Source organism: Cygnus olor, chromosome 3 (assembly GCF_009769625.2).
Source record: "Cygnus olor isolate bCygOlo1 chromosome 3, bCygOlo1.pri.v2, whole genome shotgun sequence".
In the NCBI taxonomy this organism is placed as follows: Eukaryota; Metazoa; Chordata; class Aves; order Anseriformes; family Anatidae; genus Cygnus; species Cygnus olor.
In genome coordinates, this window is record NC_049171.1 from 99,136,354 (window position 1) to 99,280,532 (window position 144,179).

The window sequence follows — 144,179 nt, forward strand, 5'->3', positions numbered from 1 at the left end:
TGTTGGATTAGATTTAATTTCTCTCTTTTGCAATCAACGGCATCAGAGCTGTCAGGTTTGCAGGACTCCTTGGTGGGGCAAAGCGTGTAGGACAATGGTGTTGCAAAGGATTTAAAGGTGGCCTGAGGTCACTGATGGTCCTCTGAGAGACTACTCTGCGTATGAAATGCCTCCCCCTTCTCCAGCTGCGACCCCTGCAGCCAGCTCTGACTTTCAGACACACTGGCCCAGAGGGGAAGAGCTGTCCTGCTGGTTTATAACCCAAATCATGACCCACTCTTGGTTTTAAAATAAGTATTGAGGCCATTAATTGGACAGAGGAGAAGTTTGGGAGCTAGCAGAGGATGCTCAGGAGGGTTCATCTCTCTTGCTCTGGGTTCACTTGTGCTCCCACTAGGTGTGGGGTGGACCTGTCCTGCAGACACCACATACGGAGCTAGAAATAACCCTGCAGGTCACATCAATGAAGAAGAGACCAAACAGAGCAAAAAGCACCCTGATGGCACATAGTTTCTGTGCAAAACAAGCAGATGGCTGATCCTACCTTGACGATGGGGCTACTCATATCTCACATTAGGAATTGCAACCTGTCATTTCTTCCTACTGCTCACCCTGGCACAGCTTCTCTTTCAGACCTCATATTATTTCATTTTGCCAGATGAGGTGTGCACTGCAATCACGAACCATAATCCCATGGTTCCCAATCCCTGTGTGAAGTCCCTGTGCCAGAAAGGCTGCAGGAAAACCTACACGAGGCGGGTGTGCACAAAGGGACGAGGTGTGCCCGTGCTGAAGTGGCAGGCTGCTTGCCAGTGAGGTCCTTGTACTTGCTGTTGCAGCAGTGAACATAGATGCAGGCACCGGAGATAGGAAGTGAGGGATATGGTGCTGGTGTCCCCTATTTCTGCAGGCAGAGAGAGCTGCTGCTGGGCTGTGGGGTGGGGAGCCCCTGGGAGCAGAACCAAGGCAGAATTTGCACGATAGAGAAGAGAAAAACACAGAAGCACATTTACACAAGCTGTTAATCTTAATCTCAGAACCTTTTTTTTTATTATTAGGATGCTTAATGAAAATTTGTCTGTGTAATTTGCATTCAAATCCTCTGTGTTCCTTAAAACAACTCGTTTACATAAGAGGGGAGACACCTCATACATACAACTGTCTGCTTGGCATCTGATCTGCAAAGCAAAGATAATATTTCCCTGCTTCTGTGAGATTTTATTAACACGTACTGAAAGAAAAGTAGAAAAAAAAAGCTTGGGGAAATATGTCTAACTGTTACTGAGTATTGACTTTCTGGTTGTTGAGTTATGAACATAAGATAGCTTAAACCAAAGCTTACTGTTTCAAAAGCAGTAATAGCAGTGACTACTCTTGTTTCCTGCAGTTTGAGTTTATTGTCTTTCATTCTTTCCTTGGAAGTTACATTAAACAGTTTATTTTTACTCCCACAGAACTGTGAGTTTGCCAAAGTGCAGACAACTTGCTATCTAAACTTAGTTCAAATAAACACAACACAGTCCAGCTTTTTTTTTTCCTTAAAACTCACATTCTGATATGCTCCAGAAAAATTTCATAACCTCCAAATTACAAAATGAGGAAAATGATGTACATATTACTTCTTCAATTGTATTACAGTGTCATCTTTATCTGTAGGATTTGCAAGCAAATTGACTTTCAGTCCTATCCTTTTCTGATATCTTTTCTGCAGCTGACGAGAGATTTGCAAGCAAATTGACCTTTTTCAAAATCTAAAGCAGATTTGCTGTTTCACAGTTTGTATCTCTTTTGCATAAATACACTTTTTTTCCATAAAGTTTATAGGAAGCATTATCCGGCAGTCCCAGTGGCCAACTTCCTAAAGGTTTTGTTTGCTTCCTGTTTATTCAAAACCATCTCTAGTCTTCCCACCCTGCCTCCCTGCTTTTCTTCTCCCCAGCAACATGGTCTTGCTTGTTTCATTTTGAATGTGTTTATGATAGGTTTATAATGTAAACTTTTTTTTTTTTTTTTTTTTAAGAGGGGTGAAGAGTATTTAAATCAAATTGGTTTTCCCAAGAGTCACTGCACTGGGGCTGATGTCACAGTTCAGGTTACCAGATACTTTGCAGTGGGAAGTCCTACATTCAGTTGCTCACAATCTGCCAGACTTCGGCAATTTGGGATACAACCTGGAATCTGTGTTTCAACCCCATGTCACTCGTGCACTCAGTCCATTACGTTCAGTAAAGAAGATGCGAGATCTTTGCAAAATGTAGGATGCTATTAAAAGCTGTGTAATAATGAATGTACGAAAAGGAACAAAATACATTTTGAATGGGCAATTGAATCCCAGCATCTCCTACATTTAGAGAATTGAAGCTCAGTTTTTGGGACACCGCTTATATTAGGTCATCTTAAAACTAATTTCAGGAATATGGCAATTTTCCATAATTATAAGGAGTTAGGCTTAGATCCCCAGACCATCATATATCCAGCATTGAATAGTTGTGCTCACAGATAACAACCATTACTTTCACGTAACTTATAAGGTGAGCAATTTCCTTGTCCTCTGCAATCCCCAGCTAGTGAAATTGCAGAGCAGTAACCCAAGGCCTACATATAGCAAGGTGCCTGGTTCTTACTGGGGGGGCATTTCACCTCATCCTTCCCTCTGAGAGCCCTGTTGCTCCCTTGCTCTGCCAATTATGTCCATCTTGTGGTGGGCCCTTATCATCTCTGACAGCACTGGGAGATGTACAGGTGGTGTGGATTCAGTATCTCATGCACTTCTAATGTCAGTGGGGAGCTGAGTCTCGCACCAGCGCCCATGAAGGGGAATTTATGGGATTTAGAAGCCAACAGGAGGACATGGTCATGTTCTGGTTGTGCAGCTGTGGCTGGGCAAGGGCAGTGAAGCATTTCTTATGGAAAGCTTCAAAGGCATTAGGGAAGGCTAGGGAAAATACTCCTGCTTAACAATTTTCACAGGAGGTCTCATTTTGGGATAAAATACGATTTTCCTCCTCTTTTCACTCTATCTTTTTAGATGGCTTGTCTCAGTGCTGTGTCCACATACCAGAAGTACTGTGTTTGTTGTTTTTTTTTCCTCATAAAAGAGTAAGCAGTGGGATGGGAAATGGAGCATGTCTTTTAACTGTTTATTTCCCTCCCCACCTCTCCCAGCATTAGCAGTAGTCACTGCCACCCTCTTTCTTATCCTGTCTGCAGCTCTCCAGCCTCAGGTAGCTCAGAGGAGGAGATCAAAGTGCAGCTGCTCAGAGAAGCAGAGAGGGAAAAGTTTGATTCTGCACTGTAAAAAATAGTGGTTGTTTGTGCCAGTTCCTGTGCTGAAATGAATCATGAGAATTTGAACTGAAATTCATGGAGGCTGAAGTGAGAGAAATGAGTTTGATCTGACACCCTGACCTGAGCACAGAACAACTACAGTTTTTTTTGTTGTTGTTGTTTGTTTGTTTGTTTTCTGCTGGAAGATGGTAGCAGATATAGAAACCTGACACTGTAAAGTCAGTATATGTATCAATAACCTGCCAGTGATCTTTCTGGGGAATGGAATAAGAGATCGTGAAGTTCACAGCTATGGTCAATTTATACGCAAATCTGCCTGCTGCAAATTTTTGAAGCAAACTGGCTCAATTTTAACCAGACCATACCTGAAAGCCTGCCTTCCCCAGCCATGCAGGCAGACTTTTCCCAGTCTGCTGGTGGTAGGAGCACGTTAGGCGGCACCAAGTGTGGGTTATTACCCAAACACGCTAAAGACCCCATGCTGCCTGGCCACTGTCGTTCTGCTCTCCTCTGTTGCTTGGGTTATCCTGCCCTTCCTTGTTGAGATGTCAGTCCTGGAGGGTACATGACTCTTATATATACAGCAAGCAGAAGCTTGCCTCACTCCTATGGTGACCTGAAATGGAAGGAATCAGTGTGTACATTTCCTTTCCTTTTGGAAGGAAAGGAAAGGAACGGAACGGAACGGAACGGAAAGGAACGGAAAGGAACGGAAAGGAACGGAAAGAGAAAAAATTGTGTGTTTCTGCAAATATGCAATCACTTCTGCAAAGTGATTTAAAAGTCTCATATCTAGCCCTATTAGGGTTGTAGGCTCCTGGCACTTAGTTTAAGAGTTTTAAGTTTCAATAAGAAAATAGGTGCCTTGACACTTTTTGTATTTTTGGAAAGTTTGTAAAATCAGACTTCAGAGTTACTCAGTTACGTTTAGGGAGTATCACTCCCTGAACTTAGAGACTGACCAATCTTTCTATGTTCAATGGTGCTTTCCTGTTAAACACTGGAAAAAAGAACTGGAGGTATTCACAGTTTTGTGTTTGTTTTGTGCTTTTTTTTTTTTTGTCTTCCATATTGTTGTTGCTTTCTGTTTATATGCTTTTTCAAGCCAAGTGGAACCTGTTTCCCAATGAGAGTATGTTAGTCACTGGACCTCTGCACAGTCTGCAGATCTGGGGTCTGTTCAGAGTGGCACAGTGTTTCCAGCATGGTGGTGGTCCTCCATCTCATTGCAAGGATCTTTTTTTAGATATGTCAAATCCAGCCCAGCAAGGAGTTTGCAAAAAGCTGAAGAAACAGCTAGGAAGGCTCTGTGATAATTTCAGCTATGATTATAACTGGGGGAGTAAATTGCACGTTGGGTACATGTTTGTAATAAACCGGGTGTGAGTGGCAAATTAGCACGACTTCTTCTAATTAGGAATGAGCCTTGCAGGCTAATAAAACATGTAGTGGGAAAAACAGATTACAGAAGGATGAAAGATCTGGTGCCCTCTTCCTTTAACTTCTTTGTCCCTCATCTCTGCAAAACAGCTATAATGGAAGCAACACCCATGTATGTCAGGGCTGAGTTTGTCCCCAGGGTAAGCCAGGTCAGTGATAGGAAGGGTTATGTGCTCAGTGGTGGGTCAGACTGGTCCCCACTGCCAGCTCTGCCATGTGCAACAACGGCAGCACATGACTGACACAGCCCATACCAGCATGCGAACCCACCTGATGGTGGGTGGGAAAGGATTTAAAATAATTTGTTTGAAGAAAGACAGTCAATGTGCTGCCCACTTTACTCATTTCCTGTGAGGTTCTGCAAGAGCTGTCAGATGAGGTTTTCCACCAGCGTGGTTTTGTAGGCTTTCAAAAAGTGCATCATTCTTTGAGAACGCAAAGGTGAGGTTGGTGAGAAACAGCTGCAGTTGGGAACTATTTTAATTGCTGAGTGATGAAGCGTGTGACAAGGTGGCTGTGCACTGAATGCACGGTTTGCTGAAGATAGCCAAGTCTGTTCTGATTACCTCTTTAGCTCACTGTACTTCTACAGGGTACCTTTGGGGACCCATAACCATAGCAGTGGTCTAGCAGTTGGACTACACGATCTATTTAGATCCCTTCCAAATGAAATGTTCTGTTCTATTCTACAGAGTCCAAGCGCCTGTCTATGCTGGCCCTTCACTAAAGCATAAAAACTAAGGCCAGTAACTACACACACCTTTATGTAACATCGTGCTTGTGCTTCTCAGTCATGCTGAGACAAAGCCTTTTCCCTCTGAGGGTCCATCTAGGAGAAATCATCCCCAGCACTGCTCCATGACAACAATCATGCTGCTTACTGGAGGTGATTTAAATACAAAGATTTTTTTCTTTCCAAATGTTGCTTTAACTATAGTGTCTCCTTGCCAATGCAGAACTTGACTCTACGCAGTCATTTTTTTTGCTACATTTCTAAGGCAATTTCTGTGACATGGGGATGCCCATCACTATCACTAATAATTGTACCTACAGAAGCAAAAGCACACATCTCTACAAAGATTATTTAATGCACATTCACCAATATATGTAATAAACGATGTTTCGGGGTAATTACAGCCTTCTGGGAGAGATGCAGGACAAAAATGGGCATATAAGAAAATGTTCCAATTTTACCCTTACAAGGGGTGAACAGAGCAGATGTTTACATCTGGAGGTCAAGCTACAAATACAGTAAATTTTCTAGCAGAGAAATACTTAACATTCTTTTGGAGACCAGGAGAATAGCTTGTAAATCTGATCTTCAAAGTGACTTCACTAATCAACACTAAGCAGAAAAGCAAAGACTGACATTAAGTGGGCATTAAAAACATGCCATTCTTTTCAAGGGTGTTGTTCTGAGTGAGATGCACTAATATGGCCAACTGAGCAACCAAACTAAATTAGGCAATTTCCCTTCTATTTGGTAAGAGAAAGAGTGGGAGGAGGGAGAACAGAAGCCTTAAATATAACCCCCAACTGTAAACAGTGCTCAAAACAAGTGCTACAGGTTTTATTATTATTTAACTGCCTAATTCCTTCCTTTTGTGAAACAAAAGCAAAGAAAATGTTTAACATAGAATTCTCTTTCTCTGTCTTTTGCTTCTTGTACATAAAAGGAAACTAGTTCTCTGAAGTAGTTATAATTTTGACATTTGACGAAGAAGCCAGAGATGCTAAGAAAAATATATACAGGATTTTATGGCTGTCCTTTCCCTAATGTGGCATGTAGGAACAAAAGATATGGCAAAGCAAGTAACAAACCCACAAAATCTGCACAGGCTACTCACTGCCGTGGGTCTGACCCACGTCACATCACTGCAGCTGCCCAAAGGGACCAAAGCAACCCCTGGGAGCCCACAGCCGTGGCCAGGCAGCAAAGGATTCAGATGGCAGGACCACCCTTTGGTAATCACTGGAGGTGACAACAGGCAGAACGCTTGACTGGGTATGGGGAAGGGTGATGCAGGGGAAAGGAACAGATCGAAATGTGCCTGGAGGAGAGGAGAGAGGAGCACGCAGCTGCCCCATCATCTCGCTGAATGTCATGCTGAAGAAAGCAGGGCACATCGCACCCATCAGGCAGCCAGGCACACGCCATCTGCCCTCAGTGACCACAACTGTAAGGCATCTCATTAGCCTTCATTTAAGCAAACAGTGAAATCCTGTCTTTTTTGTAAAATGCTTCTTGTGGACTTTACTTCGAGTATCTGGTTAGGTCCCTTCGAAGGTATGAACTTAAGGACAGAAAGTGTTCCTTGTTTGCAGTACTGAAGAAAGAATTTTACCACAACAAAAAAGAAATTCCACTTCTCTGTTAGTTTCAGTTGTAAGGTTTATTTTCCGGATTTTTTCTAATCCTATTTCTTTTCACTGGTGTTTTTTGTGTGGACTTAAATATTAGAGTTATCTGTGCATCCCACAAAGTCAGTTTATATTTATTCACTCGGCCTCCTTCTGCATCCTTTCTAGCAGAAACATCACAGTAGCCACAGGGGAGAAAATTAGCCAGGCAAATTCTCCATCTGTCTCTTTTTCTATTTCCCGGGGTTATTTGACTATTCATCTTTTTGTGGGTATCGGTGGATCTTTTTTTGCATAAAATATGAAATTCAAAGAAAACAGCACAAACATACAGCTTCACCTACATGACTAACCAGATGGCCTTAACAAGGCTGTTGTGGTTTCATTGGGTTGTGTCACACAGTTTGCTTTGTTGGAGGGAAGACGACGACGATTTAGACATTTTTCCCCCAGAGTGTTTGAACTGCTGTGTCTGCCCCTTGGAGGTAGCCTAGGTGTTCTCAGGGAACAGGCTCAAAGGCTCTTGCAGAAGCACACTGCCAGGATGATTCTCCCAAAAGCAGTGTCTGAGGACATTGGAAGGGAAAGCTTGTATGTGTGTGTATTTTTATGCCTGTATGTGCACTTCCTTCAAGCAAGGTGCACGGAGTGAGGGTGCTATGGGTGGACAGGAGCACTTCCTTCACTTTGGAGGGCCTTTGCTTCACTCCACGGAGCAGCAAGAACAGCTTACAATGGGGAACTGCAGCAGCAAGACGGGGGGGGAGTGGTGCTGGGCGTTCAGTAGAGCTGCTAGGTGGTCACAATGAAGATGGGAGCACTGTGGGGAGCTTGAGCAGTGGTCACACAAATAGAGCAGGAAAATGATAAAACATAAAAGGAGAAAAATAGGTGAGGCAAAAGCCTAAGGTTTTGCAGAAACTGCAGACAGGAAGGTCCATGCCAGGAAGATGCTGCATGGGGAGAAGACATTGGTTTCAGAGACAGTGAATGTGAAGACAATAAAGGATGGGAGTGAAAATAAACCCCAAACTGCAGGATTTGTCAGGCTGTAGGACCCTGTTGGTTTTTTCGTACTATTCAGTGATGACTTATTCACTTTGTTATGAACCAGTTTGATGCATTTCCTCTCCACAAATACTGCTCTGAGGTTTTGATTTGAACTAGCTTTGCATGGTGCTCCCACATGGAGCTATGAAGGAAATCTGCAGGGCTCTGATTGGGCTGCTATTTCCATCGTTCATCCATTTCATCTCTTCTCCCTTGGCTCTCATTGCCAAGGTCACGGCAAGATTGCCAAGCCTGAAGGCAAACATCCGGTATCTATTCCAACTCAAAGCTCTTCGCTCCTCTGAGTCAGTGTGCTCATGTCAAGAATAACACGAAAGGGATATGGAAACCCCAAAGTCACTGCCATAAATCACACTCATCCTAATGCCATTCTCATCTCTGAGAGTGGCCTGCCCTTTGTGTCATGTCCTGCCAACATTCCCAACTGTTGGCCATTTGTTCACAAAGGGGAATGTGAAGTACATGCTCTTGAGAGCCCATCCAATACCAGGGGTATTATATGCTCATATGGACAAGCTGGGACAACTCAGCTCTACCTCTTAATTCCCGGGACAGAAAACAAGCCTGAAACTGCATTAAAGGAGTTACAGTTTGTAGCTGGGGAATGCCACTTGAAATTTTACTCATGCTTGATGCTAAGATACTTTCTCTGGTCATAGCTGTAGCATATCGCAGAGCTGATTAATTTGTCCACTGAGAGTGATGCTCATAAATTTAGCCTGTTTTTCTCTGGTTGAGCTGTGCATGAAATGATCTGGGCTTCTTCAAACGCATTTGTTATTCATAAGGATTCTCAGAATAGTTTGGACCAACAATTTTCAGCTTTCAGTAGGGTCAGGCTGATGACTTGCAATTCACTTTCCACTTTCCATGGTTTCTGATTTGTCATCCAAGTCAAATGCTATTCCATCTGTTTGCCAGTGAACGACATAAACCTTATAAATAGAAGAGCAGTGGCTATTGAATAATGATTTTGTTTTGTATAAGGTTTTGGCACAAATTCATGTAGATTGGGGAATTCTAGAATATTTTTATGAATATCTTATTTTCCCCTTAGTATGGAGATTCTGGTGTAAATTTCCAAAGCCAGCTGTCTTCAAATGGTTGTCTCTGGATTGTATCATAATAGCAATCTATTGAATTATGACAAGTTGCCTTGACCCGTCCCAGCTCCACATAATGTTTTATGTTTCAGAAGCTGAAAATCTGTCAAAATCCAGAGCAAACTAATGTTTTCCATGTAGGTTGCAAACTGAGAGATCAATTTTGCTCCCCTTGAATCTGATGGTAGCATTCTCAAATCGCTGGGGATGTTTCTTAGCTTACTGTTCTCTTGAAGGTGTTGTGGCATAGCATGACTTGAAAGGTTGTTTTTCATTTTTAAGACATTAGCAAAGCAAATTCCCAGTGCTACAATGAAGGCCAAACCCAGGCTGTGCTAGGGGCTTGTGTACCATTCCTTCCTCCTGACTTGCAGCAATGCATTTGAGACTCATTTCACTACAGTCTCTTTTGGTCCCTGTGCCTCTGCCGGCGTAGAGCTATACACTTGTAAATACCTCAAGACTGACTCAAGACACTTGATTTAGACAAATATTGAAGTTTTCCACCAAATTCCCTGGTGAAGTTATACCTTCAAGAGATGTATGTTATTGCTCTCTACAACTACCTGAAAGGAAGGTGTGGGGAGATGGGGGTCGGCCTCTTCTCACAGGTAACTAGTGATAGGACTAGAGGGAATGGCCTCAAGTTGCACCACGGGAGGTTCAGGTTGGAAGTGAGGAGACATTTCTTCTCAGAAATAGCAGCCAGGCATTGGGACGGGTTGCCCAGGGAGGTGGTGGAGTCACCGTCCCTGGGGGTGTTCCAGGAGAGGTTGGACGTGGTGCTTAGGGACATGGTTTAGTGGGTGACATTGGTGGTAGGGGGATGGTTGGACCAGATGATCTTGGAGGTCTTTTCCAACTTTAATGATTCTATGATTCTATGTCTTAGTTGTCTTCCTATCTACTGAAGGACAAGATGCATTTCCTTGTTTGTGGTAGTCTGGTAAGCTCCAGAAAGGAAGGACACCTATTAAGAGTTTGGGGAAATGGGAAAGGGAAGAAAAGACAGGATTATGGTTCATTTTCCCAAGCCATGGCCTTTCTTCTTCTTTTCTTCATGTGCTTTCCATACAAACCAGTGCAGAAGGTCTTTTATCAGAAATAATGCTTTCTGGTGTGACCATTATTATGATTATTAAATTGATAGAGCATATAAGGAAAACAATGGAAAAAAACTATGCAGAAACAGCCAAAACTCTATCTATACTTCAGTAGGGTCAGATATTAAATGAAGCAATTGTTTGGGTTGAAAAACATTCTCCATTTTACTGCTATTTTCACGGTATAAACTAGCTGTACCAATACTGACATTTAAAATGGCTCAGGCTGTTCTTTAGAGCAGTTCCTGTAATCATAAGAAATTCTTGTTTACTAATGTCTCCCTAACATTGCTCTGGTGGCAGTATGGATTTAGGTTTTGGTGTCAGCCAGGCATATACAAATACAGCAGAGAATGGCAAAATCCAGCAAGTATAAATGGGCTGGGGCACATGAATTAATGGCAGATAAGCCTCAGGGGAACCATACCACATTAACAAATTTGTACTGGGACTTGTGTGTCTGCTCTTTTCTTAATTGTGATGTAAGCAACCCCTCAGTGAAATTGGAAGAGCCAATTTCCTCTCTCTATTTTACTACAGGGTGAGATCATCAGCATGACCCATGGCCAAAGAGTAGCAATTCCACAAGTCACAACTTAGTAGAGTATGTGCAATGATGCAACAAGCCCTTCTTCCACGCAGTTTTTTTTCAATTCAAAAAGGTAGCCCCTTCTGACAAAGTAACTGGCAACACCTATGCTATTGCAAAACCTCTTCTTCATTTCACCTGCTCTGCTGTGAATGTTATTTGTAGTGCTGTGGTACTCAGAGACGCCAGCTTTCAGCATGGCTGTCCTGTGCAAGGCACATTGCTCTTGGTCACATATGGAGGCAAAGTGAATCCCTTCTCAGTGCCATGCCTCCATCTGTAAGTCTTGGTGTAAGGATGTAAACTGGTAGCTCTGCAAAACGTTGCACTCCCCCGTGGAAGGAACGAGCTTGGGTCCAGTCTAATGCAGGGTTCCCAGTACAACGTGCCCTATATGGGGCATCAGCATGCCCTCAGCGTTGTGAGAGATTTCTGGATGTTATAATGTGACATATATGGGAGAGAGGTGGAGCTCCTACCTGTCTTCCTGGTACTACCTAACTAAGGTTAAGTGAATCCCTTCTCACAAAGCCTCATGTGCCTCTGTCTTTAAAATGGGGGTTGAGATAACACAGTCCTTTCATGGAGTCCTTGGGGATGTGCTGGTGTTTGCTGCCAAAGGACTGGGTGAGGTTTTACAACACGTGGATCTGGCAGCATAAATGACAGATTTACCTGAGCTTCTACATGTCACTAAAGGCATTAGCCCCAAGGAAACGATTTTCTGAAATCCTTTGAAATTGCAGCCAATTTCTTCTTTGAACATGCCTCAGTTAAGGAATGGTAGTCATTTTCATTAAGAGCTTTCAGTGATGCTGATAGTAGCACCAGCATGCCTCCAATTCATGCTTTTTTTTAAATTAAAATAGTTTCTTTTTTTCCAATTAAGAATGATATTAAAGTGGAGGAATCTTCTACAAGATGAAATACAGCCATTTTGTTGTCCAGGATCCGCAATAAGAATACATTATAATTAATAATAGTTATGAGAGTACTGCAGTATTGCACTGTGTAGATTCACAAGATTTTTTCCATATGCTTTGAAATGATCCATTTCTCTGCATAATTCATGAACAAACTGTCTAAGAAACTAATTGGATAGCATTAGAATTAATGACAGGTATTTTGGTGAGTAATGTCTGCTTTTGTTCTACAGTTTGCTTATTGTATGGCTAACAGTCCCCTGCTGCATTGGTACACTACCAAATGATAAGAGAGCAGAGGTGGGAGCACAAGTGGAAAGGAGTGAAGTAACTCAGGTAAAGTAGGAGACAGCTCACTCTGGGACATTCATCTAGTCTCAACACTTTTTCAAGGCTTATAAATATCATCTAGTTTCTGTTTCATATAGGTATCAAAAACCTATAGTCAAACAAGGCAGTTTTAAAATCCGCATTCTGCTAGAAGTCACTCTGAAAATGCAAGTTTTTCCTTGTTTTGCCTAGAAATATCGCCCCCGCCCTTCTCTGGAATCTTGAATCCAGCCACCCCTGGATTGTGCAAAGCTCAGAACTACTTATAATTTTTACTGATAAATGTCTTTCATATGCCTTGTCAAATTATCATTTAGCCCAGAACGAGTGTGTACTTTATTTTGCTTAGAAATTTAAATAGTTCAAAAATCTTCCAAACCAGAGGAATTCTGAAATATTTTGATTTTCTACTGAAACTTCACATGTGCCTACTATATGATGTGCTCTTTGATGTATGTCACCAATTCCTTATAAATATATTTTTCCACTTCTGATAATGGGCTCAGAAGAGGAAGACAGGGAATACATCATATGCCTGTAAGTGCAAAGAAAGATGTTCTCCAAGCTATGTTCCCCTCAGTGGAGATGATAAGAGCTCTGTGGGTCACAGGGAAATGTTCACAGGGAGAGGAAGGGTGAATGAGGAAAAGAGAAATGAACTTCATCAGGATCTTTAGTTTAGTTTAACCCATCAGACCCTAGCTAGTACTGGGAGTAAATGTTAAATTGGTAAAGTGCTTAGCCTGGATCAAAAACCTGGATTTGGACATGGTGAGCTGATTATTCAGCTCTGGTCTCCTGTGTGTGAACAGTCTTCACCCCGTGCTTGTACGTGATTTCCAAGGCAATCTGTTTGCTGGCACTAAGTCTCCCAGAACCATCATAAATGGGTCTGAGTTGTCATTGTGAATCAGGACAAAAATGACTTAGCTCCTGGCCAGAAAATGGAGATGTGCTTTTTGTCTTGATGTGTGTGCTAAGCTTTTCTTGGGCTAGGGTTCAAAGTAGCTTTATACTTCAGATCATTCATTATCAGCATACTGCAGCAAACAAAATGGGCAGGGATTATATAACCACCGTCAACCATTATCTTTTTGCATCTTTTTCTATCCCTTCAGAAGAAATAGTGCAGAATTAATTATCATTCCTTTGTAAAGATATCTGAGAACATCAAGTGGAACCTCCTTCTGCACAGCTTGCTTTCTCATCAAATGTGATTATATAAAAATGTAATTCTATTGTTTAAACTTTGTTTGATTCAGACACACTAGGCTTACAAAAATTAGGCTAGTATAATAAACAAATCATCAGCATTTCTATGGTGAGTTAACAAGATGTTGCCAAAAATGAAACTGTAAATGCACAATGCTGAACTTCCTGCTGGGATTGTTTGAGGACCTCTTAGCTGAAAATCCTGTGTAGAACCAGTTCTTTAATCTGTGTTAGTGTAACTGATTCAATCCCGCTCTCTTCATTTGAGGGAGGTGACTGTCCCCCTCTACTCTGCCATCATGAGGCCCCGCCTGGAGTGCTGTATCCAGGTTTGGGGCCCCCAGTACAAGAAAGATGTGGGCCTGTTCAAGTGAGTCCAGAGGAGGGCCACAAAGATGATCAGAGGGCTGGAGCACCTGTCCTGTGAAGAAAGGCTGAGAGAGCTGGGGGTGTTCAGCCTGGAGAAGAGAAGGCTCCAGGGAGACCTCATTGCAGCCTTTCAGTACTTAAAGGGGACTTAAAAAAAGGATGGAGAGGGACTTTTTACTCAGGTAGATAACGATAGGACAAGGGGGAATGGTCTTAAACTAAAAGGGGATAGATTTAGATTAGACATGGGGAAGAAATCCTTCACTCAGAGGGTGGTGAGGCACTGGAACAGGCTGCCCAGAGAAGTTGTCGATGCCCCATCCCTGGAGGTGTTCAAGACCAGGTTGGATGGGGCTTTTTCACCTGATCTAGTGGGTGGCATCCCAGCCTATGGCAGGGAGTTTGGAACTAAATGTTCTTTAAGGTCCCTTCCAACCTGAGCCATTCTATGATTCTGATTCACTGCCACCATCCTGTCTCGCTCCTTTGAATACCAAGCCAGAGAAGCAGCTCCACTGTGAGGTTCCTTTCCTTCAGTCTTTATCAGAGAGAATGTCCATTCCTGGTGCCGCCATGTGATGAAGAGTGGTAAAGCTGCACACTGCGTCTCTTGCCTTCCCATCCATGTCATCTCTTCATCTGGCTTCCACAACCCAAAACCCCCTCAGAAGCACACACAGGGGTACAATACAACAACAGCACTTGGGGAGAGCTGAGCCTTAGGCTTCCCTGTAGAAATGGACATAAAGCCATAAGCCTATACATTTTGGCCTTTTGTCTTCACAACATCAGGCAAAGCAGTCAAGCAAGGCGCACACACACACACACACACACACAAACACACACACACACACACATATATATATATATATAAAACTAGGCATAAATGCAGGTTCCTAAATTATAACTTAGACTTTTTCTAGCAGCCATCTGGATGTAATTCCTAACTAAATACTCTGTTGATGTAACTTCAGTTGCTGGCGGACACACTTGTTAACATTGGATGCAATCATGGGAAGTTTTCTCTCCTGGCCTGTTAATAAAGGTGTTTTGTCACATCCATGTATATATCAGCTGATCTTGACAAATGAATCACCTTAACAAACAGAGCCCTTGTCAAGCCTGATCTATGAATTTTATTTTGAATAATATTTCACAGTCATTAGATGTTAGAAAAATGCAGATGATATCTTCACTGTAGAGCAGAACTCTTCAGCTTTACCCTCTCAGGCTCCTTTCTTTGTCCTGCTGGATCTACCTGATTGCTCACCAACCCTCTCTAGATCCCATTTGGAAATCTTCAGATTTATGCTCAACAGTTGTTCAACTGTTCCTTTCCACCAACTTTCTTTCATTTCTTCCTGGTTCACACCAGTGGTGGTCAAAATTATTTTGAGGATCCAGACTGGATTTCTACCTTTGGCTCCCTACTTCCAAAGGCATGCTGTAACATCAGAACTGAGCCAAAATATATCATGTGTCTGCCCATCTCCATTCCAGAAAAGGCTATGCACTGGTTTCAGGAACTTGCTAAAATTGGCTTCTGTCCCTGAACACTTTAATCTTCGATGATGTTAGAGTAAAATAAAACAACAGTGACAGGTCATTTGAATAAAGAATTTAAAAGAGTAAGGAGTCCTTTTTGTGAGAGGTGCTACGGTAAGGTCAGAGATTTCTCTGGTCACATGGATTTTGATTGTAGTTTGCCTTGCAGGCTGAATTTCTGAAAATGAGATCATGTTCCCTTTCAGGTCTTGGGTCAGCTGGTGACATGCCATATCTGACTATTTGGGAATAACTGGATTTGTATTCAAAGATACAGAGAACACTGAAAGTGATTGAATAACACCTTCATTTTTAGTTAGATCAGTTTTATTTTCATTTCACACTAGATCAGTTTTATTTTTGCTTTTTATAAAGCATAACAGTGGGTGAACAATGAAATTATTGCCTGCCATTGCCACAGACTAAATACAAGAATCAATGCCCAGCTATGAACTCCTTTGCCCTGCCCCATTACACACTTTTGGGAAAAAGCTGAGACTTTGATAAGCAACAGTGCTGCTTCTGGGTTTGACGGATTTGTGACACTGCTCTAGATTCACTGGGCCACTGCACATGAAAATTTAATGATAGCATAAATTTCAGGTGCTGTCTCTCCACTGATCAAATAAATTTATCTCAAAGCTCTACTACCTCCGTAGGCACACTGCAGGCTTTTCCATACCAATTGTTTTTTTCTCTCTCTTTTAATTTTTTTGTTTAAATTACTGCTCACATCCACAGCTGAGTAAGAGGGGTCATGTATCCAAGCATAAGTAACGAAAATGATTTGCTGTTAAAGGACACTATAGCTTCTCACTTACTGGGAGTGACATTAAGCTGCTCCAGTGAAGGCACCTGATGCCGGGCTGCAGAAAGGCTGCTTAGGCACAGGAGAGCAGAAACGCTGAGGTCCTTCATTCCCTGTCATCACCCAGCTGCCGTCATTTCAGCAATCTGCTTGAAAGGCATCAGCAGAGAGATAAGCACTTCCTTAGACACTTCAGGTGGAACATGCACTGAAGCCTAATTTGAACAAAACCCAGAGGGCAAAATGACCTATATCATAGCCAGTATTTAGGTTAGTGTGTGCAATATCAATGCTTCGGGTACCAATCAGGTACAATGCTTCAGGTACCAATCTCTACAATACATGTGTTTATCTAGGCCTTGACTGATCCTTTCTGTCTGGTTTGGCTGACCACTCTTTCCCTGGGCTGAAGCCTCAGCCTTAATGCAGCACATGTGGAGAGACTCCCTGTTTCAGCACTTACTATGATAGAAAACAGAGATGTGCCAGACTCATCTTAGTTTGTGAGATAAGCTCTGACAGGTGCATAAACATCAGTGGTTTGTACAGCTCTACTTGCACAAAAAACAGAGTGCTCCACTGCTATGTCCTGGTCCCTGTTCTGCCATCTGCAGCCAGTGCCTGTGGAGGGAATGTCCTGATGGACATACCCAACTTAGAGAAGCCCCTCTGGGTCCCTAGTGTCACAAAGAGGTGGATCAAATAGGGAAAGTCAACATATAAGACTGTGCTGCCTCCAGGACACAAGAAATCTCTGAAGAGTCCTGACTGTAGTTTGGAGGGACAGGAGCAACACTTGGGTGGCTGAAGGCTGGAATGAATGGGGATGGCTGTTGTCTTTCAGAGAGAAGCTGGGTGGAAGTGGTTGCCGGTGGCTGTAGCATGAATAATTGCAACCTACCCTCATCTTCCACAGTCAGAAGCTGCTATGCTTCTTCTAATGGCTGGTGCTCAGAGCTCTCTTGACCTTGGTAAAACAGTCTCCTCTGCTGTGGGATCACAGCAGGATCACCAGCACTAGGATCACCAGCAGTTTCTTTCTCAAGATCATCTAGGACAAGATTGTCCAGGAAGGTGGAAGTGGGCAGTACAATGACACCTTCTCTTCAAGAGGGGGATATGTAAAAAAACAAAAAAGCCTTCAAAGTGCATCTGAGTGCTTGTATTGGAAGAGAACTGCAGGGAGCAGAAATGAAAATCACAGAAATAAGGAGAGCAGATGAGAATTTTATGGACAAATCTCATTTATAGGACAGAAAAAATGTATCAAAAATTGCTATCTGTGCAGGAGGTTCTAACGTTAGGTTTGTTGTGAGAGAAGGCAAAGTGACAGCTACCTTTAAAAAATAATAATGATAAAAAAATCCCACTGTGCCCTTCACATGACAATTTTTTAATAGCTTTTACATAATGTCCAGATTTGGCCCACAGTACCAGCCTTGGTTTAAGTGAGGGAAGGTAGCCAGGCACAAACTGTGCTCACTGAATTAATGAACTGTATCAAAAGCTCATGAAACATTTTCTCTCCTAATAGATTACAGAAAGTTTCCGTGACATGTGTCACCATCCACCTTGAGAAGAACTTGACCCATGGGAGATAGAATCATAGAATCATTAAGGTTGGAAAAGACCTCCAAGATCATCTGGTCCAACCATCCCCCTACCACCAGCATCACCCACTAAAACATTTCCCTAAGCACCACGTCCAGCCTCTCCTGGAACACCCCCAGAGACGGTGACTCCACCACCTCCCTGGGCAACCCGTCCCAATGCCTGGCTGCTCTTTCTGAGAAGAAATGTCTCCTCATTTCCAACCTGAACCTCCCCTGGTGCAACTTGAGGCCATTCCCTCTAGTCCTATCACTAGTTACCTGTGAGAAGAGGCCGACCCCCAGCTCCCCACACCTTCCTTTCCAGTAGCTGTAGAGAGCGATGAGGTCTCCCCTGAGCCTTCTCTTCTCCAGACCAAACAACCCCAGTTCCCTCAGCCGCTTCTCACAGGACTTGTGCTCTAGACCCCTCACCAGCTTCGTAGCCCTTCTCTGGACACACTCCAGGGCCTTGTTGTCTTTCTTGTAGTGAGAGGCCCAGAACTGAACACAGCACTCGAGGTGCGGCCTCACCAGAGCAGAGTACAGGGGGACAATCACCTCCCTGCTCCTGCTGGCTGCACCATTCCTGACACAAGCCAGGATGCCGTTGGCCTTCTTGGCCACCTGGGCACACTGCCGGCTTACGTTGAGGCAAGCATCAATCAGCACCCCCAGATCCTTTTCCTCTGCGCAGCTTTCCAGCCACTCTGCCCCAAGCCTGTAGCGCTGCATGGGGTTGTTGTGACCAAAGTGCAGGACCCGGCACTTGGCCATGTTGAACCTCATCCCATTGGCCTCTGCCCATCGACCCAACCTGTCCAGGTCCCTCTGCAGGGCCTTCCTACCCTCCGGCAGATCGACACTTTCCTCCAGCTTGGTGTCATCTGCAAACTTACTGAGGGTGCACTCAATTCCCTCATCCAAGTCATCAACGAAGATATTAAAGAGGCTGGGCCCCAACACCGACCCCTGGGGAACATCACTGGTGACCGGTCCCCAGCTGGATTTCAGTCTATTCACCACCACTCTCTGGGCCCGGCCGTCCAGCTAGTTTTTAACCCAGCACAGAGTGTACCTGTCCAAGCCATGGGCTGCCAGCTTCTCCAGGAGAATACTGTGGGAGACCGTGTCAAAGGCCTTGCTGAAGTCTAGGCAGACTACATCAACAGGCTTTCCCTCATCCACCAGGCGGGTCACCCAGTCGTAGAAGGAGATGAGGTTGTCAGGCAGGACTTGCCTTTCATGAACCCATGTTGACTGGGCCTGATCCCCTGGTGCTGGTAGATGACCTCAAGAGTTGACTAAGGTGCACCCCAGGTTATTTCCTGGAACTCGGTTTTGCAATTGTGTTACAGAAACATGTAACTACTCTAAAACACCTTTCTGTTTCCATTAGGATCTGCTCTTCCTTTCCTGAGAGCTTGTAGTAATTATTACATCATTAAATCTAGAAGCTGATAGAGCTTTTAAGTGATTACTAGTTAGAAATATAAATAGGTAAAATAGAATTTGTTTTCCAACACTGAATGTTTTCTTTCAAGTTTTCTAAGTTGCTTTGCATCTTTATTTCCTCAGCTGAGCAGTTGAAAAACGTCACCTTTAAGGCTGATCATTCAGCTGGAAAGCTAGCCATTAGTGTATAGCTAATGTTTAACTCAAGATGGGTTTTACATTTAAAGGTATTAGCCTGGGAGCTATACGCTACCTCAGGAAAGTAGAGTGATGTAACTACTGATGGATGCATGGGGGAGAAAGTAGAGGAACAGCAAAAAAAAAGATGAATCATACAAAAATGTTTCGTTGTTCAAGACTGCTCATTTTTAAGGCAACTGTAGTACAACCAAAATTGTGTATTTTAGAGGGCAGGTATTGCATACACTGGGGAAATGGAGTGTGATTTGAGGATTGCAAGTGAATTACCATCCAGTTCCTTCTGAAGACTCTCTATCAGTAATACACCGCTAACATTTTAAGAAATGTCTTCCTTGGAAAAGTCCTCGTTGTGAACTTTGAGTTCTGTGAGCAGAGGGATGGAAAAAATCTGTTGTGCTGCCTTTCACACTAAAATGCTTTTAAATCCTCTTCCTTAAGGAAAAAAGACAGCACCATTTAGCAAACGAGTTTAACTTGTATCACATCTGGTAGCAGGGCTGCTACTTATGGAGAAAAAGAAAAACATTTAGAGAGGATAAGTGGAATTTAATTGTGGAGTCTGGACTGTTTGTACTATGAATGTTTTGAAAATCCTTTCAGTGGTCTCTAGGACAACTTAGTACATCCCAAACCAAACTGGGTGCTAGCACTGGGTTTTGCAGAGGAACCATCTTTGCCAGAGAGCTCAGCAGGGGCCAGTGGTACCATGAAACTCCCATCAGCAGGGCAGATGTATTAATGAGATCTTCACAGCATCCCCTTCCAGCTCATCATTATTTTTCATTTAACATTCGCAGTTAATTCACTGTTAACTCCGGCTTATTTGCAGTACTGTGTGTGTTAGTGTGACACATGGGGTCCCAAAAGATCTGTAAAGTTCACACAGAAGAAAACACAAAACACTGTATGTATCTGTCTTTGGAGTCAATACTGAACTGCTCCCCAACAGATGGCAGCATGGGTGTAACTCATCAAATGGATTCAAGCCTCAAATTGAGAGGTAATAAAGGGAAAAGATGAGGGGAAGCTTCCTCTGTTAACCTTGTACATGAATTAAGCATGGGGTTCAAAATGATCCTGAGGATCCTAGCAGTGTCATGGCACAAACACAAAAAATACTCATGTTCTTTGGGAGACCAGCTGCGCTACTCACCTGCCCTTATGTAAAACTTTGAATAGGGTTTACTGGGAAATACGTCCTAGCAAGAAACACAGTGGGTGTCTTTTCCTCACATTCATTAAACTGTCAAGAGGTATTGAAGTGCAAAGTGTGAGACTCCGAGTAACCTGGGCAGCCAGAGAAACTGTATCCATGTTAATGAAAATAGACCTGTAAGGACTGCTGGATTTACAGCTTTGAGTATCCAGGCTAGTTTCTGTGCATTTTATGGAGAAGAAAACACAAAATAGACAGCTTTATTTATTTTATCAGTAAATGAAATGGGTTTAGGTGGGAATTGTTAGTGTTTGGGCCAGAGCAACGAGAGAATATCTTTAATTTGTAGATGTGAAGGAGCAAAATTTTCTAACGATTTTCTTACTGTATACTGCAGGTACTTGTTGGAAGCAACCCAGAATCAAGTAGGCTTCTTTAATTTACCTATTTTCCTGTTTGCTCCAATCCATCACTCCAGAATTAGCACCAGTATAGTGGGAACTTGTTAGATTTTTTTTTTTTCTGTGATACAGCTGGAAGAAAACAAATGGTCCCCTTACTATTGCACTTCAGGTAGAAAAAAGTAAATAATTCAGAGTTTGGTTTCTCTCTTTCTTTCTTCCTCTATTCTTACCCACCTTTATTCACGTAGTTTCTCTGATTTCCACCCTGGGGGACGTGTATTTTTTTATATGCAGTGTATGATATGATTTTTTGATGAAAGTTAGTTTTTCTATGGTCCCCCCAAATAACCTTTGATAGTAGCCTCTGGCATAGCCTTAGAATAAGGGTGACAGTGTAGGGCAGCTCCTGCAGGGGCCCCCAGGTGCCTGCACCCTTCTGTTGGAGGAGGGCAGCCCTCGGGGACAGCCCAGACACCAGCCCTGACCATGACAAGGTACTTTAGGTTTCCTAAGACATACGAGGGGATCTAGTTGCCCGGTGGTAGAAGCAAAGCTCTGGGAAGAGGAGAGAACCTTTGTAAAATCTTCATCCTTAGACCCTCAGCCATGACATCAACTGCTCCTGTCCTGTTCTGGGTCTCCCGAGGACTTCTGGGTCTCTCTTGCCCTCCTGCCCTCTTCTCACCTACCTTTTTCATACAGTTTCTTTGAATCCCACTATTTAAAATTAATATCTGGTGGCTGATACTTGCTATTGTCTTGGAAAAGTTTTGTTTCCTTTTTCTTTTTCCTATTCTTTCAGGTAATTGTCACATTCCAATCCTGAAAGACTGCTCCACCTCTAGGTTAGACAAGTGCAAATATCTCCAGCTTTTTTGCCAACAACAGCAACAACAAAGATGTTCTGTTTTTGCATATCTATTGAACTTCTATTTTTGCATATTCAGCTTGAGATATTCTACGGAAGTCTTGTTTTTTAGAGGTCCCTAATCTTATTCCTTCTGCCAAATGAACTACATAAAGACGTCTCTGTCTGGACGCCAGAGTCACTGCTGGGAGCACAGACCTCCACAGCACATCGCACTGCATAACCAGGCCTTTCCCTTCACACCACATTGCCAACAACATAAAGGTGTGTGTGTGGTTTCTTTGTTGTTGTTTAGTTTTGTTTCGTTTTAATCTAGAGGTTCCAAGCTGGTGTTTTAACACAGAGGTGTTAAAATCATGTGGAAATTGCCTGGGCATTTTTGCTCCTTTTGATTAAAAAAAGTAAACAGAACCCTGAGAGATATGTCAGGTAGCACCATGCGTGACTATTTAATAACAAGGTTTGTAAGGTTGTAATTCCCACCGTGCCACCAGGCTTCTGCTTACTATAGGTGGTTAATTATAGCATCTGCAGTGCTCCCAGCAGCAGAGCAGAGGGACACAACACAGCCTCTTTTCTCTTAGACCTTTCTTCTCTCAACCTCCTCTCTCCCTCTCCCTGGAAGATAAAGAAACAAATCCCAATTTAGTCATCAAGGTCTGAGAGGTGCGGTGAATAATTCAATTCCCCATCTTCACACATGGACTCAGCTGTATAAACAAAACTCAGCTGTTTCTGCTAAGTGCACAAATACATTTCCCAATTTTTTTTTTTTTATTTTTTTTTTTGGCACGGGATATATTGCTATAGTTGAAAAATATGAGATATAAAGAGAGATGGGTCATGAAAGCTCTGCTGGTGAAGTAGCCCTGTGGAAAGCCAGTGAGCTCTAGCTGCTGGTTATAGGACTGGGGCACCTTGAGACACTGAACTGACTGATCAGCTGAATCTCACCAGGGGGAAGTCTGAGCTATGTGGCCAAGAGACCTGCATGGGACCAGGGCAAATGGTGACATTTGCCTCCTACAGATATTGACACCGCTGTTCAGTGTATCTGCTTTGTAAAAGCCACCGAGGTATGAAATTACGAAGGTATGAGCTACCCAAAGGGTGTGAAATTAGTCAGATTCATGATGCAAATGCATAGCTCCAAGAGCCTGGTGGCCATGATACACATGCAGAGGTTTCAGTATGTGCATGAATGCTACTGAACCCCCAAGTCAGCACAACTGCAAAGGGGGTCAGAATGATATTTATTTTCATTAGCGAAGACAAGCTGTAATAAGGAGAGGCTGGCTGATCAGCCAGGGCAGTCATGTTGTAACTTCACAGCCTTTATCCACCTTTGAAACTGGATGATCACAGAAATGCCTCGGCACCTCCCCAGCCTTAGGTAGGTAGGCAGGCTCTGAGCAGAGATGCTCTGCCAGTGGAGTTTGGTTCGTTCCTGTCTGCAGTGTTATCTGGGATGTGTGCACACATGCAAATTATGTTCCAATAAGGCCTCTGATGACCACTTTGTCTGTTCATTGGAATTCCTAACAGGCTTTAGCTCTCATCTGTTGTACACACTAGTATGTATATCTTGTATATCTGGCTACATTTATCAGAAACTAAGTGCTGTGAACCATCTTCCAGCTCCTGTAAAGAAGTATTAATTAAGTATTACTTGCAATACTAATTGAGAGCACCATCCTGTATGAAATCATAAATGAGCTTATATATTGCTACCAACCCCAAGACACCACCCTTGTGTATCTTAGGTTATCTCTCTAAGGTGGGACAGTATTTTCCTGCTCATCACACTTCTGCAGGGAATCCTTTGTGTCCTCTAAAGGTGTAAGATATGAGTTGTCAGTTGACGCTGAGACTGGTTAACACCCTGGGTATGTTAATGTCTGGGATGTGTGTGTGCTTCAAAGTCTCCTGTGCTCAGTTAAATTGCTCTGAGCTTTGGGGGCAAAGAAATGGGGCTGGCTCTCTCCTGAGAAATATTTCAGATTTGTGTCATGTAATCACTGTGGAAATAAAAGTAGGTGTTTGCATAAGGCTGAGGCCATGGGTATGCGAATGGGTTAACCCCCAGCAGCTCAAGTTGTTCCAGTTTCAAAAAAGATGTGAAAACATGATTCAATTGTAAGGAGCCATTAAGCCCATTCAGCAATGACAGATTTACCCCGGCTTCATTGCAGGCTAATTTCTCACATGATGAAACACCTCACCTTTTGATACACAGCCTGCTCATTTCTCACACTTCTCCGTGAAGGGTCTACTTATCGGGATGCTTCTGCACTTTGCTCCAAGGTTTTACCTCAACTTCTGTGTCTCCCTGTGTGGCCAAATCCTTTGCTACATGTTGTGTACACTTACAGTTATGAACCACCCACCTAGCTGAGAAGCAAATGTCATCTTGTGTTACACATTCCTTGCAGAAAATCAGACAGTCATATTATCACCTCTGAAATAAGAGTGTATGGTCTTTCTTATCCTTTCTCCTTAAGCTGAAGAAATATCTCTGTTTTGCTCCTTGCATGTGTATAGGGACAGATCACAGATTCAAGTGTGGTCTCAGGTCAGTGCTGGGTCATGTCTGGGCAAGGCCTTCTTTCCCCTTATGACCTGAGAGGACAGGGAAACAAAGCAACCTCTTGTGTTCCTGAGAGTCATTCACTTACTCTTGGACCATCCTCATGTTCTGTGGGCCAAATTTGTCCATTCTCGCCTCAGTTTCCATACACCTCACAGGACGGGAGGACTGAGCTACTGCATGCCAATGGTACCCAGCAGCAAGGTGGGGACAATGTCAACCTCCATCTTTACTGGAAGAGCAATGAGCACAGGCAAGGCCCTTTCTGAAAAGCAGAATTAATGGCAGAATTAACAAATTCTTCAGTTGCATCCTCAGTGCACAGCAGTCTCTCCCCACATCCCAGGGCACAAGATCCCGCAGCTGTGGCTCCCATCCTTCCCCAGCCCTCTGTCTTCCTGGCATCTTGCAGGGAGCTGCTAATAGCAATGAGAAAATTCCTGGGCCAATACCAAGCACTTGCTCCAAGCTAATTATTTAGCAACATATCAGCGCCTCACAGCCCTGATTTTCTTGAGAGTCAACTAATTAAAGGAGCAGGCATGGCATGAATTTATTGCCAAATAGGTAAAGCTTTATAAACAGTAGTGAAATATTTGTTCATTAGTATCTCCCTCTGTTATGTTTCTCTTTTCATCCCTTAAAGAGTCATTTTCCTCATGATGGGATGGGCGAGGAAGCCTGGAAGCACCTGCAGAAGAGGGCACCAATGCTGGAGACAAGAAAACCATTCAAAACAGGCCGCGTACTCTTTAGGTGTAGAGTTGAACCAGGGAGGTACAGCAGCATCCCACTGATGTGACTTTTGAAGATGCTCAGCCTTGTCCCAGAGGCAGTGATAACAGGCAAGTGCAGCTACGTAAGACCTAGCTCACGAGACTGATGCAGTCACCACCCACCCTACTTTCTTATATGTCCTTTTGTGCTCATCCTTCCCCGTGCTGACATAATCCCTAGGGTCAGCACTGAACATAGATAGATGGAAACTGCTGAGAGATGGCAGTGTGGGGCGTGAGACAGCTGGAGCCAGTGACCTGTTTGGCTGGCTCTGAGAGGAAGCTAGCTGGGGCAGGCAGGAGAGCGATCTTTTCCCACACAAGGTACTGCCCTGAATTTTTTTTCCCTTCCTTCATCCCAGCTGTCATCACCTTCCTCTGCAAAAGATGAACATCTAGCTGTAAGTAGGATTTTTCCCCCTCCCCCATTAGCAGGCAGGATTTCTGGGTCTGTTCCAGCAGTTCCCGTGCCACGTCTGTTCCCTTGGGAGCTATTCATCATGGGGTCACTGTTCCTCTCTGGCCAGATCACCTACAGAAAACTGAGATTCCTCATCTCCTCACAAGGCTGAAGTCTCCTTTCTGAAGGATCATTATTTCCATGCTGGGGAGCCCAGAGTTGTCCTGCCCCACCTAAATCCATCAACCTGAATCATAGTTTGTGTGGGAGCACAGAAAGCAGTGAGAGGTCTCAGAGTCTGATCTTCAAAATCAGAGAAGCAGTGGCTGGCCAGCTCAGAAAGCCCCTAGATGAGCCTACAGTCTCATTTGAAAGGAAAATTTTCAGTGCAGGAAGGTTTCAGCTCCATTCTCTCCCCTTTCAGCGGGTGGACTCAAGTTAAAATGCTTTAAAGAGTTTCCTTTTCTCTGGTGTTAATGTGGTCTTCTTTGGTGAGGTACTGTTTTCAGGCTTTCCTCCTCATCCTGTGAGGAAAACAACTCTTGTTTCAAGGAGAAAAAGAGAAGCGTAACAGTCCTTACTGAGGGAAGAGAAGGCTGCAAATGCCGAACGGAGGCAGGTCATCCCTCCAACTCTACAGCAGGTCCCTCCTGCAAAAGGGTGCATTTGTGAGGACAGGCATGGACAGAGATATTACAGAGAGAGAGCCCCCTCCATGCCTTTCACACAAGTCACACAGCATAGCAGTTGCATACACAGTAGTGTAAGGGGCTGTGTTTTCCCATAGGGCTTTTCTGGGTGGCAGTTAGGAGGTCATTTTATTCCGAAGAAAGCTGTCCAATACCTGCAATACTATCACGGAGTTGCTGTGAGAGCAAGCTCCTCGTGGGGAGGAAGCCAGACATATACCACAGGTATAATCAGGGGGTGGATGCCCAAGGTAGAGAGGGAAGCTGCTGGATCTTAGTGTAGGGATCACAAGATGGAGGCAGTGACTCCTAAACAAAACACCTAAAAAACGGTTGATGCTATATGAAGGTGGCTAGTTGCTGTTACTTCTTTCACTGCTGGAGGCTGCTCAGGCTGCTGATGCTCTCTTTTGTCTTTCATTGAAGAAGCCATTCCTGGCTCTACTCTATTGAGTTTGGAGCAGGAGTCTTCTTTATTGAGTTTGGCATTTGGTGGAGGAGTTGTACTTTGAGTTGGAGTATAATGTTATCTCCCAGGCAAGGCAGTCTGCTTAGTTTTGTAGACTGTAATTAGGATATCTTCTCTTTCCTTCTAGTATGATAAAGGGAAACTATGAAGTTATTTCATACCAAAATACAAGCAAGCAAATAAACAAGCAAAAAAACATTACATTGACCTCTCTGCTGAAAATATAGCAGGGGATGGCAGGGGGAAATGGTCACCACTACACCAAGCTGTTAAACAAAAAATATCTGTGGGATCTACATATATGTATCAGTATAATACCCTTGTGTTCCTCTGGCCAGCTAACTAACCAGATCTTGGTAATTTGAAGCAAATTAATGGGGAAACTCTTTGTCTTGTGTTAGGTAGGGGATCAGAGCAGGTTATAACAGCTTATAGCAATACCTCTCTCTTGTCTTGAAATGTGGCCTCATGGTTGTTGTTTTAGCAGATAGTCTTGGTCAGAAGTAAAAAGGTTGGTTTAGGTTCAAGACCTATGAAAGGGGAGTAAAGGAATGTAGAATTTGTGAGAAAGTGAGCAAAACAGTTGAGATAACACCTCTACTGTACTTGTACTCTCCATTTACTAATGTAGACAAGTATAAGTCTTAAAAAATAAAAACACAGTGTCATTAGTCTTCTCTTAGACTTTTTCAAGGATACCAGATTCTTAGAAGGGAGGAAGAAAACCTCTGAAAAATAAATAAATAAATAAATAAATAAATAAATAAATAAGTAAAACCATTTGACTGCCATTTATAGAGTCATGAAAATCCTCCGCTGTTACTAGGAAAGGTGAAAGAGTTAAAAATTAATGTCAACACAGTTTGTGCCAAACATGGCCATTCTAGGCATTCTGGAGCAATGAAATGTTCCCGTTGGCCTTTCTCACTGGACATAACCCATTCCTTGAGTTCTTCTGTACCATGTTAATGCTAAGAAACATATGACCTCCAGTTCTTTAAAAACCGCAGGGAGGATCTGTCCTGGACAGAAAGTGATCTTCCTCTGTGGGGGATCCTCAGCATGTGGAGGACTTTGTACACCATCTGGGAAGGGGTAAGCACTTGTGTTTGGGCTGGTTCCCGGTTTCTTGGTATTTCAGATGGTGACTTGTGCCAGAGCAAAGTCTGATTGACTAGGATGCTGCTACTGCTGCGCTATATAGCTGCATGAGCAACATGCTTGCTCTGCTTGTAGTTCAGGGATCAAAAAGACATCTTCCGTGTGTATTCACATTTGCCTTTCTTGCCGTATAATACAGAAGCTCCTCACAGAAAATAGTTTCAGTGTGTTTTTCTCACCAACCCTCAAGTGTTTGAAGCATCAGATAATAAATAATTTGAATGAACAATGACACAAATATCAGTAACATAAAGTCAAAGAGAAGCCAAATAAAAAAATGCCATGGATTTGTACCACCTGTTTCTGGAAATGGGAAATACTAGGGACAGATATCTATCTACAGAAATCCTACTTTACTCTGAGAAAAACTTTTTAATCTTTTGTGGACTTCAGCACGTATGATCAACACAAGATGAAAATGAGTTTTGTTTTAGAACACAGTACTTAGTGCTCTATGCAGAGACAGATTATTCTGAAAGGAAAGTGGAAATCTAACAATTATTTCTCAACACTTTTAAAAAATATAATTCTTTTCAAATAGTGGCATTGACTCAGTAACACTCAGGTGCAAATTGCTGTTGTTCATGGACTGTATGGGCTAAAATTTTAACAAATATTACCATCTGCTGGACACACCGCAACAGTGCAGCTTCTAACGATTTCTTCAAGTAATGAAACTCTCCCCTCCCTTTCCCGAGCAAAACATAAGCCCTTCTCTGAAGGAGAAAGGCTAAGATCCTGGGTTGAACTCACTAAATGGGACCGCCTTGATGTGAGTAGACGAGGGACCTGGCTCTGCACAGCCCCCTCTGGGAAAGCACTGGAGGGCAGAAACTAGGGTCCAGCTGGGCACCTTGGCAACTTTGCTTTTCTACCAAACCTAGATCCATCAGCTTGAAATTTCCATTCAGTGAAAACTGGATTTTCGTGTCTTTGGGAGAATTAGTATAGAGGTACCTTGGTTTATTGGTCTGTTCGTATTTTTGTGCTTTGAAGTCCTGCCCATGCAGGATTACACACAGAGCTTTTATCACTTGTTTCTTGGTACACTTTTACTTAAAAATGTGTGTATGATATAAGCCTCTGAGTCTTGACCCAACAGTTGATACTACACCTGGATCATAGACCCTGAGCAGGGAGGGTTGTCTCACTGCACTGCCCCACCAGACCACCTGGATGGAGCAGGAGGGCAGGTATTTGCTGTGGGGCACCTACCACTAGTTCAGCCATTCTGTCATGGGCAAGCCTAGCCAGTGGTCAGCTCTGGTTAAAAACACTTTAAAATTCAGTTCCTTCCATTCTCCTTCCAATCCTAGACTAAGATTGTGGAAAATACTGTACTTCTCAAGGTGTTCTTGCAACAGGACTGCAAAACTGAGGTAGAGACACGAACTATTCCTTTATAAACCCCCAGTCTTTCAGTCCTCTTGTTGGCAACTGTTTTCTCAGTTGCTGCTTGGTGAACAACCAGGGTTTGGGCACATTGTGTGTTCCCTCCCCAAAGTGGAGACGGTTGGCACCTGCAGATCTGCAGCCATTATCAGTTTATAAATAATTGTTTGTATTGTGGCTGATTTCCCCATATTCTTTTGTGTTGTGGCTTGTTCTGGACTGGGCTAAGGCCCAGCTGAAGGGGTGGTGGGAGAAACAGCTGTCCTCCTCCTTGGGCTAAAGGGAATTACTGAATGCTCTTTTGTTTGGTAATACTCACAATAATAGTCTGTTCAAAAGATGAACCTACAAAACCTGGTGGATCAAGAGATTTTTTTCTGGATCTCCTGGGACAAGGAGATGTCCAGAGGCTCTGCAATATCTGAGCTGGGGGAGTAGCAGCAGCCTACAGCTTGGGGAGGATGGGGAGGGAAAAGCTTCAAAGTAGGGTCTTTTTCTCTTTTGTTTGATTCTTGATTTATCAAACATCAGGCCTTAATACTTGCATGGATGCAATGGTGTCTGCTTGTAAAGAGACAGCATTTCCAAATCTAATTTCTTCCTCCTGGTTGTAAAAGCTGCAGTGTATTTGAATTCAGGATGACTTGGCTCCAGTAGCATAAGGAGAGGGCAGCGAGGAACTAGTTGGGAATCTTGCAGGTCTTTCAGTCCCTTACCTTCCTGCTGCTCCAGGTACTCATTTTCTGCCTTTTCTCAGTGTGCTCTTCCTCATACAGTGGTTTTGTATGGCTGTGTTACAAGTGGTGACTGGTGCTCACCAGCAGCTATGGTGAATGGTACAGAAAAGAGGATCTTCTGCATGAGTGTCTGCCTTTCTGGCAAGATTATTGAGCTTATTTCTGTGATATTAAATTTTTTCCTCTTTTTTTTTTTTAAAAAAAAAAAATTCATGGCTATTTTTGAAATATATGTAGAAGGTTCTCCTGTTTTTATAAGGGTACTGGCTGAAAGTAAGTTTCAAGGCATTTAGGAGCCCTGTTCCCCATAACTGTATGAAGCCTCACAAGATTATTCAAATGAACAGGCTCTTCATGCTTAGGCAACAGTAGAACCAGCTCCTGGCCTGAATCAATGCATAAAAGAGCAATTACAAATATTTTTTTCAATCTTATTTTCCCAAATATGTTCTTACCTGACTGAAGAGACCAGACCATCACCAGACCAAGCAGCTACCCTGTCATGATGGGCTCCCTCCTATTGCACCCACACAGCATCAGGGCAGCTAGGTCCAGCAAACCAAACAGCTATAAACCCCCTATAGGAGAAGAAGAGGTGTGATGAGGAGCAAAGCTGCCAGATCTGAGGAGATATCTGAGACCCTCAAGGGGCTCTTCTATTTATGTGATTTTGATCTGGCTAACAGAATTTTGGCCATTTCCATTGTGCTGGGGGCAGTGTCCCCTGTGAAGAAGCCACGTGGTGTGACCTTGACTTGCCTGTCCCTCTTGCACACATGTCCAGCTCTGGTCTGGGACTGCCGTCTAGCAGTGGTCTTCCACCCTCATCCCTCTGCAACCCGGACCAAGCCTTCCCAGCCTGGTGGAGCAATCCTGATTCCAAGTTTCCTCCTGTCCTCTGACACTAAAGTATAAGATATTTTTCCACCTCTAGAGGACACTGTGGCCTGCTATATGCTTGCTCCTTTGTGATGTGCCAGAGGCATCAGCCTTATTTAACAGCCTGGCAGAGATACCACAAACAGGTGGTAGTCCTCTCTGTGTCCAGATTTGGGAGGGTCTGGGTGGCTGTGCTAGTTCGAGCTGCTCCACCACCAGATGCTGAATTTCTGGGGGCACTTGTAGCTTTTTACAGACTCTGACCACCCTCCCACAAAAACCACAAGACTATGCTAGCTTCTGGGACTGGCTGGTATGGGGCAGGGACTCACAGAAGTGCTTTGTAGGTTTAAGATGATGCTTTCTTGCTCTCAGCACACATCTGTACAGAGGTCCTCTAGATTTTGCCTTTTCAGTCCACTGTGGGCATTTCCTTCTTTATGGGTCTCTGATTTTGCTGTTTCCACTGCCAAAGATAGATGTCAAACAAGGAACTGTCAGTCTGAACACAAGCCCAGGGAGTTCACTTTTACTGTATGGTTATCCTGGTTTTCATCTGTTTTCATGAGCCTTGCTGACTTAGACTTATTCTTTTTTTTTTTTTCTTTTCTTTCTTTTTTCCCCCTGTTGACTCATTTTGGCATTTTGCATTACAATGAGGAACTTCTTGGAAATTAGCTAACAAGATGCCTTTCAGTGTTCAAAGAACTTATGGAGTATATGAACAGACAGAATTTAAAAATTAAAAAGCTTCCTCCTGTCAGGAGGGAGTCATTTTCCTGGAAGTAGACAGGTAAGTTTGTGACTGTAAATCAACCGTGTTGCTAGGGTGCTGGGGAAGATGTCATACACCCAAGTTATTTACACCATAGATGTTCTGGAGCCACATTGCTCTTCCTTGCAAACTTCCTCCAGATTGCACTCAGTGACTTGTTTTACCAGACTTCTGCAAAGCACTCCACAGCAGACACAAATTGTGATATAGCAGGTTCACAGGAACGCAGATGGGGAAGTCTCTCTGGCATAATGATAACCACTGGCAGCGGTTTCAGACATGATAATGGTCCCCGCTCAGCATGTGTATAAATGGTATTAGAACCCCAGTACTACCAAGGCTGAGGGCTTTAAGTCTAATGGTGCTCCTTGGAGGTGAAGAAATATCCTGGTTTTGAAAATCTAAAGGTTGGCAAAATAAGGTGCTTTTGTTTGTTTTTCTTTTTAATTGAATAATAGACCACGCCATTTAGGGGGAAGAAGTTTTTTTTTGTTTCATATCAAAGTTTGGTCATGTTTCATGTATTCATGGATGAACAAGGGATGAGTTCTTCCCACAAGTTCTGTCCTTCCCAGGAAGTACATCTCCAGCTTTAAATCAGTCTGAACTGTTTGGGGGGTTTCCAAGGGTTTCTCAGTTTCACATAAATCCATTGGAACCTGCCACTGAAAGCAAATACAGAAAGAGAAACCAAAGAATGAATCATGATGTGACCACCAGTTACTACTGAATTCGAGCTCTGCATGTAGCTGTTGACAAACCCTAAATTTTAGAGCAGGAAAGCAGATCAAAAAATGGCATTTTTCTAATACAAATGAAGGTGACAATTTCCTTCAAGGTAGCTAACTTTGGCTTTGGGAGAAAGTGAGGGGGAAAAGCAATGGATATTTGTGCAAAGCAGTTTTTTATAAATGGCAAAGTTAGGCCTGTGCTTGGTGTCCGAGTTTTTTTTTTTTTTTTTGTGGCAAGCAGCAGTGTAAAACTGCCCTTGCTCCAGTCAAGCAAGCAGTAAACCTGGGCACAAGATGCAACCATGGTGGGAGGAGAAGCTGACCATATAGCTATTGCCTCAGTGTTGCAGAAACTGTCTGCAGAAGCCCTGTAGAGTAGGAAGAGATAGGGTCACCATTTCCAAGAAGAAGTGGGCCCTCAGTTACATTAGTGTGCCATCGTATGTATGTCTGATTTTCCAACACTGCTTTGCTTCCCGGTGCCCATGAGCTACCTCCCCTCTGCCAGGGATGGTGGCCGTGGCGGTGGCCCCGGTACGTAATGCAGGCACTGACCTTTCCCACAAATTCTTTTCTCCACAGCTCTCAGGACATCTGCTAGCCCTGGAGAGTCTTGAAACAATGCGAGTTTCCTGGCCCTCTACGTGATTTTTCCTCTTAGAGGAAAATATACACTAGAATATCTGCACTGTTTTCCAGTTGCTTTGTCCCGGAGTTAGCACGTGCACATTGTCTGCAATGGAGCTACATGCCTATGATGGTGGAAAATCACAGTGAAAAGAAGACTACTTAGAGGGAAATATGTAGGGAGAAGATATCTCGTTCCAGGCCAACACCCTGCATGGAGGCAGGTTTTTGCACAGCAGTTGTTTGCCTCACCATGTTTCTCACGGGGCGTTGGGCAGGTCCCTCTCAACACTGGGTCTCCTCAGGGTCTTTTCACTCTCTTCCATCTCTGGTTCCCCTCTGCACTTGTGCCAGACCCCATCCAATACCTCACTCTTTAAGTCCTACCTCGTGCAGAACATTGCCTTCCACCCACTTCTCTTCCTGAGCTCAATAACTTGATGAAACCGTACCTCCCAGACATCTGCATTGAAAATGGTAGTGATAGAGCTATTGCTTTGCTTGTCAGCCTGTGCTCATGGTGGGTTGCCCCTAAGGCTGTCTGACTTCATGGTTAATTTTTCTACTTCTGTTCAACAATATTTTTAGAACATTTTCCTCCTGTGAAGACATTCATGTACTGTAATCTAGCCAATTCATACTGAACCAAGCAAATCAAAGGCTTTAAATTCCATTATAAGGCAACTTCAGCAGCGACTAAAATACATTTGTGTTTGTTTTTTGTTTCACACTCTTTCCAATTTTTCAATATATAATTTTTTTTTTTTTTTTTACAAATGGAAGCTAGGACTGGACAGAATATTTCATTATTTGGTCACGTTAAAAGTGTGTACAGAGGTAAAATCATGGTAGGATGTCTTTTAATTTTGTGGTGTTTTTTTTTCCTGTTTTTCCTTTTTTTTTTTTTTTTTTAAAGCATGGTCTATGCCTGGTAGCATTCACCCTTCTTTCTTAATACGGTTCCTTCTGCTACCTCAAATATACTGACTAAGTCTTTCCCCCTAAAACATTAGGGTTTGAGGTTTGATAAAAGCCGTAAAGAATGTGTGTAAAAATGTTTCTGGTAAGTGATTGTTCATGGGAGCTGGGAATTATCACTGTTTACATTTTTTTAAAATTACTCCGAAAGGTTTGATGTGCACTATGGAGAACTTGATTTTCTACAGCAGCCAGCTGAGTCAAGTGACTGTGGGGGAGGAGAAGAGGCAAAGCAGCATTTTAGGGCAGTTTTCTCTAAAATGACAAGAGTGGATTTTTTTAAATGCAGACAATTGTCCACGTGCTGGTGCTCCTCAGTACGAACAGATGGAGGTTAGGGCCCAAACACGCTGTTTCTTTGTGGCTGCTGTCTCACAAGACATCCTCTCGCTGGTGTTTGATTGACTGGGAAGAAGCAGGATTTCGTGTTCACTACTACAAGCTCATTCATTTGGTAACAGTATCTGTGATCCTCTTTGAAATCCCCAAAGCAACTGTTAATAGCCGGATCCCAGGAAAAGTGATATGGCATGGCAGGCCTGTGGGGAGACCAGTTGCCTAGCATTGCGCTCGGTGTTGTGAAACAGTTGGCTGAGCGATTGGACTTGCTCAGCTAAACAAATTAAGTAATCACACAGTCCTGCAGAGAATATTAGTGAGGAATTTCCATATTGCAGCTCTTGATATTCCCGCCTCGCAGCCCTGTTACCACAAATACAAGGCTTTGGCTGAGCAGGCAGTAATTCGATATTAAATGAGGTTCTTATTAAGCAGATGCAATGAAATAGGGCACAGTTTTATGTTGTGTTAGTCAGCTAAATGCTTTTTATTAGCATTCATTAGGATCGGGTACATCTCACTGCAGGGTATCCTTTAGCTAAAGACTGACCCTTTGGAGGGACGGTTATTAAACAGCTAAGAGCTTGGGAATCGGGTTGGGCCACACACGGTAAATGTACGTCAACTCGTTCCCACTTCTGGAAAGTGCCTCTGCAAAAGAGGTCATGAGGAAACCTGGGGGATGGCCCATTCTGCCTGGGGATGAAACTCCGCGTTGTCTCATTCTCCAGGTGTTAATTTGACAAATCACAAAGGCCTTGTGGAGAGTAAATCGTTCGCTCAGGCGCACGTTGCTCTCTCTTTTGAACTGAATGTAACTGGGTTGTCAGCCATAGAAATAATGGTGGTTTTTTTTTTGGTTCATGAGGCTTCTTTAAGAAGGTGGTATAGGAGAATATAAAAGCTCTGAGTCTGTTCTGGCTGGTTAACAAACATGTGCAAACATATGCGTTTCTCAAGTTTAGTTCCACTTGGGTGACAATAACCATGTTGGGGCTCCACAACAGGGATGTCCCTATTCCGTCAGGGAAGTGGAGACAAGAACTGCTGGAAAAGACACCCAGAAATCAGAGGTGCATTTCTGCCAGCCCAAATGGGTTTTGTAACTAGGCTGTGGACTGCACTGTCCAGTTTACTTCTGTTTTATCTCTGTCTCTCCTTAGCACACACACTATGATCAATTAATTGTTCTTTTATATTTATTCCCTGTTATTGGATCCCCTAACTCTTTCCCCATGAGATGTTTTATGAATTTGTGTTAAGCTGGTTTTTGGTGTTTTTTGTTTGTTTGTTGTGTTTTGGTTTGGGGTTGGTTGGTTGTTTTGTGTTGTTTGTCTTGGTTTTCTGTTAGCTTGTAGGCTTCAGCAAAAAGAAGAGTGATAATTTTATGAGGATTTCCACCGCTTGGTGTGCATGTGAACTTGTGGTGGGTGGCTTTTTTCTTGTTTGCAGTGGACCAAGGACACATGCCCTTTGGCCTCGACTTGCTCAGGTCTTCTTGAACTTGAAAGCATTCTGAAAATATAATTGTTTTGGGTAGAATTCAGCTAATGCTAATCCTTTTGCAAAGCTTCCTTCCTAAATATATGTCATGACAAGTGAGCTTTGTAAGTTCTTGTGAGTCCTGATGAAGATTCAGGGATATATAGTGATGGTGGCCCTCTGTCCAGGCTGTTCCGTAGCTCTGCAAAGCCAGTCCACAAGCAGGTGTCAAGGTCTTCTACTTCTCCAAAACAGAAGCATGAGTTCCACCTGTGACATGGGACTAGGGATCTAGATACATACCTCTTCTTAATAAATAAATAAATAAATAAATAAAAGGAGGGATGAAGATTTTGAGCAGAGCAAGGGCACAAATACAGCCCCATGTTACCAAGCTGTCAGTGCTGCCTGTTACATTGAGCCTTGCAACAGCAACCATAAGGCAGTTGTCATTGTGGGGGAGGAGAGGAATAAGAGGGAAGAAATCATTCATCGAGAGGTGCTGTTCAGGTTGGAGTCGGAGAAGCCTATTCTTTTCCCCAGCTATGGGAAAGGAAACATGTTGATTAAGAGAATGAAAGGGGGCTGCACCTGCAGCGGAGATGTGATGAGAGTTGCATGGGGTCAAAACAAAACAAGCCTCTCAGCAACCTTGGATTGAGACATAAAAGTGGCCTTGGGCTTTATTTTGCCCTCCCACTGCTCATACCCTGCAGATGCCAAGCCCTGTGTCACCCAGCCACCGTGAAACTGCTGGAAGTCCTGGTTCTCACATTTCAGCCGTCGTGCTACTTGGTCCTCTGGCCGTGCATGTAGGAATTGGCTATGTCCATGTCTGGCACCATATACACAGACACTGGGCAAACAGATATTTGAAGGCTGTTTCCTTGAAGGAAAAGGATTCCTTATTATTTCTGTTCTAGTTCACTAAATAAAATAAAATGCAATATGCTCACAGGGGCAGGTTGGAGCACACACAAAGATCTAAGGTGGGTGTTAACAGGGGCAATGAATGAAGTCCATACCCTGAAAAGTAAGTCTTCAGGGGTAAATTGCTAAAACCGTACAGTCTGCTGGGTGCGAGGGTTTTCCTGGTTTCAGGTAGTCTTTTACTGTTGGTGAACACAAGTACCAGTCCGTCATTTCCTTTTTATTCCTGTTCAGCACCTGCTCTTCCATTAAGCCCTCATTTGATCATGTCTCCTAGCAGAATTGTTGGCAGTTGTCTTTATGTTGTTGATTTAATCCAACCCAGGGGCTTTCCTATTGGATATTCTTGTTGGAGCTGCATTGATTGTCTTCTCATTGGTCACAGGTGGTCAGTTGTTTTCTTTTTGGTCAATGTGACTGCCATAGTCAAAGGAAGTACTTGAAGCCACTGAGTCATTCCAAAGGGAAAGGAGCAGAAAGGTAGCAGATGAACCAGAAAGGAGAATCTTAGAAAACAATCTGGAAAATCTTTTTTTTTTCATTATCAGGACATAAAGCTTTTGTATGTGACAAGTATTCCTACGAAACCTGCTCACTTGTACACCTTTCTGTCTTATAGTTGATTGAGAGAGTTTCAGTGCAACTTTGATTCATGTGCATCCCTATTTGTGAAGCTTAAGGCATATCGCTTGATTACATCTGCCTGAGGCCTCTGACTCCCTGTCATCCTCATATTCATTGCTTATAAAACGTACTGATCTCACAGCAGCTATGGGAATGCTATCACAGCTAATGTCACAGAACAGAAACGTATTTGGAAAGCCTTATGGGGATGATTCTCATCACAGACTTGTGCAGCATGTTTCATTTGGTTCAGAGCTGCAAGATCCCATATCAAGCTTTTAACAAAATCACCCATCTTTCTTAAAATATGTCCTTTAGGGCATGAATGCCCCGGAGTGAGAGGTTAAAGCTTGTTTCCCCAGCTGTACGTGCCAATGAATATTTGACTTCAGAAAGTTCACAGACAGCAAACACCAAAGGGTCAGGAGCACATCTGAACTGAGTTCAGTTTTAAAGGTGAATGGTTATCCATGGAAATAAGTTTGTGGTATTTGCCCAGCTCCTGAAAAAAAAAAAAAAAAAAAAACCAACTTCTTAAATTCATCACTTAATTTGCTTTTTAATGTTTCTCTTTCTGCATGTGATTTCCCTGCTGCCTTTCTCCTTGGTACCACTCCTAAAAGCTTATCCTCTTCCATGACAGTGGTGCTAAAATGCTGAGGTGACGAAACTGGACAGCCCTCGGTTTTCCACTTTCAAGTGCTCCCTGTGGGTAGCAAACACCATGGGCTACACTGTTTTGATAGCTGCTAGGTCGCATTACCTGTCTATCCACTCGCATTGTAGTAGTAACCTGGCAGGTCAGCTATTTCAATGCTATTTCCCTTCGCTACCTGGCACTGGCCATACAACACTTTTATATACTGAATTATTTATGGACTCATAATTATTTAGCATCAATATGTCAATGTTACAATGCCCCTGTTGGTCATAAAGGAGCAAAATCTTTCTTTAATTAAAATTACATGGTCCGTGTCAACTTTCCTTGGACCCAACCTTTTAAAACTGAGTTGGGAGCTTGAATTCCAAACCAAATACCTGTGTTTTAAGCAAAGACTAAATACAGAGCTTTCTTTCAGTGAGGCTGGTCTTGGAAGCCAATAATTTTATGTGTTTTAGGGAGGTTTATGTTATACTGGGGAGTTTACAATGGACTTCATTGAACTGTAGACCACAGTGGCAGTATTTTTTTATAAGCAGCGTCTAATAAGGAGGAAGCAGTGTATAATTCAGACTGTCAGTGTTCCTGTCTAAAGACAAAAGGTTAAGATGCTTCAGTGATTGTTTGAAAAACTGCTGAATCTTGAGAGCAAGGTGGTAATGAACGCAGTGAACTAGTTTGTTCTAAATAATGCACAGCTGTCCTTTTTGAAAAAATATTGCATCATTTGGCATTGTAGAAGCATTCTGAACCACCATATAATTTAATTACCCGACCACCCTGCAAGTTCCATGAGCCAAACTCAATCCTGGCATAAGCGGGTGCAAATCCCTCTGGGAATTGCACCCGCTCACGCCAAAGCTATATTTGATCCAGTGTTTTTTTTCCTTTCTCCTTGAAAGCTTGAAGTTATGGAGATCCACTTCATACTGTGCCGCACTCGAAGCTATTAGCTTTTTCCACACACAGAGCAACTCTCTACTTTGTACCACACTTTTGTTATAGTTTCTAGATCAAAAATAAGAAAACGATTGATTGTAGTATACGGAGGCAGTTGTTAAGTATTTACAGTTATCATAATGAGAAAGCAAACTCTGTCATTTTCTAAGTCATATCTGCTATAATAACAATGTCCTATAGAGTTGGTAAGGGCCCCTGTAAAGAGGGACCAGGACAGATCAGCTACCTACTATGTTTAACATGACTGCTTACTTGTTTGACACGTCAGTGACATGTAGCTTTCCATCTGATGCTTAGAGCAGTAACTAAGTCTGTATTTGTTCAGGATTTTTGCTTTTTTCAAGGCATGAGGCTGCCATTCTCACTTGAAACTTGCTTTCAGGTCTTGGCAGGAAAAAAAATCTAAAAGAAACTTCTTATGTGCTCCATGCACACGCAGTACATCTTCCCCAGTGATTTTTTTTCTACCTTGTTATGCCTGCAGGCTGACTGAACCTTAAGACTTCTCTTAAGGAAATCCAGATGGCTTCTTTCCACATGGAAAAAGGCTCCTCTGTATAAAGAAGAGTAATAAAATTTTGGGGAGAGGGATCTGCTGAAGGGGGAAGATGTTATCAGCTTTCTTTTAAACTAAAAGCCTTTACCTACCTAAAGTTAACCACTTGCTGTAAAGGTATAAATGTGTGCAGTCCCACAGAGATCAAAGGCAGCCTGGAGCAGCACAGAAGGTGTGGAGAAGTTTATTCAAAGTTTTGAGTCCTGCAGGACTTACAGTACGAGCTTGGATAGCTTTGGCTCACTCTGATCACACAGCAAGACAGCACATGTATGCCAGGTAGAAGGGCATAGCCCTGACTTTCTCATATGCAGAATTTTATTCTAAACACTTGACCAAGATGGAAATCCAGCAAGAATTTATATATGATGTCTTCTGAGAGCAACAGCTAGTGTCAGTAGAAGCCTGTTTATTTACTTATTTTGACAGACTGAGAAAGAATCACTACTGAGTACAGAGGCAAGGAAAGGAAAAAAAAAAAGAAAAAAAAAAAGCACTTCAAACACAAAGTACCTGAAGTTCATAAAAAAGGCACGTAATCATGGTCTTCCTATAGTTACACACATACATGTGGATGATCACATCAGTCCTTAACTTCAATGTGAGTTGCTCACATGTGTCTTTGGTCAGATCTTGTCCCTAAGCTGATGTATGTCTGAAGGAAATTTGGGCTCTGATTCAGGTTCAAATCAGGTTCAGTATGGAAAATCCTGAACTTAGAGCCAGACCCTAAAGCAGTCTTTCAAAGAGGCAAACAAGCAGAGCAGACCAGCTTTTCTCCCTAGCTAGAGCTCTCTAGCCTTGTGTTCAGGTCTAGCACACCCCTCTGCCTCCCTCTTAACCAAAATAATTATTTTTAAAGGGATCTTTATTTCACTCAGGGGAATACAGTACAGGCAGTTGGCTAGTGATGGTGCCTTGGAGCTCAGCCACCTGGGGCGAGTGTGAGACTGCACATGGAGGGGAAAGGAGAAAGCAGCAAGTGACAGAGACCCTTCTGCTGTAAGAGCCTGGGAGACTCATCCCAGAGATTCCCAAAGGTTTTAATCTCTTCTGCTTAAAGGGGCCTGACACCATGTTGTTTTTTGTTTTGTTTTGTTTTTCTGAATAGGCTGCTGTTGTTAATCTTTTTTTCATTATTTTTTTATTTTTATTTTTAAGAAAAGTAGAATGTCATCATCCACTTTTTTCAGTATTGCCTGCTCTGCTCTTGTTGAGTGGAGAATGAACTTCTCTGATGACTATATGACTGCAAAGATTGGATTTTGCAGGAGGGTGTCAAACAAATGGGACCTGTCCTTTTCCTGACAAAACAGTGAAGGTACTTAAACTAGATTAGATTTATCTGCTTCTGTTCCTAGGGCTTGTTGCTTACTCTGGGTGAAAATTAAGTAGCCAAAGAAAAAGTACGCAGTATGCAGTTCGGACTGAGAGCATCCAGTTACAATTCATCCTGCCGTGAGCTCCAGTCCAATCAGTGTAGGGATGGGTAAACAAATTAATTATAAATATAAGCTGCAGTGCAGTCAATTATTTCTCACTGAGGAGTCGTGCTGATCTCGTACCAAGTGGCACAGAGATGTGTCACTGATGGGAACCACCCCTTGAGTCCAAATACCATCCCACTCCAGCACAGCCCCGGGGATGCTGGTGAGAACAGTCTCATTTTGGAATTGCTATACTTTCATATTTATCAAGCAGAACTGGGCAACACTTCAATGTTTTATTTTATTTTATTTTATTTTTATTTTTTTTTTAAGTTTTGGCTTATGGATACTGCTCAGAATGAAGTATATTTTTAAAAACTCAGCCAAAACACCTTTGGATTTCTAGCCAAATCAAGATATGTATTTTGCAGGTAGGGTCAATCTACCTAATCATTTTGAAATATTTGGCCCCCTCAAAACTGACCTGATTTTAAAAGAGAGCAAACACCTGTAACACCTATTTAACAGCAGGATTTGAAGAACTTCTGACTGCCAAACTGTGCTTTTCTCAGCTGCCTACAAACACCGTGGAGCAAATCTTTGTTCAACATCACTCTTATGAAACATATTCAAGTTTTTGAACAGGTGCTCAACGGATCTGCAGATCTTGGCTTGGGAAAGGGTTGCAGCCTTTACATCCATTTTTTTTGCAGCTTCTGTGCTTGAGTAAATTACTTCCATTTACTTTCATCAATTTACAAATGACCTCATATATCAACCCCGATTATTCGTTTTCATGAAGTAGGTGAAGAAGTAAGATCAGGGAGAAAGACAAAAACAAGTTAACACTGAAAACTTAACATTAATAAGTGATTGTTTGAAAAAGTTCTTGTTTTTTTTTTTTTTTTTTTTTTTTTTTTTTTTTTTTTTCTGTTTTACTGCCTGGCCTCATTATCACCACTGTACTTCCTGTTTCCTGTTTTAAGCCTTGCTTGTGGCATCATTTTGAACCAACACCACAGATTTTTGGGGAACAAGGTTCTGAGTTAACATAGCACATTTTGGAGCATTCAGAAAAAAAATTCATACATAAGAACTTCCCATCCAATTTTCAAATTTGGGCTAATGGTCCTGATTGTTGTATGCATGTACTTCAGCTTCTGAAGATGATTGAGTCGGGGGCACCTTGTTTTCTCCTTGACTCGGGACAGACTTTTCTTCTGAGGGATACAGCTAGCATGATACTGATGAGAGCTGGCTGTGTGGGATTGATTTGTGATGCTGGCATCCACCCGTTGGTAATGATGACAGGTCCATCAGCTTGTTTTATTTTAGCCATTAGTAGGGAGAACAGCTTCTTTAAATAGTCCTGATGCAGCAAGTAAAGCTATTACCTAAATCAAAAACAATTGTCTCAATGTTCCTCTATATATACAGCTGGGATACTTTAACTTAGTATCAGTGCTGCATAGCTGTATAATTAACAGCCATATCTTTAATAGATATGTTAGAGGGAATGACTGGGTGAAAATAATAAGGAAGACTCAAGCGACCAAGATCTTTATTAACTTCATTTGGTTTAGCTCTCAGTGTCTTCAGCTGAAATATGTTTTTTGCCATGATTATAGTGGGACCTTGTCTATGGCTGCCTATAACTGTTGTGGTTGGATTCACCCAGTATCAGAGTTCTGCCAAGGTTGATGCTATCCAAAGTTGCAAGAAGGTGTTATTCTTACCCAGAGTACTCACAGTCCAAATGTTTTGCAAGGATATCAGAGGTAAAGTGACCTGCAAATCATACTCAGCTCAGAGAAAGGCTGGGGTGAAAGCTGTAGGCTTCTGATTCTCCGTGGATTGTCCTACCTGTTTGCATGGTCAGCTTTTGATGCAGCGTAGCTGTCTGAAGTACTGACTTCCTTTCTTGAGGGCTGCTGTGAAGAAGGTGAAGTGTTCAAATAAAAATGACTCATTACCATTTAAGAGCAGGGGAAGACAGTAATGAAGCACAGGCATTTGCAGCTGATCCGCAGGAAGTCCTGGGGAGAAAAGACCTCTAGAAGTTGGTTCTAGACCTCATCACAAGACATCATCTGCAAAAAGTGTCCGTATTACAGTCTTCTGTTTTAGCTGCCCACCACGTGGTGTGATGCTGTCTTTGCCTGCTAGAGACATCAGCAGAGAAACACAGGAGGCTGTAGGTGACTGGAGCTACTTTGAGTATTAAATATTTAACCAGGATGTTCTGCCTACTGCACACTGCCTTAGCAGTTCAGAAGGGCTGGATGCGCAAATTGGTTCATAGAGCTGAGGAGGTTTTCAAAAGCGCCAAGGGGGACTTAAGCACTTACCTTTGCAGTAACACCTTTGAAAATCTCTCTTAACAAAGCCATAACTTTGTAAAGGCATAGGGCAAATTTCCATTTGGAGCCTGTCTCCTTTTCAGCAGCAAAGCACGTTTGCTAAAAAGCCACCCACCATTTCAGACGTGATGCTGCAACCTCTCAGCTCAATGAGTAATGTTTAATAACGTGACTTTTAATATTTTGGCTTTGAGGGTCCCACAAGGCTCCAAGTTTATAGACAAAACCTCCCAAAAACTAGAATCATCTTTGCTTCCAGTGCACCCCTGAAATTTACTGGCTGTTTATATTGCTAACTGCTACTGCTGGGAGGAGTCCTATAAATTACCTCAACAACGTGTGGATTTTAGGGAGAAAAGCATTGCATGAATTAATCCATTTGTAGCCTGGAGGCCGTGCAAAGTCTCTGGTTGGTATTTCTTACTGTATTTACTCAGGAGAGAGTACCTCCAAGAACTGGGAGGTACCAAGCAAAAAAACAACTGGGGTAAATTCTCATTAACATTGAGCTGAGTGGTGGTCAAGCTTTTTTGTTAAAAAGACAAAAGCAGAATGTAAGTAACTCTTCTAGGCCAACCAATCTCAGTCCCAAACCCTGGAAGGTTATCTGTGGCACAGGAATCACTTTAGAGGTGTAAAGCAGAGAGACAAAATTTCTTCCATATACAGTAGATCCTTCACTCATGAAGATCCTCCACTCCAGCAGTCCCCATACTTTCCTGAAACTACCCCATCTGGTTTTGATTATAATTCGTGGGTGAATTCTGGTTAAAGGCTATCTCATCAACATGACTAGGCCACCTCAAACATATGTTACTTTTTTTTTTTTTTTTTTTCTGGTACGAGAAGCAGCTAATAGAGGAGAAAAGATGATGCAGAGGAGTGTTATGTTGTTTTGAGCTTTGTTTGCTGCACTTCTGAGTAGAGGAGCCACAGTAAGGAAGACAGCTTTGAATTAGAGTAACGCACAGGTGGAAAAATGTAGGATTCCCTACTGAACTCAATGACTTCTTTTTTTATTGTTATTAACTGCTTTTTAAAAACATGGCTTTGTCTGCTCCCTTGATTCAACATCCAGCCTATTTTTATATATTTTTTTCATCTCTACTTCTCCAAACCACAACTTTTTAACAGTCACAAAATACATTTTTAAACCTTCTTAGCAAAATTAATTAGCAATGCGGTGTAGCAAGCTTTTGTACTGCTGATATCTCAGGATCTACAAGCACTATTTCAGTAAACACTGCAGTGGAATTACTGACCTGAATGCACAGCCGTGCAATAAGCAAGTGCCAGTATTTCCATGATTTTTCTTCTGTTTTATTTTAATTTGTTCACCATGTTGAGATTTAAATAGAGACATTTCCAGTTGGCTCTCAGAGTAACCTTCCATTAATGAGTTATTTTTATATTGAAAATTCACTCAAATGTTTTTTTTTTCTGATAAAGTTGTTCCCCCTACATAACAGCTAGCCACGAGCATGTAATGTGATGTCTTACAAGAGCTGGCTGGCTCTGGACTCTCTATCACCAGCACAAGATGGGGCTGGGTGTCCCAAATATAGGTCTTGCTCCCATTCTGCTGCTCAGTGCTAAGTGACAGCTAGCAAGCCAACACATCTCAGTTGGAGACGCGGGGTGCTGCTGAGATAGAAGTGATTATTGCAGTGCAAGCTCTTGATCCAGAGCCTGGGCAGCTGGATGTTGGATGTCTTCGCATCCTACCTCCTATTTTAAGTTACTTCCTTTTTATAGCATAATTTCCAGGTGGGGGAATGTATTTCTGTACATTGAGTCTCCTGTTTTCCTTCCTTGATAAGAGTTTTAAATAGCGTGTAAGAATTGTCAGCGGGTAGCTCTTTTAATTACATAGAAATTATTCTCTACATAACTTACGGAGCTCATGACCTTGGAGCAGCCCTCTGGACCACTGGCTGAGCTGGGTGGTGAGGATCGATCACAGCCAAATCGTGGTTCCCTGGTCCCATCAGCATATCCTTGCTCTCCATCCATGCCGCAGCCCCGTGCTTACTGTGCTCTCCCAGGCTGTTGGGTAAGCTGTCTATGTGCAACTCTGCAAACCTCAGCTGTCAGCTGAGACCATGTAACTCTGCACATGGCTATCTCTGTGCCTTATGCCCCATCTTCAAAACATTAAAAAAGTGCAAAATCCTGGGAATTTACAGGAGTTGTGTTAGGGCAGAAAAGAGAATCTGCATGTTTGGATTAAGCCCCCTCCTTCCTCCCTTTTGAAAGGGAGAACCTGCAGTGTGTTATGTCAGCCTGGGTTTCAGTACCTTCAGGTCTTTACCAAGAAACAGAAGGCTGCAATGAAAAACACCCTGTGCTATAATTTTGGCCTGATGCAGACCATATCACCTCACTTGGACTGTTGAAATGATGATAGGATTTGACTTGGATGTACGCCACATTTCCCTGTTCCCACCATCGATCAATCTGGCTTTTAATCATCATCCCTTTTCCTGTTGAGGAATGATTTTCATCTAATTACACTGTTAACCAAGGTCCATTTCCTCTTCTGCCATGTCCTTGGAAGTTTCTTGCTGTCCCCATGGCATGCACTTGCCATTTTCATTGTTGATGGATTTTTTTTTTCCTTTTTGACAAGCATTTCCTTCTTCAGCTTTCCACAATTATTCATAGATAATTGTGTCTCTCTCTCTGGGTTTACAGAATCACAGAATCACAGAATCGTCTAGGTTGGAAGAGACCTCCAAGATCATCTAGTCCAACCTCTGTCCTAACACTAACAAGACCTCCACTAAACCATATCACTAAGCTCTACACCTAAACGTCTTTTAAAGACCTCCAGGGATGGCGACTCAACCACTTCCCTGGGCAGCCTATTCCAATGCCTAACAACCCTTTCAGTAAAGAAGTTCTTCCTAATATCCAACCTAAACCTCCCCTGGTGCAACTTTAGCCCTTTCCCCCTTGTCCTGCCACCAGGCACGTGGGAGAATAGACCAAGCCCCACCTCTCTACAGCCTCCTTTAAGGTACCTATAGAGAGCGATGAGGTCTCCCCTGAGCCTGCTCTTCTCCAGGCTAAACAAGCCCAGCTCCCTCAGCCGCTCCTCGTAAGACTTGTTCTCCAGACCCCTCACCAGCTTCGTCGTCCTTCTCTGGACTCTCTCGAGCACCTCCATGTCCTTCTTGTAGCGAGGGGCCCAAAACTGAACACAGTACTTGAGGTGCGGCCTCAGCAGAGCCGAGTACAGGGGGACAATCACCTCCCTAGACCTGCTGGCCACGCTGCTTCTTATACAAGCCAGGATGCTGTTGGCCTTCTTGGCCACCTGAGCACACTGCTGGCTCATATTCAGCTGCCTATCAACCAGTATTCCCAGGTCCTTCTCTGCCAGGCAGCTTTCCAACCACTCATCTCCCAGCCTGTAACTCTGCTTGGGGTTGTTGTGCCCCAGGTGCAGGACCCGGCACTTGGCCTTGTTGAACTTCATACAGTTGACCTCAGCCCATCGGTCCAGCCTATCCAGATCCTCCTGCAGAGCCTTCCTACCCTCGAGCAGATCGACACACGCACCTAACTTGGTGTCATCTGCAAACTTACTGAGGGTGCACTCGATCCCCTCGTTCAGGTCATCGATAAAGATATTAAAGAGGACCGGCCCCAGCACTGAGCCCTGGGGGATTCCACTAGTAACTGGCCTCCAACTGGATTTGACTCCATTCACCACAACTCTCTGGGTCCGGCCATCCAGCCTGTTCTTAACCCAACGAAGTGTACGCCAGTCCAAGCCACGAGCAGCCAGTTTCTTGAGGAGAATGTTGTGGGAAACGGTGTCAAAAGCCTTACTGAAGTCAAGGTAGACCACATCCACAGCCTTTCCGACATCCACTAAGCGTGTCATTTTGTCATAGAAGGAGATCAGGTTCATCAAGCAGGACCTGCCCTTCATAAACCCATGCTGACTGGGCCTGATCGCCTGCTTGCCCTTCAAGTGCCGCGTGATGACATTCAAGATAATCTGCTCCATGAGCTTCCCTGGCACTGAGGTCAAACTAACAGGCCTATAGTTCCCCGGGTCTACCCTCCAGCCCTTCTTGTAGATGGGCGTCACATTTGCTAGCCGCCAGTCGACTGGGACCTCTCCTGATAGCCAGGACTGCCAATAAATGATGGAAAGCGTCTTGGCCAGCTCCTCCGCCAGTTCTCTCAGTACCCTCGGGTGGATCCCATCCGGCCCCATCGGAGCTGTGTGTTGATTACCATCTGGCCCACATCGTTTAGCTGTGTGTTGATTACCCACTCAGCTGGCTATACTTCAACTCAAAGGTTGACTTTTACAGAACTGTCATTTGTGAAGTTGGCAAGGAAAGCCCTGCTCAGATTCCCATAGTCGCCTTTTATTTTCTTTTTTTTTGCCAAAGGCAACCACAAGATCTGTACCTGCAGTGCTTTTTTTTTTTTTTTTTTTTTTCTTCCCCCCTCTTTCTCTCTTTGCAGCTCTGTAATGAGATGTTTGTGAGCTAAAAGCTTCTGGTGAGAATAGCTCTGCTGAACATTTTAATTAGAAATGTAATTTCCCCTGACCATTACTAATGAAGCAGATCAAGCATGATCAGTTGCCAGAAAATCATTGGAGATAGTAGTGGTTCTTTGCACAGGTGGCACACCAGAAGACCTCTTCTGCCAAGCAAAGTAGACTATATACAGCTACAGAGCTGGAGGTTGGCTCTTGCTATGGCATAAAAAGCTCAAGTTATATGTCATTTATTTGGCTAGTCGTCCTGAAAAATTTTCTACTGGTAGAGCAGGGGAGCTGACTATATGCTTTGTGCTTGGCGTGGGGTTTATGTTGTTCACGCATGAATCAGACCAAGCAGACAGACACTGGGTGTCATTGTATTAGCTGTAGCTACATATCTTTCTGTGACCAAGTTTCATAAACTAGTGCTGACAAAGTCCTGACATGTACAGGTGTGTGGGAGCCATAAAACAGCTTTTCTGCCCAGATGCCAGTATCTCCTAACACCTATTTTTGCTGTGGGCCAAAGAAATAACCATCCATTGTCTTCTAACATGCTCTTCAAGAGCATCGGTCAAGGAGATGGGGAAAGAGAAATCAGCCACAATTCCCAAGAGGCCTGTGCTATTAGCCCTTTCATTTGGCATTTTCTGAGCTGCCGGGTGACCCTATGTACCCTGGCATCCCAGAAGCTCATGTTAGTCCTCTGTGAAACCCAAGTGACAGTCATCATCAACTGAAAAGGACAGGCCTAATTCAAAGCTAGAATGACCCTAAGCGGGACAAGAAAATTGAGGTTTCCTCCTTGGAGAGCTGAGCCAAGCTCACCCCATCGCCATGAAGTGGGAGGTCACCCTTCTCCAACAGCAGGCCACAAAGAAGAGGGTGATGGCAGATGTCCAATGCTAGCACCCCAAACCAGTGGCCATGTGTAGCAATTCAGACCTCCTTGTGAACAAGGCCATAAGGAAGGCTCCTGCCTCTTACCTCTGTGAGTTGTGCAGACTTTTGCATGGGCTCCTCCATTGCATCAGGCATGTGATGGCCCCAGGCACTGGAGTTTTGAAGGAATGGTAAGGGAGCCTGTTCCTCATGTACCACAACAGCTGTTTTGTTCAGGTGAGTGGTGTGGACAACCCATCTCTAGGCACAGGCAGCAGGGAAGGAGCCCGCAGCCAGCCTTACCCAACTCCTTAGGGTGAGGGTACCATGTGTCTGGGGCACTGCAAGTGCTTTGATCAGCCCCCAGGCAGTGGGATGCTGGTGGAAAGGTCTCCTGGCATGTTCTGCGTTGGTGTGGCCACCTCTCCTCTCCCCACCATGCTATCAGCAGCCCCATAGCATTACTGGCTGTGATTTAATGTCAGCGAACTCAGGTACCATCTCAGGTCTCAGGCACCATTAGAGATCTGTAGTGTCTGCATCGCTTGTGTCCTGTAGCAGAGACTGTTTTCACATGATTTCATTCATGCTTAGGATGGCCCTGTCCTCAGGGTCTCAGACTTCTCAGTGCCGTATGTAGAAACTTTCTTCTTTCCTTTGCAGCTAAGAAAACAGCTACAGGAATCAAATTCTACCAACCAAGTCTCAGATTCCAAATATATCCTTAATCCGGGGCCCTATATAAGGAAAATATATCCCTCTTTTAGACTGTTTCTCTTGGGAAGGGAAAGGTGAAGGGTTTTATTGTGGGTTGTTGTTTTTTTTTTTCTTCTTCTTAGGTAAGAAGAATTAAAATCATGTGATTGAAACTTTCTGAAAAGAATAGGAAAAAAAGATTGAGACTGGAAAATGTCAATTGCTGAACCAAGATGGGATATGGGAGGAAAATTTGAAAATATAGTACTCTGACTATTTCTTTGAAGTCTGACAGGTATCTATGACATGGAATGAACACAGGAAAACATTTCAGTTGTATTAAACTAGGCGTGCAAATAAAGAAATGCAGCAGACAATTCTTATTGCTTGGAATATAGAAGAAACTGCCAAAGTCAGCAAGCCAAGCAAGGTACATAAATTCTGCAGGGAGCTGAACAATTCATTTATAGTTGCGCTAATAAGCTCTAGGTAGAGTCGTATTTCCTGAGTGTGCATGTGCAGATCTTGTAGGTGACGTGGTTTTTCCTTTGAGCTGGGTAGAGAGCAGTTTTCCTGTCCTGCAAGATTCTGAGACTTCAAAATGTGTTCCTCTTCCATGTAGGGAATAAAGTTGTAACTTTTCAAAGAGCCCCATTAAGAGCAAAATAAGAGAGGGAGAGAAAGAACGAAGGGAAAGAAAGAAGGGAAAGAAAGAGAGAAGGAAAGAGAGAAGGAAGGAAAGAAGGAAAAGAAAGGAAGAAACAAAGAAAGAAGGAAAAGAAAGGAAGGAAGAAAGAAAGTGAAAGAAAGGAAGGAAGGAAAGAAAGAGAACTGCTCTTGGATACCCTACCTTCTCCACCCACCCTCCCTCACCACTGTCAACTGCATAGTGAATCCAGCTCACACTTGTAGGGTCTCAGGCCTGTCCCTTCCCTGCCTTTCTCCTACCATTCATGGAAGTACCCCCAAAAGCTTTTTTGGTTCTTCACCAGTAAGTCTCTCGTTGAAGTGGGGAGCGCCATGGGTTTAAATGGGAACACTCCTGTCCCTGGTTAGTGCCCCAAACTTCAGTTCTCTTTCTTTGACTCATAGTTTCCATCCTGGAATTAACAAGCTTTGCTGCCAAAATTGTAGTTGAAACTGGTGTGCTTATGCAAAAACAAAGTTAACATTTCAATCATTTGGCTTTTTTTCAAAAAAAAATCCACATTTTTTCAGTAATATCTGGACCTGCTAAATTTTTTATTTTATCCCTCCATTTTTTACACCCTACCTTTTCATGAGTGGCCCACATGAAAACAGCAGACTCCAAATGCAAGGTCTACTTTGAGCAAGAGTAGCTGGAAAGAGACACGGACAGGACATAAATGAATTCTTGTCATGTTGATGTAGTTCTACCTGTCATACCTCTTCTGTCAAGCTTGCTTTTGTGCTGCATAGCAATACACAACAATAACAAAACCTCTCTTCCTCCCTCTTTCTCATGATCATGAAATGTCAGCATTTGGTGGCCAAGTGCAGCCACCAGTTTGACACATGTGAAAGGTTATGGGAACAAGTTTCTCAGATTGAGAGCTAGCATTCTGGAGATGCATTTGTTCTGGTGATACCCTGTTGTCCTCTGTTTTCTTCCAAGATTTTTTCCCTGCAATATACCTTCTGGGGAGGGCATGTGGTCAGCTGACACCTGATGTGTATGGCCGTGGTCTCTGGTTAACAGAGCCTAACCCAGGGAATACCTCTGTTTTGCCAGTCTCTGTGTGACTTTTTGCATCCAATATCAAGCTTTTTTTTTTCTCCTGTCATCTCCTTGTACTTTCTCTATCTCACTCTTTACTGTTGTCTTATTTTAAAAACAACAAATGGGAAACACTGGTGGCAGTACATATCTACAGCCCAGTTACCAAACATTGCGTTTCACTGAAAGGTCTTCAGTAGACATGGTTGAAAGAGACCCTCAGTATCTTTGCAGCTTGCTTATCCCGCTTTATATCCTGTTACATGATCCTGCTGCAATATTCTCCCACCCTCTTTCCCCTTCTTTCTTCTCAGAGTCATTGCTGAAATAGCTCTAATCAGAGAATAATGTGGAAGAAGAGAGAATATCTGCCTGGAGCGCAGCCCAGGTGGTGCTGCTGGGGCATACAGAAGAGTAATGGCATTGATAGAAAACTGTTGGAATTATATGCCAGGCTTTCAAGCATGCCTTACAAGTGATCTCTGCTGGTCAGGAGGAGGGAGGACCATGGAAGGAATGATTAGCTAGGGGGACAGGGTGTTTCAGGGCAGGCTTTGAAGACCGGTCTTAATGGATGGTTTAAGTGGTTTTAATGGATGTTGAGGATTTGTTTCAGAGGAGAAGGATTACAAGTGACATTAACTGAGAGTCCAACAGTGTGTTTGGTATGGCTCATTTTGGGGAGTTATTGAGGAGTTTTATTTAAGGATGTAAATACAGAGAAGTGTCAAGAATGGAGACATTTGCCATAGGTTCCTCGTATAAATATTTGTGCTGAGAGGATGACCTTCCCTAGCTGCTGTGTAATTGATGACATCCACCACTGCAAGAGCACTGTGCTAAGCGATTTTTGTGCTAAGCGATTTTGGCACTGGGCTAGGGCTGTGAATATTGTTTGTTCTGCTTCATGCTGACTTGGTAGCAAAGACCAGGGCGATACTGTCAGGACCAGGGCTGTTGGACAGGATGCCAAAGCAGGCTGGGTTCTGTCATGGCTTGGGTTCAGCACCAAGCAGGCAGCAACAACTCGAGTAGGTTCAGAGGAAGCATCAGCCTGATGTGCTGAAGGTGGCAGAAGAGCCACCCTGAGCACACAGAACCGAGGGGAGGTTTAACTGAGGATGCACGGGCCACGTGCCTCTTCTTGCTGATGACAGCATGTGTTTTGGACATCCTCATAGGCTGTGGGGCATTTCGCAGCACCTGTGAGGGAGCTCCTCAGCTGCTCAACTGCAGGCAAGGACCAACTGTGCAGTAGGGAATACATACTGGTTCCACCATCAAACCCAGGGGGCATAATACAGCATGCAACTGGCCATGGAGCAAGGACACAGCATGCAGGGGGAGCTGCAAATGAAACAGCTGGGAGGTGGTAGCTGCTGTTCTCATTTCTCTGCCAAGCATGAAAGTTGGACCGTAATCCTCATGTGACAAATGACCAGGACACTCCAGCTGTCAGTGTTGAAAAGCATCAGCCCTGTCAAAACATTGGCAGTGCAGACGTGGGTAGCTGGTACATGCTAAAACTTCCTTCAGTTCACTTGTATTCTGTTTTTATTATCAGTCTTTTATAAACAGATTAATGTTAAGGTTTTCATTTTAGCTAGTTTTTGTTTGTTTGTTTGTTTTGTTTGTTTTTAATTGCTCTCAGTTTAACATTACCATCTGAGTGAATAAAAGGTTACTTTCAGAGTTTCTGAAATCTACAGTGAAAGGCCACAACCCAGAGGAGGACATCCTGTCTTTTTCCATATTGTTGTCAGCCACTCAGTGGCTTACCTGGTTTTGTCAGCAGATGGCCACAGAACCAGATGAGCCACTGCAAAGCAAATTTTAAAATGTCCTCCTCTGGGCATAAGCAACTGCATTAGAGTCACGGCCATCCTCCAGACTACCAACCAAAAGTCAGTGTGCCATTTTGGTGACAAAGTAATTCTCTCAAAGCTGGTCTGAGAGTCAGCCTGAGAGTTGCCACAAGCCTCCTTCTGCTTTCCCCAGAAAGCCTCCCTGGTAGGATGAAGAAGTCACATAACATGCTTTTACAATCTGTAACTGCCATGTAAAAAAAATAAAAAAATATTTTTGAGCAGAGCTGGGTAAGACTGCTGACTGCTTATTCATTACATTTAATGCTCTCAAAAACGTGTTGGCCTCTCAAAGAAAAGAAACAGCATCCAGTATTCATGATATTGCATGATTCTTCCATTGAGTAATTTTTAACTTTGCGTCCTCCAGGAGAGTCAAAGCTAAATCATGACTTGTTCTTCTTTTGTTCTTTTTTTTTTTCTACTTCTGCAGATATAAAATGAGTAATTCACTGTTCAGAAACATGAAACTAATATGACTAATCATCTGACATACTTATTTTGAACTTTTTTCCCCCAAAGATTTGGCTATTCCATGCACAGGAATATCATATGGATGAGATGATCATTTCTGACTCCATGCAGGTTTTCAGCTGTGGTGTTGTAAACATGAGCAAAGCTCTGATGAGCAGATTGGCAGGAAAAAGCCAGACTGTCTGAAAGGAAACAAAGTTGAGGACAAGCATTAAGCTTTGAAAGAGACTACCAGGCACATGCAGTGATGACTTTTTCCAAATGTCTTTCATAACAATTTTATTACTCACCTAAATCAGGAGAAACATGACTGTAGTCAAACAACCTTTTTTTTTTTTTCTTTTTTTTTTTTTTTTCTGTTACCTGTAGGGGAAAACTTGTATATTATTAATGTAATAAATCAAAGGTATATCCATCAGAGTTCTAAGTATTTGTCCTTTTCCAATACATTTCTTTAGGAATCTACATTTCTGTGATGTCATGTAAAAACAGTACTACTTGCTGGGCAAGCAAGCAACAGGTATAAGCCTGAAAAGTCTTGAATGTAAAGAGAGGGGATGTTTACTCTTTGCTGTATTTGATGATAAACTTACACATTTAAATATAGGGTTTCTGTAAAGCCTCTGAAGGTAGTGGTGTCTTTGTGCCTTAGCTTCTTCTTTCTCTTGATCCTGTGTGTATCCAAGAGTTACAGTTCAGTTGTTCCAGTGCAAAAAAGTAGTCATAAAGGACTATCAAAGGTATCCAGCGTGCAATGTTTCTTTTCCTTCTGCCTTGTAAGTGGAATATCTTTTCTGTTTGGCTGATAGAGGTAAATAAGGAAGGCTTCTGCTAAGCTGGGTCATCCTTTGGCAAGACAACTGGGTCCATTCGTCCTGTTTCTATACCTGATAGTGCTGCTGGTACAGTATACCCAAATGTCCTGTACCCCTTCACTGTATGGTACAAGGTTTCTGGAATACCTAGAGCAGTGCAGAACAGCCAGTCACATCCTGAGCACTGGCAGAGTGGCCGAAGGGTCAGCAATTACTTCATTTTCCTTCTCTAGCAACCACTATCTATAATTCTTTAACAAAGGGCCAGCTGCAGAAATTAGGATCTTTGACAAATGGTACTATTCATCATTTTGTTTCTCAGCAACTGGTTAACTGGGTCTTTCATTTTCCTAAACTTTTCCATTGATGAAGACTTTGCCAGGGCATGGCATCTCCTGGCTTTTTGTCAGAAGCATGAGCAAGGAAATTTCCCCGCAGATTTTCTTCTTGAGTCTGAGCCTCCTAAAATTTAGATGCATCAATCTTTCATTCATCATCTTATTCAAGGCGAAGTCTGGAAACACGTTAAAGAAAATTGTAATAAATTCTGAGAAATGACTAATTCTGGAATGAATGTGACAAATTTCATCCTGTGTTTGGCTGAACTCCTCCTGAGTGACTAACTGCTCTGGGAGGAATTTCCAATTGTCTCTCTTGAAAATCAGCCTATTTGAATTAATTCAGCATCCTCTATTTTGATTAAGTACGTGTCAGCTTATTGTTAGTATGACCAGGAGATATGGGGCTGTTTGTTTTCCTTTTGGAATTATACAAACAAGCTAATTATGACTCATGCACAATACGTGCCCTCAGTCCATGATAGAGAACATGAATGAGAAACCATTAACTGGTCTGTGTGTAAGCTACCAGCGTGGATTAAACCACCAGGGAGTAAACAGTACCTTTTCCTCCTTTAACATCTTAGCAATTCCTCATTCCCAAGGAGAGAGGTGGTCATTCAAATCTTACTTTACACTGAAATCTGAGAAATAAAAACAGACGAAAGAAAAAGACTAGTCCTCTGCAGTAAGTTTCATGAGCCCAGTCTTATATCTCATCCTCAGTCCCTGAAGTCTTCTTGCAGATACCCTGTTTTCAGCTTATTTGCAATATGATTCTCTCCTGTCCCCAGTACTAAATTTCATGTGACGCATGAACAAATGTGTTTTCATTCTGTCCCGTAACCTTGCAATATGCTAGTGTGGCTCTTTCTAATGGGCCAGAATTTGAGTTCTTCCTGCTACACCCAAGAAGACATATGCTGCGAAGTACAGTATGTAGAATATGTTGTGAGACACAAAAGCAGTACGTTTTCACTTCTGGAAAATGTGTTGTTGCTTGGTGCTAATTTCTTTGCTTTTTCTTGCATCTGTTGGACAAGTACTTTGACCATGGCAATCTGTGTAAGGTAACAAATCCACCACAGTATGTCTGAGTATATGGAAGAAAAATAACACAGGAACTCGCAGAAAGAACAACCAGGTGCAGATAGAGCTGCAGTAGAAACACTGGTGACAGATGTTCTTCCTGGGCTGCTGGAGAGTTATGCACCAGGCAGCATCTTCATCATGCTACATGACATCTCCTGCTCCGGTGAGGTGAGACGTTACATGATGACTTTTACAACTGCGTAACAGTGCCAGAGGAGGTGAAGTGCTGCAGCACCTCTGCCTGTAAACACCTTCGCTGCAGCACTGCTGATTGGCAGGGGGATCATAAAGAGAGGGAAAGCTCTTTGGAGAAAACGTGCACCAGAAGGTTAGGCCGTTGACTTGTGAAGCTTGGCAGCCACCCTCCTTATAAACACCTTCTCCACCAGGCATTGGATTGTAAATAATGAAGGAACTGAAGGTGATTGGACTAGAATAGAAGATGAGACTGTCATTCAGACCTGCAGGAAAAGAGCTCTGCTATAACACATGACATCGTGCAGGTCGAGCTTTACCTGCCCAAAGAGTTAAAGCTTGTTGCACATCTCTGTACCTTCCTTAACAAATAATGTAGAGGCCTTAAAGAAAGGTTAACACACACCTTCCCAGAACTTCAGAACTTACTTCCTTGGTTCCAAGTCTCTCCAGGGTAGAAAGTTAAAGAAGGAGGCCCTGAGCCTTAAGAAACTCTACCTATTATAACTGATGTGGGTTTTTCAGTCCCAACAAAGCTATTACAAAATAAGTACACATAAGTACCCACTACACACTGGGAAGCTAAAAGGTTTGGGGATTATTATTATTTTCTCTTTAATATTTGTACTGTGGCACCTGACTTTCTTCTACTCCATAATAACTCATGAGAGAGAAGAAAACTTAAAGGAAACCACTGGAAGTTTTATAAATAGAAGTTTTCCTGTGTGCAAAACTTTCCCAGTGCATTAGTTATTCTGAATACCTCAAGACGTTTTAGGACCTGAACTTATGAACTGTCCTAAAGCTGCTGCTGAAGTAGAGAATGTGGGTTTATTTTTGGTAGGGAAAAAAAAAAAAAAAAAAGGAAAAATCTGACTTTGCAGCTGTAAAATTAGCTTTTATGAGCCTTACATGATGTGACCCTCTGTTGTTCTGAGGATATTAATATCAGGTGCAGTAAGGTTTTCAAAGCATGGGGCAGGGCTCTGTGCTATAGGCAGTCTCCCCTCTCAGCTCAGAATTCCTCCTGCAGTGTTGAAAAATCTCCTTTGAGCTGAGGATCCTTCAGTTATTTTGCTGGAAGGTGACTGCAGAATGAGTGGTGTAAAATCCAGCAAGATGGAATTGTCAAAAGCCAACAAAATCAAGGAGAGTGCAACATGGCTCTGTTTGCCTGCACTCAGAGCTGGAGCTGAGAACCAAACAAGAAGCTGATGCTTCCACCTCTTCCTATTGCTATTTCAGAACAGGAAACCTTTTATCAGTGCACAGTCATTTGCCAATCAGCCTCCATCGCAAAGACTGTGTTTGGAGTTTTCCTTTTTTATTGAATTTTCACTTAAAGAATTTTCAGTTTTTAAAATTAAAGAGGAAAGAATGCTTCATGCATCTCATAATAATGCATAAGGCATTTTAGGCACTCTTGCACCACTCACCAGTACTGCTTGAAGATCCAGCAGTAGTTTTTAAAAGGAAATATTAGCAGGAGTTAAGAAAATTTGGCAAAACATTTTGTGAATGCCAGAGAAAAACATGGAATATCTCATCACCAGCTTTGGACAATTTTTATTGAATTTCTACTTTTCTTCATGCAACAGCTCTTAGGGTAAAAAGAGCTGCTTGGTCATTAAAGAAGGAAAAACAACTTTCCTTACTCCAAAACAAAAGCCCCATGATAATCCAAATGTTGCCATTTCACTGCACTGTTAAAAAGGTCACAATTTTGGCTGAAAGCCACTTTGCAAAGTGATCTGCTTTGTCACTTGAATAGGCTGGCTTGGATCATGAAAAATCCTAAGCTGGGGCAGCAGAGAGAAAAAGAAAGTGTTACAGCCTGGGAAAGGAACAGACATTTAATAACACTCATTGCTTGTTTGTACAGCATTAAGGCAAAAAAAAGAGAAAATAAAGAGAAAATAAAGCCTCTTCCAGGATCCCCATATTAGTTTGGAAGGCAGCTCCGTGACACTGGTTGCGTTTTCTCTTGTGCTTGTCCTGACCAGCATGAACTGTGTGGTGAGGACATTGGCCCCAGCTGCCAAGAACAACAAAACGGATGTGCAACACCATACTAAAATTTACACCGGGTTGACAGACACATTCAAACTCAGATGGCTGCTCCTCAGGGGCTTGATCTGAACATTGTCCATGCAGTTAAGTTGTTCTCACTGTTGTAAGGGGAGAAAAAAAATTGAAAAAAAAACAAAAAAAAACTTTGGCAGGGAGAGGAGATGACATGAACGTGGAGCAAGAAATGTGTGTGTATATGTGGTGTGGAACCAGGGGGCAAAAATAGTTGTGCCCACATTGTGCTTGGGGAAGGCATTATTTCTATGTGCTAGCTGGAAAAACTGTTGGGGCTGATGGTGATGGTCTGCAGAGTCCAGGTGGTGACCAAGCTGGGTGGCCTCAGGCCTGCCAGGGAAGCCACGTAGAGCTCGGCTCACCTCCACTTTTGAGGTATGATTATTAAAAGCGGGCCAGAGGACTGACCCAGATTTCCACCAGGCAGGAGCCAAATACCAGATGTATGCCCAGACCTAAGAACAGATGAGGAGGACACAGTGTCATCCATACAGCTTCTTCATACCTGAAGACTAAGTAGGGAAATGACAAAAAAGCAAATTATGATTGGTCTGAGAGAATTGCTGAGAAAAATCAGGTGTGGGAGGAAGGAGAAAAGTTTCTGTCACTGTGGACACACCAGACCCCTGGTGGGTTGGTTCAGTGAACACCAGTTTCTCTTGAGCTACCAGCATTCATTGGCTTGAGTAAGGAAATTTGTGTTTGAAAGTTAGCTCTGAAGTACCAGGGCTGGGGGGACTGTTTGGGGAACATACTGGGACTGGGGACAGTGTGGTACATCCAGCTGGGAGTTCTCAGACAGGGACAAGGAGAAAAGGATAGACCTACACATAGGAGAAGAGAGAAAGAATATAACGAGCTTGGGGTTGCAGGTGGGAGATTGAATTATGGTAGTGGGATTTGAAGGCATAAATCTTTCTGGTGTCAACTAGCCAACTACTTTTTAAAGGGCGTTCCATTTCTCTTGGACAGATACGTTCACAACCCTTCTTTTCTTACGGATCTCCATCTGTTTTGTATTGAGAGCGGACCTTGAAAGTTGTTTGTTTTTTTCTCCAGGTGAAAAGAAACTTCTCCTAGATTTTACCTGTGTGTCTTTCTTTAGAGAAAATTCATATTTTTTATTTTAATTCCTCCTCTGAAACATACTAAGCTTCTCCTCCTGCTCTCTAGGCAGTTGCCCCTTGGGATAGGAAAAGGAAATTAAACAGCTAATGGTTATGCTTTAATTAGGCTTTATTGGACTTAACACAGCTTATGCTCTGCATATGTGCAGCAGAGAGTTAGATACTTAGAAAATCCTGTCTTTGCTATTATGAGTTTATGAGAAAGGAAGCCCAAGGAAGATCAATACATCCTCTGTGTAGATTACAAATGGTTCATGACGTATGTCCACAGGAGCTGTTTTTAGTGAGGGTAGTCTAGTTATTATGGATTTGACATAAACTTGGCCTGGTGCCCTGAGGGAATGCAATGTAGGCATAATTTGGTCTTCCTGTAATTGTCTATTTAACTTGGCAATCCAGAGTAATTTTTTCCTGTGAAATGAGACCGAGACGTCACTAAAGCGGCGGTCAGATTAATTAATGAGACATAATAATGCTCCTAATAAAAGCTCATGAGCTGAGTCCTCTTCCCTCCCCTTTCCTCTCCTCCCCTGCTGTCCTCCCCCTGCTGAGAATGCAGCTTCCCAGGAATCCATGAGTCACACTTCGTAAAGGAGTTTCTTCTTTAGTTGACGCAAACAATGCAGCAGAGAAAAATAATAAGTGCAGAACCATCTGTTTGATGAAGTCCTTGACATTTTATTTCATTTCCCCCTATTGCATATTAAAGGAAGTAAATAGAAAAACATTTGCTAATTATACCACTGTTTACTGATTGCTGGGCGGCTTTTATTGTATTTATCAGAAATGCTAGCCTGTCCTGCAGTCCTGGCTTCATCATCCTCCTGCTTTCTGCTTTGTGTGAGAAGAACATGACAGCAACCTTGCAACCTCTGTAAGACTTCTGAGCTCTTCATCTCCAGGCAGCTCACACAGGGGTGGAAGTGTGTCCCTTCTGTGCATGTGAGAAAGCTGGGAGAGGTGATGGGACCCCACGGACTTGGGGGTAACGCACTGAGCTTATGGCAGAGCCAGAAGCAAGAGCTCAGGCTGGAGCCCTGGCCCTGAGGTTGGAAGCTGGAGGAGAAAGGTTGTCTCTTCCTTTTGTGGGGCCAGAAGTTTGTGCAGCGTTTTGGCTCTTCGCTTGGACTCAGTAAAACCTGGCAGGGAGGTCAAATGGCAGTGTTTCAGGCTGACTTTGATAGCCTGACTAGCAGCTGCCATTTGTTCTTTTGAAAGAAATCTGGACTGGCCACTCTCATTCCCTCCTTTCCAACATCTTGGACAGTGAGCTTGTTTCCCTGTCTAGTTCCCTTTGTAGGTATAGTTTTATGGCTCAAAAGCAGTCCTTGGACGGTACGAGGGATGAACAGTAAAATACAGTCTTACCCCTCCCTCTGTCTGGGATTTGGATTTGGCTAATGGTCAGGGCTAGGCAGTGCTATTTGAAAACAAGTTGGTGGCCTAGGGCCAGTTATATTAGGCAGCTATTTCCTTTTCAAAATCTGAGCTATTGGCACTCATTAAAATCCACAGCAATGAATCAAATGGCTGTGAACTGAAGTAGTTTTTCTCCCACCACACCATGTAAGGCCAGCGCTAGAGCAACTTGGCCTAGGCCATTACTAGGAAGGGAAAGATTTGCAACGCCGAGGAGGACATGGTGACCTTATCTAGGAATGAGAACACTAGGAAATACAGAAACACCAGCTTGTCTTTGGATGAGAATTCAGTGCTGATGAAAGAATCTATTTCTGGTTATTTCCTTGGGTACAAAAGACTTAATGAATTTTCCAGCCCACCATTTGGACAGATTTAAGGGATTTTATTACTTATACTTCCATGAAGATTCTATCAGTAGTTCTAGTTGACCTGATGGGCTGGATGTTTTGAATCTCCTCTCCAACATCAGTTCCCTCAGACAGGTTTATGTTCCCAGTGCAGTAAAACTCTCAGTTGAGAACACAAATAGTGGAAGATATATTTCTCCATGTCTCCAACCCATGGTAACACATATGCAAACTTGGCTCCAGGGGGTGGATATCGCACACTGGTTTGTTCTCTTTAAAGTTCTCATGAAAGGAGTTATTTTAAAACAAGAGGAAAATGGCTTTTTGATTGTGAAGGAGATGCCCAAAGTTCACACCGCTGCTTGAAGCACCCAGCACATCGAAAGTGTTCAGTACAGCAGGCCCCAAATGGCAAGTCGTCTACCAGACACTGGGTTAACAAATCTGGGAAAGTTCAAAACTGACATGCTGGCAGGAATCCATTTATTACATTTGCTATTGACTACGCACAATAATGTAGCTTATAAGGATAACTTCATAAAGCAGTTATCTTCTGACAAGCAGAATTGTGCAGTACAGAGAAGCCTACTATTGTTTCCCATTTCATTGTGTTTAGAGGAATCCGAGGGTTTGTAGTGATGGTCTTAACTGGTGTATACAAGTGCATGAATGTTTCTTTCTTTGTGATATCACTCATTCTGTCTGGCGGTCTTTTGTGGCTTTCCATCTGTAAATCCTTTCTGAAATATGATTATGCATAACAGAGAAGCAATAGTTAGCTTCTAGTTTGTTATGGTTACTTTGGAATGTTTGGGGGGGTAGAATTTTTTTTTTAACGCTAATATTTTATTGATTTAGGTGAAATCTTCATGGGAAGGAAAACATATCTGCTTCTTGGTGTTATATATGTCCAGTATCTCCACAATGTTTTCTACTTGTTTCCTGCAGTGGTTTAGAACTGAAATGGAGGATATATTATGTAATAACTCCATGCTATACTTCTTATTTTAAGAATCTTGAACCAAAAGAGGTAAATCTTGAGTATTAAAAGGACTTCCAGTTTCCATCTTATGAAACTATCGGTTAGAGCTGTGTCAGTGTATCACAGTAGGAGATGGTCAGGCAGTAGGTTGTCAAACAGCTTTTTTCACAAACGCATTAATAATGAAGCTGTGGGAAGTTTCCACTGGGTTTGCAGAAAAGGGAATGGATTCCAGTCACTAAAATGTCACAAGTTTGTTTCATCTTATTTTGACTCAAACCACTTCTCACTTCATAAAAATGGCTGTGTAATGGGGGGGGGGGGGGGGGGGGTGGGAGGGGTGTGTGGAGTGGGTTGTAATGTGTTTGTGTGCCTCAGAAACTCTTTAGAAGTTGGCCATGCAATTTTTTCCTTGCGTGCTTCCTCTTGCCAAGGGCACCTGTAGTCACCAACAGATCTGGCAGAGCGCATCCGTGCGGTGTTGTCAGTCACAGACTATCACAGCAGCTACTCGTAGGATACTGTTGCTCTCCAAAAGCCTCTCCAGTTTCTCTCAGCGCCCATGGGCAGTAAGGAGCAGAGACAGGTGCTGCCATGGAGCACCACGGTCTTGCCATCTCCTCCAGAACCACTTGGCTGCCTCCGTGGGAAGATAGTGTTTGCTGCTAAAACTCAATGTAAGCACTGTGAGGAGAATCTGTGCGGTGAAATACAGGTCATTTTGTTTCCTTTCACAGCAAAGAGTAAGGCTTTCACCTTTGGTAGGCTGCTGGCCACTGCTTCAGTGCTATCTGAAGCACAAGCACTGAAAAGAAAGGCCTGAAGGGGAACATCACTGGGGCGATGTGGAGCCTTGGCAGAATTACAGCCAGTTAGGCCTATGGTCTGTATGGCCCGACAGAAAATAATTGCATGGCTTTCCAAGCCCTCCTGTGCCTTTAGGATGCTTTCTGTCACCTTCAGCAGGCCAAGTGCTTTTAGAAGCACTCAGTAAGGTCTTTTGCTGATGACAATGACCACAGACATAGTCTGGTTAAAATTTGTAGGCAGAAAACTAGCTCCTCAGATGCATCCTGCATCACCACACCACCATCTTCAGAAGGGTTTAAACTCCTTTTTGCCCTCAGTCAGATCCTTCCCCTGTGTTGTGTAGTGTGATGGGGCTGTTTCTGGGAGTCCTCTGACTTAGAGCCAAGGCTCAAAGACACTCAAGAGGCCATGAACCCTGCACCACTGCAAAAACATGTCGTGCCCAAAGACTTATTTAAAATTTAAATCTCTCTTTTAACTTCAGATCCTAACAACGTTGTCATCTTAGAGATGGATTGGTGTGGAACTCGAAGCCCAAAGATAGCTCTTGAGAGCTGCCATTTAGGCCTATCGATACAGAATATGTGCAGCCAAACCCAGGTTTGGTTGCAGCTGCGCTTATGAACTAGTACCACTGCTTAAACTGTGGGGATCCCTAGCATGTTAATGATCCAGTTTTGTTTCTTTAAGTCTCAAGACCTTTTCACATGTATAGAATACCTGGGGACAAGACACAGACCTTGTTCCCACATGTTCAAATGTATGCAAAAAGGTGAATTAAATGTTCACCATGACCAGAAAGAGTGGTCCCCTGCCCTCATCTTCAGAGCAATGTTCTCCTGTGCAGATGTCCAGGGCTGATCAGATTGTAGGTGCACTCTGTGTAACTTGTGCTAGCAAGGGTGGGCAGGTGACAGCACATCTCATTGTCAACTGCCCCTTATTATTTTACTTACTCGGTTTTCAGGAGTTCAGTTAGAGGCAAGTTTTTTGTAGAAAGAAGCAGAAGGAGGTGCAGCACCTGGGCCGTAGGACAAGGCAGGGTCGGAGGGCCTGTGAGAGAAGTAAAGAAAAAATGCTGACAGCTTACCAGCTAGTTGATAAGTAGTGCTGGCATGCCTTCAGAGGAAGTTGGCCTCCAAGCCCATGCCCAGCGGAGGAGAGGCATGGTTGCGGCCAACAGCAGGGAGGAAAGGAAGGAAGGGGGCTTTACTCAGCCACTGCGCTCCATAGGCGCTCTGCAGACCAGCTGTATCCCACCCGCTGATGGACAAGGGCTGTATCACTCCTTCAAAAAATGCTTGGCTTGCTTGGGCTTGACTTCGATGCATTGGTGTAGTTCCTGGTTTTGACATTCCCCTGTTTGCGAGCTAACATAAGCAAATATGTTCTTTTGATCTTCCATGCAGCTTTGTGATACTATACATGCAGCTCCATGCTTTCTTTCACAGATGTCAGGTTCAGCTGCCACATGGGACCTCCGAGAGAAACTGTTTTGTGTGTTTTTAAAGGAAAATTACCCAATTATTTTGATGGAGTTAATGTGGAGATGGTGACCTTTACATTCAAAGCTGTTATGCTACAAATGTTCCAAATACATTATGTGCTCTGCTAACACTGTTGACAGGTTCTGCATGATTAATAGTGTTTATAAAGCGTGTACAAGACATTGGGAAGCCTAGGATAGAAGAACTGGTATGGGATTTATTTTGCACTAAACATGATAAATATATGGTTGGACTTAGAGTATTTCTTCTCTTTCTAGAAATGACTTAATGATGGAAGAGAAAATCACTGCTTCATTAAATGAGCTGTTTAATTTCTCCTGTAAGAAAAACAAAAGCAAAGCACATTGATAATTGTTGGTCCAATATGTGCATTTAGATTGATCGTTTTTAAAAGAAGACTAATGTTTTTAATACATGTTTTTTACTTCAAAACTGGCCTGGTTCCTGATTCTCTGGAAGGCTGTAGGAACTATTCTGTCAACTGCATGGGGCTGTGGTATTGCCAGGGGCCACACACAGCTAAGAAGAAACTTCAGGGTGAAGACTGACATAGGTAACAGAGGCAAATGTTTTAATAGGGAAAAAGGTATCAAGTTTCACATTTGTGCTATGGTGAGTACGATGTGAGGGGTGTTATTCAACAAAATAAATAGCCAAATACAAGTTGTTCTTGTCTACTTGAGAGATCATAGAATGGCTTGGGTTGGAAAAGACCATAAAGTTCATCTAGTTCCAACCCTCCTGCCATGGACAGGGATGCCACCCACTAGATTAGATTGGCCAAGGCCCCATCCAACCTGGCCTTGAACACCTTCAGGGATGAGACAGCCACAACCAGGATGCAGTTGGCCTTGTGGGCTGCAAATGTGTGCTGCTGGTTCATGTCAAGCTTTGCATCCACCAGAACTCCCAAGATGTCTCAGAAAGGCTATTTCTCACCTTAATTTTACAACAAAATGCCATGGCTTGCTCTTGAACTATTTTCCTCTCTCACAGTGTCTGGGTATAGGACCCTGTTCCTCCCCACCTGGTGCCTTGCCAGAGCTTCCCCCCTCCCACACGTGCCATGTTGGACTAAATGTTGGACATGTTGGACATGTTGCACTAAACCTTGGGCCTGCAACAGGGCTCCAGCTCAAAATCCTGTGTAACTGAGAGCTCCAGGGGAGCCTTTCCCCATTTCCAGCAGTGTTAGGTAAGCAGAGGAAATCTTTCTCACCGAGATCTGAGCAGGTGGGGAGAGGGGCTCTGAGTGCCCATGTGGGCTCCCACTGAGCTCCACCTGGAGGTGTTCCGTATGCGGGGATGGAAGGACTGATGTGTTGGCTGGACTCTAGATTGTGCTAATGTGATGTTTGCAGCCACAGATTTTTGAGCCAAGTAAGCAGGACTATTTCTAAATCACCTTGTGGCTAACACTGCCCCAGCATCTACTCACTTAATTGAATACAATGATTTCTTACTCACAGGATAAAAGTGTGAGTCACAGTAATGCTCCTTTATACCACTCTGGCAAGGCAAAAGCGCTTCTAAACACATGCAAATTATGTTTACACTTATTGTGTAGATTCTTACAGCTATCTGAGTAGAATGAAGAGGCCTTTATGTAAATGAGTAGGGTAAAAGCATTGATCTTGTGCCTTTCATACTACCACACACATCAGAGATGATAATAATCCACAAACATTTTATGCTCCAGCTTTCCACTGAGCCAGAACTTGCAAGAAGTACTCAGTACTTTTATCGTTAGCTCTGCCTTCACTGCCATACTGATTTTAGAAGGCTCAGGGGAAAAACAAAAGCATCTATAAAGGCATTCTAATTTTTAACATAAGCTTGGGCTTTGATTGTAAAATGTATCTCATTTGGTCATCTTGGTTTTTAACTTCATGCCATTCCCTAAATTCATCACTTGCTGCAGCTGTTCAGCACTTAGCACCTGTGCATTTACCCCTGAGAGACTCCAGACTGAACCAGAAGATTTTATAGGCGCTGAGGCTAATGGCTAAACTTTCAAGATTTGTTTTTCAAATAAATGCCCTTTCTTTCCACATTATACTTTCAGCAAGCCAGAATGGTTAGAGGTTGCTTATGAGAAACCCACCATAAGGCCCTTTAACATGGGGATCTAAAGAGAAACAGATTGAATTCCCTTTACAGAGTGAGAGTTTTTAAAGAACAAACATTTAATGAGTATCTCATTTCTGCATTAAATACTGAGAAGCACAGGTTTTGACTGAAGTTAATGAAGAAAAGTGAAGGAAGGGTCCTCTGTATTTCACACTATACTATGAAAAAAATGGAAATAGAATTTGTCTCCATTATTCCTTTTTTTTTTCTTTTTTTTTCTTTTTGTTGTGTGTGTATTTGAATTTTATGTTTTTCCTGTGTGCGTGCATTATTTTATAAACCTTCCTATCCTTGCCAGTCTGGGACTGTTATCCATTCCCTTTAGTCACATACATAAATATTCTTGATATTCACATGCTTGAGTGAATATACCACAGGAGAAGGAGAGAGTGAAGAAAACATGGTGGAGGTTTTGCTGGGTCTCTGCAAGTGAGCATGGGGAGCCTAAGTCTCACAGCTGAAAGGCTGAAGTTTGGCACTGTGGGACCTGCTAGGACTTGAGGCTTTGTAGCATTCAGCACCTGCCAACATCAAGGCAATCCCTCATTTATTTGGAAAGGGAATCTAAACAAGAATTGAGGAGCCCAAACATGTTACAGATGGACTTCCACAAAAGCAAGTGTATGGAGTAGCTAACCAAAATCCTCCTTATGGGAAAAATCACACATCAGGAATAAACAAAATCAGAGCTAATAACTCCTCAGGCTTCTTGATAGTATGCAGGTATGGTTTAGTACCCATCCAATTTCTAACAGGCATGCATTATCCATACTCTAAGCACTGGCAATAATTTATCACCAATTAAGTGACATTTGTATTCAGTTTCCTCAGACTGTTCAAATCTGTCATATATCAGTAACACCATTCAGTGAGTTTCCTGGTCTTACCTAAAATCTTACATAAAATAAAAATTAAATGCCTAAATCTAGCTCTGTTACCTTTTAAATGTTACTACATGCAGCTGAAATAAATGGTAATTTCTCCATAATGAAAAGATTTTATCTACTAGGTTTTATTATTTACAGCCTTTCTCCCTTGTGGTTTCTGCAACAACTTCATATTTCACCTGTATATATGCTTTGCTGCAGAGAACGGCACTTAAGAAATACTGGGGGTATTTATGGTTTATCTTATTAGCTCCTTCTTGTATTTGAGCCAGAACAATAAACAGTACTAACTTCTCTTTTATTGTTAATTGTTATTCAGAGATTGTTAGATGACTTCATTATGTTGTATGAATTCATCATGAATCACTGCAACTGAAGGGAGCAACAGGGAAGAGGAAACTATTATTAGGCAATATATTATTGAATGAACTGTAAAGATTTCCAAGATCTCTTTAGAGAATATTCCACATGAACAGTACTTTCCTTTCAAAGAATTATGATATACTTTTTTTTTTTTTTTGTGTGTTCATGCTGTAAACCGTTGTTAGAATTCTCCTTGGAAAATATTTTAAGTCCTTATTCTTGGTATAGCTGCAAATCTGCTCTCTCAGGTTTCCTTCAAGGAGAAAAGCAGTTCTGCCTGTCCTGATGTGACAATAAGATGAGATGCTGATCCAAATTCACCCCATTTCAAATTTCTAGACGCATTTGTGCAATACAATTATATTTGAGTTTCCCTCTCACCTTTCAGAATTTCTGCCATCCTCCAACAGAAAGCCCTTAAATATCTTTCTTTCAGAAAACCATATACATTTTGGCTTTTTCTATGAACAGAAAGTGCCTAGCATACCTTCCGAAAGTAAGCACAGGTTAGGGACATATGTGTAAGATTAGATAACGCGATCTATTACCCACCCCTACCCCAAGGAATTAATTGAAGAATGTTCAATAACAAGTGCATTAGTCATCATTATCCCCATCTCAATCTCAGCAGCAATGATTGCTTCTTTTCTTGAGCTTTTGTGTTTTCCTAATTGATGTACACATTGAAAGGCCTTGCAATTAAATTGGATCCTTTGTGGGATGGTTAATTTACTGATCTTGTGGATTCTGTATTCAGAATCCTGCAATGGATTATTCTCAACTGCTGCCCAGATGGGAGCTCATCTGGAAATATTTTAAAGCCTTCCTCTAGGTTGGACTATTCACTCTTCTGTAAGAAGATTTCTGTTGAAGCAAGAAAAAAACATTTCTGGTGCAGTGCAAGAAAAAAAAAATCAGTGGCTTGAGTGGCAGCTGAGAGTTTTTATGGGACATAACAGCCTGTTGGGAAGATTCCTTAGATCTTCATTCAGGTGAATGTATCTTCTTGCATATTGGGACAAGTTGCAGTCTGAGTAGATCAGGTCAAAGAAGACACAAAAGATTTTGCAAGTCTGTTTTTCTGCTAAGATCAGTACAAATGAGGTTTGATGCTTGTGAAGCCAACTGGATGTACATCAGTGCAGAACTGGTGCAAATGGGAGTTTGGCGGAAATGTTTTCTCCCAAGGCATCCCCGTTCCCACTGGAATTAGCCGATACTTTCAGAGAGAGAAATCTGCTGTCACTGTGCATGGAGAAAGAAAGCAAAAGACAGCTGTCAAAAGCTGTGAAATCCTACCCCACACTTCCCCATACCCTGCTTCTTAGAGATCTGTTAAAGACACTATTTTGGAAGAAGCAGCAAACATTCACTTTTTCTTTTTCTTTTTCTTTTTCTTTTTCTTTTTCTTTTTCTTTTTCTTTTTCTTTTTCTTTTTCTTTTTCTTTTTCTTTTTCTTTTTCTTTTTCTTTTTCTTTTTCTTTTTCTTTTTCTTTTTCTTTTTCTTTTTCTTTTTTCTTCTGTGACAACAAACCTTTCCAGGGCAAGACCTGGATCCTCTTTGACCTCTCCCATCTCCAGCTTCCAGATTTCAGTGGTGTTTTGAATTTTAGGTCTGAAGGATTTTATTGTTTGGAATCTACTATTCAAGGCAGACCTAACATTTGTTTTCAGGTTCAGTCAGTGGCAATGAAAGTTTAAATCATCATTTTGGGCTTCTGGCTATTCTCCCTCATCTCCCCTCTTCATTTTACAAAGATCCTAGATCTCCTGTGTCTGCCAGTGACTGCTCTGAATATTCCTCTCTCTCTGTTGGCTCAGACTTTTAAGGCTATATTCTAAGTATAAGTACCCAAGGGCCTTATAGAAGGCAATAATTCAAGGTCGGACTTCCTTGGATCAGAACACTGTCTTTAGCAAAGGATTCATATGTGACACATGAAGAATACACCATGACTTGTGGTGAGAGATATTTCTCTTATGGGAAGACTTGGTGACTCATGATTACATGTGGGTTAATTGCATAGTACAAGCTCTCAGCCCACACCTGCAATGCCGCTGTGTTGTCAGCAACCTCAGCATTGCAGTGTGATATTAAACAGTATCTGTGCATTACTGCCAGGCTGCCAGCTGCATTCATCTGTCTGTCTGCCTTGATGCTGCCAATGCTCTGCCCCTTCCTCTCCAAAACAATACTAGGAACAGTCTGGACCAACCCGGGCATCAAAGCAGCTGCTCTGGACCCTATAACACCACACTGAACACAGGCAGTTATATGAAGGACATGTTTATCCTACAGAAGTGCTGGCATCTTGTTCCTCTTGGTCACTAATACCGGTTTGTGCCTTGAAAACTTTAACCTGCCCCACAGGCTGAAAAAATAGAAGCTGTTCTTTGCTGGGATTTGAGTTTGATAGAAATTTCTGATGGAATGAAAATTGCTTGTCGTGTTGTCCATGTTTGTGTTTATGTGGTTTTACCTTGTAGGGCAGTGTGTCTCATCTTCTCTTGGTGTCAGTGTTTGCTAGGATGCAGACTAGCACCGTTCTCTCTTTACATTTACATCAAATTAATTATAAGGCCTTTAACAGTAAGAAAAGCTGAGGAAAGGGTGTGTCAATCTCTGTGAAATGACTGCTGCCTCTGTTTTGCGGTCTTTGCAATCTAGCATAGGGAAGCTAATTGTTGTTTTTAAAAAAAAAAAAAAAAAAAAAACCTCATATTCAGATGGGTGAGCAACACCCACACAAAGCTGAGGTAACTCCAATATTGCTATGGCATGCAAACTCACATACACCTCTCAGCAACTTGCATGAAGCAGGATTTTGTAGACACAATATCTTTTCATTGTTGTTTTTATAGAATAGATAGATTAATGGATTTTAAGACTGCAATAAACCCTTGTGATTATCTAGTCTGACCTATTTTATTACAAGAGCCATAGATTTTATCCAGTGATTCTGGCCTTCAGCCCAACAAACTGTTTTCAGACTAGGGCATGTCTCTTTGGAAATACATTTGCTCTTCAGTTAGAGACCCCAGCAAACAAAGAATTCACTACAGCCCCATAGTAACCTGTTTTAAGTGACTTATTCACGCTGTTAAATGCTTACAGCTTATCTCCAGTTGAAACATTTGCTGACTCCCAAATTCCATCCACTGGATCTCCAGCTTTCATCTACTGAAATAAAGACTCTAGTTTTAGCTCCGTTTTCTTCGCAGAGGCGCCTGAGGGTAAGACAGTAAGTTCTCTCTTAGTTTTTCTTTCCTGTGTCCCTTATACTGATTTCTTTCCTGTGTACCTACAGAATCCCTTCTCGTTATTCTTTGCATACTTTGCCGAGTTCATTTCCATCTGTGCCTTGGCTTTCCTGATCCCATCCCAGCATCTCCGGACAGCATCCCTGTACTCTTCCCAGACCACATGTCCCTGCTTCCCCTGCCTGTGCGTTTCCTTCTTACACTTCATTTTGACCAGCAGATCCTTGCTCAGCCACACTGTTTTCCTGCCTTCCTGCTTTGAGCCTGCCTGCCTTCAGGCGCTAGGGGGACTTCCAGATTCTGGAGTTCCCTGCAACTGAGGCTCTGGGCAGCTCTTTCAGTCCTTGGGAGGTCTGTTTGGGTGTGGGCATCAGCCTGCGGAGGTTGTGGCCCCTCTGTCTGGCTGAAACAGCTTCAGCCAGACGTTGTGGAGGGTGGACACCATTTTTGTCTCAGTAGAGTAGAAATGTCCTCAGCTTCTCTGTGGGGAGCAGGAATAAAGGGCTATAGGACCTCCATATCCCAGGAGTTGACTAGTGGGTTGGCAGCTTTTGGAGATATCACTGTGAGAGGCACAAGGTCACAAGAGGAGGAAGACCGTGTGGTGAGAAGGTGAAGGTTTTCCCCTCCCAGCTAAGCTGCTAGGTGTTTTTGGTGCACTATCAAGCAGGTCTCTCCCCAGAAGCAGCCACATTTTGCTGGTGAAGTGATTTGGGAAGAGTGCCTTTACAGTGCTTTGTCAGTCCTTGAGACAAAAAGCAGCACATATGAGTAAAACAAGCATGAATGCTTGCTTTCTACACAAGCTGTCAGTGAGCTACAGTATGCATAAAGGCAGGCTTAAGATTTCTCTTGCTGTTTCACTTGCTTTGACATTAAGCACAGATAGCCTCTGCTTTGAGGACTGATAGAGAGCTGTTAGCTGATCTGGCATTTTCAATTCCTTCTGAGCGCCAAGAACCCTGTCCCAAGTTGCTTAAGATAACCAGATGTTTAAGTGCCCTAGACACTTGTATAAGTGGTGATGCAGTCTGCTCTGAGCTGCGTCACGTTCTGGGTGTCCTTTATTCTGCTTTGGCTCATATCCCCAGAGATTTCCCACTAACTTCAGAAAAAGATCCATCTCATTGCTATTTTGAAATTTAAGTTTTATTCCTTAGCCCGATAAACGGTGGGCTGATTAATTGATTTGACTGATTGTAATTTATATTCCAGCCAGACCTTCCTAGCTCTTTTCTACGTGACTCAACAGGACGTTCTTCTTGATAAAATGTTTTGGGCAAAACTAAGCAAGAAGAGTGAAAGAGGAAGGGAGGGAGGGAGAGAGGGAGAGAGAGAAGGTACTTGCAAAGTGCTAGAAGATTTGGAGGCATTCTTCTGCAGGAAAACCAACAAAGGACAGTACCAGGAAACCAAGTATTAATTTCCCACCCCACCATTAGCCTGACACCTGTTAGCCCTGACCATTACCCAGAGCTGAGGGGGAAAAGGCTAATCTCTACCACATTTATATCAACAAACTGGAACAAAAAAGCTGCCTAATTATCCCATTGAACCTGTGTCAGCTTTAAGGCCGGCTCAGTTTCCCAGGCTGGCTGTGTGCCAGCCCCAGCAAGCTGGGGTTCATAAGCTGCATGCTAATGACAACGTCCTTTCATTCCAGCAGCGGCATAATTGCCAAAAGCAGTTTACAGACATTATTTTTATGGTCATATTTCAGATGACAGAGTCAAAGGTCAGCCCAGGGTTTATGTGGCAGTGCATTGGAAATACGTTTGTTTAGCAGAGTGATTGCATCTCAGCGATAACAGTGAGGCACCTAAAATAGCTGCCTGTTTTTCCCGGGCTGTCAGGGGAAGATAGCTGAGGAAGGAAGCAAAAATTACAAAGATGGACTGAATATGGCTAAATATTTAGTGGTTCTGTTATGCCTGTTTTTCTGCTGCTGCTGCGTTGCTCAGTAGTCAACTGGACTTGGTGATATAATATCCAAAGCTATTCACTCACCATAAGGAAGACTTGAAGTCCAGGTCTCACAGTTAACATAAGATGCGGAGTTAAGTCCCTAGATTTTCATCCAAAGATTAATTTCCCCCAGGCATTTAAGCTGAATGGTAGGAAAGGGCTGGTTGTTGCGGTGCTTTAGCTTGATTCACTGCAGGAGCTTGACATTTGGATTTAACTTTGCCTGTATCCAAAACTTATAGATATTTTGGCTTCTTAGAACCTACTTGGTTTATGCTTACACCTGGATTCAGTGGCAGAGATCAGGTTTGGACCAGGGCTTTCCCACAATGGCACTGACCATTCAGGTCAATTGTCTTGGTTCAAGCCAAAGTTAACTTGGTCTCCTCTGAACATCCTTGCACTGGCAATAAATAACACTTACAAACTGCAATTAAAAAAAAAAAAAAAAAAGGCCCAGCTCTTTTTGTTAATTCTAAAAAAAAAAAAAAAGGAAGAAGTTCAGGCCTTTACCTTTTTGTCTGGTGAGAAAATCTGGCAGTTAAGGAAACTGCCAAGTCAACTCAGTTTGTCTCTGAATGCTTTTGGAGCAGTGCATGAGGTCTGAATTAAGGGCATGCTTGGATTTCTGGCCATTTGTGCCAGGATTTCCTCAAGTGGTGTTTTGTGTGAGCAGGAAACCCAAAAACACCATCCCCCATGCTGAAGGGAATGTCGTGCCCGTGGCGCTCCTGGACCACACGCGGCAGCCCTGGATCACTGTCAGAGAACAGGGAGAACCAATGCGTTTGCACAATCCTAAAGCCTACAGCTTTAGTACAGGTGTGTGTGCATGTGTGCATACAATAATTTAAATGCTTATGTTAATACACCAGCCTGAATGAGTATTACAGGCCTGGGTTTTGCCATAATATTCCTTGGCTGCAGAGGCTGACTGCTGAGATGTACATTTATATGTAAAACACTAAGAACACAATTAACAGTGGCACACAGAGAAAATCACTGTCAGTTGACATTAGTTTGATGGTTAATGTGAAATTTGGTCCTTCTTTTTTCTTTTTTCTTTTTTTTTTTTTTTCCTTTTTCTTAAACTCACTTCCTCCCCATCCACTCTGGAGCTGTGTCATCTTTGCCTGTGGGAGAAAGATAGTAAGATCTACAAATGTTTCTGCTTCTGTGGTTTCTATGGCTGTCAGCCTGGCACCAGTTCACAATTCCCAGAGAACATGACACTGCCACTGTTTGGGTGGTGATATAAAAGGAGAGGAAGTGAATACAGAGAGAAAGAACTAAGCTGCGTGTACCAATATAACAGTATGAGAAGAAAAGAGGCATCCCTTTCCTTGAAGCTGATCTTTCTGTCCTTTACTGTGGTGATTTCCTCATGGACCAAATGATCACTATCACTCATGTGGAAACTTCAGAAAGAAATTTGTGCAAAATAGTTTGTATTTCATATGTGTTTCTCTATGAAGGCAGATTCAGATAGCTCTATATCTGGCTGAAATTGGGATCCTATAGTCACTTGTTTCTGTCTCAAATATCAAATCCTTGTGCTGCAGAAAGCACTGAAGATGATTTCCTATTCTAAGGAAAGCACAAGCAAAATGAAAATTGGTTGCAGGCATAGATCATGTATTCAAGCACAAGTATGTGATGTGAAGGTTAAGGGAAAGGCACAGAAAATGTATTACTAAAATACTCCAAGCTTCACCGTGTGTATTAAAAAAGCAAACAAAAACATCTCTCTTTAAACTACGGTTGAATTAGTTTACAACAGTAAAACTACAGGAGCTTGGTGCATTATATAATAATAAAAAACGCCAGTTTATTAAGTCAAATAGTAAAACTGGAGTTAGTCTCAGCTCTAATACAGTAATGTGGCAAACCATGCTGACTGTGGCTTTATAGTTTCTTTAGCATCTGCAGTTAGTTATGGCAGTTTTACTATCTACATTTCAATATACTCTTCTGATTAAAACTACTCATAGTTGTGGGTTTATGTTTTTTTTATTAGATTTTCTGTCTACATGTGTTTGATTTACCAAGGCATTGTGAAATAGAGAGAGTTGCTTTGAAAGTTCCCTTGATGTCTTGAGCTGTTTGTGAAATAGAAAACTGGGAATAGGACAACCTGAGGAAGTGGAAATCCTCTTGAACCTACGCTGTCACCTATCGAATTGTGGGGACAATTTAGCCATGGTAGATGCAATGCCTGTGGTAGAAACCAGTTTTCCTCAGAGGCAGCTGGTTCTGGACACAGAGAGACAAAGAAGCTAGACTAGCCTTGGCCTCGGCTGGGGCCAGCTGGCTAATTATTGTATTTTGGTGTCACAACTCTCATAGTCCTACAAGTGTTGTAAGAAGATATGGAGCAATTCAGCTGGGATTAATGACTAGAAACCCCTGCTGACTTCTCTGTCAGAACAGTTGACTTATGTTTGAGCTAAACATGGTATTCTGGCTCAAAAAATGAAGTCAGGGGTTATCTGGGGAGGTAAGGAGCCAAAACTATCTCGATGTTTTGGATCCTCTGGCTACAGAATGGGAGGCTCCGCTGAGAATCACTAACATTTTCTGAAGTCAATATATGGACCTCAGTGCTACACTATCTATATTGCAGGTAAGACCTTGAAAAAGGGGAGCCAGTGGCCATTAGGAATCTATCATCACACTTCCTATTAAGTTATGATTTTCCTGTCTTTGGTCAAAGTTTCCCTTCTCTTGGCTGTTGGTTGGCTGTCCTCATCCATCAAAATATTTAGTGTTCCTGTTAAAGTGCCCCACACCAAAGTAGTGCTATTCTGCTTCAAAAAAGCCTGGGCTTTGGAGAAGCCAGTGGAAAACACCCTGTAGTTGTCAGTGGACATGGAAAGAAATGGGCTAATTATCAGCTCATAAAGATTTTGTCTGTGAAGTGGCCTTCCTGTTACTGAAGCTGCCAGGAGCTGGTGGAAGTTCCTGCGGTTGGGGCATGCAAAAGGGACTCCACAACAACAGCCTCACATAGAGCCATACCTTGGGAGTGGGGGCTATCAAGCAGGAACACCACCCAGCTTCCATTTATTTCAGTCCCCATGGAACAGATGTCAGTCATTCTTCTTCACTTCTTCCTTCAGCTGGGCTATGGAGACCCTTCTTTACTGTGTGTAGCCCAGGGCAGATGCCTTCTGCTGGATCCACACTGAGTGCATCCTTTCCTCACGGCCTAGGAGTGAACAGCAAAACAGCAATTATGTCCCCCCACCCCCCTTTTAGTGTTTCCCTCTTTGTCACAGCTGCTCCCCCAGGGTGGCTGGAAGGTGGTGATACACCTCCAGCGGCTGTTAGTCCTTTGCTGATGGACACTGTACATGATGCAGGGAGCTGTTTTGCAGAGGAGGATATGGCCAGTAAATTTCAACAAATTTAAGAACCTGGAAGCCATCTGCCTAGAGGAAGGGGTGACAGCCCAGCTGGCTTTTAGATGCTGTCAGCCCACTGTTATCAGAAGCAACAGCTGTATAGGTTTTATATATATATATATTTTAATCACAAAAACCCATTCCAGGGATCTCTATTCCTTTCTCTGTTATCTCTTCTCTAGGGCCCTTCAGTTTTTGGCAAAAATAATAAACATACTTTTTTTTTTTTTTTTTAATCGGTCATGCTATACCTTTAAAAAAGTCAGGATGTGTTTTCTAGTACCAATGTTGTGTGACAATCATGAAGGATCAAATAATTTTTTCCATTGTTCTGTGTTAGAAAAACTTCAGAAGATGAAGGAGAAAATCTCATTTACGTCCTTTCTTTCTGCCACACTCCAAAGCCTCCTCCCCCGCATCTGTCCAACCACCTGCATTGCTGCTTCTGGTTTGAAAAAATGGTGTGGTTCTTTTGGTCAACTTCTAACAAAAACAGAGACACAGAGAGAGAGTGGAGGTCCTGTTGCATGTTTTCTGCAGATAAATGGAAAGGGGTGTTACGACAATGTAGGATATTTTCCTTTACCTTCACTACACATTCTGATAAGATTTTTTTTAAACATAATTTTCCTTTAATTAAACCTTTTTTTTTTTAGAAATTAACTGATTCTTAAACAGCTGATTTTTTCATTTTCATCTGAAAGAACATTAATCATGCAGCTATATTTAAGTCAAATATTTTCTAATTTTGTAGTCATTTTGTCTTACTGCAGTACAACTTTTAGTTGTTCTGTACGTCAGATCTTAATTATAAGTCCAAGAAACCAACCCTATTTGAGGCCAGCTCAGAGTGAAGGCTAAGCTCCCTCAGAGACATAGTCACAAAAAAAAGTCTGGTTGCTCTTAGCACGTGTTTTTTATTATTATTATTTTTGGTGTGTGTTTGTTTTCTGGTCCATGAGTCGTCTCACTGACAGGCAAACTGACACTGGAGATCTCTGCATCATCTACTAAACTTTCACCAAACCAGGCTCCTACAAGATTTCTAATAGGCTGGCAACAACCCAAGAGCTTCTCTTCAGGTTGTGGCAGCTTTTTTGGAAAATTGTAGTAACTACTTTAGACTAAATTTGCCAGGGACAGAGAATATGATTTACTATATAGAGGGTTTAAATGAGATGTGACTAAAACCCATCTTGGTGTTCCAGATGTTGATGATAATATATAAAATCCTTGCTGCCAGGTTTTACTTGAATTGAATATGCTGCACGTCCCTCTTCCTCTCCATCTTTAAGGCATGTTTACAGGTGTCTCATGTAAAAGCAAACTCCCAAAGCTTATCTGCAACTGAATCTTTTGTTTGCAACTGCTTTAAAATGGAGGGAGAGTCCTGTGCATGGACACCACTAAAACCATTAGATAAACAAACCTTTATTTCCTACATTTCCTTAAGACTTCAGATCCTGCTTCATTTTTTTTTCTTCCTCTTAATGCTCTGCTCATTAACAGGTTCATTTGATTCTTTCCTTGGGAATTCACCAGAGTTTGCCCTCCATCTCTGGGTAAATAGTTTATAAGTGACCTGCCGGATGGTGTTCGTTAACTGCTCCAGTCCCAATGGGACACTGATATACCCTTAATTAGGATGTGAGGGGAAAAGCCTTCAAGTGTTCCAAGACGACTTGAGAAAGTGAACTGAGAAAGCCTAGCTGTTCATCTTCCAACATTCAAGGCAAAAGTGGGAAGAGATCAGGGGAAAAAAATCCCACATCAGGGATGAAAAAGAAGAGCAGAAATGTTCGGGTGATGGTCATGCACCCTGTTACATTTTCTCCATTGGTCATTTATTTGTTTTGTGCCCTGTAATATGAAATGAAAGGCTGAACTCTACTGAGAATTACACTACTGCATCTTTTCCATTCCCTTTCAGGCACGGACAGCTGATACAGGCACAGAGCAGTGCAGCTATGCTCCTTGGAAAGCACTTGCTTATCCAGACTGGTCCTCTTGAAAGAGAAAAGCCACAAGGTGCCATGCACAGTCTGTAGGGCACCCGTCTGCTGAACCTGCTGGAGATGGATGATGCATGAGAGTTCAAGCCACTACCGCTTCTCTGTGAAAGGCTGGAGAATTCAGGTGGGGGAATTTGACTTGGAGCCTTAGTTTAAGAAAATGAGCCCATTCAGCAGAGCCGCGGGGAATGTGCTTACCTTTGAGCACCTTACCAAATCCTGCCCTCTCACATAAGTGCTTTCTTGAACTGTTTGTTGTTCCAGCAATCAGTGATATTATGTGTCTCTCTCGTGCTTGTTACATTTGGTTGATATTTTACACACTACTATATAACAATAATCCTGTAGTGTAATAACATCAAGGTTATTCCCCATAACACAGACCAGATGGTGGCACCCTGGAAAACAGCACTTTATCAAGTGTTTCTGTCAGAGGCTGATTTTTGTTCTTAACCTTACTTTTTCTTGAGAAATTTTCTTCACCTCCCAGCACTTTTTGAAGAGTGTGGTTTGATGAATGAAGGGCCCATTTATGTATTTTCCATGGAGCAGTGGCTGCCTTTCTCAGCTATCTCTGGAAGGTGAGGTGGGGACTCTCTCTTGCTCCCACTCCCCATGACCAGGCTGTAGGGCTGCCTGCTCCAGCCAGAGGATTTACAGACACCCAGTCCAGAAACTGCAGCCAAACAGCAGTACAAGTCCAGGCACCACACTGTTCAGCCTCACGGGATGGGGATATTTCAAGCTTACAGAGTAGTCAAACAGAACTACGAAAAGTAAGGGCCTGGGATTATGGATTGCCAAATGGTGCCTGCGAAGTGGGGTTATGGTTTCAAGGACCTCCCTGCTAGCCTGCAAGGTTTCTTAAGCTCGGAAATGCCTGTAGTGGAGATACCTCCCAGCTAGAGCAGCCCAGGAAGCAGGGTAGTTTTGTGGGCACAGGGCTTTGTGGGGGCCTATTTCTTGCCGTTTTGTTGCTATTCAGCAGATAGCACTGCTTTTCTCTTGGCACAAGAAGTATCTAAGTGTGTCTATCCCCCACAGCATGGTTTAGGGACACCTTCAAGCAACAACATTTGGTCCAAGCCCCACTTAAGGGGCCTGAAGACCTTTCACAGATCTAAGCCACACAGACCTCAGCGATTAAGATCTTCTAAGGCTGGAGAATGTGTACGTTTCAGTTCCACTGGCTCAATTCTAACCAGCGTTATGCTTTGCAGATGTAATCCCAAAATATTAACACTGGGCTGTGGGGGATCATCTTTTATTTAAAGCTCTTCATGTGGTTTCCAGCTAGTAATTTACCTTCCTAGCTACCTTGTACCCAACACATTTCCAAAGGCTTGTGCTGACTGCTTGTGTGCCTTGCAGGCATGCCACAGACCTGGCTGCGTGTTGTACGTCAGCTTTGAGAAGAACATAACGTGTTTGATCCACTTGCTCTCTATTTTCACTCTCACAACTTTTCCAGAGAGGAAGAAGTAGCCCACCCTATAACCTCTGCACCTCCAACCTCTCCAGCTATTACTTATAGCCCTCATTCTCCTTCTCCTTCCTCCACTTGAGCCTGGTCTTCCCGGATGGGAATGACCTCCCCTCCACCCCCACCATTTTTATTATTTCCAAGACACACTATGCATGAAACTGCAAACACCTGGCAGACATTCCAGGGAGTGATCTGCAGTGCGTCTCCTGCACTGTGCAGGCATCTGAGCTGAACCTCATTTTAGAGATCCCAGAGGTCCTCTCAATCAATAATCCATGTACTTTTATGAGAGCTGGATTACAGGGATTTGTAAAGGGGGTGATTAAGTAATGCTTCAAAGAGCAGTTACTACTAACACCTGCAGCATTAATAGGGATCTATTAATGGAAAGTACACGATTTAGTAATAATCCCTTATTCATAGAAATGCCCCCTGATTTATGCCCTTCAAAATAGACAACACTTTCCATATATCCAACTGGATTTAGATAGATGTGACTTCAACATCTGGCTGAGTGATGACATCTCAGCTATGCAGACGTCATGCAGGGGGCCCAGAACAGTTAGCTAGAAAGGGGATAATAATCATGCTCCTAACATTGCTCACCACCTGCATGTTCATGCTGTGTGAAAATGGTTTCCTGTGCTGATCTATCTCAGGTGGTTATCTGCAGGTGCCCCAGACAGACAGACTGAGCATTGTTGATCACTGCCTGGGCACCGGGGAAGGCAGTGTTAACTCCGTTGCTGACATGATGAGGTTAGACACAGACCCAGCATCTGGGTTGCAGCCTATCTTACCTGGAAATGTAGAGCTGATTGATTTCCTCCCAGAAAAAGACTTCCCTGTTGATAATCACCGGGTTCTACCCCTGGCAGTCCACAGCAGGGCTCTTGCATTCATGTGAAGTACTTTCAGGTCAATGAGTCTCCAAACCAGGACAGAAGTCTGGTCCCCACATGTGCCACACATGGCAGGATCAAATTGAAAAGTAACTCAAAAAAAATGTATGGTCTTTTTACTCTTTCCGAACCCTATACCCCTGTAACACCTTGAGGCCAGAAGATAACTTAGACTGTGTTGTACAAATTAAACAGAAGCAGGATTCAGATTCCTATAGACAGACTGCAACTTTCCTGAAGGCGAAAAACTGACATTGCAAACAAATACCTTGGCTAGATTCAGCCCAAAGTGCTTGCCACCCTGCACAAGCAAGGTGCTCTGAGTTCCAATGAATTTTGAGATTGGGACTCCACTCCTAGCTCAAGAAATAATGCTCTCCTGTTCCCTTTTGGACTTGCACTTTTCACTTCAGTAGACTTGCTCTGGATTTGTGCCATCGTCCCTGAGAGCAGATTGGATACTCGGCAGCCCCGGACAGCTTAATTAAGGGGCTGGAACTCAGCATAAATCCATGCAAAACTCTTTATTGTTTGTTTTTAGTTTGCTTTCAAGGCAGAGATCACGACGACAGGTCACTCCTGGATACTCTATAAATTATCTGAGGGGAGAAAGTAATTTTTCAATGGCATGTAGCTGTTACTCCAAACCAAACTTTGATATACTTCTGGGTAAAGTCTGTTGGGAATGTCCAGGCATTTCCAATTCCTGTCATTTTTCTTGTCAGTTTAAGTGGGAAGAAGTTTTGTTTTGTTTCGTGACATGTTTCCAGCATACTGCACAGGTCCTGCCTCTACAAGGCACCACTCAGGTCCTGCCTTTCTCTACCTTCAGCTCTCCCAGAACCACTGAATTTCTCCTGGCTGTGGGTAAATGCAGTCAGCGGCAGGGATGGGTGAAGGTTCACACTGATTCACGTTCAACCCAAAGTATTTCTTCTGTCACTAGCTAAATGCCCCGCTTTTTCTCAGTGCACGTGAACAGCCACCACAAGTGCAGCACAATTCCTGTCACTGGAGACCCCATTCACACACAAAGGCTGGGGAGCCTGTGGAGAAGACATCCAGATTCCAACCATCCAAAAAAAAAAAAAAAAGTTCTCTTATGAGTGGGTACCTCTACTGACAACTGGAGGGATGCTTGTGTGAAAATGAGGGCATAATTTGAGGGCTAAAATGAAAATAAGATTGCTTTGGTATACATCTTGCTCTCCAGGCAGGCGGTGTTTGATCAGTCATCAAGAAGTGACCTTGTAATTGCGACGCAGTTGAGTTTAAACACAGGTAAATTGAGCTCACTTGCTTCTCATCACTTACCTTGGGCACAGAGTGAAGAAGCATATCCACCTCTTCCTCCCGCATGCCTCGCAGCACTTAGACATCTAATGCTATCAGTGGAAGGCCACTCTACCCTTTATTCCACCATGATTAGCTGGGGGAGACAACAAAATATCCTGTTTATTTGTAAGAATTCTCTGACAAGCATTGTAGTACATAAAAGAAAGGTGTGAGGGACACCAGGAAAAGACCTAGTCCTCTTCCTGCCCCAAAGAATGCTCAGCCACACCTAGATGACTTCTGTCATTTTATACATCACTTCCCAAGTAGGATATATCTCAGAAGCGGTGGCTGTGCCATAAAGTGCACAAAGACCCTGAATGGATTAAGTTAGCATGAAATATATGCAAGCGTGAGATCAAGACCCTATAGCATGCAAGAAACATGCCATGAAGTAATGCAGGAGAAGGCTACTCCCTTTTGTTCAATACATATCTTTCTGTGTTTTTCAAATAGGAGGGAAGAATTAGAAAGTAAGGAAAAGCAAGCCTTTCTCTTTGGAATGCAGGATGCAAGCTAATAATTTATATCCGCATCAAGCAGCATTTTCTGGTGGCTGCTGAGATGGTTTTTTTGGTGAGGTTTCTTAAATACAGGTTGTCTCTCTGTTCCTGCTGGATTGTGCGCCTAGCAAGTCACTTGTCAGTACTTTAAGAACTTTTGTTATGGGGCTGCAGAGCCACAGAAACTCTACTTTTACAAATCAGGTAAATCATAAGGAAACTTAGTTGTTTTGTGGGTTTTTTTTTTGTTTGTTTGTTTGTTTTTTAATTCTTCCATGGACCTCCTTTTTTATTTTTTAATGACCAGCATCCAGACTTCACATTCCCTGCAGGTCATGAGACACGCAGTGTGTTTAGCAGTGATGCCTGCTGGAAGAGTTTCCATCTGCTGCCTGTCATCATAAGTGATGTGCTGTGAGGCAGAAGGCTACAGCTCGACTGGTTGGCATTTGTCACTGCCTTCGAGAGGAAACCTCTTATCTAGAAGCTAGGGGGAGAGCTTTCCAAATTCACTGTTTTACACAAGACAGCTAGAGCTTATCACTCCCCATGTATCTTGCTCCGTTTGTGGAGCACATCCATTTCAGGCTCTGAGTTGTTCTTTCATGGAAACCATTAAAAAAGGTCTTTGTGACTAAAAAGAAAAAACAAACATAAAATCTGTTGGTGTTGGGGTGTTGTGATTTTTTTTGGTGTGGGAAAGAGGTATCTATGTTTTGCCCTCTGGTCTCCCAGAAGATAAATTTATTAGGATTTATTAGGATAGATTAGGATAATTTGTTAATTTATTAGGATAAATAACACAGCAATTTCCGCTGCATTCTCCTGTCCTTCAATTAGATAGGACATGTAGGCATGCTAAGTAAAAATGTCTAGGAAGAACGAGTCTTGGGTGCAGACTTTTTAAACGTCTATTTTTAAACAAAAACGTCTTTGGGAGGTGACAGCAGGATCCATGGGGTACAGTCAGCACCATGCATGTTGAGACGTCACCCTATAGGAGGTTCCTTGTTACGATCTTTGCACACAAAAGGGCGTTTTCATCATTGAGCTGAGATACACACTGCTGCCAGCACCTCCCCTTCCTCATCACCCTGCTCCTTTGATTTAAGTCAAGGCTTCCAAGTCCCATGCATTTTAGGCTCGCATGCATAACCTTTTATTTGAAATTCTCCTCTCTGAAATATGTCAGTCTTAGAACTGTTATGCCAGAAACACGTGAGATAAGTATAGTCATTGCAAAGTTAAACCAGCTTTCTGCCAACTCTCACAGTGCAGGTGAGCACATCAAGGACTCAGCTGGACCCCAGAGTTAAACTAAGAGGAAGTTTATTGATTTCATTCTCACTTTAAAACTGAAGAAATCTTTCCTAAATTAAAATAGTTGCATTGTTAAGCTTTTTTTCAGTATAAAGTGAACTTGGATAGCAGAACCTAGTAATACTACATGTTCATAAATTTACTCAACCATGTACTGAGCCACATCCCTTTTAAGTTAAAAAAAGATGTTACGCAGTTGCATATTAATCCCTAATGCATTTTAATATTAAGCAACCCAACCTATTTCTTTGGTTGCTGCTGTATAAAATGAGATCACACTTGGCTGCAGATGCACAGTAGAGTAAGACTGTTGAAGTGTATCTGCTGATAATAGGGATATCTATTCACAGCTGATAATACTAGTTAACACTCCTGTAGCACTTTCATGCACGCTCTCAAATCATTTCAAGTGCAAGTAATACTTTCCAATTCCCTCACCATTCCAGGAAGATCAGAAAGAAACCTTATTTGAGCCACCCGTAATATAGGCCGTGTAGTCAGTGAAGAAACCAAGGAGAAAATGCTCTTATACTGACTGAACACCACTATTAACTTTAGGTTTTTATTATGATGCTTCCAAACAATCTCCAACATTTTTGTGTTTTATTTTATAGTATTTAGAATAGATCTGCCTGCTAGAATAGAAAACACTTAAGAGATTCAGTACTGTGGAAAATCATGTTCCATCTATAGCACATTAATCAGAGTGTTTGTTTAAGCCTAAATGCTTGAAATATGTTTGCCTGATCAAAAAGTGTGCTGACTATGCTAGCAGATGCCTTCTTCTGGAAATACAGTTCCATAAGGCCCATATGACCTGTCAGCCCTGTCCATTCTTTGTACTAATTATGGGCTTCTCCTTAGAGATGGAAGTTGCATTTGGATTGCTTCAGGATCCAGTGTTTCAGATGCTAAACCAAACCACCTGTGTCTGCAAAATGGATAGAGATCTCAAGCAAACTGGTCATCTTTCATGATCTTTCCATTCCTTCTGCTTTGGCCAGAAATCCAAAGCTATTTATCTCTGTTGTGCTATCGCAGTGTCTCTAGTCCTGGGTGGACAGAGGCATGTAAGCACTGAAGGACACACTGAGGAAAAATGCAACTGAAGACCTGTTTTCTTTTTAAACTAATTTAGAAATTGTTTGAGCTCTGGCAAAACGGTGCAGAGTGGTTTTATTTTGTTTAATACACTTGCCTGAGCCTTTGGCATATGTGCGAGGAGTGCTACCTTCATAGCTGATGGAAGGAATCTGATGCTGTGTTAATGACAGCTATGCTGTCAGAAATGTAGAGGTAATTGAGAATTTTTTAGTCAAACAGGGTATTTTGCCTAAAGCTGACTCTCACAGGAATACACTAGTCTTGACAGAGATGTCGTCGGAAAGGTTTCTTAGGACCAGGATGGAATTTTTAGCGTGAGCTGCTTGCAAAGCAGCAGACATCCTTGTATTTCCCATACGCTCAGAGTATGCTCTGTCATGTCAGCCTCTCACATCCCTGTGCAAATGCCATACCAACTGACCTACTGCTCCATGTCTTCTGGTTCTTATGCAAAGGTTTGAATGCTTTTTTTTCCTATTCCACAGTAGGATGAGATCTCCTAGATCAGGAAAACCACTTGTTACTTAATGCCCCATCAGTAGGCGGTACAAGACTTTCTCTGCAGCCAAAGACTTCAAGTCCCAGCTCTTTCAGGGCATACTCAGAATGCCCATTATTTCCAGTAGGACCACAGGGTTCAGTAAACTTGGCTTACAGCTTCACTGTTTGCTTCAACACCACAACATTAGTGCTTTGCACTCTGAGCACATCAGCATTGCAGAGCTTTTCCTTCATGCTCCCAGAACACGACTGCTGCAAAGAACAGGAATCCTGGCCCACAACCAATGGAAAGTGCTAAGGGATCATTAGGGTCCAACCAGACCAGACAAAACTCTCATTTTTAAGGCTTCATCTGAAACACCCACCCACTGTGAAGTGAGCGGGACTGAATTTATCTTGAGGAAGATAAAGGCTGAGTCAGCCCAGCTGGGACTTGAACCTGTGGTTAGAGAAAAGTTACACACACCACATTTTAAGGTTAAACCACTAAGACATCCCCATGAGCTAAGGTAAACATACCATCATTTACCCTTCCTATCTTTTGCTTGCCAAGCTATGTATTATGTGCATAGCAAAATATGCATATAACTCAACTGCTGGAACAAACCTGGGAGACTTGAATAAAGCCAAAGTCCACCCTGTCCAGGCTACATGTATAGCAGAATGACACCCTTATTCTCATAAAAGGCAAAGCAGTGCAGCCTTGGTTTCCTAGAAAGGTCTTCTACCGTGGATTGAATTTGGGTGCCTGTTCCAAGCCAGCTCTCAGAACAGAACAGACTCCTTTCACCTCAGCCATGGTGCTGTATAATGCAAACAGCTTCTTTGTCTGAACCATCTTATGGGGAAGACAAATAAAGGCTGGGAAGATTGTTCTGAAGGGAATACAAATCAGATGCATTTAAGCTTGCAGAAGAGAAGCTGTCCAGGCTTGGTGCCTAACATAATAACAGGAGGAGAAACCGGGTCAGGAGCTATTGCCCTCCAGAAGCTCAATCCTTCTTGTGAATTCAAGAGGGAAATTATCATTGACTGCACTGGGACAGGAATGAAGCCTTGGAGAGAGAATGGGAGAAGTACCTTTAGCAGGGTTGGCTTAGAAAAGTTGTCACCTCCTGCTTTCTTCATTTTGTTTCTCAAAGGAATGCTCCCCACCAACAGCTGTGTTTGCTCTTTCAGGACTTACCCATCCCGAGTAAATTCACCTTGATCTCATCACTGAGGAACTGATGGGAAAATGAGGTCAGGTGGTGAGAACCATGAAAAGAAACAGTACACACAGATGGAGCTGCATTCCCATTTTTCGCATCTGCGTTCCGATACTCAGGTCTTTCTGCTCACATTTGAAAGCCAGTGTTGATGATGTTCTGGCACAGTATACTATGCATGCCCCCCTTTAACCCCAGTCTCCTAGCTTCCTTGATCCACTGCACCATCTTGCTTTACCTAATTTATTGCTTGTCCGTCAGATTCAAAATGCTTCATCTCAAGTACATTGAACACTTGCTGAATAATTTAATTCTGGTTTAACACTAAAAACAAAATGATCTTTATTTTTAGAAAAATTATTAAGTTTCAGGCTTTGTTTTGTTTCTAATATCTTTGTTTTAACATCTATTAAAATTAATTTGTTTTCCAGTGCATACTTTCCTCTCTGAAAATGATTTCTTCTTTGAGTGTGTGTTTAAGAAAAATCTGTAGCTTCAGCTCTTCTCACAGGATCCTTTCTCCTTAGGTGTACATGTATATGTTTGGTTAGGCTGTAGAGACCAAGCACTATATAAGACATATTCTCTACCCTGTGCTTTGCTAGTGAACTTCAGCAAGTTCATCCTTTATGTTAAAGTTAATTTTTCTGCATGTGAAAAAGAGATAATATGAAAAAAAAAACTTTCCAATCTCGTAATAGAGCCACCTGAATGCACTGGGGTAGGGTGCACATTATCCCCATTCCTCTACCATTTCACAAGATGCAGTGTAACATGAATCAATGGGAGCTCGCTTGGTTTTTCAAGGTATGTAACTTTGCTTCCTTAATGAGGTAGCCTCTCCCTACATACCCATATCTTGTCTATCTTCATATGCTAGCGTGAAGCAGGAGAGCATGGAGAGCATAAGACTCACCTCCAGTTGTACAGACAGCCTGTCTTGAAAGCTGGGGTACTGCTCCATCTCCCATCCCTGAGCTTGCAGCCTGTGCAGCCTGTGTTGCACAGGGATGGTGTTCAAGAAGCATTTGGACAATACTCTCAGACATATGGTTTAACTTTTAGGTTGCCCTGTGTGCAATCGGGAGTTGGACTCGATGATCCCCTTGGTCCCTTACAGCTCAGGATATTGCATGATTCTGTGGTCCTCACACCCCAGGGAAGGGCTGTCCCCGTAGGACAGGGCAGGAACCCCAATCAGTGATGCAGATGGACAAGCTGCCCACATTGTTATCACCCTTGGCCATTCTGCAGGCTCTTTGGGAGAGAAGGAGAGAACAGAGACAGGCTGCTCGACACAGCCCTGATCCACCACTTCTGGGCAGTGGTGTCCCTGTTGTGGGGCCCTGCCATCAGCCAGTCCCCAGCTATGAAAGGCAACTGCTTCACTATCTCCCTTGGTGCTAAGTTTTTCACAAAAGAGAACTGTCAGTGAGGGAAAGGCCATCCTGGGCAGCCTCTGCAGAGAAACTGTGCTGACTACCTCACAGCTGTTGGCAGATTGGGTTTCCAAATTACCTGCTCTGGCTGAAAATACAGGAACTTGCCTGTCAGCCACTGCCCAGCAATTACTCCAGGTTCATCTGCACTTTCCCTATCTGCATCCCAACTGAGGCTTAGCAGGCTTTGTCCTGGGTGTTTGAAAAATAGGCTTCTCTCAGCTAAGAGACGATTAACATAACACCGGGTCAGCTAATACTAGCGAATAGTTTGGACTCCACTGGAAATCCTGATGGTGCAGGTTAACTCATCATACTCTCAGTTCTGCAGGAGCTGCCTTGTTCCTCAGACAGAAGGCTGCAAAGGGCAGCTCTGATCCTGGTCCCCAAACATGGTCCTAAGACTGAGTGCAGCTCCTTATGCAGATCTCAGGTGCAGCCTCCAAGTGTCTCTGGTCACCTGCAAAACCAGATGGAGCAACTTCGCCATTCAAAGTTGCCTCTGCTGGATCGCAGATCAAGCTTTAGTTTGTCTTTAACTGTCTCTCTCTTCAAAAATAAAAATAAAAATAAAAAAAAACATGATCTAGGACATTAGTACAGTCAGCAGAAGATCAGAGAGGAATATTCTTCCCATTGCGTCCTACTACTAATAATAATATTTCATAAGTAATAAGCATTTCATAAGCATTAGTCCCAGCATAATGTTTCTTTTATGCAAGCATCTGTGATTGTAAGGGGGCTATAGTGTAACACTAACAGAGAAGCAATGACCAGAACAAACCTCTAGAATAATAGCCCCAAAGACTCTTCATGGCTTGCTGCAAAGTGTTTATTAATTTGGCTAAGAGATGGCCTTGTGCCATATCCTGAATCTGACTGCATCTAAGAATTCCCCAAGATATTCCCTGGAAAGATTTACTATTCCCATTACTTGATAATGGGACAACCCAAAATGCAGATCAAGAGATTTTCATAGAAAATACTTGCTGAGACTGCTGTCTTCCTTGCTTAGCCGTGGCCACATAAAGCTGACAACTGGCCCTTAAGTTTCAGTTTGGACTTTGTCATTTGTAATGTGGAAAGACATACAATCTGCTAAGGGGAGGCCGTTTGTAACTCTGGGAAGCAAAGCTTCTTTCTCCACGGAGGCTGATTCTCCTGTGTGTTCAGTGTAACCACTTCTCAGTTTGCTGCTATTTTTAATTGCCGTTCAGCTAAAATAAATAAAATGCTTGCCTACAGCAGAAAAGAGAACAGCTATTGTCACTATAATTTGCCAGTCTGTGGGAAGCTCAGATGACATTTCTAGCCCAGCCCAAAGCCTCTTTGGCTTCTTTTAACCAGAATATCCCTCTTCTTTGCCCACCCATGCCTGGACATCTCAAATATGAGCAGACCAGAAAGAGCTGCCTTAAATACAATACTTTTGTGGGCAAATATACAGCATCAGGCCCCTTGGATGACTTAGACAAGACCCATCAATCCATGAACTATTATACTCCCAGAAGAGACACACAGAAAACATGAAGTATTCAGAAATACACCAGCAAAGCTAAAAGTGTTTCAGTAATAGCATAAATCACTCTTTGGCCATACATTGTCATGCCTGTCATGCCAGGCTTCCTCTGAAGCCTGCTGGAATATCATGGTATTTACAGCACTGCACTTGAAGGTATTACTGGGTTTGTACTGTGGCTATTAGATGATAAATGGTTAACTACAGCCTTGCACTACTTGTTGACTTCTCTGTTGGCGGTTTTTTCCAGACAATTACCAAAGGCCCAGTGAAATACTGCAGTGCCATGTACCAGGAGAGCAGAAATGACAGTATGGCATCAGTGTTTCTGAAAAGAAATACATATTCCTCTCCTAAATCCAGATTTCTGCATGCTGGGTTTGCTCTAAATCAGTGTGACCACAAAGACCTGGCAAGTTGTACTGGTATTTTTCCACAGTGCCACTATTTGCTGGATCTGCCCTGGTTATCTGTTTTGTTTAAGATTTGCTGCATTAATAGCTAACCCCCAGTACTTGTCTCAGGAAGGTGGAAGCATCCTATCTTTAGGCCTTATAGAACTGATACTAACATGATGTGAAGTTAGTGAGTCAAGATCTTAGCTACTTCTTTAGTGTTGTTTTTTTCATTACTTTTGGCACCACTGAAAAAAACAAGGCAGAGTTAAATGTCCACTGAGGTACTTTTTTTTTTTTTTTTATTCTTAATATAACACTGTTCTACAGGGACTAGGAAAAGGATTTAGATGAGTCGTGTACAGCAAAGCTGAACACCTTCCAAACACAGTACTTTGGTGAAACTTGTTCATTACTTGTTTAATAAAGATCATGTGCCCTGTTATAAGCATCAAAACTGCAGTCCATTAATCTTGGGAGAAATTTTCCCTCCTGTTCAGATCTGAACTTGAGGAGGGGGTGGGTAGGGAATGGCCACTGAGGGTTTTTTCCACTTTCAGGAGAATGGCATGTTCCTCAGGGAGACAGTAAATTGAAATTAAGGCTGTTTCAGTTGGCCTACAGGATATGCCTGCAAATGTAGACATATCGAAATGGTGAAAAAGTCTGTCTGTGCCCATTCATATAAAGTGAATGGGTTGTAATGTTCTCCAGCCCTTGGGAACGGTGGCTAGATTGAGGAAAGAAGGCAGGAAGAATGAGATGGATTTGACATAAGTATATTTAAGTGTGCTGAAGGCTTTCTCTCCTCCCTGCGGTTTAATGGTGTATTCCACTGGGGTCTACGAGGAAGAAAGAGAGTGAATCCCCACAGCTTTCCTTTTTGTGGATAACAAATCTTAAAACAGGTGTGAGCACAGAAAGATCCCCTTACTTGTTGTTTTTCAGCTTGTCTCAGCTGGCTGGCGCTCTGCATGTATTATTATCATTCCACAGAGTGAGCACTGGGGAGAGGGGACCAGGAGGGGAAGAGGAGCCGGGAAAAATAAATGACTGCAAATGAATAATATGAACTAAGTATGCCGGTCATGCTCTATGAAATTTATTATACTGTGGTTACCAAGAAGACATATTAGCCAGAGTAAAAAGAACAGAAAATAAAAGGTTGCAGTGTAGGGAAATACCTTCTTGCCTCTTGGCAACGTGTGAAACAGGGGAATAAGCGTGACAGGAGCTCAGGCTGCTGAGCAGCTTCCTGAACCTGGGGAGGAAGGCTTAGGCTGTATAAGCACAGAAAGGCGTGCTCTTAATTTGCTTTCAATAAAAGATTAAGTGTGTGTGTACAGTCAGGGAGACTCCTTGGACGTTTTGCCTGTGTCGGTCGGAGGGGTGGCTTTCCCCTGTGAGCTCTGACTCTGGCACTGCCACCTCCAGGTGGGGCTCAGAAGAGGCAGGGCACCATCTCAGGCTTCATTTTTAGCAGCCAGGAGTGAAGTCCTCCTGTCCTCCCACCAAAAGGGCCCCAAATGTCACGTTTACTTACTGAGATCTGCTTTCCAGGACTGCTGTGTACCCTGCTGGGGATTTCAGAGCAGATGTCTGGACACGGATGCCTCCTAAAAAGAGGGGCTGGGCACTGGCTGACATCTCTGCTTCTTTCTTTCTTCTGTGGAGAAGACTTGGGCAGACAAAGCAAGATCTGGTCATCTTTCTGAAGGTCCAAACAAGGTCCTTGCCTCTTTTCACCAGTGGGAGAGTGTCATCTCAAGTTGGGGTGGAAACCTTAATGAAAGCACAGTAGGTCTCAGTGACTCTCTGTGTGTTCAGAAATGCTTACTGGGAGATTTTGCCATGTCTCCTTTAATCTCAGTGGGGACTAAGAAGCCAGTGATTTTAAGGAGAGTGATCAGCCGAACTGCAGAGTTCACAATATGGTAACTCTTAATAAAGAGGAAATAAAATTAACTTTCTTACTCTCATTCCAAAGTATTTACTGAAGGGATGAGAATAAACCCCAAGCTCCAGAGCAGGCTGCCCCAAGCGGTCGGACCTTTGAAACTTGGAAGGGAACTTAACAACCTCTGCCCATATGTTTCTGCCCCCCTTCAAACGTCTGGCAACTTTGCAGAGGTTTCCCCTTATAGTTGTGAATTTCACATGGAAATGTAATGGTTTCATCAGGAGTTTTGCATTTCAGCTGTAATAAAAGAAGAGATAGGAATCAAAGACAGTTGTTCCAAGGGAGTGGAGTCCATAGTGTATAATTACAAGTCCCTCAGCCAAGGGCAGATGCTTGAACTATTTCAGTGCTTTTATTACTCTCTAGAATACAGCCAGTGAAATACTGCTAGTATACAAGGCTGCAATTGCCTCTCTTGTTTTCCCTTCTCTCTCTCTCTTTTTTTTTTTTTTTTCCTTTTGTTCGTCTCCTGGACAGGCAGGGAGAAGGCAATGCTTTTTCCCTGGAAATAGCTCAGCAACAGTATCCTTCAGTGAAAGGAATTTTCACCTCTGGAAAGTTAACACCGTTTTAATCCCAGGTAAGATTTCTTGGGTTTGCCATGAACTACCTGAGAGGGGTTTTGGCCATGAACAAGAGAGACCTCCATGATTACTTCATGTCAGCTTGAGTGCAAACCCCAGGAAATATGTCACAGAAGCTAAAAACATCATTTTTTCAGAAGTGACACCATTTTATTACATGTAATCTCTGCTTAATTAGTTGGTCTCTGTGCTACCATTGACACAAATATAAAACAGTCCGCCTGTTTAAATTTCACTGTTGTTGACACAAGTGGGAAGGGTATTCTGAGTCCGGGTTTCTAATGAGGATTTGTCTTAGGCCAGCTAAAGTGGACCTGGATTTCATTTCTCTGGTTTGTTTCAACAGTTGTCTCCATTACATGCTATAATTCCTGCATGTAGCCCTTTCAACCTGGCATAAGGACAATAGGTAATTCAAATATCTACATTGTCCCTGCACCCTATAATGGTATAACAATGACAATTTTATTACTCTCATAAAATTTTTGCAACTTCCCCACAGCACATTGTAATTTCACCAATGGTTGTAAAAGGTCTTAAATTATATTTGTACAAAATTGAGATGAATGGGTTTTAGTATTAATGCATTTCTCATTGTGTAATAGGAATTTTTTCCCCTTTCCTTTTGCCAAGTGTAGAGAAAAAGCAACTCAGTTCAAGTATTTGTCAACTCCCATTAGAAACATTTAATACTAATAAAATTTATGGATTTAGTTTCCAAAGGATACTGCCAGCGAAGTTCATGATTACTAAATCAGTACTTAAATACAACCATTGTTCACCTTATAAATTTATATATGTTGTTTGACATATATAAAGTGCAGCTTTGGAGGCTGAGTCAGCAGTGGAGGAGCTTTTTGTTTAATTCAAGCTTATAAAATAAAAGACAACTTATTACCAACAAAGCAGCAACGATATGGAAAATGTTCCAGAGACATTTCCTAGGAGTGGTGGGCAAAACACGTTCTGAACCAATGAGCAGGTGGAGCTTGCTCTGTTCCTCTAGGCTTAACAGTGCAAATTAAGTTTCAGGCAATCAGAGCGAGGGGCTTTTTATAAAGTTTGCTGTGCCTAAGCAAGGGTAAAGTAGTGAGGTGCAAAGTACTGGAGTCCTTGCAGACACTGAGTTTGAAGTTTCAGCCTTCCTGATCAGTTATCTATATAAAAGTCTTGTCAAACTGAATGTGCAGCAAAGTCCTAGGCAGTGAAGTGCGAAGGTACAGTTTGAGTTGGCCAGAGTCCATGCAGCTGTGATGAAAAAGAAGGGGGAAAAAAAGATGGCATCAAGGGAAGGGTAAATTCTGCTCTTGACATCTTCAGTTCTGAAAAAATATTGCCGTGGGGGAGAAGAAGAAAGATGAACATCTTGATTTTTATTACACATAAATGCAGCACCGTTTCAGAAGCAAGAGTCTGAAAATAAGTTTCTGTTCATGTGCTAGATTTGCTTGTCCTTTTCAGTCTTTTCTGGAGTCTCTAAGTTCAGGCAAATCCACCTGCAAGGCACTAATGAATTTATCATTCAAAACAGAGTCAAAGAAAACTGACTCAAGTAGACAGACTTTAACAGAAAAGGAATTGGCTCAGGCAGGACAGGAGATAACTAAAAATACAGGGAGAGCAGAGCCAGTCTTATTTGCAAGACAATCTTCTGCAGACTTTTGTGTTTTCAATTTTGACTACATTTATTCAGCTGGCTGCAGCTTTTTATATTTGGATGTTTTTCTTTTTCATTATTTTATTTTGGATAATAACTCCAACTTCTCTGGCTAGGACACTCCCTTTTTTTTTTTTTTTTTTTTTTTTTTTTTTTGTTCTGCATATGAGAAGGAAAATAATTGATGCTATAACTCCCTGAGGCTTACTGAGTGCCTGGGAGAAAAACGGCAACAGCATTTCATCTGCAAAAATGTTGCTTGAATAAAAAAAAAAAAAAAAGCTGAGGCCACATGTTTGGAGCAAAGGCGCTTTAACTAATGGATCCCAGCATATTATCAACTCACAGTAACTCATAAATATGAGAAGTGCTTTTTTTTGTTGTTTATTTTACACCAGTGCCCAATTAAAGCCAAACAGCGAACCATCATCCAGCACTGAGCCAGTGTCCCCAAGCGGTGCTTATCTCCTGAAGGATTGTCTGCAAGCGTGAGCCTGGGCAGGGGAAGAGGATGGCAGAAGCGAGCTGTGAACACGAGGAGACATTACAGCAGCGCCCTTCTACACAGCATGCAGCACAGAACATCATCCATCGCCAGTACTGGGGCTGGGACCCACGAAAATAAGGTGTGCGGTGGTAGGAGGGAGGAAGGGAAGGCCTGGAGAGGCAGTTAGAGAAGGAAAAATTCGTGACAAATTAGTTTGTATTTTCTGTTTTCATTTCTGACATGCGGAAGGAAATGCTCTGTGTTTTCTTAAGGAAGTGCAAATTTCTCCACTTCATCCATTTTAAATCCTCGCCCTTAGGCCTTTTGTACTGAAGCATAAAGCTTGGAGGCCTTAAATGGTCATAACGTTTCCCCGTAGACTTTGGCCTCAGAAACCCACTAACAATTCTGGAGGGCTAAAAAGGAAAACCATTTTACAGCAATTTGGCAACATCCATTTATAGGGGTGTTCATATGGAGCATCAATTTATTCTCATGGTTTCTTTACCATATTTGATGAAATATAAGATGCAATTGGAACAAGCGGCTAAAGAAAAAGGGCCATAAACTTTGAAATGGTGTTATAAAGCACACAGTGTGTTAAAACGTGAAATAAGTTACAGACTTAAAAGAATTTACAATGGCTTGCTCATATAATAGTAATACAATAGGCTTGCAAGTTGCAGATGTTTTCTGGTAAATCTGGTATTTTAATACACATTCTCCTTCAGAGAAACTGTGAGATTTGGATCTGGATAATAATAACTCAGTGACATTGGAAAGCGGAGTTGAAGGAAAACTAGTAAAAGGGGGAGGGGGAGAAATTGAACCAAAATAGAAAACTCAGCAATCATCCACCTCAGCGATACTCCAATTTACTTCTGCATGGAAAAGGTGTCAAGTTTGCAAGTCAGTCAAATGGTCAAACTCCTTCTGCTTTCCCCAGCTTTCTCAGCGGCCCTCATCCTGCAGGTGGGAAATGTGCTTCCCTGGGCTGCCCACCCCCAGGTGTGAATGCAGTGGGAAGGAGAGAGCAGGGTGTAGAGAAGGCAGACCCCAGCCCCTCCTCTAGCACACGCTCCTCTCCCGCGCATGTCCCATTCACAGTGCAGGTCCACCACCACCAAAGCCTGTTGCAAACTGCCAGGGGCAAACTACCAGCTCCAGGGGCAATTCACAAACCCACACAACGCCTTTTGCTGAAGTCACTGTGATTTTTTTCTTGTATTCAGGGTCTTCGGTGAAAACATCACCATGGTCTTACAGTATAGCACTGTACAGCAACAGTGATTTAAATTTAAATGTACAGAGCTGTGGAGTGGAGATAAAAATAGCAGTCTCATTGCCACCTGTCCTAAGCCAGACTCATTGACCAGCCCTGATGCTAGTACCACTCTGGGGTGCAGCTGGAACCTTTGCAACTACATGCCCAGGAGAATCGACCCCAGCGCTAGGTGCTGGAGCTCATCTGTAACCTGCCAAGGAGTACATCAGACTGAGGATAGGGTGGGTTTACAACTGGCAGTGGTTGTAGGAGGACTTGTGTGTCAGTATCCTTTTCCCAGAAATGCCATTTTCGAGCAGAAAGGCGATATTTGGCTAATGATTCCCTTAGAAAACTGGACTTGGTCCAGTGTTTGTATAAGATAAGCTGGCAGAGAGGAGGATGTGCAGCAAAGCTACCCTCAGAAACCACAAGGTTCATTTGCTTTCCTTGTCTCGGGGCTGTATTTTCTGTCATTCACTGGGTGTGCGGTAGAAACCTCATGTCTGTCTGTCCGTCCATCTGTCCGTCCCCCCCATATTCCGCCTTGGGTCTTTTCCACATGGGAGCAGAGAGCACGTTCCTTCACCATGCCAGTACACAAACAGCAGAAGGTCTCCATCCCACTGGCCAAGAGCTCGCAGTGGTGTCTATTGTACTATGTAGGCAGCCAAGTGCAGCTTTCAGCCCAAGCACCATTACCCCTGTGGCCTCTCCTTCACACAGGGGCTGTACCCATGTGAGGCGTTCCCACGTCAGTGCTCTCCCCTCTGCCTTTGTCAGCATAGGTCCTGCATGCTGGAGCTCAAGCTCTCTGAAATAGGGAATGTTGCACTTCTGGGCATGTTTACGCTTTTCATTAACCAAATGAGGATATACTGGTTTTGTTTTTGTTTTCTAAAACAAACAAACAAACAAATAACATACCCAGTGCTTAGCTCTTTGCTAACATTTCAGAATTTGTCATCAGTTCCTCCCTCTCGTTTAGTCTGTGTGTAGCGCAGACGTAATTCATGTTGTGCAATGTGGATGATTCAAAGGGAGAGAGAAAAAGGGAGAGGAGCGTTGTACCTATTTTTCAGACGGGAAGCTGAGGCACGCAGGCTCCTTCCACCCCAGCTGTAGCGGCTCCTTGCCCAGATTTCCTCTGCCATCAGTACAGAGGTGATTCCTCTCACCCCGTCCTCCTTTGGTAACAGTGGGAGCTTCCAACATGCTCTCACCCTGCGACATGGGATGGTTGGACCTGATGGTCTTAAGGGTCTTCTCCAACCTAAGTGATTCCATGATTCCATGACAAGAACTCTGCCCCTGTAATTGTGCCCATCACAGAAGGGCCAGGAGAGGCATCTGGAAGCAAACTCTGGGCTGATCAGTGTCTTCCTTGGGGACAAAGCAACCTCTTGATGGAGAGAGGGAAGTCAGTACCTCAGCCCCACCACCAGCCTGAAGGTCACCATGCTTCTATGGGCAGCTGCAGTCTGGGCTTTAGAGCAGCGGTGGATGGTATCTTCTCCCTGAGCAATATTTGGTGACCAGTCTCTGCAGAGAAGGCAGTGCAAGGGAGCCTAAGGAACAGCTTGACATAATAGCCCTACTGAGTCTGTTTTCTTACAAAAGGAAACCCCTACATACTGGAACACAACTACTTTTTCAAGTAGAAAAAAAAAATACCGGATGCTGCTGAAATTAAACTGTGGAGAAAAACATCCCCCTTTATTTTCTTTGACCACTTTGTTTTGCCTTTTAATAGACATTTGGAAATGTACTGTTTCAAGAGTGAGCATTCATATGAATCTGCTACCGGAAACAAATGTCACAGAAAATCTACCACAGGATTAGAGAAGTCAGGAAAAGGGAAATCAGTCAAGTCAATATTGATAGGGACAAATCTCTATTTAGCTTAGGTTTATGTCCCACAAAGAAGGGGAAGGGAGGAGCGAGTGCCAGGAAGGCACAGAGAGAGGGAGCCTTCCTGCATGTACAGCCTGCCTTAATGGGAATGGTTTCAAGGACTGAAGCTCCCATCCTGGATTCTGAAAGGGGGAGAAGGAAAAAAAGAATGTGATTCACAAGCGTCCTCTCACAAACACTCAGAAAGGCAGCAGCCCACTGGAGACACGTCGTGTGTGTGTGTGTGTGTGTGTGTTAAGTAACCTCAGCCACCTAGCGGCCTTGCAAATGCCCTTTGGCCATGGGTTTAGGGAGAGGTTGGGATGACAACAGGATCCTCAGACACCAGAGTGGCGTGAGCCTTAGTGCCTCAAGGCTGCTCCTGATTTACACTGCTGGGATGGGATGAGAATCAGACATTGCATTTAAGCCCACAGCATCAGCATTATATGTACTGTGTGTACACTCTGCTTTTCACACTCTGTCTATAATCTGATTCAATCACATGTGCACTGTATTCAACAGAGACCTATTTTTCCCCCGTATAGTTCAGGCCTGAGGTCACCTACAATATGAGACAATGCCAGTACAATATTTCTTTGTATCAGACTTGCCAAAACACCACAACTCTCCACTGTGTTTAAAAAAAGAAAAAAATAAATAAAGAAACCACAAGGAATTTTTATTTTCTACAATCCCAATCAGAAGGCCGAAGAAGCTGCCAAATTATATGATAGAAACTCCTACGCACAGAACCCAGTAGAGCTGTAAACTGAACTTCTGTAGCTTTTTAATTGTAAATCCAGATGCTTTTATCCACAATCCTTTTCAATGACCTTTCACTTGAAAGTCAATTTGTCAGTCTAGTTACAGTGTCTGAAGAAATCATCAAAGCCACAACACCAAGTCGTTCTGAAGACGCTGTTCCCCACACAACTGCAAAGTCGCTACACTTGTTTCCTGAGCTGAGGCACTCACATCTCCCTCCTGCCTGCGGGATCTCAGCACCCTCCTCGCCCAGTCCACAGCAGCAGCACAGACGCTTGTCCTTTATAATCTGAAAGGAGAAAAGAGAGCAAGAAGAAAGGAAGGAGAATGATCTGGAAGCACAAAATGAAAGCCATTTCAAGTCCTTACAGCTGACCTCTGTGGAGTGAACCCCCTTAGATGAATCTGGTCCTTTGTGCACTTGAATACTTTGGGTTCCTCTGAAGGCAAACGTGGCTTGGGCTCAACAAAAATTATTAAATAACTGTTACAGCAGAGAAGAATTTGGCCTCTGGCTACAGGGATTGGTGCACTGCATGGTGACGGGCGTTGTTCCCCCACCTCAGCTCCGATCCTGTACTCGTACTGTGAGCATAGCAGTGCGGGGATGCTCGTATTAGCACACAGACCCAGCTGCCGCAGTACTCTCTGGCAGAGAAACCACACTGGTTTCCATTTGGAAAAAGAATCCCAGAGCTCAAATATGTTTCCTTCACCTCTTGGGCCTGAAAAAAATAGGCTTGAGAATTTCCTAAGCTCTGGCTTAGTTGTATTTCTGGTGCTTTCTAAGTTTGGATGAGCCAGAAATATGTGAAAGCAATATTTGGTGAGGGTTGGATGCTGTTGTTTGTTTTGCGGCCAATACAGGACCTGCCAAGCTGTGAGGATATAAAAAAGAACAAGGAAAGTTGCATGCTGTGGGAGGGTGTTTTAATGTGTGGTTTTTAACATGGAGGAAATTTACATTTAAGTTTTGAAAAAAAGTTTCAGGCTGGTTCTAATTATCACCTAGGAGTTGCCTCCATCAATCCTAAGGGTGGTTATGCTCCCAAGTGTTGATTAATTTTACTGTTATTAATTCCTATTTATTTTAAGTGCTGACAATGTAATCAACCCAATGAAGAAAACAGAACTAAAACTCCTGCGCTGCTGAGGTCACAGGCTACGGGAGAGGAATCAGCAAACAGATGATGCGAGTGGGCTGGAAGAAAGTGCTGATATTTTCGGAAGATATTTCTCTCTTCCCCTTTATAGCCAGCAATGGGGCAGGGGGTGGGAGGAAAGCACATACAACTGATGGGAGCTGCTGTTTGTGAGTCATGAGGAGAGAGGGCTCAGGGGCACAGAGAAAGGAGCAGGAGACATGAAGAGCGAGAAAAGCTGGCTGGTGGTCATTAGATGAAGATGGTCAGAGGAAGAAGAGTAAAAAAATAGAGGGACAACTAGTGCAGAGCTGCCTGGGGTCGGGTGTCTGTGGTCAGGAGGACAGCAGTGGTTGAAGTTTGGAAAATACAGTCTCTGTCTTTGGACTGGCTAATTCTCTGGTTGTTAATGAAACTATTTAACATTGGATAGGAAAAAGGCCAGCAAAGATGACAGTCATCCCCAGAGATGCAAAAATCAATCAGGATAAACCTGGACCTGCCCTCAGTTATCATCCAGCCCTTAAATGGAATAGAATGAAAAACTTATCGGGTCTGGAAAAGAAAAGGGAAGAAAAACTGGTTGAGTTTGGAAGCAGAAATACAGGAGTATCGTGAGGAAATCTGTTCTTCTATTACTGGCTCAGTCAAAAACAAGCAGTATCAGAAAGCTCATGAGAGAGTCTGTGTTTGTGTGATTCTAGTCTGATTCCTACATGGAAAAAGGGTCAAAAGTTTATCCAAAGTTTAACCAGCATCTGAACTTTTCAGGGCTGAGCTGAACTGAACCTCTAACCCAAATCACTCTGCCAAACGTGATGCTATTCCAATCCACTTTTTCAGTTAACCCACTTCAGGCTCGGTTATTAGACTGCCTCAATCCTGCCTGTCCTTGCTTACTAACATGCATCTTTGGAGTTACTGTTACTACCATGGGCGTGCAGAAATTGAGGACAAGGTCATCATGAAAGACATTAAACCATGTCCTCCTCCCACTTGCTTTCCTCATACTCTTTCTGCTTGTCACCTTGGCATGCACATTAAACATTTTAGATTTCCTTTACACTCAGGTACATGGATCAGCAGGGGAGACATGGGCTGGATGACTGCTGTGGCTGCTGCTTTCCCCACCAATCACCCATATTGCTGCTACATGTCTCCATGGGTACCCATGGTTCTCACGTATGGCTCTTCTGTGTTATATCACCAGAATAAGGAGACCAATAACTTCCACCTCTTGCACGTCCCAGTGCAGCAGCAGTTTAAAATAGCAGAACTATGTTTCAGACCAGCCAGGCCAGTCTAAGAAGCAAAATAGGTTCTTCTTGTAGAACAATCTCCATGTAGCTTTGTCAGCAATAGGGAATAGAGGCAGCACAGTTACATCTGCTGGGGTGCTGCTTCTTCACAGCCCTGAGCCACATAATCTGCAGCAAAAACCTGGTGGGGGTCCACAGAGATTAAAAGGAGATCCTAGAAATGATCTAAGCTGTGTGAAAGTACAGCCTGAGAAGAGGAGCCTGGGGCTGTATAAATTTAGGTTCCTGAACTCATCTAAGAATGTAATCCCTACATTAAGCCTGTAGATTGATGATTATTGTCTTAAAAGTAGAGAGACTCTGAAATTTATTCAATTCAGATACTGGAAAGGTATTCCCCTGTAAAAAACTTCTGAGATTATCCCAGTCATTTGTGTTTTCCCAGCTTACTTTTCTGTTTCAATAGCAAGAAGAGATGCAACTTATAGAGAGACACCACTTCTCTTCTGTCAAATACTGCACATTCCAGAGTGCTTGCTCATGCTACATCCTTCCCTATGGAGCTGCTGCCTGACTTTCCCAAAGATGATATTAATATCACAGACCATTATAATACAGTTATTTTCATGGAAGCCTAAGAGGAAGTCACGTGTCATTAATTGGTCCCTGGTGCCCATAAGGTCTCCATTTAGTTTGTTGTTTTTACTCACATAAGCAGCAATGAAGTGAAAAGCTAAGGAAGTAGCAGTGATTGTCTTAAACGAGTATTATTTTAGTACCTGTTTTTTAAATGAATCATTATTTCTCTTAATTGGATGAACATGTTTATTGGGCAGCGTGAGGACACACACATGCACATTCTCCACCATCCCACAGAGTTTTCACTCCTCTGCATCTGCAAGGGCTGACCTAATGCCCTTGTGGCAGGCATCCTAGCTCTGTGTCGGGAAGGAGTACAGAGCAGAAGCCATGCAGTCCTCTGCCTTTGCCTATGTGCTTTTCGGAGAAACTCAAAACAGAAGCAATACACACACAGAGCCATCAGAAGGTTCTTTCTTGCCAAATATTTCTGCTCCTGTCACCTGCCAATTCAAAGCAAATGCAGCTCTTCCAGTGGTGCTGTCTCCTATTAACCATATGTGCATGATTTTGAGATGACTAAATCCAGGAGTGTTAAATTGTCCTGGCTGTAACCTTGTCAGTGTGTGTGTGTGTACACCGCAGAGCAGGGCTCTCTGTTGAAGAGCAGAGCAGCACAGTAGGGGCAGAGCAGGACCCTGCAGCCAGAGGACAGCACTGAGAGTGCAAAGAGCTCAAGTGTTGTTTGTGACACGCAGCTTCTACAAGAATTAGCAAATTCCCTTCATGATGGTACCTGGTTATTTGCAGTGCTCTTGGATGTGTTTAGGGAGAGCTCTTTCATTGGAGCTGGTTAAAAACATATTTCTCTCAAACATTTTTTTCAATAGAAGGCTGTGTTTTAACATTTTTTTGTGTTTTCTGCCAAGTGTTTTAACTTTTCCTTGAAGAGTTAAAAATCCTCAAAACCAGAATGTTTTGGCTAAAACAGCAATTCAATTCAGAAATGCTACAGTGGTACTCCATGGGAACAGCAACTGGGCTGCCTCATTCTTGTGAAGGACACAGACGACACCCCAGACAAGCATGAGCTCCCAGTGTCTATCAGGGTGAGGACAGTGCAACGTGATGGCTCATGGAGAGCAGACAGCCATGCAGCTTAGGGGGAGTGCACGACGGCCGATGCCAGTCAGCCAGAAATGTGCTCAAACAGCCATTCGTGCAAATGAATACCTGAGGCCACTAATCCCCACAAGGTGTCATAGCAGCATTTCCTAATTGAAACTTTCCTCTCTCTCTCTCTTCCCTCTCTCTCTCTCTCTCTCCCCTCCAGAAACCTTCAGGTTTGGGGGTGTTTTTGAATGAGAGACCAGGCTTTCAAACATCAATGAGAAAGAAAACTTTTTTTTTTTTTTCTTTCTTTTTTTTTTTTTTTTTCTAAATTTCTTAGCCTACAATCACTGTAAAAGAAAGCTTCCGGAGGAGAGAATAAGACTGCATCTCTCTAAGCCACTGATTTAAAAACTATCCTGATGTTTCTGAACATTGGTATTGTAAGCCGTACACAATGCTGGACATTTTAACAGGAGCACCAAACTTTTGCTCTTTTCACTTCAGCTGCTTCCAAAGCTTTCCTGTTGTCAAAATCTTCAGCTTCTCTCTTGTCCATCACAAAAAGGCTCCAGTCTCATCCTTGACAAAGCTTGCATACCACAATCATGCATTCTCAGTACAAAACCTCTCAATAGTATCAAGAGCTGAGTAAGAGTAGTAGTAGCAATGCTATTAAATTATATCAGGGCCTCTGAAAACTTACAGATTCTCTCTGCCCTCCCTTGCTTTCTCCCAGAGCTCTGACTGTTGGGTGACCAAGGAATACATTAGAAGCAAAAAGACCTCACAAAAGCAAAGGCTGAGATTTTTATCTGAAATCAGCCATTTCAGTCCAATTTCATTCTATAAAGAACTGAAAGGCTTTTTTGTTTTTATTCCAAAGCTGAATGAAAACAATTTTTGAACTTCAACAGTTGTTGCAAAATGGAATTGTCATCTTGTGGACAGCACCACTGAGCATATGGTGTTACTGTCAAATAAATCTTGCTTAATATCAAAATGAATAACATTGCACTAATTGCATTCTTCAGTGTATTTTTAACTCACTCAAGTCCTATCTTTTCTCATCTAAATAGAGCTTTCAGCAAATCCAGGAGTTTTGCAGCAGAATTTTCTATGCAATGTGTTTTGCTATGCAAGCTATCCATTTTGCTATGCCATTTGCTTTGCTTTGAAGAACCAGACCAGCAGGAGAAAGTCAGTTTGTTTCCTCTTCCTGGAAGCATTGGACATCTTGCAAGAAAGCTTGTTCATCAAAATTGTACAAGCTATAGTTCAGTTTTGCTGGTCCAAGCAATCTGGATAATCTGGAGGAATATTCTTATTGTTTTCTGTGGGACTTAGTCACATCAAAGCAACCCCTCATTGTTAGCAAGCTTTCAGATATTTGCTAATAATAATAAAAGACCCTTAAATATACAACAATCACTGCCCACCTGTGGCAGCTTGTGCTTCCACACATCTCAAATCTAATCTCCAAAATGTATTTTAATATATTTAAACTCATGACATGCCTATGAGGTACAGCAGTGTAACTACCTCCATTACACACATGGGGAGCTGAGGTTCAGGGTTGTGAAAACCCACATCCTCAAGTAATGTGGTACACAGACCTTTAAGCTCTAACGAAGTTTGAGGAGCCAGACCAAGGAGATCCTGAAGGTTCCTCAGAAAATCCAGAGCAAAATAAATAAGGAAGTGACATGGGGTTTCTCAGCACCCATCTCAGGTGAGGTGAAAACTCACATTAGCTACACCTTCCTCATGCAGGTCCTAAGTATGTCCAGATGACATACTTACTACGCTTCTCTGAATTTCTGTATTATTACAGGAAAACTGTTCAGCAGTTTGCATTCAGTTTTATTTTGAAACTTTTTTGTTCTTTCTGAAATAGGAACTGCACTCATACAGATTAGGGTGAACAAGTCATTTCAGCTCCCTGTGCCTCAGTTTCCCTTTCTGTACAGTGAAAATGTCAAAACTTATGTAAATGTATTGGGGGCCTATAGACGGAAAAGAGCCTTTCAGTCAAGTTTTACCTGACATGGCTGGGTGGTGTGGATTGCATGTGTTTTCTTTGTGTCTGTGTTCTTGTCAGATGATAGAGGACAATTAGCGTTCATAAACTAGCATCACACTTTGAAGGACTACATCTTCATCTGCTATGAACAGGCGTAGCTCCACCCACGAAGCTGTACCAATCAACCAGCTGAAGACTTATGGCTGGAGCAAGGAGCAAAGGCAGTCACAGAACTTCCCAGGGTTTTGTGCTGACTTGAGTTCCTTTTGTCCAACACTTGACAAGGAGACCAAACTAAGAAGTAGACCAGAGGGCAAAGGGCAAAAGAATGATACTAATTCACAAACAGCCTCATAAAACTGTTCTTGTTGGCCCTTTAAAAAAGTTTTTACTGTCTGCCAAAATAACTACACATGGATGAGGTCACCATAAGCATTCAGCAAGCTTTGCTATGCAAGAGAAAGATCTGTTCACATTTTGCTTAAATCAATAGAGGGGGAAGTGCATGATCACATTCTGGCTATCCGGCCGCTGTCCATCTTTCTCCTTATCAGGCAGTCACTAGAAGTGGACAAATTTGTGCTTCAGTCTTAACTTAATGGTGTCCATAGGTTAAAAAAATACATGTGATCCAGAGGTTGTTTCCATAAGATGCTGATTCCCAATTCAGCAAAGCACTTCAGGATGTGAAGTATACTTGGTTTCATTTGTCATTACCTGCTGTTTCTTACAGAGAGGGCCTAACTCACACACAGGAAAAGAACCTTCTGCACCACTGCGCATCAGGGTGCAAAGTATGCTCTTGGTGCTTTCTTTTCCTTGCATAAATTATCTCATAAAGTAAACAAAAATGATCGTTGAGCATCACCTCCCTTCCTGTTTTCAATGGAAAAAAAAATCACTTTTCTCCCCACAGCTTTTTGAATCTCTTAAATACATTATTTGCATATCAGATTACTGTTCATTTCCAAGTCATATTTATTTTGAATGTATCTTAGATTTGCATTTGACTTTCGGCTTTTTTCATAACTTCCCTGTCCCATGTTTATCAGGCAAAGCTTAACTAACAGTTCATTTTTTTATTGTTTTTGTTTGTTGTTTGGTTTATTTTGGGCTGTGTTGGGTTGGTTCTTGTTTATTTGTTTGTTTGTTTGCTTGTTTTGCTACCTAAAAAGAAAATTTAGATATTTATTTGTTTTGGCAAATGGTAAGGCATTTTTACACATAATTGTCTTTGGAGTTCTCTTTCATTCTTGCTCAATACACTGTTCCATTAAGCAATGAAGCCTGCTACCTCTATACACCTCAAACACAATCATCACTTCATTTGTCACAAAGATTCAGCTGTGAAGCAGGTATAATTTTATCATGTTGCTTTTTTTACAGGACTAATGAGGATAGTTTCATGAGGTTGTTTGTAAATTAGCATCAATAACTTTCCCTTTGACCTCTGTTCTCTCTGTCTGAGAACCTTGGCAACAGCAGAACAAAATGAGTGCAACTGAATTACAAAGCCATGGGAAATTCTGTGCTTGATTTTGTTTTGCTCAGCAGCTGAAGGAAAAGGAGTAACTTCAGTGGTGGCGCTAATCTTATTAACGTCAGTTGAAGATTAAAGGTTTTGACCAGATTAGATGGTTAGCACAGGTAGGTTCTGAAGTAAATAGACAAAACAGGACTGATTAAGCTCTTTAGAAACACCAGTCTGGTTAAACTGGGATGATCTGAGCTTTGGCTGCTCAAGTTTTGATGGGGGAAACCCAACTGGGAAAGCATGCAGCTCCAAGAGGACCAGAACTTAGCCTTGTTGAACTTCATACAGTTGACTTCAACCCATCAGTCCAGTCTATCCAGATCCCTCTGCAGGGCCTTCCTACCCTCGAGCAAATCAACACTCATGCCTAACTCGGTGTTGTCAGCAAACTTACTGAGGGTGCACTTGATACAGTATACAGGATAGAAAGATCATTGTCATACAGAATGCAGGAGTATAGTTTAATTTAAATAACCTGCCTTCTCCAGCCTGGTTGAGCCTATCTGCCAGGTTCAAAAGTGGTTGAGGGAAAAGAACAAATTCTCACTCATACACTCACACACGTGTGTGCGTGCACACTCAAAGAACGTGATTGCATAAACTCCATTTCCATAGGAAGTGAGACTGAAAATGAAATAAGTGCTTACACGAAACAGCAAAGCAAAGCAGTCAAGGCTTTGGAAGGGTTTCAGCCAGATCCTTGTCTTCTGTAAATCAGTATGGAGGGCAATGGAGCAGTACCAATTTAGGGCATCTGGCCCTTATTCTTGACTAGTCCATTGTGTATCCAGTTTCTGCAAAATAAAAATGTCAGGTTTTTGAGACCAGGATCAAAGATGTGTTGGAAAGAAAGTGTGCTAGGGAATTGAAAACCCACAAGGGATAGACCATGAAGGCTAAATAATATTATTTTAAAGTAATGGCTACAACATTTTCAGGAAGCTTGCTTTCCCTGGATACATCCCATTTTAAGGCATCACTGTTCAGTCTCATAAAGAAAGCTATTGCTGACAAAATAACCCCCAGTTCTTCTTGCTGTTTCAATTACTGCATTGATCAATTTGAAATGTCTGTTTTCTTGACATGCCTGTGAGTGTAAATGATCTGAAATGTGATACAGTGTTGCAAGATGATTTGAACCAGTCTGCATCTTTCTTCCTCTCTTCAGAAGGATGATGGTGAGCCAAAAAAAAAAAAAAGAAAAAAAAAGAAAAAAGAAAAAAAAAAAAAGAAAAAAAATCTGATTTAGGAAAGCACCTACAACAGTTACGGTCTGTCTTGATTGAAAAAAAAAATGAAAAAAACAAACCACCAAATAAGTTCCTCTGACCACAGTTTATTAGGAAGCTTTTGTTCCTAAGTGATTACTCTAAAAGGACTTTGCAAGTTGCTGAATTTCAGTATATTTGTGTCTCTGTCCTACAGCAAAATACTGTCAGGCAGGAGACTGACAGTGGTCCAAATTACACATGTTCTATGCTTCTAGGCAACTGGGACTTTCAGCTGGGGTCTTTGTAATGAAATAAATAATGAAGCTCAAAGTGAAGTAAGATCCATGATTTCTAGGGCACAAAAGCTAACTCTTTAGAAAAGAATAACATCTAAGATACAAGAAAATACATTTGCAATATAGAATCATGGAATCATAGAATGGGCTGGGTTGGAGGGGACCTTAAAGTTCATCTAGTTCCAATCCCTCTGCTAAGGGCAGTGACACCTTCCACTAGACCAGGTTACTCAAAGCCCCATCCAACCTGGGGATGGTTGGAGAAGTTGTGGATGCCCCCAACTTCCAGGGATGGGGCATCCAAAACTTCTCTGGGAAACCTGTTCCAGTGCCTCACCACCCTCTGAGTGAAGAATATATCCTGCCTTATCCTTATATCTAATTTAAATCTACTCTCTTTTATTTTAAAGCCATTACTCCTTGTCCTATCACTACGCTCCCTGATAGAGTCCCTCTCCAGCTTTCTTGTGGCTCCCCTTTAGGTACTGGAAGGCTGCTATAAGGTCTCCCTGGAGTCTTCTTTTCTGCAGGCTGAACATGTTCACGGTACACTCCAGAAGAAATAGTTTAAAAAGCAAAAGACTTGGGCTTTTGGCCAGCAGCTCCTGAAGTGTATTGAGATGGGTACCTGTCTATTCCTTACTAAGTTGGTCATTAGCATTGACATCATACTACAATCTTTTAGAGAAACTCACTACCCAAAAGCAAGAACATCAGATGGAAAATAAGGCATCTTTCCCCTAGTCAATGAAAACAAGACATCTAAAATGAAAAACTCAAACAAAATGTGTTTTGTTGTGATCTTTGTCCTCATCCAGTGAGCTGTCCCCTGGTTTGAACTTCAGCTTCCAGAACTTGCCCACTATAGATGCCCTTGGGGATGTAAGGCCAAAATAGCCTGAGTGCCTGAGACTTTAAACAAGAAATCAGGTATTTTTTGCTATATATGCATTTTCAGAGGTGGGAGGCCAGGCACCAGACTTAGTAAAAGTAATCTGGATAGTGTGGAGATTGTCTGAGAAGGCATAAATTGTTCTACACAGGAGAACACAAACACATCATGTGTGTTGAACACATCTCCTGTAATGCCAAAAATCAACAATAAAAAAACCATAGGTCAAAAAGCAGGACATATGAAAATTATAACCTACTTTTGCCAGAGATTTTGGTTGTCCAGCAGTCTAAAGGCTTTTCTCGGCCTGGTTGTTCCTTGTTTCTTTGTAGAAATTAAAATCATGCCTACCTGGCCATATTTTCTTCGAAGAACTGATACTTAGCAAATGGGAACCTGTAACTGTTTGATCGCTGGTTATAATAAAATACAAACACATCTTATTCCTTACACCAAACCCACATCAGATTCCAAGTCCTTCATGTTAAGTCCCTGCACCCTGCTGGTTTTGCTACTCACTGGATGTTTGTTGGAATCTGGCTGACCAAGAAGTGCTGGGAACATCTTCAGAGAAATTATTTCATACTCTGCAAAATAGTTTTTATTCAGACAAGCTTCAAGAAAACTTGTAAGTTAGAGCTGATATCAGCTCAAAACCCAGGATCTGTTAGATTTTTAGAGAAGTGCAGGCATGGATCCTAACTTGGCCGCTCACCCAGCTGCTTGATAATAGCAAATCCATGATGCAAGTGCCTCTGAAGGAACCTCATGATGTGGCTGACGGACATTATTTGAGGTACTCCTCCTCCGACAAGTGATGGCACCAACCTAACACAGCATGAAACACAGCCCTTCTGCTATTCACCGCTTCACTGCTGTGTTTCATGCTGTGAACATGCATGAAACACTTCTTCACTGCTGTTTCCTCATGAACTCAAGCACCCCTCTGGCATTTCCCATAGGGCACCTTGTTATCTGCAGCCATGAAAATGTATGTAAGGGGATACTGAGGAACTCCGTGTGCAGACTGCCTCCCACCTTTCAAAATATTTTCAAAATCTCTATCCCAGTTATTAGAAGAAAATGAAGCTGTACAGTTAGGAAAATGGTCTGAAAAGATGCAATGTTTGGCTTCTTTCCTCAGATCCAGAATGTACTATGTGTTCCTTGGATAATGGACAACATGTTGGGTAGTTCCAGATAAGGTATCCAATAACTCTATTTTGTGTCCCCACTTTTCTTGCCCTTGTTCCAGAGAAAATTGGATGAGTGCCTGAGAAATAATTTTATTGTGAGGAGAGTTATTATGAAAACGTACTCTGCTATTTTTCATTGACCTCTAAAATGAACTCTCTAATTAAGTGCAAATGGGAAACTGACTTGGGGCAGGTTGTCTCTAATCTTGGACAAGACAGACACAGTAAAGTTTATGAACTTGATAGACTGAACCTGCCAAAAGTTGATTTTGCTTTTCTTCCACAGACTGCACATAGAATATCTATAACATGTCGCTGAAAATTATGAAAAAAGGGGATTCCTTAGACATCTGTTTGCACTGAATTTTTTTTTTTTGAAAAAAAAAAAAGGAAAAGCAGATGATATTCCAGATGATAAACATTTGTGCAGATTAATCATTTATGCAGTAGCTTTTATCTTACTCTTAAAGAATCTTTTCTTCTTACTGAGTTGCAACATAGCTATAAGAAATTGCACTCGTTAAAAAAAATAATAATAATAAAAAAGTGACGTTCCAATGTACCATGGAATTTATTTTTACTGAACTTAAATATAGGGAAAATATGTTAACAGAGAAGAAGAGTCTAAAATTATTTCAGTAAGCTGCAATATGCAAATTTCTGTTCCTGCTGGAAGTGAACATAACTAAGTCTTATGGTGAAGTTATAAGAAAATATGAGTATGTTACAAAGGAATGTCTGTATGCATGCAGATAGAGCTACTAGTGTTTTGCCACTTAAAAAATGATGGACTAGTTTATGGTACTGGATCACATGGATGTGCCGGGGCAAGAGGGAAGTGATATATGAATAAGGAATCCACGATATATGTTCACACCTTTGACGTGGTCTGAACAATATCAGAGAAACTGTTGAAATACAAGGTTGCAAGCTAGACCCAAGAATGCCCTATGTCTCAGGGAAGTAGAGCTCTAGTAGCTCCATGTGCATGCATACAGACGCTCCTTTGTAATGTACTCATATTTTCCTATAACTTCACCATCTGCACTGCTCTGCTGCACTACATCAGGGATGCCCAGGTAGACCTAACATCAGGCCAGTGGACTACATAGGGTTTCCCTTACTACCAGACTGCAGGCCATTAAGAGTAATGGAAAACAAGAGGACTCCAAATGCAGCTGTGAAAGACAAGATAATTGAAATACAGGCAATAGAATGACTTCAGCTTCTGTCTGAAACTTATCATTTTTTTTCCAGACCTCTGGCCACAGCTATGTGACTGTGTTTCTGATATTTCCCACAGTGGCAAAAAAGATCAATAGCTCTGTTGATATCAGTGTGAACCTGATAGGAGATCAGAATCAGACTCAAGAGATTTATTCATCAGTTTTATCCAAAAATATGTAGTAAACAGTATACAATATGTGTTTAGCACCTGTTTACATAAAATCAAATACTGCTAAGTAATATAGATATAAAATCTCTTCACCAACCCTTGTAACGTACTTCTGCTGAAAATATCATCTTGAATCAGAAAGGAGCACTTTCTTTATGACTGACTAAACTCCTTTGAAATCTTTGTTTCCCAGGGACTTTTTCCCCTAGAAAATACTTACTTGTGCTCCATCTCTTTTAACAAGATCTTCAGCTAGCTCTTTAACTTTTCTCTTCATCTGTGAGTAGCATAGTACAGTCAGGCTTCTTGGTAGTAAAAATAAAAGGACAGTTTCTATTTTTGTTTCTGCAAGCAGGGGCAAGTTAGAAAATAGGGTTACAAATGTATGAGAATGGTGATGCTTCTCACATGAAAACAAACTGCTACAGTAAATAACATTTACACTAATGTGAGTGACATGAAAAAAGATTTGCAGTACTGTAAAATGAAGAAATAGAGCAAGAAATGTCAACTGACATGACAAGGGTCATTAAAGTAGGTTGTGGGGTTAGAATTTGTTTACACTTCTACACTGCAGTGCCTATAAATGTTTGTTGTAGCCTTCTTTGCATTCAAGTGTTAAGCATGCGAACATGCTTGCATATTGTATGTAGCATATCTAAGGATGGTATGGGTGATTTTGGAGTGGTCTGAATACAAGGGGAGTAGGGCTTTTTCTCCAACACAGATTTACTACCTGCCATTTGGCAAAAAAAAAAAAGTACCTTTCCATTTTTAGCACTCTCTCTTGCAAGATGCTGAATGGCCTCAATTCTCCTGATGCCTAGAACCTTGTAGCACATGGCCCTAACTATGGTAATATGATGTGCATAATCCAAATGGTGCCTCACAAGTACATAGATGGTACTTTCACTGAAAGTCAATAGTGGCCACACGTGCAGGCATGAGAAGACATTGCTGTAGAAGCTGCACATAGAAACCACATCTAAATTTTACTGTGCTACAAAACTGCTCCTTAAAACTACTTTAAATAACAAATGTCCTCATTTATTCTAGTAAATCAAAACATGACAGGGAAGTCTATCTGTGCTATTCAAACCCCTTGTGCTGCCAAACATCTTAAATCCAATCCCATTTGTTTTATGTTTACTTATTAGCACATAATTCTGGGTTACATCACTAAAATCTTTCTTAGAACATTGGCATTTTCCCAGCAAGCCTATTTGATACAATGTCTTGATTTTGGCTATATTATGATCTTTCCCTCTGGATTTAATATAAAGAAGTTCCTGACATGTATGAAACAAACACCTGCTGAAGTCTCTTGGGATTTCGAGTCCAAGAATGACATTAAAATAGGCTTATCTTGAATGTGGAACTTGGTAAACTGATTTCTTGTAATAGTCAGGAGTGCACAATTCTGAATTGGGGTGTTTCCCTAGAGTGGGACCTGAATGTCAGGTGTCATGAGAGCTTGAGAACACTTACCTAATAAACAGAAATCCCTGTGATAGTCTCTCCACTGAATTTTTCACCTCATAAATATGTCACTTCAGCGCCATGCTCTTTTTGAGAATTTTTCCACTAACTCTGATGAAATGGAACTATCCTGATCCTGGACATATTTAAAGACTGAGCTAGGCTTCCATTTATGCTTTTAATGGAGAGAGAAAATATTAATTAAAAAAAAAAAAAAGCAAGTCCTGCTTTAGGCTCAGATACATTGGACCATCATTTTCCATCTTCCTTTTCTCCTGAAAAGGTTAGCTTCATGGTCAAGTACTGCCATGTGGGAAAGAGTTCAGTCGGAGTTTGTCTCTGGGCTTTCAGAGCTACAAATGCTTTGGAGAAACACTAAGCCGTGGAATAGGAGACACTGGCATTCCATTTCAGGTTCTGGTACAGATTTCCTGTGTAGCTGTATAGGCAATCTTTTAGGTTCAGGTTTTCAAAAGTCATCAGTGAGATGTTTAACAAATTTATTTTGAAGGAGTGTTGGTTTGTATGATATCCAGCTACTAATGCTGCACATCCTCAGTTCATAGGGAATGTTAGAGAATTCTGCAGCATGCCCTATAAACACTGACTTTAAATACCAAAACCAAATATCTTTCATGTGATTTTTCTTCACATCAGAGTAAAGATAAATTTAATGCTGAATATGCAGACATTCTTCAGAGCAGGACAGGCTTCCAAATATGTTCAAAAGGGCATAAAAGGGCTCAAAAGTGTGGAACTGCTCAGTTTAAGCGAGAAAACTGATGCAAGAAACACAAATGAGAATTTAAAAAATAATAATAGAATGCTAGAATGAATACATAATGATGCTGCTTTGCATTTCTTTATAGATGATGCCAACATATCATCTTCTGGCAATTACATGGACTACTGGGCTAAATGAACTTCTGCTTGAATCTCACTGAGCAATTCCTACAGCAGACACATAAATGTGATGTGTGATGTAGGCCAAACTGAGGTCCTGCAAATATGTTCTCAGTCATTAGTCATCTTATGGGAGTGCAATGCACCCTTAAAGATTTGTAAAGTGCTTGAGATTCTCTTATACAAGGTGTGAAAAAATCATAAGTGTGTGTGAGTACGTGTGTGTCTGCATGTGCTTTCTTGAGAGGTTTTAAATTTATGGACAGAGACTTTTGCACACGAGTGAAAGCAGCCACACATAGTCTCGTGTCCTCTTGAATTAACCCATCTGGTCAGACTTCAGTATCATGAACTGGATTCATTCAGATAATGAAAGAGGAAAGTAATAGAAGGATTAGTGAAGCAAAATGGAAAGTACAAGTGAACTCAAGGAATATCAAGGTGCCTGGACCTAGTCTACAGAAAATGTATTTTAACTGTCAGATTTTGTCCCAGTGTCTACCTAGCACAACTCTTGACATGGTTCCAGACACAGCAGTATCTGTGGGCTCTGTACCACATGACATAGAAGCTCATATGCCCTTACAGGTAGTCCTCTTGGGCAGCTATTTTCTGTTTTCTTTGTCTTGTTTTCAGTACTATCACCACAGCAGCAACTACACTCAAGATTACATGCCATGTTTAGTTACAGATTTATCATGTCACATTTCTGTCAGGCTTTGACATTGGCTTCAAAATCAGTGATCATCTACGTAAAACCAAAGGGATGAGTTATAGAATGAGGTACTTCCCATGTGAGCAAACATGATAAGGCAAGGATATTGATTAACAAAAACAGGAAAGCAAAGTCCTTTTAAATATAGTTAGCATGGGAGTTTAGCCATATCATTAAAGAGTACTTAAATCAAGCTCTTAGCAAATGAGACAATATTTTATCAGGATTCACTAATCATCACATTTATTCTGATAAAGTTTATTAAAGGAGATAAATAGAGTCTAATTGTTCAAATACTAAACAGCTGGCACAAAATACAGCTTTTTCTTTGCTGTTTAAACAGCAAAATTGAGACTGCCTTTACTAATAGAAAAATCAGAGTAGCTGACAGAAACAGTGTCACTGAAGCCAGCTTGTTAACTGCTTGCCAGGGGACTTCACCTTACCCCCTAGGAGTTTTCAGTGCCTATGTTATTGTCAGCACAGTGTAGAAAAGGAACAAAAGGGAAATGTGCCTAGAAATAGAGAATGGACTTAAAATTCCATAATTAGCAACTGCTGAAGACCACACCTACCATCAGACACTTGCAGATATGAAAGCCCTATTTTTCACTCTAAGTTCTGTTTGTTGTTGCTGTTTTTTTTGTTTGTTTGTTTTAATATGAAATGAACACACACATTCAAGCAATACAGACTTGAAAAGCAATGCCTGTACCTTATTCAAAAACGTAAAGAATTTCTTCCATGTCCTTCCCCTTCCTTTTCCCCCAGATTTAACAGAGTCTCTGCCTTTTGAGCACAGCAGAATTCAACTTTGCAGTCCTCCTCCTCGTTTCAACAGCACAGTGTTGGGGCTCTAGTGATAACTTCTTAAAGACAATTTCTGATATGTGCTAATCTGTTAACCTCTTCTTTTTCCTCCTAGTGGCAATTACAGTAAGAGAAGTTAGGAGTAAGAACAATATTTTTAAAGGAAACATGTTATCCTTGGTTTCACTTGAAGGTACAAAAAAATTTGGAAGAGCAGATGTATGACCTGCTTGATTTGCAAGTGCAAAAATCATCTGTCAAAATCTGAGTGGACTTTATTAGGAAGATGGCTCAGTTCTCTGCCTTTGCCTGACTAGTCCAAAGGCCTTTTCCCTAGCCCAGATCAGGATCTGCAATCATTTATAGAGCTGTTCAGGAAATTGATTTTTTTTCCTCTGAAAAAAATACTGACTTTTTGTATTTCAATAAAATCATTCCCAAATCAAAGAACAGAAAAGGCAGCATACCAAAACCTGCTGTTTCAATTGCTGAAAACAAAACGAAACAAGCTCCGATCCCCACCCAGGCCCAAAATCTTATTTCACTTAGTAGCAACCTCAAGTACTAAGAGTTAGTTTGTTTGTTTTAAAGTTCCTTCTTACTGAAATTTTTCAACTAGCTTTTAATGAGCAGGGCCTTGGACCTGCTTGTGTTGAAGGCCACAGGAGGTCTGGCACAGGATCAGTCCTATGATAATAAAAATGAGGATTTCCCCAGATGATCTCTTGTGTAAGAATTCTCTGTACAAGAGTTAAGAGAGAGAGAGAGAGGGAGGGAGGGAGGGAGGGAAGGAGAGGGAGAACTGAAATAGAGCATAATGGAGAAAACATCCAGAAAACACTGAATAGCAGGCAGCAGATTTTCTCAGTACAGACAACTTTACAGTAACAGTGATCCAGCTTAAAAAAAAAAAAAAAAAAAAAAAAAAAAACCTTACAAAAAGAACCCTCTCCTGTTACATGCTCTTTTTTGCTTCAAATAGTGTGGATAAAGATGCGATACCTATTCCTTTCCCACAGCACCTGGGACAAACAGCACTGACTTTCCCCAGAGCTTTCGTGCATCAGTATTGACCTGCTCCTCTGAAACCACTAATCCTTGACTACTTCTGAATGAAATGGAATATTAAAAGAGATTTCCTCCTGAGCCCAGTAAAGAGCTTGAAATTCTTCCAACTCTGCTAGCCTGCTAATCCTTAAATTATATATGTGTTGGGTTTTTTTAATCTGGTCTAAGTGGGTGTCTCTGCTTTTAGTCACTAACAGACAACAGACATGTCTTAATTTTTGGTGACTATTATCCTGGAATTTCTTCAGCTGTACAGTGAAAGTAAGCTACCTCTCTAGGATCATCATATGGCCACCAAAAAAAAAAACACAAAAGACTGACTTAGATTTTTTTAAAATAGGCAGTTAGGAACACTTTACCAGGGTGGGCTATGGAATAAGACCTTTCACAGATTTAGACATTGAATGGCAATAGTCCTTTGGATCTTTTAGAAGATATCAACCCTGGAGCTTTATTTAAATTCAAAATTACTGCCTGGATTTTGCAAGCTTAATGATCTGCCTGTGGCTTGCAGGGCCAATACTGGGAGCCGGCAAACATTCAGTCCATTGGAAAAAATGGGCCAGTTATCTAAATCCGGCCTGCAGAAATCTAATCTTAGCCAGAAGTTTGCACCATTTGTCAGCACACAACTCTTCCTTCTCTCCTCAGAGGTTTTCCAGATTGCATGTATCACATTTCATTGGGACTCCTCTTATTTTTGAGTAGCATTATGCCTTTTTTTTTTTGTTGGGGGGGGGGGGAGGGGAGAAGGGGGTGGAGACAGGAGGGGTGGTTGGTTGTTTTTGTTTTTGGCCAGTTCTGTCAAGAGATTTCATAAGGTAACTTCATTAAACTTAAGGAAGTTACCACACTGACAGTTTGCAGTGTGTTGTGAAAGGTGTAGTGACTTGGAAAGTCTGACTTGTTGTCAAAATGAAATGTGCTAGTGCTGTGTGTAAAAACCCACTGGCTCCTCAGGGAAAACAATGAAAATATTCAGCAAAGACACAAGCCTGCCTTTGTATTGTGTGTTTTCTGTTTCTCCTCTTCTATCTTATTGCTGCAGAGGCACTTGCATAGAAAATTAAGGCTCTAGTTTTCACTTTCCATAGTAAAACAGGGCACAGAACTTGTTGGCATAGCAAAACAGCCAGGCATGGAAAGGTAACTGTTAAAAGCAGTAAAACTTCTCTCATTTTCAAGGGGTCTGCAGTATCTGAGGGAGTTGTGCTGCATGACAGCCTTGTTTGCAGAGTCCACTGCCTCCTAGGGGATTCCCAGGATGCCTGGAACTAAGGAACAAAGGTGCTAGAGCAGGTACCCTGTAGACCTAGGTCTATGAAAGTGCTCATTGTCATTGTACCTGTTGTTAGCGACATGATTTCCTACATCTGGTGCCTAGCTTAACCTACAAGTGCATATATTGGCCCCCAGTACAAGAAAGATGTGGGCCTGTTAGAGCAAGTCCAGAAGAAGGCTACAAGGATGATTAGAGGGCTGGAGCACCTCTCCTTTTAGGAAAGGCTGAGGGAGCTGGGATGTTCAGCCTGGAGAAGAGAAGGCTCTGGGGCGATCTCATTGCAACCTTCCAATACTTAAAGGGGTCTTACAAAAATGGAGAAGGGCTCTTTACTCGGGTAGATAATGAAGGGACAAGGGGGAATGGTCTTAAACTAAAAGAGAATAGATTTAGACTAGACATTAGGAGAAAATTCTTCACTGTAAGGGTAGTGAGGCACTGGAACATGTTGCCAGGAGAAGTTGTGGATGCACCATCCCTGGAGGTGTTCAAGGCAAGGCTGGATGGGGCCTTGGCCAACCCAATCTACTGGGTGGCATCCTTGTCTTTGGCAGGAGGGGTGGAGTTAGATGATCTTTAAGGTCCCTTCCAACTCGAGCCATTCTATGATTCTATGACATATAATTTCCTGTGTCTCCTAAGTGTGTTCAAAGGGAATGAAAAACAGCTTTTGCAAACCAGTGACACTGCCAAGGAAGAGAGTCAATGGAATCACTTCACCTTGCCCATCACCACCACTGTGGCACAAGAGTGGTTGCTGGTGTGCAACCATTATACTGCGCTTAGATGGGAGAAAGAGCTTGCTCACTGCTGTAGCTGAACAGGTTGGACCTTGATGAATATGATTAATAGTTAAAAATTCAAGGTAGGACAACTGTGTGTGGCAGTGCTTTCATTGCTATGCCATCAACAGACAAATAGCAGCATAAAATCTTCAGTGATAAGGCAATATGTTTTAGAAAGCAGGAAGCATAAATTACCCAAATGTAACAGTGGACCTTTAAAAGGCAGTATTGCAAAAGTCATTTGCTGTACATGCACAACACTTTCTGCTTTGAGTTTTTCCTCATCTCTTCAATTTATACTCACTATTCTTACAAACAGAAACTATACTAACAAATTTTCACTATATGAATTCAAACCAGTGTGAAGTCATAGCCAAAGAAGCCTGTTAGATTTTTTAATTTTTTTTTTTTTCTAATGAAGAAACCAATCGTCCTCTACTGATAAAGCAAGAGGCTAACGCTATATCCATCTGGGAGCAGTCTTAGTTTTCTTCCTGTTGTACCCCCACTGAAACACATTAGATACAGCAGGTGCACAGGGCTGCTTGGTTTTCTTCCTTTTCTCCAAAGGAAACCATAAGGGAAATATATTGCTAGTTTCTGTGGTGCCCTGTGAACTGAGGGAAAATATGCTAGTGAGTAGCTAGCAGGGACAACTGCTAGCAGGGACAACCAGTAACTCAAGGGGGAGTGTATGGCATTGTGACCAGGCCCAGGCCCAGGCCCTGACCCAGGCCGAAGCCCAAGCCCAGGCCCTGCAGGTGCAGTAGTCCCTGGTCCCAGGGGGTTACATTGGGCCCTGCAGCCATGCCATGTACCCTGGGGAGCTAGCAGCCACCAGGGGATGATAGAGCTGTCTGTCAGTTGCAGCAAATCCACTAGAGGCCATTGTGACACAGAGTAAAGGGTGCCTGGCAGAGCACTGTGCGCTAGTGCATCTCAGCCATCCTCTTCTTACAATTCAAAATGATGAGTTAAGGAGTTTATTTAGTAGAGATGCAAGGGGTGATGACAGAGTGGAGAAGTGATTCCTCTGGAAGTTGTGAAATTTCCCATGTATTACAGAGGAAATTTTGTTAGGCAGAAGCATTGATTTTCTCATGTGATTTGTCCTATTGTAGCAATTTGAACAGGATGTACAGTACTGTGCAATTATTTGAAATCTAGAAAAGCTTGCTATTTCTTTTCCTATGTACTGTATTTTAGAAAAGCAGTTGCTTAAGGATTTTTGAGGAAACACTGTGATGGCAGTTAGAAGTTACTGAGTTTGCACTCTCTCTTACTCATCCACGAAAATGGGAGCATAAAAGGATGATTTTTGAAGGAGAATTATGTTTCTGCTAGGGTGTATGGTGCGATCTCAGAACACTTCAATTTGCTAGTAATGCAGACAACCCCAGCAACTGGAGAAGAGAAGGAATCAAATCAGAGCACATAGAGCTGTCAGGAGGGTAAGACAATAGAGAGAATGAGAGAAAAAGATACATATATAAGGGGGCAAGGCTCCTCGCCACAGGAGTCTGTACATGTGAAAGCAGACAAGGGATCATCTCTAACACCTGCCAGGCCTGCCCTCAGAAGAAAGATCTGAGACATTTTAGTTGTCATTTCCTTTTTTTTTTTTTGGTTTTGTTTTGTTTTGTTTTTTCATGAAGCTACTTGAAGATAAAATGATCACATTTGATGAAATGTTATAAGGGGGTCAACCAAATGTAAAAAGAGACATCTTCCATTGAAGAGTAAGTCCACCAAATTTGCTTATTAAAATTAGTGAGATAATTCTGTCTTTGTTATATACTGTCAAAACACACACACACACATTTATATGTATATGTATACGGAGACATATTTTAGAATCAGTATTGGAACTTTTAACATCTGCATGAAAAAAATACACTAGAAGGTCTGAGATGATGCGGTGTTTTTATGGCAAACAGATTGTTTCTTGTGGTGACAATATCATAAACATTCTTGTGTTGGAATTTAGGGAGCAATAACCCTAATAAGTCTTTCTCTAATCTTCCTGAAATTGACATAAATCAGGAACAATTTCACTGAAGTCAACAGAATTGACAATCATGTATGTGGGTGCAGGATGAGGCTCTCAGTCTCAGGGGAAACATGAACATTGCCTCTCCTACTTCTCTTACCTGAAGCACCTGGAAACACATTCATGTGTGGAAAATACTAGTCTGGAAAACAGGATAGTTTCTTGCATGTCTGAAGGGACTGACACCACCTGTTTTTAAGGCTGTGCAACGACTGCTTATTGTGTGAGGGTGTTGGGAAACCTGGTCAGAGAGTAGCTGTCAGCATCAAGTCTAAAATTAAGGAAAGCTGGAAACACTGATTTATTACCCCAAAAAAGCAAATCTTTTATTTATGAAATGGAAAGTTTGCACACACATGTTTTTAGACAAGAATATTCTGAGGAGTATGTAAGAGAAGAGAGCAAACAAGGAATGCATGCTAGATAGGCAGGGGAGTTTAAATAGAAAAACATGAATTTAATGAATAAAGCATAGAACCTTCACCATAGGCCCTGTGTTTCTTAAGATTTAGAAAGCTAATATATATGAATACAGCCATATAACCCTCTGTTCAAAAAAAAAAAGTGAAATAACAACAATGTAACCTCATCCCCTGTATTTCCTCATTTCCTTAGGGCCACGGTTTCAAAAGGTCTTAAAAAACATAGCAACAATACATTCCAACACTTCCCTCTGATTATGAGAAAGCACCCTGCCCTCCAAGCCTAGGTAAGTGTTGACATGCTCAGTACCTCAAGCCCATTCCTCTATGAGTAGTCAGAGGAATGGGTCATGTGTGTGATAGGGTCAGGTCTTAATTTCAGCTTTTGGGCCTGGCCCAGCAAGCATTTAAAATGAGGCTCAGGGTTTGGTATTTTAAGAAGTTTCATGGGTTTTTGCTGGAATACTGTGTGGTACTTAGCACTGATACCAATAAGGTTTGAGGGAATTGAACTCTTTCTGCAGATTTGGATATTTGTCTGCATCTACAAGTGAGTGCATTTCCTTTTAGACTAAAGTGACCCCCCCTCCAAGTTGGTCTTTTAAATGACCTGTGAGGCCCTCATCCTGTGATAACACCATCCTGCCTTCCCCAGGCATATTCCTCTATCTACATAGCAGTCTTGGACTCTTTCTGGGGTTATGCACGACCTCAGGGATCTATCAGCATGAAGCTTGCTGGAAGATGGATGGCTCAGAGAAAAGTGAGAGAAGAGTCAAACTCGGTTGGAAATGTTTAGCATTTCCATAGGGAAAGCTAGAAAAAGCATGAATAACTGACAGGAGCAGGAACAGGCATGGGCAGACCTCTAATGCAAACTCTGACTAAATTTGGAGATCCCTGTGGACCTCAGTAAAACGCAAAATAAAAAATAAATAAATAAATAAATACACCTGTGTTTTAATAGTGATCACAAACACCTCAACTTGTGTTAAATATTTTGTTCAAGATCCTTGGATAGATCTATAGGTATTTACCTTTGTTCTTTGAATGAGTAAACTAAGGCATGAGTAATCCTTTGGCATCTAATTTTGTACATATAATAGCTGCAGAGCTGTATCTATAATCTAGCAGCCCTGATCAGTGGATGACTCTTTCACTGTGCATCCAGAACAAACAAACAAGGAAACAAAAAATCACCTTTATTGCAGCAATATAAATCTAACCATGGTTTGGTGGGATTTTTTTATTTTTTTTTTATTTTTTTATTTTTTTGAAGATACTTGGACCGGTTTTTCTCTTGTCTTTGAATCTCCTAGGGAAAAATGAACACTATTGAAGTGCTGCCATATAGTAAGTAGCTTCTGGAAACTAATATAATTTATTCCATTCCTTAATTTTAAAATAAGAGGATGCAGAAATTTTTTGAACTGCTGATTCATCAATTTTGGTTCAGGTAAACCCTGTGAGGGATTTGGCAATGTTTATGATTTTGTAATAAATACTCAAAGTACTACTATCTAAAGAACCTCTCCCCAGCTAGGACAAAGCCACACCATCACCACAGCATTTTGGTGACTTCAGCAGCACATGTTATGACAAAAATGCTTCAGGCTTGAGAGTAGTTACTTCCCTATTTTTTTTATTGTTTCTTTGTGCAAAGAATATTTGCCTTTCTTCTTCTTCTTCTTTTATGCACATGAAACAAAGTTCTCCACTACACTTTGCTTCAAAACTGCATTTTCCAATGGCTAGAAAATACTTCTTCCCAGCCCATGGTGTAGCTTTCTGGAGAACAGCTTTTCTTATGCAGTGAGTAGTGCATCATGCTTCAGCCATAATGGGAATGTGCACAGCTTTGTGAAGTTTCTCAGAATGACTCAAAGAGTGGAAGCAAATAAAAAACCACAGAGATATTTGTATTTTAAATGTGCTTCAAGTAACTGCATTATTACCACAGCACCTCCTAGGCTTCCCGTTTTTGTAGATTGCACATTGTCACCACTTCCTTAATAGCAGTATTTATTTATTGAAACTCAAGGGTTTTAGTTAACACCTCGCATAAAAAACACTTCTCCTTATCCAAGTCATTTAGGCCAACATCTCCAAATTTGGATGCCTGTAGCAACCCACCTTAATACTTTTTTAGACATGTATGCAAGTAGCCTCATTGTTAAGAGAGTAAGCTGAAGCATTTGTGAAAACCATACGTCTAATTTCTTTGCTTGCCTGGCTTTGAAATTAGGCTCCAGCTCAACAGTGCAACTAAAACCCCAGGTGTGATACAAGAGTCCTGAGTTATGCCAGAGGCTGCAATCAGCACACTCATATCATTAAGGTTAAGAATGAACTTGAAAGAAGTGCTGAATATACGTCTTTGTTGCCTGCTACTGACGTACGTGGTACTGAGGTGAGTTTGCTGTAGCAGTGAAATCTATGTGGTCATATCTAAGCATAACTGAAGGGCAGTTCAGGGCTTAATTCCCACTGATATCTTCCAGGATCCCAGCACTGGCTCTTAGGTTTGTAAATGGTAATGTGAACATTGTTGTGTGCTCAGTCATTGAACCCCAGAGTTGATGAAGGGAAATATTTTGGGAGAAACTGTGAGCTTGTTGGAAGCTTTCCGTGAGAAACACTGGCAATCTCTTCCCTTACAAAAGGAGAATGTGTCAAAATTACATCCATCAACTTAGATGAAATGTAGCTGGGTTGGAGCTGTAAGGAAGACATGCAGCGGAGCCATGGCATGAGCTGAAAATCTGCCTCAGGTGACTGACAGCTGCCATGTCCCTGTACCACAGCACTCCTGGTATGAGCCACGAACAGCAGTGAGTTAGGGAAGTGGCAAATTTTAGACTTGAATTTTGCAGGTTTAAGCCCCTGCCAAGCCCATAGTGTCAGCCAAAACCACAGAATTACAAAATGTGCCTTAACAGCAAACTGAAAAATCAATATGCCTTCCTCATTTTCCTGGAGCATGACAGAAAGCCCATTTAGTCAATAGCCATCTTTCTGTCAGTCTCAGTGGACATTGTATAAATTCCTGATGGATAAAATTAAACAGATGGAAAATGAGGAATCTACTCCCACCCAGAGGGCATCTTTCTGTTCGGAGCTTCCCTGTGAAGGAAGCAAATGCATTTCATGCCAAGTAAATGAATAAAGTTGAACAAACTTGCATGTAAGACTTCAGTACCGATGCACATTAAGGATTTACCTACTTAAGTCCATTTCTGCATAGAAGATCAAGTAAGAGAATTCTGAAATGTAAACCTTTGTTTAATTGGTAAGCGGGCAAGACAGGAGTTGCAAACGTAATGAATTAGGAGAGTCTGTACTGACAGCATTGTCAAAGTCTTCATAACCATACTTATATGACCTAGATCCTAAGAGCACTTATATAATAACACTGTGTTCAAGCAAACATTCACAGATTGAAGAGAAATGATAAGAGAGTAAATTATTTACACAATTTTATTCAGCCATCTATAATTGTGGATTATAGTAAAAATAGGAGGCCAGATTTGATCTCTAAATGAAGGCAGTTCCATGGATCTGGCTTGTAATTTACAAACAATATATCTGAAGATACATGACAATGTATAAAATTATCCATTGTTTGCATGGATTACTGTTAATTCATGTGTATACACTTTCTTGCACTTTCCACATATATAAAGACGGAAGTTTTGCAGACCAAACCAAAAGTACAGTCTCTTGAGTCAGACTGTTTCTACCACTGTGTTACTGAAATTTCTAATCATCATCTCATGACAATAGTTTCAAGGGATTTATGAAAAAGTAGCAAAGAATACACTTTTCTGTAATTTACTATTTCCTGTAATTCATCATACCATTTTTCCCCAAATCGCTTTGCCTTTTTTTCAGGAGTATCATATATCACAGCCCTACTGCTTGTGACCCTTTTTCGACTGATACTCTCCTGTCTTGGTGCATTGTTTATTAATTACTCTTTCATTGCAAAAGCAACTATAAAACTAAAAGGCAAACCAAGAGACAACTTGATAGGGTAGGATAGGTGACTAGAAGGCTACCTCTGCAGGGCTTTGTTTGGTTTACCCTCCCACACACACATTTAGTTACTTCGAAAACTTTAGATATCACTGACTTAGTAAGTGAAATTCTATAGTCTGGGCTGCACAGAAAGCCAGACTAGATGGTCTGCTGATCCATTCTGGTTTTATGATACTTGAATCTACTTCAAATCTATTGAAACCACTGGCAAATGTTAAACATAGCCACACAAAGTACATTTGGAATGGATTCACCTTTGAGAACCATAACTAATGATGTTAAAGCAAAGCAAAAATAATAGTGGCAACACCAAAATAGAAACGAAAAGTAACATGTAACATAAGTGCTGGCTGTGGTAGGAGTCTACATTAACTGCTTCACCTATGAAGCTGATGAGAAGTGCCACAAGCTGTCACTTTTTAAGTGGTTTGTTTACTAAGCAAGAAGATGAGAAATGAGATATTTGTGGGTTTGGGTTGTTTGTTTGTTTGTTTGTTTGTTTTGCTACACATAAGTAAACAACAAACCACAAATTTGTGAGGGCAGGAATTATTATCTTCAGAGGGCTATCTGAACATACTGAAGGCAGTATTCCAGAGTGTATGAATTTCCACCGGTGGGTTTTGTTGTGCAGTGTTATTACCTTTATAACACAAGCCACTTGAACACAAAGGAAAGGAAATTCAGATTAGGATGCAATTTTTATGACACATCTTTGAAAATCAGACACTTTCATAATGTATTTATGTGTACATAGAATCATCTTTCAGGATTCCCAGCAATTATTTGAGGAATGGCTGCATTCTCAGTAATCCTTCTACAGTGACAGAAGATGATCAAATAAGAAGTTAGCTGGGAGCTGGAAACTGCATTCAGTTTCCAACACTGACAAAGTCTTCCTGTGTGACCCTGGGTAAGTCACGCAATCTGTTTAACACTCAGTTCCTCATCTGTGCTTTGAGTATGTCAAAAAATGAAGTATTTTTATTTGTGTGTTTCTCTCCCTGAAAAAGTATCTCTAATGCCACATCTGCTGAGTGCATCCTGATCCACAGCACATTCATTAATATTTTCTCTGTGAATCACACAATGAAAGTCAGTCTGAGTAACCACACTTCATCCACAAAATTTTTTAGCATCTTGCATACACCAACAAGGAAGCGATGCAGTCCTCAGCTCCCAGTCAATGAGCCCATGTACCCATGGTAGGTGGTAGCAACCTGATGAAAGTTTTACCAGTCATATTCCTGGTTTTATAATGAGGAAATGACTCTTAATTAGAGCAGTTCTAGGAAGGAGGAAGTGTTGTCAGACACATTCTAATTACATAGCTAGTTGGAGGTAAACGTGAGAGAGCAACAGTGCTGCGAGCAGTATTCTTCTGGGTGAGAAAATACTGTTGCAGAAATTACAGCAGCGGCCTTCATCCAGCTTTACAGCTTTTGAGATGTCTATTTATAAAAAGCATATTGGAGCCATGCCACACAAGGTCTTCTCCTTGTCTGTTCTAAAATGTAGATAATAAAATGCACAGCTGGAGGAGCAATACAAACCTTCTTCAGAGTCACGCCTTGCCACCAGTCTTTTTGAGGAACAACCAGAATAGAAACAAAAATAGATAACGCCTTGACTGAATGTGCTGTTTGAAGGCACTAGCAAGATTCCTGATTTGATGAATGTCATGAAATAGAAAACAAAAGCAAACCATTGAATTTCAAGTGCTGCTCAAGCCCTTGTTCTGTATTTAAAAAGGCAAGAACCAATTTTTCTCTATATTTCATATTTTCAGGCATCCAGGGTTCTCTTGCTTGAAACTGTCTCATCTTCAGGATTATGTGACCAATATACAATGAGCACTTTTTTCTGTTTCTATTTAATTTGTGGAATTGCCTGAAGGGAGATCACAGTTTCCTCACAATTACTTCATGTTTTGTTTATTCTCTGAGCTGACTGTGAATGTCCTAAATTTGCTGACTGTGAAAGTCCTGTGGTTCTGAGCTGAGACCAGTCATGGGAGTTACATCGAAGAAGTGAGGGACTAATCCTGAAAGGGAAACCTGTTGGAAGCTGAGTGCATCTCAGAGATTTTTTTTCCCTTTACTAACATGGCTTCCCACAATTATAGGATGACTGATTGTATGGCATTAATCTGGTTGCACAGTCTTCATCTTCACCCCACAACCGAAACCTACTGATATAGACAGCCTCCAACCCATCTTAGAAGACCAGTGATATCTACCATAAATTCTTACATGAGTATAAGTAACATCTGGTACTATATTTATTTTCTACTTCTGTTAAAAAAAATAAAAATTAAAATTAAAATTAACCTATGCTTATGTAATTGTTCTCTCTTTGGTAGCATAAATCATCAATGACTTGTGTAGTGTAAGTGACTGAATTTCAAAAGGATTCATTTCACACACACCCTGGTACCCCTCCTACAGGCCTGTGTCTTCCTTCTGCCCAGGGGTGTCCACTCCCATTATGCTTTCAAATTTTCTCACCCATAAAGGATCCTTATCCACCTCTTCGTGCAACAAGTTATGTTTCCAACACATCTGTGAGTACAGATATCTCCATTCTATGTCCAGTCAAAACCTGTGAGAGTCTCTAACACAAATGAGCTCCCGTGAATAGTATTTTGCTGTCAGAAGGGCATGCCATACCTAGGGAGTTAGATCTGACTCACTGCACTGAAAGAGAGACAACTGTTTGCACCCCTAATACACCCCTGAAGGCCTTAAAGAAGCACCTTGCTAAGTAGTAAAGGGCAATTGATATTCTGTCAGCATGGAGAGCTTCAAAATAAAAAATACCAGACTTTTATGCTTTTTCCATGTCCTTGGAACTTCAAGAGCTAAACAGATTCATTTCCTTTCATTTTGCATTCATATGATTGCTTTAAACATAGTTAGGATCAAATCTTTCCAACACTAATACCTAGAGCAAAACTCCCTCTTATTTTCATGAGACAGGGATTTGGCCCCTAAGTATTAGCCTCTAGGGAGGATGCATTGAAATAAATGGTTATTGTCAAAGCACATTGGAATTTAGAGCACATTTGTTGCAAAGATAGAAGCTCACTGGGGTATCTGATTGTCAGAGTCAATTTTATTTTCTGTACTGCACATATGCACATATTTGAACCTTGTCACGTGGCAAAGGGAAATACCTCATTAGATTTCACTAGGGTTTCTTCAGAGTTGTTTATGCACTACAGTCAATAAAGATATATTTATTTTGCTGTTTAATAAGTGGAATACAGGAGTGGACTGTTCTATCAGAAAATCAAAGGAAGTGTATTTATCCCTTTTAAAGATGAAGCTCTACGTTATAGGGTAAAGAAAGCCTGCGATGTATATTATTTTTCAAATAATTGAAGGATTTATAGTAGTAAATGGACCTTTGTCAGAGCCTTGATCATATTGTCTGTAACAAAGCAAATGTTACAAATAAAAACAAGAGTAAACTAAAAGCATTTTTACGTTCTGTATTTTCAATTATGATTTTAACAGAAATGAATCACTTGTCCTTTTTTCATTTGGAAACAGTTTTACTTCCCTTTTCCCCACTGGACGTATAATTTTGATTTATAAACACAGCAATCTGGAGCAAAGGGAAGTTTTAAGCATAGTACATATGCCTGCTGAGGCCTAGTTTTATTTTACTTAGAACCTTTTATTTTTATTTTTTACATTTTCAGATCTATTTTAGCTACATACTTTGAGATGAAAAACACGCTTGCAGATGACATATTTTGCCCATTTCGAATTCACACAGGCCTAAGGTTTCATCTTGCACCCAAGGCCTCATTTTATAAACACAATGAAGAGTTCTTCCAGTTAAAATGTGCTTTTAACTGGGATAAACCTGTCTCCCAATGTTAAGACTTATAAATCTTCTCCACGGTGCTATTTACAATCCAGCTACTGCATGCTTACTTTATTGACTATGAGTGAATAAATCAGTTTTCCACATCACCCCATTCTCTTTGCTGATGTTTTGATTTGGTGTCTATCCAAAAGTCTCTGATCATAGACACATGATTATAAAACCATCTCTTGCACTGAAAACTATTTAAGAAACAAGCAATGGAATTAACTTCTTTTAGATATTGTTTTACGCTGCTCATTTGAACTTGCGAATATACATTTTTCACAGGGCTCAGTTCTGCTGGGCAGAGCACTCTAATAAGACTGCAGAAGCCAAAAAAAAAAATGAAATGAGACTTTTTTTCATATCGTTCACTGCTTGGCTTGAGTTTCCACAACACAGAATCTATGTCTTTAACTGAACTGGGGCTCTCTGAGTGGATGCAGGTGTCTCTGTCCTTTACAATTTTTAAATCCTTTAGAAGAGTTTTTATAGGTTTGTTTTGGTAAAGTTGGGTTTTGCTTGTTTGTTTTATGGGTGTTTTTGTTGTTTTTTTGTATTACACCACTTTAGTGAAACATTGCAAAACTTCAGGAGGGAAAAGAACTGGTCATCAAAGATTTACACTAGAGCTTTTTTTTCCCATTCTCTAAGCATCTAGGAAATCCAGAAACATTTTTTTCATTCACAGCTAATGCTTGAATTTTGAAAACACCCTGTAAAAGTCTGTGGGAGATCCCAAGAACTACTGGGAAACGTTATATACTAGGATCAGAGACATGCTTAGGTCTCAGCATAGCATCTAGCATTCTTTTCTCCCCATTCTTTTGGGAGAAGAAAGGGGCTGAGGTAAGCATTTCTAGATCAAGATCTACTCCTTCTCTATGAATCCTGTGTGGAATTGAAAGCTAGGAGGAGCTTGCAGATCACATGCAGCCTCTAGTGATGGAAATAACATGAGGACTAGGCTAGCAAGGTATTTGATCTCACAGGAAAAGAGCCCCTGAGAGCTGAGCATGATGGAATTCAAACCCCATGTGAAGCCTTTGCGCAGTTTCAAAGCCACAATCCAAATCTTAGCTTACAGCTCATCCAGAGGTGAAGGCCACTGCAGTGTGACACTTAATGATTGCCCTTACAGGATGATACCCTTACAGGTGTAACACAGCTTACAAATTCAGCCTTATCTAAGCACATTGTAATCAGAACAGCATCCTTTTAATTTTAAAGAACAGTAGACAACAGAAGGAAATTTGTTGATATGCAGAGATCAGTAAATGAGCTTTCTTGGAAGATCTTGGTTTCATTACTCTTGACCTCAGATATTTATAGTATCAGTGTTGTCTGTCCCAAACAACATGTCATTTTGTTCACATTCACCCAAGGCCTATGCATGTGAAAAGGTTGCATTATGTTTCCTGAAATTAAACTTTTTTATTTTAATATCTGGGATAGAAAATTACCATGTTTGCCTACATTAGTTTTTCAGATGATCCTCAGTCTTCTTTCGTGGGAATTGTATTTTGAGTGTGTAGTATTCAGTCGTGCACTGGCAGGTGTGCCTGGCAGTTCTAACTTAAGCATGTTGAGTCCTTCCTAACATACTTGGAAAAGAAATCAGTACCTGTATCAGTCACTGAAAGTCCAGGTAATATTTCAGTGCACATGGCATGTTGAGGTCTCAGTGGTAGCAGTTAATTTGTCAAGGAATTGGATTGAATTCTTCATTTAATTTATAAGAAAGAAACATTTAAGAATAACACAGGATTGGCTCAATCTAGTGATACTGGGGGTTTTAGTGCTCTCTGTCTCAGTCATTTCTGTTCTTTTACTTCACTGGAATAAAACATGGAAAAGGTATTCTGTTGGGATATTGTGCTGATCAGATCCTTGTCAAGGGCTATATCTTCCCTCTGTGGTTTGAAGGCTGCCCATCCAACTCTAACCCCTTTCCTGAATTACCTCAGTTAGGAGCACAGTTGCACTAGGTTGTCACTATGTAATTTGGTGGTGGTTTGGTCAAAAGAGAAGTGAAGACGATTTTACTCACTTAAGTTCTCAGCTGTCCTCTTTCTCCACTGGTTTTGTAGGAGAGTGGCAAGGCACTCGGAGAAGCAACATAAATCAGATGAATCTGTGCCTCTGTTTTGTATTCAGTATTTTCCCATAACAGCCATCAATGAACAGCACCAAAGCAACAATAATACAGCTTTAAAAAGCTAAAAATCCAAGCAGGAGAAATTCCAGCAGTTGTTCATTGTAGAGAAAAATGAGAAAATTCAAATTTTGAGGCAGATTGTCTCTCTGGGACTCTTTCAGATGGGAAAAATGACTCTGGATCAAGAGAATAGAACATTTAAATCCCAATGAGTGGTAACAGACAAAACATTGGCTCAAACACCTCTGAAAAATAAAGAATGAGACTTTGTCCTGGGAAACACTGACAACAGCATGTGACCTATCATAGAGATGGGGAGAAACAGCACAGAAAGATAGCAAAGATACAAAAAGAATTATGATATCACAAGTAAAAAACAGCTACAGGGAAAGCTGAAGACAAATGATAAGGGAGCAACAGCAACAGATGTTTTCCCTTAAGATCATAAATGAAAGGAGGGATCCTGATGTACAGGAGCTTTTCCAGAGAAATACATCTATATCAGAACACAAAGGACTAGTGAAACGAAAACAGAGCACAAAATGCAAAAGAATTAAAATAAATAAATAAATAAATATCTCCTTTTTGCAATGAGAACTCGGGAGAATTCCCAGGTAGCTGGTGATGGGCTGTCGTTTCAAGGGCAACCTGATGTCTTTTTCCACCAAGAGATGCTTGTTCTGGTGATGTCTGCACGACTGGCACGCACAAGGGCAAGGTAGCAGGCACAGGGCCTGGCTGTTAAGGTTTTGTTCCTCTGTGCTGTGCTTAGCAATGGGAAGCAGAGAGGTGGAAGGACAGCAGCACCGATGACATGGGCTGAGGGCAGAGGCAGGGTAAGTATAAAAGGAAGACAGCTGGGTATCCTTACCAGCACACTACCAGAGCTGAGGGGGCTAGAATTATCCTGGCCAAGCTCACCCAGCATTGCAGCTGCACTAGTGAGCTAGTGAGTGAGGCTAGAGGGAGCCCAGCACGTTTTTGTGGCTCTGGCTCACCAAAGAGTACCACAGTGGACTCAGGGAAGGCCTGATCTAGAGTCACTGGTGGTGAGAAGTCCTATGGGAAACACAGTGCTACGTGTGCTCATTTCTTTCTCAGACATCTGTGACTGGCCATGACAAAGATGAAAGGAGCTTAGTTCTCACCCAGAGAGTCTGTTTCCACATACCTGTGATGCAGCTTTCCTGAGCATATTGTGATGCTCATAATACATCTTGTTATGATTTATGCACAGAAAGGTTAAAGCACCTACAGACCATACAGAGATGACTACAGTTTGAGATCCCTGCAATTACTATTTTGTAGCTTTTCTTGCCAAGAACACAATTTCCTTTTAATGGTGCGATGCTTTTCAGACAAGAAGGGACAAATAGAAAGTTCTCTGAAATCAGCCTCCTTCAGTCTACTTGTAAGTGATTAGAGAAAAGCCAATGTCTTCTTTGACCCCCCTCCCATTTTTAGAGCAGGCTATTTTTTCTTCTCACTGTCTCTCCCAGCCCACAACCACTGCCAGCCCATCCTCTCTAAGGAACATGTTCTGCTGGGGTATTGCTGGACCCCTGTGTGCCACGTTCTGGTGCCCCGTGGAAGTCACAACAAGTTGTTTATGGAGTGCCAGAGAGAAGGCTCCATTCACATGAACGCTGAGGTTATCCTATCCTAGCCGGTGAGCACTCTGCTGGCATACATGGAGGGAATGCATCCACAAACCTGATTTTCCACATGTATCCCTGCTCTTTATTTTTCCCCTAGAACATCCACATTTGATCTCTGCTCAGGAAAGCTGCAGTGAAAAGTGCTTTCTCAGATCATCTCCCTTTCAAAACTGACATTATCAGTTTGGAAGATTCACAGGGCTATAGGGTATCCGGAAGAGGGATGGCTGGGATTGTACTGCACCATTCAAACCTAATCCAAACACCTCCCCAGATTTAGTTCAGCCTATCAGGAAAGGTAATTTAGCAACTGGGGAAGATAGGGTTTGGAGCCTGCACTTGGCAGGCCAGCCAGCCACCTTAGAATGGGCCTTCCAGATGCAATATTCTGTCACAAAAAGTTCAGGGAGGTGTTAAGTGCAAAAGCATTCCTGTACCAATAGCAAATGAAAAAAAAATAAAAAATAAAAAATAAAAAAATAAAATAAAAAAAACACTTAGCCAGGAAAGACTATTCTTGTGTGTTTTTCAAAATGTTGTTTGCATAAATGATTAAGGAAAAAAAATGGAGGAAAAAAAAAAAGCAGTACTGTAATTTTCACTCTTGTGATAAACACGGTGCATATACAGAAGAGTTCTGAAAGCCAACTGGTTGTTCGAGCAGTGCAGGGCATGCTTTGCTGGGCTATAGGCATGCCTGCTGTGTATGGGACTGACTGGTTGTCAATGGAAATGATGGTATACATGCATGTGTTTGAATCACTGAAGAGACAGTGGATACAATTTTTAATGGACCTAAAGGACTAAGGAGCCCTTGATGAATTTTTGAAATTGACTCCTTTGGGGGGATTCAGCCCAATGTCATAGCAATACCTTACGAAGTTGCCACGCCTCAGCCAGAACACTGTAACTACCCCTGAACGCTTGAGCGGAGAGCTTGTCTCACTCCTGTGGTGTAACTCTAACCTCAGACAGCCCCATCATGGTCACAATGGGCAGACATCAAGCGCAGACAGCTTGTCAAGGGGTGGGCAGCAAATTGTTATGTTGCTGCAAATCAGCTCTGTGTGCCAGCCCATAGGATCCTGGTTTGGTTCTACATCGTACGCATTTTTTAATGGGACGTACTTGGGTAGCTTAAAGGTTTTCATCCTATTTGAGGAAAAGTATAAAGAAGATAGAAAAGCTGAATGCTCACAGTCTGAATCAACAGGAGAGCTGACCATGAGCAGATTTGTGAAACATTATAGCACTGTTATTGTGGGTTTCCAATTACAGAACCAGGAATAAAACTGACACAAGATATAATCAAAGAAGAAGTAAAGGACTGGAAAAGAAATAACGCTAGCAAATGTTGTTTTATGAACAATCAGTCTCTTTGGACAGATCTGATTTCATTCTCTTGTGAGATTATAAACTTGGTTGATAAAAGTGCCTGCATAAATATAACAGACATTTTAAGGCTTTTGACAACTACTACACGACACACAGAATTTCAGAAATTACACACTATAATACAGTATGTGATGTACTGAATGGAGTAAAGAGCCATCTAAGCACTAGGGCCCCAAAAGCAGTCATTGTTAAATGGGGGTGGCTAGGAAGGCACCGCAGTGAGTCAGGCTCTCAGGCTGTTCACCTTTTTCATCGTTGATCCAGAAGTAAGCATAAAAGTCAGGCATAAATATGTGATAGTGGGGTACTTAAATATTAGGGCAGACTTTGACAAGAATTGATTGATTCTCCATTTTACATCTTTAAGTCAATGATGCTATGATAACCTGGAAAACATGATTTAGACAACACAAATGATGTTTATGAAAGAGTTACAGAGCTCTTCACAAAGGTGTCAAGAGGAAATGTTATGGTCTCCTTAACATGAGGGGAAGGGGATGAACACCAGGAAGCCATCATCCCTTCTCTTCTCAAACTAAGCTACGGACTGGAAAAGAAGCAGCAAATAAGTCATTGCAAAGAAAGATCCAGTGTGCTTAAGCCTGCCAACAGGTTTAATTTAAACTTAATTTGCTTTGCCATTCTATTTTTATATCTGGTTCACTTAGAAGCTATAAATAAAAGCTGTCCTCCAGACTATTCAGGTTTGATTTAGGAAAAGAAAGACAAAGAAAAAAAGCAAACATTATTAAACAGATAGCTTGAGTATTAAAGCATCACTTAATTTTTATAAACAGGTGAGTCAGACTTCCAGAATCTGAAGTTTTCCTTTGTATCCTGGTATGGTCCAGCACGGAAAATATCTCACTGTTATATAAATAACCTGACTGTTTTCTGGGGTGACTTCTTTTCTTGCCAAAGGTGCTCTAAACTCTCCTTTTGATTGGTAAGGAGAAATGGCTGACTTCAGAAATTTTTGTGTTTTAGGAAAAAAAAATAGCCAGATGTGCACATAGTCCATTAAATATTTGCAAAATCCATCACTCATCCTGCCTCAAACCCATTAGCCTACAATGGCAATTAAACTCTCCTTTGAATATTTCCAAATAAATTATTTGAAGAGACATGGAAGAGATACTGGGATTCAGTTGCTCAGATAAAAGGAAAAGGCCTGTTAGTTTGAGGAATAAACATGAAAGAATGAAAATTATTTTGGGTTTGACTCTTAGAGATGTTCTTCCTTAAATGTGAACTTCCTGATTTCAAACACCAATAGCATTTGAAAATCATTCTGCAGAAATACAGCTCACTTGCCATTATAACACCATTGTACTAATCCCACTTAGATTTGTAGGAAATGTCTCCCCAGTACCTTTATTAGATAAAATATATTGCCTACACCCCCTGCAATACCTGAAATTCCAGTCTAATACATATTATATGATTTATATCATTTAATATCTCAATTTCCATTTAGCTTTAATATGTGTCTCCAGATGTCTCAGTCATAAAATAGTATTGGCCTATTCATTCTTTATTTCTGTGGCAGAAAAACGTATTTTGTAATCCATGATGCTAGTATAATATAGATGAAATTTAATTAATTAGTTAGTGCAGTTCTTTGATAATAATCCAGTTCTTTCAGTGTAATTCTAACTAGATTTTGTCATGTTGAGACAAAAACGGGAAAGAAGGAAAGAAGGCAAAAATAATTACAGATGACTGAAGAAACGGTTATATAAAAACCTTGCTTTGCAACTTAAATTTTAGACAGAGGAGACCGTATATTTTATAAAATCGTTTAATGAGGAGAATGAAATGAGTCCTGGTGGCTGTGCAAAACTGCACAAATTGTATTTGAATCCAGTGACCAGGAAGATTTTACTTGATTGCTAGGTGCATCTGAGTGCATACCACTGTTTGTCATCAGCCTCAGCATCTCCCATGGAGCATTAAATAGACACAGACCTCGTCTTTCAAAAACCTCTCCTTCTCTTTACGACACAGACTGCTTCAGGTGCTGTGCGATACCTCAAAGAAGAATTGAGCAAACCGGCTCAGCTCAGCAGCCTGACCTCACATCCCCTCGCTCATGCCCGCGGTGTGGCCTGGCACCCTTGCACCAGCCAGCCTTCACTATTAGAGCCAAATCTTCCTCTGTGCAACCGCTGCCAAAGATCTGAAGTGTTTCTGCTTTCCCTCTCACATCCCTAAGAGCTAACCACATACCCTTGCTACTGGCGTCCTGTAACTGCCTTGAAAAGAAAACAAAAAAGAAAAAAAAAAAAAAAAGGATCAGAAATCCCCTAACTAATTTTATCAGCTAGAGAGCTGGCAAGCAGAAGTGTATGTGTTGTAGAACCGAAACAGGTGTGGTTTGAGCATTTTCCACATTTGGTGCTGGCAAAAATATGAACAGAGGGTATTAATTCCTCCGCACTGATAATGGGCGCTTGGAATCTGTTATCTGAAATAAAAATTCTTGGCAGAATTCTTCACATACTCAAATAGGCTAGCACAACTGATAATGAGAGGTGTGCTTTTTTCTGTTCTTTTTTTTTTTTTTTTTTAAGTAGAAACTTTTTCTAAAAACACTGATTTGTGTATGAATTTTACTGAAGGAAATTTTCATGTGCTTTACGCTTGAAAACGTCTCTGCCCCCCTTTTCAGCAGTGAGCTGCAGCCCGTGGCTCTATCTCAAGTAAATATCCCACTGATGGGTTAGCGTTTGTGCAGGTGTGTGTGTCTCAGTGCAGGTGTGCATACATGTACAGCACAACCAGGCTCGGTGCACTTGCACAGTAAGAGCAACCCATGTTCACCAGCATCTCTCCACAAATGCAAGAAGCCATCTAAAACCACCTTCTGGAGTCAGAGGTGACTGATAAGGCTTGGTAGGCACACCAGGCAATGTTGCCTGATTGTTTGGCCAGGCTGTTTCCTCTTCAGGCGCTGTGCTGTGCTGAGCACCACGTGCAGGGCAGACCTTGGTGCCTCTCACTTTGGGATGGACCACAGCCAGTAGGGCACTGACAGCACCATGTTTAAGTTGAGGACAAAGCAAACGAAGGGCTCATTCGGCATTGTGCATGGCTCGTTCTGCCCTTCTCTTATTGTCCACTCCCTCTACCCTGAGCAAGCCTCCCGTAAGTTGTCCTAACCTTCGGGGGACACAAAATCCTTGTCAAGAAAATTAGAGCTACCCCATGTCTGCAGTATTGATGCCGCATGGATGGTAGAGATGATATGCTCTGTGGTGTGATGACATTATCCCACAAATTTTTGCTCAGTGGACAGCATGGCTTGCTCCTTTCCTCAAGCTCCTTCTAAGACTCTCTCAAGACTCATTGTTTTCAGCAATTCAGCCAACTAATAAAGGATCAGTAATGCTCACAAACATGTCTGTAGTAGTGCAGTGGCAGTGAAACAGCCCTTACATGTTCCCTAGATGAGCTGAACCCTTGAGCTCCTCCACTCGCACTGATGCAACAACCTCAGCATCTTTGTTGAGGTTGCTCTCATGGGATGTAAGAGACACAGGTCTGTGCCTCATCCAGGTGAGGAGAGCATTCTCGTTGAGGTCCCCTATTTTGAGTGAGTGCTCCGCACAACAGCCCGTCTGGATACAGGAGGAGGACACTTGTTTTGACTGTGTTTCAGGAGAAAAGATGGCCCATTTCTCTTATGAAAGACAAGCTTTGCTGCTGGGTTTCAGACACTGACTCCCAAGCGGACAGACAGCCTCTGTGCCATGCCAAGGGAGAGATCAGAGTTTCTCCTGTACAGCCTGTGATCTGTGTGTGGCCTTTCACCAAAGCTGGGGCTTTAGGACTCGCAGAAACCAGCCAAAGCAGCAGGATGTTCATAGATTTACAGATACTCAAGAAACACAGTTCTTCAGAGCTCAACTATGTTTCAGTGGTTTCTTCCTGTTACATTTTTCTGTTAAGAGAAATAGTACAACAGTAGTAAATTATCTTTGGGGTTGGGTTTGGTTTTTTTTTTTCCTATTTCTTTTTTGAAATGATTTCTTTTTCTGTTTTTTCTTTTGTAAATAGGACCATACATTTTAAGTAGTCAAATTGAAATTTATACTCTATATGATGTTTATCCCAACCAGAGACATAAATATTCGAGACATGGATTTTGTACCCCCATACATGTCATGACTGTAATTGCTCCATAAACATTACATTTCTATCCTATTCACAATTAAATTGCTCAGCTCATTTCTGGACTTCATGTAATCCACACAACACAGCTCTCATTTTTCAGCAGTATCATTTGTTTTTACCTACATTTTATGTCTTCAGCATCTTAACATCTTCTGGATAATTTGGTTAAATTAATGGTTTTATCTACAGATTTGCATTTATTTCACTGTGCAGCCCCTGGTTACGTTTTCCAAAGCCAGACATTTCCAAAAACAGTCTTCTCACTGGCTGAATTCCCCTCTGCCAACCCAACAATGCTTGTCAATCACTTGTACCCAAACTCCCCTTCTCGGTAGCCAGTCCCATAGGAAGAGCCAATCATAAACTTGGGGAACTCATGACGAAAAGCTGGACAACGTTTATTCCTGCACGTACGGGATTCAGCAACCTTTTTCATTCATCGGCCAAACAGAATGCTCTGGAAAGACCATGATCTGTACACGGGCAAAGGATACGGCCTTTTTCAAAGGCAGCGCTCAGGAAGGGTGGGGTAATGCCAAAGGCCTAACGTAGTGCTATGAAATCCCAGCAGCTTCTGCCAGCTGTAGCAGGACTCCACTGTGTGGGCGCCAAGCCGCGGGGCCACACACAGGCTCTGTGGCTCAGCACCCACATAGCCAATGTAAAAAAAAAAAAAAGGAAAAAAAGGAAAAAAAATGCTGAATCAGACTCTCGGAGCCTAACCAAAAAACATGCACATAAACTATAATTTTTATTATAAAAACTCTGCTTGGGAGCAGAGATCTTGTAGGAAAGCTGGAGAAGAGGGGAAATATTCCTAGTGCTAAAAGCAAGCTAGAGTTCATGGCATTTGACCACAATAGTTTTCTTGGCTGCTATGGGTCTATGACTGATTTAAGAGGGTGTAAGGTTAATAAACCATAGTTGCATGTTATTATCTGTACAGTTCTTGCACTCTTGCTAGCAATGCCATTTATTCCTAGATTATGACGACAAGCATAGTAGTAAAGCATTTGTGAGTTATTTAGGAACGTTTGCTACTGGAGGAAAAATAATGGGTAAAAAAAAAAAAAGAGAGAATCAATAAAAGAGAATCAATATTCTAATCTCTGGTGCTGCTACATCAACACCATAAATGGCATTAGTTGACTATTTGGCCCAAAAACTAGTATTAAAAAAAAAAAAAAAAAAAAAAAAAAAACCTCCTCACTCAACCACTGTGACCATAAGAAACATATTGAAAAACATTGCTGACCTCAACATGATTGACTGATGGGTGGGTCATGAAAAGTGAAGGTAAGTAGAAGAAATTAGATGAAAAAACAGTAAAATTAAAATGTCATCCCTTGACAAAAAAAAAAAAAATAGCTATTACCCATAATAGATTTCACAAAGTAGTTACTTTTTTAAAGAGAAAAAAATAGGGGGTTGGGTTTTTCTTTTTCTTTTAGTCTTTCATTGCTTCAGGACTTTAAAACCATACTATAAAAGTTGAAGGATATTAATCTGTCACAAAAAGCTTAACACACGATGATATAAATGACAGGAAAATGATCTACAACAGTGTTAAACCACAGAATAATTATTAATTATTAAAGCCTCAGCTCCAAAATATTCTAAAGGAGTTTTCCTGCTTTCTGTTAAGTCAGAAAAAGAAAAGTAAGAAAGAAAGAAAGGCCTATAGGCCGTTTCCAGTCTCTCATGCTTTCTGAGCTGAACTCTGCATACAAATCTATATTTGTAAGACACCCTCATCTACCAGTTAATCAAAGCCCTGGAAATTCAAGGAAACCTGTGTTTATGGAAATCTGGCATTTCTGTAAAGTTTTGAATGAGAGCTAAATAGAGCAGTTCATCTCATTGAAACTAATGGCTTCTGCCAAGTGGTTTTGCAGTGCTGGGTCTTCTGGCACAGTCAGCATTTAGGAATTCATTTATGAGCTGGGTTAGCTGGAGACTCTGGAATTCAAATTTATGTCTAAGACTTAGTGGTTTATTCCTGATAGGTCTCTGAAAAGAAATTGTAATCAATTTACCAAACTCGGACTTTGTAATATATAGAATAGAAAGCTATCCTTTTCTTTTTCTTTTTTTTTTTTTTTTCCCTTGATTTAGGGCTTGGGATTTTTTTTTTTCTCCATTCCCCAGTGGACAGTTGCAAACTGTACACATGTACATTGTGTAACTGAAGGGGGCTTTTTAATCACCCATTCACAGTTGCTTTTGAAAAAGCTTTGTCCTTGTGCTCTTGAGTTGATTTCCTACAGGCCTGATCCTGATCCTGCTGAAAGGGCTCAAATTTTTCTCTGGAGGAAGAGAATCTGACTTCAGATGAAGTCACTGTTGCACATAAAAAGCAGAGGAATGTGTGGCTTGTCACACAAGTTGATTTTATTTCAATCATTATTTGCATGAACATGCAGTCAGGCTCTCTTAAGTGCTTGTTTAATTTGCTTAAAAAATATACATCTGCAGGAGCTAGCCAGCATATTTGAATATTGGCTTTTTTTCTGAGTCATAAAAACCTAGACAATTTTAGCAAGCAATGAACAAGAATTGCTCTACCCTTTCAATGCAACTATAAATTTGCTCCTTTTTTCCCCTTTTAGAACTCCTTTGAAGAACTCATTGAATAAATTAACAACTTGGAGAGCTGCCTGCCGTTTTTGTTGGCTTTGGGTTTCAGGGAGTTGCTTGGTAAACAAAAGTCAATGGATTCAAACAGTAACAAAGTAATTTAAATGATTAATCAAGTGTTAAAACTAGCTTAACCTCTCCTGTTTTACAAACTCTATATCACCCTCACTAAACTAATAGAGGAATAAGACACCCGTCTGGAAATCTCATCTGAAATATTAGATTGAGAATCAAAAATTCAGCCAAGCAGTGTGGTTTGTAGGGATATCCTGGCGGATAATAAATTGCATTAATCTTACTTAAATTTTCCATCTAAATCATGTCTTGAGACCATATTGCACTGAGGGGAATGTGCCTAGCTTTGAATGCATTGTGCTACTGAAAAGGTTATTAAAAGGGGAAAAAAAAAAAAAAAGGAAAAAGAAAAAAAAAACGGATAATGACTTTTCTTGTTTTTCTTCTGACTACTTTTTCCAATATTGAGGGACCAATGTTAAATATTCTGGCACCTAATGAAGAAAGTCTGCTTTCTCCTGCCAGTGCTTATGTTTTCTAATAGAAGATAAGAAACTCACATACTCAGAACACTTGAGGGATTTTTTTTCTTTTTTTCTTTTTTTCTTTTTTTTTTTTTTTCTGGCCAGAAATTATATGTGTGGACGAAAATAACCCCAGAGTTTTCCCAGCATCGTCAGAGCTAAGTATTTTCCTCATCTCGCTCATTCAGAAGAATTTCACTTTTCCAGCTATACAGAATATGAAAACAATACAGGAAAAGCTCCCCTGGGTTTTTCATCAGCTTGTGAATCTGAAAGAAGTCCAAGGTTCAGGAAGTTCTGCCCATCTTTTCTTCTTCTGTCCACCATCTACCACACCAGTGTTGTTTCCTAAGTCTTAAATGAAATAAAAGCTGTTACAACAAAATGAAGAGTGGCTTAGAATCACAACCCCTCAGAAACTGGGAGCAACAGGAAGAGGAGCTCAGCAGACAGGAGCACCATTCTGCTTGGGGCGATTGTCCCCAGCACTGGTGGATGGACAATGCTGATGTCCATCAGCATGGGTGCACGCCTGGAAGGAGGCTGTGATGGGTAGGAGCTACCCCACGGCTGCCATTCACCCCAGCAAACAATGAGGAGTGATGGCAGTGTGGCAGCAAGGAGATCAAGACAAGCATCATCCTTGTGTCTCCTCTGGGCTTTGGGGTTTGCCTGAGGTTCTCCCTCAGCTCACGGGTAAGTACAACCTGAGGAGCAAGACACTGCTGGTTGGCTCTCAGGGGCACTGAAAAAACAAAGCTGTGTCACAGATGTGGGATGCAGCCATGGCCAAGGTCATATCTGGGGGTGCAGGGGGGGAAGGAGAGGCAACGGAAGCAATAAGTCCTCGGAAATCAGCGGGACGGTGCCTGACATGCCTGCTAGAAGAGGCTGCGGTGCTGTTATTGCCAGAGCTGTCCAGAGAAAGACACGATTATCACACAACACATCAGCAACCACATCATTCGGAGCTGAGGGGAGGATTATTTCCAAAGAGCGTTACACAATATTATGCAATGTACCAAGTGTCTGTCATGCTGATGGCCAGTTTTGTTCTCTTCCTCCAAAAATTTGGCCTCAGAAGCCCTGAGCATCTTCAGCCATGGGGCAGCACCAACCCTGTCATGCACCAGCTGCGCGCACAAACATGATTCCTCCCAAAACCCCGATTCCTCCCCAAAATGTTATTCTTGTTGTATGCCACCCGACAGCACCCAAGGAGCTTGCTTCCTTTCAAAAGTGCTGTGAACCCTGCAAACAGTGCAGACTGCTGGCTTTTCTAAGCCCTGCAAGAAGGGCCATCCTAAAATGTGTTGTGTTTTTTTTTGTCTTTCTGCAGCATCAAAAGCCCAAATATGTCAGATCTATTTTCCATGCAAATTGTTTTTGCACAACTGGGAAAATATTGAACCAGCAAATTCTTCTTGGGAAACAAATTCCCATTAAAATCAATGAGGCAAGCTTCCCACTTGTTTCTGTGGAGTTTTGTTATATATTAAACAGCCTTATGAAAAGAAAATATTTCAGTTGTATTTAGAAGCAACAACACTTTAATACGCTGCTGGTAAATCACAAATCAAGCATAAAAATGAGTCATCTGAGCTCAAAGTTTGTACATTTCCTTACACAATTGTTGCAATCATCTCCAAACGACTTTTTAAACACTGGTAAATCAAAATTAATGTTATGTTTCAGGGGTTGTAAATAGTTTTAAGGCACCTGAAGAGTCTTAATTCTTCCCTGAAGTCCAGGCATACAGAAGGGAAAAACAGGGAGGTGGAGGGTGTACATTTAAAAATAATAATAAAATAAAAGAGGCTTTTAAAAATCAATTTATTCTCATTTAAGGTCATAAACTCTGAAATAGCTGCCTGACTTGATTTCAAGAGAGGATTAATGTCGCCTGGGTGGTTTTGCCCTTCATTCTTCCCTTTGAAATGCATTTGCATTTCACATGAGGTCAGTCTTAACTGGGGTTTACAGTGCTTGAGATATGGTAAGTGTTTGGCCATGCTGGGCTTTCTGTCCTTTGCATAGGGATGCATGGCTTCACTATAAGGCAAGCTTTTGTTCTTTTTACTGTCTAGGAACTTATCATAGATATACTCTGGGAAGGTTGGGCCAGTTCTCATCTTTCCCCAGAACTCAGCAAATTCTGATACAGAACTTGAATTCATCCCACGAGCTGGACACCATAGCCGGGCCACCTCCACAGTCAACTCCCATGGTTGGGATTACCTTTTCTTGGGAATGGCTGGGAAGAGCAGCGGGGTCACTTTCCTTGCCTGAATCTCTTGTGCGTTGAGCTTACACCTGTGATAGTGACGTGGGAGCAAAACCACAACCTGATGTTGGGCAGTTCCTCCTCCTTTCTCGATGGAGTTTTTGTGAATGGCTCTCCCAGCCCCAGCCCCTGGCAGTGACATGCAGACGGGGGCGCATGCGGGGAGCTCGGCTCTGGAGGCTCCCCTGGTGCAGGGCTGCTCTCGCATCTAGCGGCACGGATAACAAAGCTCCCATTGATCTCCAAGCCAGAGGATCAGCTTCGTGCACGCCTAAATTGTTCATCTGTTTTTAATGCCAAGAGCAATTTGTTTTCTTTATGGACAGCGTGGTTGCAAAACCATGTTGTTTAAGATTAAACTTCTTTCATCTGGACAATGGAAGCAACAACAACAAAAAAAGAAAAAAATGCTTTTGAAAATAATGAAAAAATCAAGTAACTTAATTTTTTTTTTTTTTTGTATAAAAGAAAGTAATTACATCCAGGCATCCGGCTGACCACAAATGCCAAGTTTGTGCTTGATGCAGTTTTAACTGGTTGAAATATTATTTCTAAATAAACAGAGTTTAAAATGGAAATTCTGACGAAGCTTTGACTATATTGCTATTACTATCATGTTAAATCATTGTTATTGTCCTAGTGGTGTCAGTGCATAGCTACAATTGCTTGTGGAATGAT